The sequence below is a fragment of the Danio rerio genome, chromosome 13 (genome assembly GCF_049306965.1).
Source record: "Danio rerio strain Tuebingen ecotype United States chromosome 13, GRCz12tu, whole genome shotgun sequence".
Classification (NCBI taxonomy): domain Eukaryota; kingdom Metazoa; phylum Chordata; class Actinopteri; order Cypriniformes; family Danionidae; genus Danio; species Danio rerio.
Window position 1 is genome coordinate 39,432,606 of NC_133188.1, and position 134,895 is coordinate 39,567,500.

The window sequence follows — 134,895 nt, forward strand, 5'->3', positions numbered from 1 at the left end:
TCAAACCCTTCAGCTACCCAAACATGAAGAAACTCTATCCTTCTTCATCAAACTAAGCAAAACAGACTAAACGAGAGAAGGACATTTCATATACATTTTCGATATCCCTTCTCCCCTAAGCCCATTTCAAACACTCTATCCATTTTAGAAAATCCCAAGCTTCAGACCCTGATAACCCCTGTTAATGGATGATTTAAACCATCCCATAACACACTTCTGGTTCTAAAAACACCTTAAAGACGTCCTCCCCCATTCTGGCTTCCCACCAGACTCATATTCAGCCACTCTTTCAGAATTGGCGCAGCCAATTGTAAACTCAAACGCAAATCAAACACATTAAAACAGGCCTTTTTTTCATTCTCAGCTGGATTCATGAGATTTATCTTCAACATCTGGCTATTTGTGTCATTTTGTTACTGGCAACATTTACTGCAAAACCCTTCTTCTGGCTGCTGGAGTTAGTGCTGATGGGGCAGGTGTAGATGCCAGAGTCCTCCAGAGTCACTTTGTCCATTTTGAGAGAGGCGTTTCCTCGCTGCATCTACTGAATGAACAGACTGGTGCGGCTGACACGGGCTGACATAATGAGGATTCTGCTGGTTCAGCTGATCCCGACTGTAGTAGAAGCTGTGAACTACATCCAGCCCTCAACAGTGCTGCTCAGATCCCATGAAGTCTTCACAGGAATGTGCAGGGGAGGATGAGCTTCTCATTGTAAAACCCAATGATAGGGCTTCGGGGAAGAGATCTCAAATTCAGCCAAACAGGACAAAGGAAATAAGACATACGAGTTTCACAATCATTACTCGGCTTATCAGTTTGTTGGCAGGTTTTGTCTTGTCTCAGTGGTTTACAGTAATGTTTGAGTCTCGATCTCAGATAATCATTTTCCAGATAACTTTGATCATATTTTCTGGAAACCACGTTTGAATTTTAGGTAAACATTTTCCCTTTCCTGTTCCCCCCCAAGCCACCTACACTAAACTAATGATAGTAAATGAAATCTCTTCCTTATAAAGCAATAGTGTCACCAATTATCAATGCTGAATAGAGTAATGATCAGTCCCAAAATCAGTCTATCAGCTCTAATAATTCTCTGAAATTATTATTTTAATTTTTTTATTAAAGAACCAATGCAAACTAGTATGTGGTCATATTACAGATGCTTTTACTATAGCGATATTAAATCTGGTTGAAAAATGTTGTCTTTATTTAATCACTTGTTCTAAAACTGAGTTTCATTCCTCCATTGAATACAAATGAAGATATTCTGAAGAATTTTGAATGTTAGATAGATAGATAGATAGATAGATAGATAGATAGATAGATAGATAGATAGATAGATAGATAGATAGATAGATAGATAGATAGATAGATAGATAGATAGAAAGAAAGAACTTAGTTATTTACAATACAGCCATATTGACCTTATTCTCCGCAGACGAGCGGGCGCTGCCATTTGAATCTTTTTGGCACGAGACTTCCGGTCTCATTCACTTCCATTCATGTTTAGACATTAAAAACTGCTCGTTTCGCTGTTTGATGTTGCAAACTGATATTTCCTTGTTATATTATTCTACTTGGTCTGTATAGTCATGCAAACATTTGTTTGTAGAGCAAGTAGTTTGACCGTTTTTTGCCGTTTATTATTCCTTGTCATTTCTCCCATAGGCGACTGAAAAGGAAGTTCTAAGACAATCGCGAAAACAGGCGCACTTCCGCATTTTAGAATAAGGTCAATAAACAGACAGCACTAAAAATGTGAATCAAAAGCAGAATGCAATCAAAGCAGTATCTCCACTGTCCATATCACCTCTTTTTTTGTTAAATCAAAGAACCAGGCAATGTTGAATAAATCAAACTGATAGTTTTGTAGAAAATTAAATTAAACCTTGTGTTAATTGTGGTCGTGACTTAACATTCTTCTTCAGTTATGCAGGTTTGGTCTTGCTATCTGTACAATGGCCTTCTAGTTGTGCTCAAAAGCCTTGTGATGCCATTCCACTTTTTTTTTTTTTTACATTATCACCCAGACATTTTTTATGTGTGTGACTAATCTGTACAAGGTTGAAATGGTTGTAAATTTGAATTAAAGTATTGTTTATACTGACATCGTTCCTGGAACACTTGCATCTTATTTTATTTTTAGTTTGATTGAGCAGATAAAAAGCAAAGGCAAGAAAAGGGATTGAAAGTGGATTCAAAGGTAAGGGAGTGTAAAAAAATCTTAAATCACACTGACATGTGCTGGTGACAAAATTAGAATATCTTTAAAAAGCTGATTTATTTAACTACTTATAATATATGCATTTATTCCACGAAGATTGAAAAAATTAAAGCCTTTGTTTCTTTTATTTTTGATGATTTTGATAACCAATGAAAACCCTGAATTCAGTATCTCAAAAAATTTGAATATTGTGAAAAGGTTCAGCATTGAAAACACCTGGTGCCACACTCTAATCAGCTAATTAACTCAACACCTGCAAAGACATTTAAATGGTCTCTTAATCTATTTTTGTTGGCTACACAATCATGGGGAAATGGTTGATTTGACAGTTGTCCAAAAGGCAACCACTGACAACTTGCACCAGGAGGGCAAGACAAAAAAGATCATCGCAAAAAAAGGCTGGCTGTTGACAGAGCTCTGTGTTCAAGCACATTAATGGAGAGGTGAAGGGAAGAAAAAGATAAAGTTGAAAAAAATTGTACAAGCAATAGAGATAATCGCATCATATGGATAAAACTGCGAAACGAAACCTGTTCAAAAACGTGGGGGTGATTCACAAAAAAGAGTGGACTGCAGCTGGAGTCAGTGCTTCAAGAACCACTACACACAGATGTATGTGTGCAAGACACTGGTTTTACCTGTTACATTCCTTGTGTCAAGCCACTCTTGAAGAACACACAATTTCAAAGCCTCTCGCTTGGGCTAATGATTGGACTGCTGCTGAGTGGTTCAAAGTTATGTTCTCTAATGAAAGTCAATTCTGGAGTGATTGATAATTTGGAGGAAGATAGGAGAGGCACGTAATTTACATTGAGGTCCACTGTAAAGTTTACATTGTCAGTGATGGTTTGGGGTGCCATGTCATTTGCTGGTGTTGCTCCACTGTGTTTTCTGATCTATACCAGGATGTTTTAAAGCACTTCATGCCTCCTGCTCCTGACTTTATGGACATACAGATTTGATTTTTCCAACAGGACTTGGCTCCTGCAGACAGTGCCAAAGCTGCCACTTCCTGGTTTAAGGACCATGTTATCCCTGTTCTTAACTGGCCAGCAAACTTGCCGGAACTTAACCACTTAGAAAATTTTTGGGTGAAGAGGAAGATGTGATATCAGACCCAACAAGGCTGAAAAGCTGAAGGCCACTATCAGAGAAACCTGGGCTCTCATGCTAACTGAGCAGTTCCACATACTGATTCACTCCATGCCATGCTGCATTGCTGCAGTAATTTGTGCAAAAAAAGCCTCAACCAAGTATTGAGAGCTGTACATGCTCATACTTTTCGTGTTCATACTTTTCAGTTGATAGTATTTTTATTAGAAATGTTTTCTTTGTATTGGTCTTCGGTTATATTGTCATTTTCTGAGATACTGGATTTGGGGTTTTCATTACTTGTCATAATTATTAAAGGAGAAATAAACACTTGAAATATATTAGTCTGTGAAGAATGAATGTATACATTATACAAGTTTCACTTTTTGAATGGAATCGGGGAAATAAATCAACTTTAGGATATTTTTATTATATGACCAGCACCTGTATACACATAATCTGTGAAGTAATATTAATCACACTGGTGGGATATTATACAAATGTATATTTTATTTCAGCATCACATGAGTAAACATGTCACTTGATACGGAGGCAAATGTAAACAATTGAAATATTAAACAGCACACAGTGGTCCCATAGTCAAACATAAGTACTACTAACACACTAGTTCACAGTATAAAATTACATGTTATAAATTACATGAATTCAAATCAAATTCCATTTTTAGAGAGAAACTAATTTAATAAATATCGTTGTAAAATGTTACTGTGGAGCAACAAGATCCTGCCAGCAGGTGTGTGTAAAAAAATACTGTTTAGTGCATAAAGTCAAGAGTAAAATGTATAACACTAATGGAAATGGTCTCAAACATAATGCTTGTTAAGCAGGACATCAGCAGTGCATCATAATATGATATGACTGACAAATTCTGTTTATGAAATTTTTAGCTCTGTTAAAAGTGTTTAGCACCTAGGAAGATTTGGTTAGTTTAGCTGTGACAAACACACCAGATATCTGACATAAAGATCAGTGGAATAATGCATTGAAATGGTATTTAACATGAAAGGATCATCACAGCACAAATAAAGTGTTTATTTGTTAAAAACTGGTTTAAAATAACTTGAACCATGTAACAATAAATATAATACTAAATTCTGTCCTGGAAATGATCATCATTAAAAAAACAGCATAACCATCATAATCATACATTTTCACTCAGACTTTTAGTTTCACTGGAGGAACTTTGTTTGCTCTTTTCTGCTTTTCTTCTTCTTTTGATAAAGAATACAAACAATAAAACCATCGCGAGCAGCAGCAGAGCAACTGGGATCAAAATGAAGCATTCAGAGCATCTGTTCTCTTCTTGTTTTTCAATTTTATCTGTAAAGAAAAAAAAATAATTATGATTATTGTAAATAGTACAGTGCATGTTTGGAAGGAGAAAATAATGACAGAACTTTCATGTTTGCTTAAACTATCTCCATCAATATTGATTGTTCATAAACATTTAAAAATGCTTATATTTATTGATTTCTTTTACAAAGTCCTCACCTGACGAAAGCTGGATCTCTCTTCTGATGTCTTGCCCCAGCGGTTTGTTGTGCAGAATAAATGTCAAAGATGAATTTGAGACGTCAGAGAGTTTTATCCAGCTGGACACGATGTAAAGTCCTGTGCTTGTGTCCTGTCTGAGGTGTGTTTGAGTCTGGTTGGTGATGTCTGAGTTCTCCATCAGCCACTGCAGTGTTGGAGAAGGGTATCCTCCATCTGACGTCACCAGCAGATTGACTCCATCCGTCAACATGGAGAACTGCAGACGAGGCTCAGAGTAGAGCGCTGGGAAACACAACACGCATGTTAAAACAAGCATTTTTCCCATTTTCTGAGCTCGATTCATGAGATTCATCATCAACATGTCTATATGTGTCATTTTGTTACCTGCAATATTTACAGCAAAGCTCTTCTTCTGGCTGCCGGAGTTTGTGCTGATGGAGCAGGTGTAAACACCGGCATCCCTCTGAGTCACTTTGTCCAGTTTGAGAGAGGCGTTTCCTCGCTGCATCTCCTGAATGAACAGACTGGTGCGGCTGACATAATGAGGATTCTGCCGGTCCAGCTGATCCCGACTGTAGTAGAAGCTGTGAACTACATCCAGCCCTCGCTGCCATGTGATAACAGTGCTGCTCAGATCCCACGAAGAATCCACAGGGAATGTGCAAGGGAGGATCAGCTCCTCACCGTAAAACCCAATGACAGGACTTCGGGGAACAGAGATCTCAAATTCAACTAAAGAGACACAAAGAGGAAAGAAGACATTTATTTTACAATCATAACTTGAATGATCAGTTTGTTGGCAGCAGATTTCTTCTTGCATTAAGCATTTACAGTAATATTTGAATCTCAAACTAAGATTTACTGATAATGAGAATCAAAAGCGGAATGCAATCAAATGAATGTTTCTTTAGCTCCACTGTCCACGTGCCCTCGTGTTTATAAACTAATGAGATCATAATGAAATGACATCATGAAAGCACCTAAATCCCAAGGTCACATCTAATCTGGGTCATGATGATGAGTCATTATAACATTCATTCTGACTAAGCATGTCTCGGCATGTTGGCAAATGCCAACACACTATACAATATATTATGGGTGCTGTCCTAACATATGCTATATTATACAAACAAACACGTGGGCAGAGAGACTATTTTAGGGGTTTAAAGATATAATCAAACCACTTTTATCGTCACATCACCAGCAGCACGTGTGCTATAATAAGTGAACAACTTATCTAGCTACAGGCTTCAGACAGTGCAAAATACAATGACACACTTTACAAACACAGTATTAATTTAAATACAGTCTATACATAAATAAATAATAAATATGAAAGGTACACATATGTAAACACAAACAGATCACTTTAAGATTACATTATAGTTTTGAGATACTTACTGAAACAGGAGGCTTCAAGAAGTAGGAAAAAAAAGCAGAACACCTTCAAGTTCATATCACAATCCACGACCGCAGGAAAGAAGTAAATCCTTTAACACTCCTGAATCACTATTACCAGAAACAAAACAAAAAACTCAGTGATTTTGTTTAGTTGTATGTGGGTGAAGCCGAGCTGATCAACAGCAGAGGTCCGATCCCGATCACTCTCGATGAACTCTGAGCTGTCACTCCATATTGTCACTGTATTAATGTCCGCCCCATAGTTACGAGATTTAGCCCCGCCTCTATTGTGTAACCAAAACATCCACGCGTGAAACCGGCAGGGGTGTGTCAGAGGAGAGGAGATCATGTAGAAACCAGCAAAACCAGCTTACAGCATCAAAACATCAAAACCAACATGTTTTTTTTCCAGGAGGGTAGTTCACTTCCAAAAAAAATCCCCCTTTACTTGCCCACGTTTCCTTTTTGAGTGTAAAACTAAAAGAAGATATTTAAACTGTAGATATTAAAGATATTAAACCTGTAACCATAGACTTCTATAGTATTTGTTTTTTCTTTATTGATGTCAATGGATACATGATTCCAATATTATTAAAAATAAATTCGTTTGTGTTCTACACAGAAAGAAAACTCATAATGATATGAAACAACTTTAAACAAAAACGTTTGTGTACAATGAAAAAAAGAATCTCAAAAAGTTTTGTGACAAATGAAGGTTGAGTAAATGACAGAAATGTCATCATCCCCAAATTTGAGCTCGGTTTAATAGCAGCTGTTTTCATTTATTTTTTCACTCTAGGAAGACAAACTTGGGAAACTTTATTTCTAAATAACACATTAAAAAACAAAACCCATTTTAACATTAATGATCTGGGATCTGATATACCACAATGATTTAAATATGTGCCCTGGTTGTCCGTGGTGTAAAGTAACTAATTACAAATACTCAAATTACTGTAATTAATTACTTTTTCTCAGGAATTGTAATTTACTGAGTAGTTTTAAAAATGTGTACTTTTACTCTCACTTGAGTACATTTTTATTGCAGTATCTGTACTTTTACTCTCACTACTTTCCTTCAACCTGCAGTCACTACTTTATTTTTCTTGTCTATGGGGATTAGAAAAATCAGTCCTGTAATTCCCGTCCAATCAAATCACACATTGAAGGTAAATCGCTTCATAATGAAATACCTGAAGACATGGGTGATTTATAATTGCAGCAAACTGTTTGGTAGCATTAAAAGTGTCCAAGAAGATGTCCAAATTCTTTACACGCAATGACCCAGAGACTGTTTAGATGCAGGTCACTGATGAGAAAATGACAGATGTTTACTGTATGGGGACCAAAATGGCCTTAAACACCCAATGAGCACAAGACATCAACATGATGTCCAATTGACGTTGTACCCCAATGTCTTAAGGCGATGCATTTTGTTTGGTATTTACTATGATCTTCTATGTAAAGCTGCTTTGACACAATTTACATTGTAAAAGCGCTATACAAATAAAGGTGAATTCAATTTAAATTCAAATCGGGTTGACGTCAGAACTTACTGTCAGACCAACGTCAATGTCCAACCGAAAACCAACCAAATATCAACGTCTAATGATGTCAAAGCTTGAAGTTGTGTGAACGTTACCACCATGACGTCTACCTGATGTTGAATTTTGGTTGCCACACCTGATGAATAATTATCAGTATTTGACGTCAGTGTGATGTTGGTTTAAGATGCTAGCTCAACATTGGATTTTGGTCACTTTCTAACACAACCTAAAATCGACTAAATATCAACGTCATTTAACGTCGTTATTAGACATCAAATTAATGTTGTCCTTAGACGCTGGCTAGACATTGAATTTTGGTCACTTGACATCACAACCTAAATCTAAGCTAATATTAACATCCTATGACGTTGTGTGCCTACTGGGCAATAACTACATGCACTACAGAATGTTACGTTTACACACATCCACAAATTACATGAACACATTAGCTTTTCACAGTGTAATACTCACTACTAGTACTTTTGAAAGGGCTACTTTTTACTCCTACTTTGAGTAATATTTACAACAGGTACTTTTAATCTACTCGCACTACATTTTTAGGCAAGTAATGGTACTTTTACTTGAGTATGATTTTTCAGTACTCTTTCCACCACTGCTGGTTGTTAACGACGCACACTATAAAAAGATCTGACCTCATACCGCCAAAGACATTACGATATCGCAAAGTCGCCACAGCAACCTGAACAGCAAGGAGAACAACCGACAACATTCTCGAATCTAGTAGATACTACTGGTATATGCGTGATGACGTCATGGAAAACAACGTCGTGCGGGTGTGGCAACGTGATACGTATCAACACCCAAACACACCAAACAACACACTCAAAGTTCCTAAGGACAATCCCTAATGCTTACTATAGATATATAGCCTACATGTATATATACTTGCTGAAATTTCGCTCAAAATGTTGAGTCTCTTAAGCAATCGTTTTTAAAGCTTAGGATAGTCTTTATTGATAGAGGCTTTGTGAAGATTTTCTCTTTTCTCTTTCCTAACTTTTGTTATTGTATTTTCTCTTCAATGCAGTGATGTTATTTTTATATTCAATTAAAAAATTTTCTGATTTAGAGGATGAATCCAAACACATGTTTTTAAATGCACATATATGCACAAATGTTTTGGTTTGGTGTTGATTATCTAATATAACAATTATTAAAAAACACCAAACAACACACAAAAAGTCATTCAGCGACAGAGCGGCTGTGAAAAATGAAGAGAAACACGGGACAGTGATGTTAGCTGGTTAATATGCAGCATTATAACTGATAAATACATGTGAGAAATATGATGATGCATTTTAATCGTTTCATTTATTTTCATCATTATATAAAGCTTTATTTAGGTTTTCACTGTAACTTATAATTAGCTATCGTTCAGAGATGTAACGGTTCAAAAAGTGTGAAAAACCGCAGGATATGTGTTCAACTTATCTACAGTTAGAGTAAACACATATATGCTACTTTTCATGGGCTTCATTCATTAAACTTAAGCTGATTTCAGTGCTCATGGTGGCGCTTTTACTTATCTATTAGCCCCATCTACTGGAAGAGAATGAATTAGCCTAGCATTTAATTCACTGTCAAATGTTTCTGCAGTCAGTCAAACAAATGTGTTTTAGTTCATATTTAAATGACTGAAATAAACAATTGCTCGAGATAGCTATAATATATTATGTAGCCACTGTGTGTGGATCAAGATTACAGTGCAGTGGCTGCCTTTAGTTTTATTGCCAATAAATTTACTGCCTGTGATAAAACAAATAAGCACCTATAGTTCATGTATTTTGTTTGTTTGTACTTTTACCCACCAGTGTTTAAAACAAACCAATGTCATTATTGGTCATGTGATATAAGGTTTGCTCTAGGCTTAGCGCGGGTTCTTTTAACTGTTAAACTTCATATATGCATCTTTTGTTCCACATAAGTATCAACAACACCAACATGTGCTCAAACATCATGGTATTTATTTGACTTATTTACTTTCAGAAGTTAAATTTCATTTTCAACTTGACTGAACATGTCAGAAAAGTGTATTTTAGGCACAAAACTTTTAATGGCTCACCTGATTGATAGTAAGAGTTTAGTAAATTAAAAAGCTCAGTTTAACCTTTAAAAACAATTTTAGACATTCACTGTTCCTTTTATTTATATGAATGTAAAGAAATAATATTTTTAATAAAACTATCAGACTAATAAAATACATTTCTATATAATTTATTGCTCTGAATCTTTTAATAATCTGTATTTAAATGCTTAGTTTTATGATGAAAGCTGTGCAATTTTAATTGTGGTGGGCAAAACAGTGCAGTGGGCCTACAAAGCAGATTGACTGAGCAAATAAATGCATCATATTTGATAAATATATTTTAGTATGACTTTTCTAATATTGTTGAAGAGATTTTAATAGTACAGTGTTTATTTTGTTCATTAGGTCCTTCATGTTTTAAATATGATGCAGTAGGCTTTATGTTTAAGAGGAAAACACTTTCTTTGACCCCTGATCCCTTTACAGTTGGTCGAAATTATTAGCCCCCCCTGAATTATTAGACCCCCCCCCCCCGTCAGTTATTTCTAATAACTGATTTATTTTATCTTTGCCATGATGACAGTAAATAATATTTGACTAAGCTGTATAGAAGTGTCTTAAAAATATCTAAAGTGACATTTAGAGGTTTAACTAGGTTAATTAGGTTGGGTTAGGGTAATTAAACAAGTTATTGTATAAAGATGGTTTGTTCTATCGAGAAAAAAAAATTGTTTAAAGGGTCTAATGATATTTTTCTTAAAATGGTGTTTACAATTTTAAGCTGCTTCTATTCTAGTCAAAATAAAACAAAACTTTCTCCAGAAGAAAAAATATTCTCAGACATACTGTGAATTTTTTCTTGCTGTTAAACATAATTTGGGAAATATTAAAAAAGAAAAAAATCAAAGGGGTTTGATAATTCTAACTTCAACTATATATAAATGACAGATTAAATTGCCTGAAGTTTAATGTCTGGAATAGACCTTTTAAATGATATTCTATAAATTCCATGACCCATATAGGAACCCTGTATATGTCATGTCCTGTATGGGTATATGGCCTCATAGTGATTAATAAGACCATTTTTTATTTTATTGAAATGTCCATAACATTTGAAGTTACTCAGATGTAAGTTAAAACAAGTGATTTACCACAAGTGGCCTGCTTGTTGCAGTTTAGATTTGTCAGAATGAATCACATGGCAAAAGCTTTAAATCACAGTTTTAATGTTTTTATCACAGATTTATCTAATGAACGGTGTAACATGCACTACCGGTTAAAGGTTTGGGGTCAGTAGGATTTTTAAATGTTTTAAAATAAGCTTCTCCTGCTCACTAAGGCCGCATTTATTTAATCAGAAATACAGTTCAAATTGTGAAATGTTATTGCACTATAAAATAACTGTTCAAAACTCAATTACAAATTCCTTAACAGAGTTTATCTTACACCCTTACGCTTGAAAAAGATCTACAAAACCTCCTCTGGTCTTTGTTTTAGCTGCAAAAAAATGCAAAGGAATTCATTCCTTCACTGTGTCTGGTATTGTGACTAAATTCTCTCTTATTGGAAGAAAATACATCATTCTCTACAAAGACTCTTAAAGATAACATGTAGTTTTTCTCTGGAATTGTATTTGCTATATGGTGGAGTACAGAATGTGTTGGACTCCCACACCAAGCATTTGTTTTTAACCTTGGTTTATCTGGCAAAGAAATGTATACTTCTATTGTGGTCACTTGAGAAACTCACCTATGACATACAGTCGAAGTCAGAATTATAAGCCCCCACTGGATTTTTTAAAAAGTATTTCCCAAATGATTTTTACCATAGCAAGGACATTTTCACAGCATGTCTGATAATATTTTTTCCTCTGGAGAAAGTCTTCTTTGTTTTATTTCAGCTAGAATAAAAGCAGATTTACATATTTATGAACCATTTTAAGGTCAAAATTATTATCATTAAAAAAATAATAAACCAGTTATTAGAACTAATATGTTTAGAAATCTTTTCTCTGTTAAAAAAAATAAACAGGGGGCTTATAATTCAGGGGGCGAATAATTCTGACTTCAACTGTACATCAAATGTCAGATGACTTTTGGTAGCAATGGACACCTTTTTGGCATTACATTAATAATTTCTCCTGATTTTCTATTCTATGGTGTATATTTTGGCTCAGCCTGACATTATTATCCTGCTTACGTGTTTGTATGTTTCCCTTTTTCCCCTACTGTATAGCTGAGACTACTTTTGTATGTGCTGAGATGTTAAAATAACCGATGATTAATAAAAAAAAAGTTCAATAGTAGTTTATAACTGAATAATTTATTCCAGTGATTTAAAGATGAATTTTCAGGTTCATTACTCCAGTCTTCAAAATCACATGATCCTTCAGAAATCACTCTAATAATAACAACAACAACAACAACAACTATTATTATTATTATTATTATTATTATTATTATTATTATTATTATTATTATTATTATTATTATTATTATTATAGGGGCGAGGCAGTGGCGCAGTAGGTAGTGCTGTTGCCTCACAGCAAGAAGGTCGCTGGTTCGAACCACGGCTCAGTTGGTGTTTCTGTGTGGATGTTCTCCCTGCCTTTGTGTGTGTTTCCTCCGGGTGCTCCGGTTTCCCCCACAATCCAAAGACATGCGGTACAGGTGAATTGGGTAGGCTAAATTGGCTGTAGTGTGTGAATGTGTGTGTGGATGTTTCTCAGAGATGGGTTGCAGTTGGAAGGGCATCCGCTGCATAAAACTTGCTGGATAAGTTGGCGGTTCATTCCGCTGTGGTGACCCCGGAATTAATAAAGGGACTAAGCTGAAAAGAAAATGAATGAATGAATGAATTATTATTATTATTATTAGCATTAATATTATTATTATTATTATGAATGATAATATTCATTCATTCATTTTCTTGTTTTCTTTTGTCGGCTTAGTCCCTTTATTAATTTTGGGGTCACCACAGCGGAATAAACTGGCAACTTATCCAGCATATGTACAATGAGAAAGCAGTTATTTAAAATTTGTATAAATATATATTTTTTAAATTACATTTAATAAATGCCACCTTGAGGAACAGAATAATTTTCTTAAAAAAAAAAACATTAAAAAAATGACCCAAAACTTTTGACCGGTAGTGTAACTATAAATATATAAATAAATAAAATCCAGATCAACAAATCTTTGATTGCCTCTAAACCTTGCTTATTTGAATCCTTGTTGTCATGCAATAAATAAAAGACCCAAACTACATCATGATGACAAAAAGAATCTGGTCTAAAAACACATGCTCATTAATATTAGATGAATTAATCAATCAAATCCTGTGTGGTTGATGTTATTTTGTTCCGTTTTCTTCTACTGCTTGTAATACACTCAAACAATAGAGCAATCATGATCAGCAGCAGCAGAGACAGAATAACAGGCATCAAAATCAAGCATTCCTGCCGTCTGTTGTTTCCATGCTTCTCTCTCCTTTCTGTAAAAATGAATCAACTATATTTAATATGATCATTTAATAAATTAAGCATTTTATAGGGCTTTTGCTTATCAAAGTCCTCACCTGAATATATCTGGATCTCTCTCCTGATGTCTTGACCCAGTGGTCTGTTGTGCAGAATAAACGTCAATATAGAGTTTGAGACGTCAGAGAGTTTTATCCAGCTGGACACGATGTAAAGTCCTGTGAGTGTGTCCTGTCTGAGGTGTGTTTGAGTCTGGTTGGTGATGTCTGAGTTCTCCATCAGCCACTGCAGTGTTGGAGAAGGGTATCCTCCATCTGACGTCATCAGCAGATTGACTCCATCCGTCAACATGGAGAACTGCAGACGAGGCTCAGAGTAGAGCGCTGGAAAACACAACACGCACATTAAAACAGGCCTGCTCTCCATTCATCTGTCTTTCTGTGTCATTTTGTTACCTGCAACATTCACTGCAAAGCTCTTCTTCTGGCTGCCGGAGTTTGTGCTGACGGAACAAGTGTAGATGCCAGAGTCCTGCAGAGTCACTTTGTCCAGTTTTAGAGAGGCGTTTCCACGCTGCATCTCCTGAATGAACAGACTGGTGCGGTTAATATAATGAGGGAATTGTTGGTCCAGCTGATCCCGACTGTAGTAGAAGCTGTGAACTACATCCAGCCCTCGCTGCCATATAATAACAGTGCTGCTCAGATCCCACTGAGACCCCACAGGGAATGTGCAGGGGAGAATCAGTGCATTGCCACAGCTCCCAATGACAAGATCTCTAGGGACAACAATCTCAAACTGAGCTAGAAAATCAAAAAGAGAAACAGAAAATGTTTTCAGTCAAATAACAGGAATCAAATATTTAGTTCATGATATGTAATGCCAGTACTGCACTATAATTTCAGTAGTTTCTCACAAACACTCACTGAAGCATGACACTCCAATAAGGAGGAGACACCTTGGTTGATGTTTAAGCAGGTTCATGTAGTAATACAGACAGCAAGTGAACTTCATCATGCTCATTGCTTTACTGATCGCTTCATCGCTTCACATCTCGAAATGCTGCAAGATAAGCTTTTTACTCAGATCTCAAATTATTAGATTATAAAACAACATTATTTTTATTACAATTACAGTACTGAAATTACAGGACTGAAATCTTTCAGAAGACTGAGTCAATGACTAGACCTTCAGGACTTCTCAAATCTTCAGAAGGTCACTCCTACAAGGGTAAAAAAACACAGTTTTTGTTAAACATTCTTTCTTGAAGAAGTAAAATTGTTATATTGATTTTTTTTATATTTGATGTTGTCTGATGTTTGGGAAATATAAGGAGTCACTTAATATGTGTAATGTAATGTAAAATGTAATGTTAATAGTCTACAAACAGACTTGATAAAGGAAAAATGACACTTTACTTAAACTAGAGGTTATATGCTCTTTATGCTGCAGAATGAGAGAAAAAAATACATGAAACTAAATTAAAATGTAAAAACAGTTGCATAGGCTTCTTTTATTTAAGTCCAGTAATAATCAAAATCTGTGCATGCTAGAAGAAAAAGGCAGGACAGGAGCAACCACTTTCTTGATCAAGTCCTAAAGCATTTTAAATCTGAGAATTTATTAACTGTAGGGCTGATAATACAGTTAAAGTCCTCATAAACATCACATTAGGGAATAAAAACTATAGTTATTATAACAGTTGTTGTATTTTTACAATTATTAACTGGACATACTCACCGAAGAGACTTTAGGAGAGACGCAACAGGTTCAACGATCCTCTACGGCTGGCAACGTAAATCACAGTAAACTCCTGAATGAACTGAGATTGTTGTGACCTGTTGTTGGTTTAAGAAGCTCGGCTGATCAACAGCAGAGACCCAATCCCGATCACACCTGACGAAATTTAAGCCTTCTCTTCCATACTTTATATAACAGCCCATAATAACCACTGGATAAAGCCCCGCCTCTAGCGCTGTGTAGCCAAAACATCTACAAGTGAAAACTCCATCTGCAGGCATAGGGGAGAGGAAAGCTTAAATATTAATCAAACTTCGTTCCTGACATTCTTCAGGCGGTCACCCTAGTGGTTTGCATGCATTTATTTTATTTTAAAACTAAAAGTTTTCTGTTAAAAAGTCAACTGAAATGGGCAGACATGGTAAAGTTTAAAAAGAACATTGCTTTTAATTTTATTTATTTATTAATTGTCTAACTGGCCCAAAGAAATTGATTTAAATAAACGTCCCAATATTATGATATCATTACTACTGAGTTCTGCTATTTATATATTTTGCCAGCTTGTCTTATATTCAGGGTTGGTTTTATGTTTTGTTTATATAACGTTTACTATTATTATATGTTTGTTTATATTTTGTTCACATTTTTAAAAGTATAAAAATCAAATCAACAGCATATCAAATTCTCATACAACATTAAAGTGCACAAGATTTTAATTCCCTCTAAATACAGCTTTAAAAGGTCACATTTAGCCTGAACCACAAATTCATGCTGATGTCATATCTTGCTCTATGGAGTACTTTTACTAAATGATTTGATTGGAGCTTCACCAGAACAGGTTTTTCAGGAAGGAGTCAGATTTCGATACAACCGGCCCACGGAGCAAGGAGACTACTTACAAGCGGCTGCTTAGGGCTCCGTGGCCACCAGAGGGCCCCCAAGACTGCATAAAATAACTCTCGTTTTTGTTTAGATTTTTTGGTTGTCAATAGATAATAGCGGTACTGCAAAACAAATCATTCAACGAAAAATGTCATATTTTGTTAACGGGCTGCTGTAGGATGCACGCACAGAATATGACCACACAGAGAGTGACCATTGAAGATGCTTGAAGCAGCAGTGGAGAGGAGGGCAGCACACTTTATACCACAAAAATAAGAACATAAACCGAAGAGAGAAAAAAAAACTGCAAGATTAAGGTAAAATGAGAAGATTAGGCTACAGACCACCCTGAAAAAATCCTCAAATAGGCTAAACTACATAAAGATTTGCGTTTGCCTTCTCTGTAAAACTTTTCTTGGACATATATATATATTTTTAAATTCCAACGAAAGCTGTTTTTAGAGCTATTTTAGGTCAGCTGGCATTTCTGTGTGGAGTTTGCATGTTCTTGTTTTAATATTATATTTATAACAGTTTTTTATACATACAAAACAGAATAAAAACATTTACATTCATACAATCTATAATGTTTTTATACAAATAAGGGAAAAACTAAGAAAAAAACTTAAGTGAATCAATAATAATAAAATAAAATAAAAAAACAAGCACTAGTCCATCAAAACATGCACCATATAGAGTAAATAATAGAGTTTGCATGTTCTGGGTCATTTTGCATTTCTGTGTGGAGTTTGCATGTTCTCACAGTGTTTGCATGGGTTTCCTCAGAGTACTCTGGTTACCCCCACAAGTCCAAAAAAATGTGGTATAGGTGAATTAAGCTTAAATTGTCTTTAGTGTATGTGTGTGAATGAGTGTATGAATGTTTCCCAGTGATGGGTTGCAGCTGGAAGTGCATTCGCTGCGTAAAACATATGCTGGATAAGTTGGTGGTTCATTCCACTGTGGCGACCTCAGATTAATAAAGGGACTGAGCAGACAAGAAAATGCATGAATGAAAACACTGCAAAAATGCTTTCCTTAGTTTTCTCGTTTCTAATCCAAATAACTCAAACATTTTAAACCAATAAGTGTTTTAGACAGATTTGTAGTAAAAATTATGGTAAACACACAAGCAAAAAGGAAAAGAAGCTGCCAATTAGTGCAAGTAAAATCTATATTTTATTAAACTCATTGGATTATTTAGCTTGTTTTTTTTGCAGCTTATTCACTTTTACAGTCTAAAACAACATGATAAAGTGTAACCACCCACATTACAAATCCCAAAATATATTTCAATGCATAAAAAAATACATTTACAATTGCAAGTATTTATTTTATTAAAATGATTTGAATTGCTTTGCAAAACAGAGCAACAGAAATGCATCTATTCCGTGTCCGAATGTTTTCTATTTATAAAGAACATTGATTCTGAAAATAGAATATATATATATATATATATATATATATATATATATATATATATATATATATATATACACACACACACAAATTTACAACATAAATTATACACACACACACACACACACACACACACACACACACACACACACACATATATATATATATATATATATATATATATATATATATATATATATATATATATATATATATACACACACACACACACATACATTTGAAGTCAGAATTATTAGCTTCCCTGAATTATTAGACTGCTTGTTTATTTTTTTCCCCAATTTCTGTTTAATGGAGAGATTTTTTTCAACACATTTCTAAACATAGTAGTTTTAATAACTAATTTCTAATAACTGATTTATTTTATCTTTGCCATGATGACAGTATATAATATTTGACTAGATTTTTTTCAAGACACTTCTACACATCTTAAAGTGACATTTAAAGGCTTAACTAGGTTAATTAGGTTAACTACAGGTTAGGGTAATTAGGCAAGTTATTGTATAACAATGGTTTGTTCTGTACAGTCGAGAAAAAATATAGCTTAAGGGGAGACATACTGTGAATACTTCCTTGCTCTGTTAAACATCATTTGGAAAATATTTTAAAAAGAAGAAAAAAATTTAGGGGGCTTCAACTGTGTGTGTGTGTGTGTGTGTGTGTGTATATATATATATATATATAATGAAATTAAAATGGTTGAATATTTTCCATAGTGCGAGAATGTTCACATTACATTCATTTGTAAATCGTGTTTTTGGATGTTGATGTTATTTGGATGAGAAAACTCCGTATTAATCTAGTCTAGGCATGGCCCGGTATAATCTTCTGACAGTATGATAACCTTGGATCAAAAGAACAGTATTGTGATCACTGCTCTAAAATATGCTTTGAGTAAAAAACAACTTTCCCCTCTTATTGAAAACAATATATCTTATATTAAGAAACATTTAAAATATTTTGAAACAGTAAACAAGTCAGGCTAAATAATTTAAATATAATAATTATTATAAAAATTAATAAAATGCTGTGGATGTGTAATCAACAAACTCCTTGCGCATGATGCTTTCCTGCTATGTTACCACAATTTATACTCTACTACCAGAATGGAGATTTCCCACAGTCTAAAGGTAGCATGGCTTGGCTTTAATAGAATAAGAAAAATTAATTTTAAAACTATTTTTTATTATTCTAAGAAAGAAACAGTGAAGTGGTTATTTAATATCAGGGGTCCACATATGCACTGGATAAAAAAATAAATAAATGAACTGGCTGAAACTTTAGGCCACAGTTACATATCATTTCTACATTTTAGACTAAGGGTGCTTTCACACCTGTGAATCGATTCAGTTGTTCCGAAACAGAGATTACAATTGTTACATTGTTGCTCTTTGCTCTTGGAGCGGTTCGCTTTCACACTGCAAAGTTTCTAATCAGACCAAAAGAGCTAACATTGGTCAGGGTGTCAGGGTTTATTTTGCAGTGTCCCGCTAAGCTGTCAGGAGAGGTGGTGGTTTGGTGGTGATTGACAGGGTGTGCGCGCGCGACGTGTCTGAGGAGAGACGCGGTGGGGAGGGGTGAGAAGGGTGCGCGACGATGCCTATTTGAGGACCGGGAGGGAGACGCGAGATTACCGGGAGATCATCACTCGTTTGCAGGCATCCGGAGACTCGTGATTCTCTCAACTCATAATTCACTCTTCATTTAGCCGTAAGCCTATTACATATCCATAAAACACTGTGATATAACCGCGCTCGGATCGGATCGCTTTCTCACTGCAATCGAACCGCTCCAGGATTTGTTTCAATTGAGCCGAGACCACCTCATTCAAGTGATCTCGGAGCAGTTACTTTGGCGCGGAACAGATCGCGATTGCCCTGTTCACATATGCCAAATGAACCGCACTAACTGGGCAAACGAGATACGTTCCGAAACAAAAGTGTAGGTGTGAAAGCACCCTAAGTATCATATAAACAGATGGTGCTGTCCACAGCCTCAATGCAGGATTCGGGAATGCATGAATGTGCATCTTACATACCTTCACTAAAATAACTTTGGATAAAAGTGTCTATCAACTATGTAAAACATCCTTCTCCTTTGTGTTCCTCTGTTTTTAGTCCAAAAATATTAATATGAGTAAATCGGTGGTGGAAAAATGGTAAGAAAATATTACATATACAAGTTTAATATTTTAAATGACCACCCCCAGATATAGCGGTTAATGTTCAGATGGCTGTAAAGAAAAGGTCTTTCTTTTTTGTATGCATTTATGCTCTGATTATGCATCTGGAAAAAAAAAAAGAAAACAATATGTAGCGCATCAGAAAAGTCACACTGACACATTTAGTAACTTTGTTTTACACATTTTACTTTCATCAGATGAAACAATGAAGTTTAGAATAGTTTTAGAGAATCTGTTTTGACATAAAATGTAAATAAGGCATTTCTTCTTAGAGAGATTATAACCGAAGACAGACATTGCTGAAATCAAAGGAACACATCAATCATAGTGCATAAGAAAAATTTCATATATTAAAAAAAACATTCATTCTTTATGTGTTCAGTTTATAGCCTGCAATATACATTAACTGTGTAAACTAATGAACTTCTCTGTAAAAAAAAATAGTAACGATTACACAGATATACACCTCTTATTTATGCGGTTTATGCTTGCTTGGCCCTACTTGCACACAATACTGACTTTCATCTTTGTTTTACTTTCACTTGCTTAGATTCCTTTCTTCTCTACCTTCCCATGGACACTATGGGTGGGAGTTTTAATGTCATTATATATTCTGTTTTACATGATAGCAAATATAATGTAAAAATGGAATAATCACTTGCTCCCACCCCCAAATCAGTTGTTCATGTTTCCAAATCCAACTCTGACTCCACCTTTTCATTTTCTAATTTACATTCTGTCCCTTCTTTACCTTTCATGCTGTTCTCATTTTCCAGCACACACCAATGCCTGTAAAATTCAACAGAACTGTGGATGTGTAATCAACAAACTCCTTGGGCATGCTGCTTTCCTGCTATGTTACCACAATTTATACTCTGCTACCGGATTGGAGATTTCCCACAGTCTAAAGGTAGCATGGCTTCTGTCTGCAACTGAGGACATAAATAAAATAAAAATATTTATCATTTCCGAAAGCCAGTGACATGCATTCCCATGAATGTGACTCACTTACACTAAACCAGTGTATAAAAGTGCAATATGCCTATCTGTACATAAAGACTTTTTTTGGTATCTCAAAAATCGCAGTGAGAGACTAAGATCTAAATAAAACCTGGGTTATCTGCAATAAAACTCAAAGGTTAATAAACCATTCATGCATGTTTTTCATTCCTTTGTCAGTTTCTCAGAGTTCTCTGTCTGTACTTCCTGTCCGGCAGTTTGTACAGTCTCTGTTTGCACACTATCAGACTTGGCTGCAGATTGGGCCTCTGCAGAATTCTGAACAACACTCTCAACCTTACCATTGGGTTTCTTAGCGATAGGTGGAGGAACCTTGTTAGCAGTCTTGTGCAAGTCATTAGACTTGGCTGATTCAGTGACAGATGTGAATTCTGACACTAGAGTCTTTTTCAGATCAGCCTGAACCTCCAAGGATGATGGTGTATCTATTACAACTTTCTTTGTGCTCTTGGAGAAGATGAAGCTGGCTGTAGATGCAGGGGAGTTGGTTACAATGGCTGCTGGAGGGGAACGCAGACCAAATAGCTTGGCTTGGTTGTCTTTTGAAGACATAGCGGCAGCCTTCAGACGAATTGCATCCTGGAGACGCATGGAGGGGTTAGCTGCTGAAGATCCTACCGGAGGTGTGGAAGTGGCAAGAGTTGTTGGTGTTTGGATTTTTGGCTGTTCAACATTAATCTTTGAAGGTATTTCAATGATGCTTGATTGTTTATCTGAATTATGCTGGGTTTTTGGGAGTCCTTGAGGCTGAAGTTGAGTCAATGGCTTGCTAACTAATTGGTCCTTTGGCACTGTTTTGGTTGGCAAGGATTCTGTGACAGGTACTGAAGGCTGGATTTGTTCCTTGAGGGTTTGAGGTTTGAGGTGTGGTTCTGCAATAGGATGTGTAGCCACTGATTCAGTAGGAGCTGAAGCGGTACTTGGTTCAGTAGGTGATGAGCATGTTGGCTCTACTCTTGTTTGGTCAATGTGGTTTGATTGAGGCTCTGATTCAGTTACTCCTTGCTGAGTGTTTGTTACGGTGGTTATGTTTGCATGTACAGTGTTGGATGGAGATTCAGTTTTTGGTTCTGTGCTGGATAGAGATTCCAGATCAGGAGGCAGTGATGTTAGAATCAAAGACCGTCTAATTGGCTTTGGGGGTGCTTCTTGATTGGCACCAGATTTTGGTTTGGCTTGAGATGGTTTATCGAGATCTGCTGCCTGAGTCTGATTGGACTTTACTGACCTGAGACGAACCATCTGCAGGAGAGACTGAGTGACCATGGGACTGGAGGATTCCTCTTTGGCTGGAGAGGGACTGCTTGTACGTTTCTCGACTTCCATGGTCTCCAATTTGTCCTTCTTTCTTACATCAGTAGATAGTGGAAGAGGAGGAGGAGCAGCAGGAGAAATATTTACTTGCTGAATTCTTTCATCAGCGGGTAGTGAAGGAGGAGCAGGTACTATGACTTGTTGAGATTTTGCATCAGCAGGTTGTGCAAGATGAGGTAAAATGATTGGTTGAGATTTTGCATCTGAGGGTTGTGGAGGAGGAGGAGGTACAATTATTTGTTGAGATTTTGCATCAGCAGGTAGTGGAGGTGGAGGAGGAACAATGACTTCTTCAGATTTTGAATCAGCAAATAGTGGAGGAGGAGGAGGAGCAATGATCCGTTGAAATCTTGCATCAGTGGGTAGTGAGGGAGGAGGAGGAATGCTGACTTGACACTTTACATCAGTAGGTAGTGGAGGAGGAACATTGGCTAGTTGAGCTCTTACATCGTTGGGTTGAGGCAGAAGTGGAGGAACATTGATTTGTTGAGAAGTTACAGAAGATGTCACTAACACATTCTGTATCAAAGTTCGGGATTCTTTTGGAGGAGATGGGATTTTCTGTGGTTCAGATGGTAGTGTTAGTGGAGGTGGAGCTGCCTGTGCTGGTGGAGGTGGAACTGCCTGTGGTGGTGGAGGTGGAACTGCCTGTGGTGGTGGAGGTGGAACTGCCTGTGGTGGTGGTGGAGGTGGAACTGCCTGTAGTGGTGGAGGTGGAACTGCCTGTGGAGGTGGAGGTGGAACTGCCTGTGGTGGTGGAGGTGGAATACCTGGTGGTAACTGAGGCAATGATTGTAAAGTCTTTGGCGAAAATGGTGGGGGTGGTGGAGGGAAATCTTTATCATTTGGCACAGTGAAAGGGGCTGCAGCATCTGTACTTACTGGAGGTACAGGAGGTGCTGGAGGAGGAAACAGGGGAGGTGGAGGAATCCAAGTGGTCAATTCCTTTATAGCTTTGGCAGCTAGAGTAGGAGTTGAAGGAACAAAGTCTGGAGGGGGTGGTGGAGGATTGGCTTGGCTGATGACTGGCAATGGAGGGCAATGCTCCAGTAGAGGTGATGGAGATGGTGCGACACGAGAGTCTGAAGTTAAGGATTCAACTTTGCCTTTTAGCATCACTGGCTGCAGCTCTGATGCACTGGCACAACTGCCTAAAGCTAGGTCTGTTTCATCTGCAACTTTAAGACCTCTCTTTTTGGCCCACCGTGCATAGTTAATAGGTCCAGGCCCACACAGCAATTCAAAAGAACGCTGGTTGTGTGCCCAGGTCTCTGGTGGAGGAGCTGGGGGAGCCAGTACTTTGGGATGGGTGGGAATCTCTAGCAGAGACAAGAGGGCCATTACAGCTGGAGAGGAATTGTTACCATTATAAAGACTTTTTGCAGACAAAAGGGATTTCTTCAGTTCAGCAAGCTTACTCGTACCATTTGTTTGACCCTTATTTTTCTTTTCTGTGACTGCCTGGATCTCTTTTGACAGGGTAGTTCCATTGGAAGAATATAAGCCACTTTTAGGGCTTAACTCAGTCTTTGTTTCAGATGAAGTTATGATACAAGGGTACGGTGATACATCAGGAATGCTAACATCATCCAAGTCAGAAGGACCATCAGATTTCTTCCATGACTGTTTGCCATTGCGTAAGGAATATGACCTGTTGGGAGGAGGCGGAGGCATCTTGCCACGTTTAATTACAGATAGGTTACGAGTAAAAGTAGCAGCTTTTCTGATGTCCTCCTCCTCTGTAGAGTCCCCATTCACTTGACTAGGTTTAAAAGCAACATGGGAACTGTGATTGTTTAGCTTTGCAGCCACATTTGTGTGTTCAAACTGACTCCCTCTGCTGGCCACACGGGGAGTGCTACTGCTGGAGATGGTAGAGGAATTGGAAACTAGCGTCTCTGATGATCCTGAGTTGCTCCAGCCAGAATAGTCTGTACGAGTAGTGGAGCGATGTGAAGAGACTCTAGAGGATGCCCGGGTGGACGCTGGGCTGGCTGACACCAGGCTGCTCTTGCTGACAGTTCGGACACTGCTCCGACTTCGGCTGCGACTGAGTTCTACAACATCCACAGATGGTGGAAGTACAGCATTCGGAATGATTTTAGACAAATATGTGGCCTGAGGCGAGATGGACATCACTGCACCAGTTTGGTTCTCTGGAACACCTAAAGTGCCTGGATCTACAAATTGGTTCATGGACCTTTGGAGGATATCTTTGTGCTTTGCCAGCATGGGGACCTCTGTGTTGTTTTCCAAAAGTATGTGCAGGTTCTGTCCTCTCTGTGGATAGTCTTGTAAGCTTTCTTGTTCAGAGCTGCTAGAAACACCATCCACAGCAGTTATTATGGCGGGTATGATCACATCTCCATTGGACAGTTGGTAATCAAGAGCATTGGTGGTGATCCATGCTGCCCTGTCCAGCCCTTCAGAGACAAAAGCAAAAAAAATAAAAATATTAAGCATAATTAGTTTATCTTGAAGACATGCAACACACTGTAGAAGTGTAAAAATATACCCAGTTCTTTCTGGACGTGTCGAGGAATTCCAACTACATTTCTCACAGGCTTCCTACGAGTCCTGGGCTTCTCTGCAGACTTATCTGGTTTCAGAGGCCTGAATGTTGAGGCTGGAGAAAGGAAATGAGAATTTTTTCTTTGGCATTGTATATTTGAAATAAATTCTTTAAGCACTTTCTGCTTTTTATGGAAAAAATGGATATTAGTAAGAATGTGTTTTTCGTCACCTTGCCGTTTTAGTCCTGAGCGTGTTGATCGTGAAGAAATGGAGGAGCGCATTGAAACAGAATCGGCTGCTGTGCTCTCAGACTCAAAGCCTCTCAGCTCACTGAAGGCCATGCTGTCTTCAGTCTGAGCAGTTACTGTTGACTAAAGCAAATAGCACGGTTAACCATCAAATTTATAATTAGTTGTTATAAAAGCAGTTAAAAACATTCAAAATAGAAACAGAGTGTTGTATGATGCATAGACTAATACTTACAATCATGCTTTGGTCATCAGGGAAGTCCGTCCCATTCCTGTCATCTGGAACAAACAAATTAATGAAACAAAACATTACTTTCTAATTTATATTAAAATGAACTTATGTATGACAAAAACATGCACACATGTGGTTCTGAGTAAAAGTAAGTGTTTTTACAAAAGCAGACTGATTTTAAAGTCTTCCTACCCTCTTGCTGTTGCAGTTTCAGGCCCTGCTGGGCTTCTGTGTGGAGGTCCAACACATATTTAGGTCGATCACCCTCCACAAACACGTTTTCTTGGAACTGCTGAAGAGAAACGGTGCCTACAACCTCCTCTTTAAGGCCTGGAGAGAGAGAAAAACAAAAAGAAGTACATTTATTATGAAACAATATGTTAATAATGTATGATATAATAATACATAATATTTAATATAAATACAATTTAATAACTAATAGATAAATTCTGTCATGCAATCTGTCTGTTATATATATATATATTTTTATTTTATTTTAAATTTTTTCCCCAAGCTTTAACAAAACATTTTGTACAGTCAAGGTTTTGTTTTTCTCCTGTAATGATCCTTGCTGCTGAAATAAATTAACAAACACGTTAAAGTCTAATAAAATTAACACAGAAATAGATAAAATATAGTACTACATAATAGAAAAATTGTATAATAAAAATTTAATTAAATTAAAATAAACTTTACAGTATTGTATACATTTACAATTAGACAATGGCAATAGACACATTTATAGGGGTCTTCTACATAAATATGAAACCATTTGTCACCAAACAATATTGGTAATCACATTTAAACCTGTTTGCAGAGATTTCTTTCTAAAATCAGTCAAAGCGGAGAGTCTTCATTTTTTCAAAATATGTGATCACAGGTTGTCATCACTCATAAAATGTTTTGGATAGATCCTTTCATTAAATATTTAAATCTCTATAATTTCAAATATAAAACCAGATCACACATGCACAATGAAGGTTTAGGTGGGGTTATATTCTTCTCACTAAAAAAGTAACAAAGGCGATTTTCTTCCTTGTTTGTCAATGATATTTTGTGTTCTAGTGTATTTGATATTTTAAATAAGGTTTCAAAAACCACACACAAAATGCAATGCTGACTATATCAAAAGTATACAATATATGCTAGACGAAAAATAAAATAAACAGTGATTTCTGTTTTGTGTGGTATCTTAATGTTGAAGTACAGAAATTGAATAACAACTTACAAGTAATCTTTGTTTAAGCAACAAATGTTATTGTTTCAAATGTTATTGCCTGAATGCTTAAAAAAAATTATTAAGCTTCACAATTAAACCACAAAATCTCATGCTCTGGAAAATACGGTGCCTAGTCAACAGCAAGCTCTACTTGACATTTCATATTTAATGTGACAATTTTCTAATGTTTACATTAAAAATTGATGCTGAAAGAACACATTGAACAGCAAACAATATATTGATTTATATCTGTCTGACTTTTAGTTCTCTTGTGGTTTAGTGCCAATTCCTATTATATCACTTAATCAATGACAGCCTTCTAACATCGTTATAGCCAAACACTCAGTTAGCCTACATGCTAATTATAGCCTAAATTAACGAGATAGTTCACCAAAACTAAAAATTCAGTCATTATTTATTCAGTTAACTTTTACTCATTTCAAACCTGTTGGTTGAAAACCGGTAACCATTGACTTTCATATTGTTTATTTTTCGTATGGATGTTTGCAGCTTTCTTCAAAATATCTCCTTCTGTCAGGGTGTAAACTACAGGGGAGCTCGGCTCCTCTAAATAAGGCATGGGCTCTGATGAAAACATGATTTGTGAAATTTTGGGGGTCTCAAAAAAAATATTGACAATGTGTAATTTTGAAGTGCGGTTTCAGTATCGTGTAATGTGATCATGGATTATTAGGTGTAAAACAACAAAATTATCATTCATTTATGCATGACGGCGATTTACACCTCGCTTAAAAATAGATAGCATGCTATTCTTGCCATCAAGGTGTGGCGGCGCAGAGGAGCATGTCAAAAACTGACAGCCAGATGCTTTCATATGGACGTTGAGACACTGCTTGTTCATTTTCTGAAACCAATGATGTGATGTTGCCTTTTATTTTATTTGTTATTATACAGTAGGCCAATACAATGATATTTTTTAAACACTGTGACATTGCTGTAAACATGTTGTACAATTAAGCTGAAAGCAGGTAAACTTAACAAAATGAAACCTCTTTCAATGGCGTTTCTTTCATTCATTTTGGCGTTTCGGGATCCCATGACATTCTATAGGCCTATGTAAAATAAAAAAAGCATTTGCTGTCCTTGGTGCCATCATCTTGAACTTATAGAGCAATAACAAAAATGATGAGGTTATTAAGCGTTTCACTTGTTAAGTAGAAACATATTCGTGTTTGTTGATTTTATTTAAATGAATGTATTCCTCTCACAGAATAATTGCAGGTAAAATAAGACAGCGCTGTTCTGTTGTTTAGGCTGCTGTCTGTGCATGTAAAAATAAATCCCTCAAAAGATATTTTCAAGGGTCAAGAAAGTTATTGATGAGAAAACAAGCACTTTTTAGCAAGAAAGTAAACCAAAACTATAGTGGTGTTTTGTTCAGTCAGCCTACTTTGTAATATTAGTTATAATTATATAAATATTTGTTTTTTATTTATAGATTTTTGTGTTTATACATTGCTGTTTAAGGACAGGGATCCTGTATGTTTTATACCCTAAATCATTGTGGCAAGGGACTCTCAAAATCTAAGCAACACCCCCTTAGAAAATAAAGTGGGCTTCCCCAAAGGCCACGGTATAGTTCGAACACTGTCTTATGCATTATCACAATGAAAAAACTCATAAATGTGTGGAACTACTTTACTGAGAATAAATTAAGTACATCAGTTCAGTTTTGGGTGAACCATCCCTTTAGCCATGTGTCCTGATTTCAAGCTAATACACAGAAAATAATCTGATGTTTCAGTGTTCTTTGAATAAATGAATATGAACTATGTAACAAGTCTGAAAGCAATTCCCTCAGTCATATGCACTATGTTTATTAGATTTTTGGTGCTGTGTCTATTTTTGCTCTAACATTCTTCCTAAAACTTCCTTCTGTGAAACGAAGGGAAAAAAAGGTTGAGTAGAAGCCAAAACACTTTCTCACCACTAGCTGGAGTACGAGAACAAAGGAAACATGAGGTCACAGGTTTGCTTAAGGGAAACAACTTGTTGTTCAACCAGAAGAACAAGAGCAATTTTACAGTTTCATCAACACAGTAAAGCAACAATGATCAATTATTTGAAATCCTGGTCTAAAACTCTGGTCTTATATATTATTCTGCTTTAATACTGCATTTAAATTACTTAATTCATTTCTTGTTGATCCCAATGTGGTCAGCAGTGAGGATGCTAAAAATTAGTTTCATGTCAAATGTTAGCCTCCAAACCAGGTCAAACAAGTCATGCTGCTCAAATAGCCCCGCCCACTCATATGTATCACATGTGATTGGCTTCATCGTCCTATTTCATTAATGATGGGAAACCAGTGTGAACTATAATCATGCGTTATCTAAATTGAACTGTAATAAGTGACTGAATTTAAAAAGGACAGTTTACTAAAATGTATTTATTATTATTTATCATATAAATCTGTCATTATTTACACACCCTCAAATGATTACAAACCTTTACGTTTTTTTTCTTCAGTTGAACACAAAAAAAGATATTTTGAAGAATGTTGGAAATAATGTTCACTGTATGCAGAAAAAAAAACTCAAAAAGTGATAGCAAGTTGGCAGAATTTAACTAAATATCTTCTATTGTGTTAAAAAGAAAGAAAGTCAGTTTAGGAGTAGTGGAGTGTGTGTAAATGGTAGAATGTTTGGGGGTGAATTTTAAGAAACATTAAAATCAACAACAAGAAAAGAGAAAGAGTAATAGATAAAGGAATGAAAGATATATATTTTAGAGCTCTGTGAAGTACTTTTTCTTTGTCCCAATACTGATATATGCATGTTAGTTGCAGACAGCCAAACCACAGATAAACTGTTCTAGCTATTTCAAATAGCTAAACAACCACAGAGGATCATCTTTTCAGTCCTGAGGAACTGTATGTTACAGCCGAGAGAAAGAGAGAGACGACATTCTTGTGCATGATGCAAATACCTATAACGTCATCTCATATCTTATTGCTTTTATAAAATGGCAGCAACAGTAACTTGATTAATGACACCAGTGTTCAATATTTACAAGAGGAATCATGTCCCTCTCCATTCTAAATCCAAAAGCAGCTCAAATGACAAAACAATAACTATTCTTACACATTTGCACATCTACGAATTATTAAAGTGACAGTTCACCCACAAAAATATGTTTTACTGACCCTGAGGGCATAAAAAACGGTGATGTTTTCTTGACTATAGCAATAAACATTTCTAACTTTGGTCCTTGGTAATTCATGAAGGCCCATGGCTATAGGGAAAATAAAATGAACTATTTGTTCTTATGAAGAAGCTAAACATTAATATTGAACATCTAAAAATTTTCAATGCAATTCAACTTTATTTCTATAGCGCTTAAGTTCAGTGTGATTTAATTTTCACTGCTGAAAGTCCAAACACTAAAGGGTAAATCCATCTATCTGCAGCTCCACAAATCCCCAAACCAAGCAAGCCAGTGGCAAGGAACAAACTTCACCAATAGACAAAAGTAAAGAAAAACAAAACCTTGAAAGAAGCCAAGCTCAGTTGGGCAAAACCATTTCTTCTCTTTCCAAACATTAGCAGTCGCAGGTATTAGTTTTGTTTTCAAGGTATATGGGTTTTTTTGACTCTCAAAGTGGTGGTGACCATTGAGTTTCATTATATGAATCACCAAGTACCAAAATTCAACTACAAATGTTCATTAATCTTCCACTGAAAGAACACAGTTAGTTTTGAATACCGCAAGGAGTAAATTGACCAACAAAGGCTCACTGGAAATACAACCCTCAGCCAATATTAACTGTTAAACTGCAAAATGTACTTTAACATCATGGAGAATCAGGAGAGACAGAAGAAATCAAACGAAGAAACAAATTATTAAATTTAATAATTGAATCGTTAAAATGTGTGTAAATCAGTGGGTAAAAAAAATACATCAATGCCTTTATAAATAAGTTTTAAATGTATGAATAGACAATTTTCTAAATGATTTTTAAATCATGTTTTAAAACACTGATTAATCAAACAACAAAAACATACATTTATAGACCATTTAAAATATCTTTTTAAAAAGCCATTTAAGTAGTGCATTTTAAATGCAATTGGCAAATGCTTTTCTCTCTCTGTTTGCCAATTGCTTTTCCTTTTGCTACAGGCATTTCTCGAGTTGAAAATAAATCGAGTTAAAAAAATGCCATTGGACACAGGTGGAAGCAACCAATCAACTTTTACTTCAAGCCAAGTTTAATCCTCTTTTGCTTGTAAATGAAACGCGCACGGCCATTGGACAGAGAAAACCAGCTCATTTTAGCGGGAGTTTAAAGATCAGTAAAGCTCAAACTCAAATGTCAGGGATTTATTAGCTTTAGCTGATTTCTGTTAAAGAATTCTCATCTGTATTATCACTGTCTGTATAGAAAAGCTTTACAGTTGAGATGTGACATTACTGTGTCAGGCGAGCTAAGTAAAAAGTACCCAGTCAATCTAGCCAGCCAATGTTTTTTTTTTTTTTGGTCAAACATACACTGAGTATTATGGCACAGCGCCAAAAAACTAATCTGACTGCAATAATTAGGTAAAATGAACACTATGGGTTATTATGGAACCTTTTGTTCTTTCTCACACTAATGATTTTTACAGGGACATATTAATCAATGAATAAAGGTTTATCTTCATGCAGATCTTTGCTTAATACCAAATAAATACAACTAAACAACTTCATGATGTCTACATTTTGTAATCGAATATGTTTGCCGGACCTGTCTATTTCAATATGGACAACTTTTCTGGCATAGTGCGTTTGCTCACTTGCTTACTTTGTAGCGGTGTTGTACTAGTGATGCAGATCACTCAGGTTTGAGTCTGGTGAAGAATGATTCCACAAAAAGATATTAGCAATGTAGAATCAAGATAAAACTAAGTGGTTGCAGTGGACTTTTCTCTTACGTTTGCTTTTGAAAACACTATTGGTTGGGGTTATACCCGATTCACACGGGGCTTCAACGTCAACACTTGACAGAGCGCATGTGTGAAGTTCGGGCTGACGCGATCATCATAGCAGCATCAGCCAATGGAATTAGTCAGCAATCGGCTACTGCCTGAGCAGGTGTATTTGCATATAGCAATCTGATTGGCCGGTGCTTCCGTTGGGCCTTGAAAAGTTGCGAAACTCCCAACTGAAGTGGTGCAGACAGATCCACAATGCATTTCCGTAATGCCTGACGTCACCCATTCAAAGTGAATGGGAAGTGTTGACGCTGACGCCCTGTGTGAATGGGGCATTAAGGTAGGATTTAGATCGGTCATTCACTAGGTGTCCTGCACAACAAGCCCTGCCTTCTCTTGGACATGCACAAGAAGGATGTGTTTCTAAAACATAACTAAATGTACCCCGAGTAACGCATTTCATCTTTGCAATTATAAAGTGCCCTCTAGTGGATTTGTCATCGGAAAGGTGCAATGAAACGTACCGGGTGCAACGTATTTTACATTCCGCAAAAATGTAAGCGGAGACATGTATTGTAAATGAGCCGGGCATGCAATTAATAGCAGATTTTCAGGTTTGGGTGAACTCTAATAAATCTGCAGTCTCATATTTTGCATTCATGAACTTTATACCTTACATTAGCAACATGAATTGAATATCTAAGCTGTAACTGAATGGCAAATACTCTTAGTGTGTGTGTGTGTGTGTGTGTGTATACATGGAGATGTTGATATCTACAAGTTCTACAATCTGCACCATGATTTTAAATCATCTTTCAATGCATTCTCAGATGTTCAGAGACGCTGATAACCTTCTGAGAAAGCCAAATGAAATCAGTGCAGAATAAGAGACTCCGACATGTCTGGACGTGTTGAGGGCAGATGTCAGAACAGCTGCAATGAGATTCGAACAGGATAAAACTCCATGAACAGCTTGAACTTAAAACCGCATGTTTATTATGGTTATGATCACTCTCTATCAATAGCAAAGCCTGTGACTCACAAACAAAACAACAGAAAAAGCTCATCTTATCTCAGCCGTGTGAAAGAAACATTGAGTTTGTCTGAGTGAGCGACTTCTGTTGCTGCTGTCCTTCAGAGTATACATTTAATAAAGCTTTTTACAGCAGTGAAGTAAAGTCAAAGGTGAAGAGGCAAGAAGAGGAACAAAATGTGCTGGATGGAAAGAGAGTGATTAGCAATGTAAACACACACGTTGTCGTTCTCAGTGACTGCTGGATCCCACAGGCGATGTGTGTTTTCTGGCAGGAGATCAGCACAGACCTGCCCTGAATATCACTGACTGCTGTGTGGAGCTCTAACAGAGGGGGGCAGCACTTACTTAATATATTATGACAGAATACATGCATTGCTTTACATGACTAGATGTCAGCGATTTAAACCAGATTCTTACATCAGAAGGAACAGCTGGTATTATCTATCAATCAATCAAATCAATCAATCAATCAATCAATCTATCTATCTATCTATCTATCTATCTATCTACAAATATGAAACATAAAATATATTATCTATACAAATATTTTCCCTTTCATTTACAGTAAATTACTGGCTAATAATTGCATTACATTTACAGTAAGGTACTGTATGTTAATTCACAGTAAATTACTGTAATTCATAACAATAATTCTGTAAATATTTCTAAATATCAAAAAAGTGACTGTACTAGCATAAAAACTCACATGTATCAATTTCTGTTGAATAAAATAAAGAGTGTTGAAGTTCCAACGTGCAAAACATAAACCCTTTTTACAGTAATTTGCTGTAATCAGGATGCCAGCCAGCCTTAATTTCACAATAAAACTCTGAACACAAAAGTTAATTCCTGTAAAGTGATACTAAAGTAATTTATTGTGGAAAATTACAGTAACTTGTGAAATTCTGGGATTTTTTACAATGTGAAAAATATCTGTTAATCCAAAGTTTCCTGCTTGGGATTCATTAATGTTTTCCTTTTATTTACACATGTGTGCTGCATTATTGGACCTTAACCTCTGCTCTAATGACTTCTGATGATGAAAAGTTTAACAAAGTGACTTTTATTGACATCTTTTGAATTTTTTTAAAAATATTTTCCAAATTATCTTTAACAGAGCAAGGATATTTTCACAGTATGTCTGATAATATTTTTTCTTCGAAATTATTCGCCCCTTTAGGCTAGATTTTTTTTTCGATAGTGTACAGAACAAACCATCGTTATACAATAACTTGCCTAATTACCCTAACCTGCCTAGTTAACCTAATTAACCTAGTTAAGCCTTTAAATGTCACTTTAAGCTGTAAAGAAGTGTCTTGAATAATATTATCTAGTAAAATATTATTTACTGTCATCATGGCAAAGATAAAATAAATCAGTTATTAGAAATGAGGTATTAAACTATTATGTTTAGAAATGTGTTGAAAAAAATAAATCTCTCCAATAAACAGAAATTGGAGAAAAAATAAACAGCGGAGCTAATAATTTAGAGGGGCTAATAATTCTGACTTCAACTGTATAGTTTCAGACTACAAAAAACGATTTAAAAGTTATGTTGTTGAATTCAAGAGCAACATTAAAAGTTGTCGGAGGAGAATTTAAAGGTCAATAAAAGAATATAAAAAAGTGCACATTAACAGTCATTCATTGATGACTTTTACTGTTTGTGTAAAATTGTTAACTGACAGTTAATTTTACAGCATATAAATACTATGGATATAATTTTATTATGAAAAAAATGCTAAAGAGTGTCCAAAATAATCATGATTGCATGTATTGTATTTTTTTTAAATAAAATATCAATAATTCAGAAAATAATCTTCATAAACCCAATCTAATTCATAAAAACCCAGCAATTTATAAACTAAAATGTAGAATATACATCATATTACAAACGTTTTTTACTTCCTAAATGTGATTCCTGCACTGTAAAAAAAAATCCTGGTTGCCCTAAATTAAGCTGAATCAAATTAATCTAGAGTCCATTGAACTTATATTTTGTTAAACTGACCTAAAACAGATTGGTAACTTATCAAATTAGGTTAGAACATGATTAACTTAGTTTAATAAGTTACAATGATCTAAAAGCATATGCTGTCAGGACTAATTGATTATATAATTTTTTTCAGTGTGATTAAAAAAATCTGTTCTGGCAACAATTTCTGTTCATCATTAACAGACTAAACTGTCTGTCACCATGACTTTGTTTGACCACAATGACTATTTTCTTAGATAAAAAGTTCAAAAGGATCAGATGGTAAGCAGGAGTCGGAGATCGAGAGCAACTTGAAATCTAATTTGCAAAAGAAAGAGGTTTACAAAATTTGCATCCAAATGATACAATACACGCAACTCAAACTCAAAAGTGTGAACAAAAACCGCTCTAACAGTCAGCATTCAGTCAGACTTACCCAACGGAAAGGGTTGTTTGTGTAGTCTCTGACCTGTACTAACTTGCACAATTTCTCGCAAACATCTATTATCAAACAATCAGTGATTAATTCACTACGTATTTTGTGTTGCTTCACAAAGGACTTCAAAATACTGCAAAAGACGTGAAAAGTGCCACTGAATATGTTGAATGCGTCAGCTTTTTGTTTAATGCACAAGTGTTTAGAAAGTTGAGATCTGCGCTTCAGCATCTCACTGCTTAAACATGCAACGAAGACTCTGTAACCTGTTAATACGAGCAATGAAATGAAAACACGCTGCTGCCGACGACGTGAGATGTATGAAAAACTTAATCTCCCTTGGAAAACTGTTTGTCCCTGAGGCAGAATCCATTCATGATGCAGGTAAAGGTTAACCGAGGCAACCCTCCCTCATCTAAAGCTAATACTAAACTCTTTGATATGTGACTTGACTGATTACAGGCTTTTTTTATCATACAAGCAGTGTTTCGATTATGGATGATTTTCAGAAAGGGCCCAAGTGTGACACACCTAGACCATGTAACAGTAACCTAATATATTTACTACAGCTGTGGTGGAATTGCTGCTTAAATCCAGAGTGTTATATTTCAGTAAAATGTCTGAATAAAACTGACAAAGAATCTATTTCTGATTCAACTGGTGTGATGGAAAACATAGCTGTTTGGATTAAAGTCCAAAGAGGGAGTTTTGGGTGTCTGGTGCTCTAGTTTTAATCAGTGTATCTTTAATGAGGATGTTTGCACAGATTTGCTGAAAGCTTGTGTCAGTGTAAAGCCCCTTTTGCAAAAAAGTAAAATAATAAAAAAAAAAAAAAATGAACACCACTGTAAAAATTAACATGATTCACAAATGTTTCCCAAATTCTTTACATTTACAAACTGCACTATAAGACCTTGATTTCTGCTCCAACATCATTTTATGTTTAGAACTGACTTTTGTTGTTTGAAATGTGTTTTTCCTGGGTTTGTCATGTAAATTATGGTACAAAAATGGGTGATGGCTGCCAGTATTTTCTCTGTAATATTAGGGATTTATTTAGAATGAAACATATCATTTCAAACTATTAGAAAAGTAAATATGCCACAATTTGCTACTTCACAACTGTTTTCCCTTGCAATGAAGTTTATCTCTCACATTTAAGAGAAACAGAACCAGTTAAACACACTGTTTAACTTAAAAATTATTAGTTACTTAAAGTTAGTAGGCCCATTGCCTTAAAAAAACAAGATGACTTTAAAGATCAACTAAACCCATTGCAACTTGGAACTGTTAAGTTGACTTAATTTAATAATTCTGCTAATTTTACTCACTTTTTAAAAAATAAGGTTAACTAAATGCTTTTTACAGTGTGGATTAAGTCTTTTTTATTTATTTATTTATTTATTTTGCTTTTTAGTAGAATTGTGAGATCTAAACTATAAGTGTCAATAACTTTACATTTCTAAGGAAATTAATTAAAAATAAGTTAAAACTTGCAAGTTTAGAAGAAAAGCTGGAAAAAACATGTGAATTGTAAGTTTGTAGGAATTGTTTAGAGTCAAACATATCGGGCTCTATTTTGATGGTCCATGCGCAAAGTGCAAAGCGCAAGGGTCAAACGCATTCAGGCCGTGTCAGAATATAAGGAGAGAAAAATCCACTTTGCGCCATGGCTCATGGTCTAAAAGGGTTGAGCTTATTTTCTTAATGAGTTATAGGTGTGTTTTGAGAATAAACCAATCAGAGTCTCATCTCCCATCTTGCATTAAAACTAGAACTTCAGTCCCAATTGTGATATTAATCTTAATTGCCTTGCATTTTACTTTCTGTGGTTTGTAAGCATTTGTAGAGGGTTTCCTTTTAGATGTTACATTTTTTGTGAGGTGACAACCTAATTGAATCATCAACATGCTTTATTTAGGTTTGTGGTAAAAAGAGTTTAAAGATTTTAGTGCCATTATATTATTATCGAAAAATAAATAAAATTTTTGCATTTTGCACTTGTAATACTGTAATAGTTGCAGAGAGCATGGTAGATGGGAGAGAAATGTTATGTTCATTAGAAAGCCAGAAGATGATTTCATAAAAAATATATCCTATGACATTTGACCAATTTACCAAGTCACTTTTTTTGGTAAAAAAAAAAAATGGTTAAGTGAATCAGTGTTTTTGCTATTTTACAGTCTTTTCCAGTTGACAGTCTCCACACCAGCTGGTCTGCAGACCTTAATGTTAAAAATAGACAAAGATTCATGGGAAGCAGCTCTGGACAGAGTTCATTCCTCATCTATATGCACACATCACTGCCTCATTCAGTGTAAAGTGGTTCACCTAGTCCACTGGTCAAAATGTAGACTCAATTATGGATCTGGAGTGTGATAGGTGTTATTCGGGTTTAGGCACTTTAACCCATTTGTTCTGGACATGCCAAGTTCTTTTAGTCATTTTGGGGTTCAGTATTTCTCTCTTTCAGCCATTACTTCTATAGATATAGCACCATCACCAATTATTACCGACTTACTTTTCAAACTTTGTGGCCTTTCTAACTTTGCTTGCTAGACTTGTAATTTTATTAAACTGGAAGAGCCCCCAGCCACCCTCGCATGTACAGTGGCTGAAAGATGTTTTGTATTTTGTGAGATTAGATACTCCCTTCAAAGACATAACAGTGCATTTGTTAATTTGGAAGCCCTTTTTTTCTTATGTTAAAACGCTCCAGCTGAATCTTGACTAATCGCCCTTGCCAGCGCTTGACAATAATAATACATCAGTTTGCAATCTTTCATTACTCAAATGGGTTTTATGCACACAGACTTTTATTTTTCAGCCAGGCAGCCCAAGGCCTTACGGTGAACTGTCTTTCCATTACAAAATTGTCACGTATAAGATCTGATTTCTTTACTGCCTGTTAGATATACGATATGAAGTGGGCCACAGATGGGACAAAGTGGGCCTCAGATGATAAAGTGTTTTGGTGAAACGTGTTGGTTATGGAAATTAGCAGTTGCTTCTGTGTTCTCTAAATTGCAGATTATCACTAGACAGATCTTTCTACTTCTGTCAACACTTGTTGTGATTACCATGTCATGCTATTCTGCCATTTAATACATCTAGCCACTGGTTTTGTTGCTTAAAATTAAATTTAACTTTTACTTTAAATCAAACTGGTATCAATGCGATACAAGGGGAACATTCACTATATAGTCTGTTATGCAGCTGCAAATAAAAATAAACACAATAAATACTGTCCAATTTGAAGCCAAATCTAGTACATAGTCCAAATTCTGCTGGTGTCAGTACATGAAACCACAAGGAAAAAAAAACTGCAATGAAAGAAGCAAGCTGAAACAGATTTGAAATCCACACTTTACAACGTCGAAGGGGCTACAAGCACATACCAATCCAAATATGGACACTGGATGTAATCTACAAAAAAGACTAATTTTACTTTTGCTGGCTTCAAACAATACATTTAAAAAGAAAATCAGCATGAATGAGTCTAGCTCACAGGCACTGGAAACAGAGAAAAAGCCGAGCACAGAACCAGTTTCCCAACTTTACACCTGTTCATTGTTTCAGAATCTCCAGGGCAAAGCTCAGGAAGGTATGGAATTCTGCAGAAACACACCCACACGCAACAATAAACAAACACACACATAAACTCAGTTCGTCTTCGTCTCGCAAATGTTCACAGCGTGTTAGAAAAGGTGTTGTGGAATGACTGGCATTTCTCACCATCAGCCGAAAAGGAAAGTCAAGAAAAAGGTCAAGATTGTGGGTAACCTCTGGCAAACATGTAGCTTCCCAAAGGAGACGGCAAAACTATGGAAAGCTTATGTGTGTGTGTGTGTGTGTGTGTGTGTGTGTGGGTCACTGGAACATTTCATGGGAAACGGGTTTAAGGTAACAGGCTTTTGTTCAGACTGAACCAGCAACATCCCACAGGAAGTTTTGACGTTGCAAGGTCTGGGACACAGGAAGCAAAATACAATATTATGTATGTGTTTTTAGTAGCTGCGTCCCTCTTATTAGATATGCTTGCTGAAGAAAGAATTACTATTGCGCAGACTGTAAAAATATATGCTGTTAAGCAAACTGATATGTCCAGGCAGAAATGAGGCTTACAGGCATATGGGCTCCATCTTAACTCATCATAAATAAATAAACAAACAATAAAAAGAAATAAATTGTATAAATATACAAACTGTTCCTCCTAGGGAAGGGGTGGGAAAACTCGGTCCTGGAGGGCCAGTGTCCTGCAGTTTAGCTCCAACTCTAATCAAACACACCTGCTTATAGATTTCTAGTGATCTTGTGATCTTGAATACACCGATTAGCATGTTCAGGTGTGTTTGATTAGAGTTGGAGTTAAACTGTGCAGAACACCGGCCCTCCAGGACCGAGTTTTCCCACCCCTGTCCTAGGGTGTAACAACATGGATATCACAATGTGTGTATCTGCAATAATCACGTTGCAGGATTAGATTTATTAAAGATTAAATAAAAATTATTTTAGTATTGTTATTATTATTATTATTATTATTATTATTATTATTATTATTATTATTATTATATTTATAATAATAACAATAACATATCATTATTATATTTATAATAAGATACTATTTTATTATTATATTTATAATAATAATATATCATTATTATAATATTTATAATACTATATTATTTTATTATTATTATATTTATAATAATAATATATTTAATTATTATAATTTATTATTATTATTATTATTATTATTATTATTATTAATAATAATAATAATAATAATAATAATAATAATATTTTTAAAAATATATTATTATACATTTTCCCTGCAGTAATTACTTTTTGTAGTTGTTATCTTATTATTATTATTATTATTATGTTATGTAAACTGTCAACAAGCTAATAAAAGCAATAATGTTAAAAAAGGTCACAATACACGAAAGTAAGTTCTGAAAATTTTTACTTCAGCTTTTTCCCCCAAAAAATATATACTTAATTTTTATAGTTGTAATCTAATTATTATTATTATCAACTGTTAAAAAAGCGTCAAAGCTAATAAAGCAATAAAGTACAAGAAGTCACAACACACCAAATTGATTTCTGCAACTTACAAAGACAAACTAATCTAATCAATTCACTAAACGTCATCTCCATATCACAAAAGGGAGCAGCAAAAGATAACCTTATCAAGTTACCAAACACACAGAATTTACTGTTTTTTTATTATTATTACTGACACATCCTTAAAAATAAGACAAAGCATCAATCACAACAACCCAAAAAGATCCCACCACAAACTTGAAACACTTTCAAACCCAGAGCGTAATTAGCGTTGTGATGGTCTACATGCTGCCTGTGTAACTTCAGTCTAATTAGTGTGAGTGTGAAGCCTTTAAATCATCCATCCTTCTGCCTTTTGTAGCACAATCAGAGACCACACCCTCAGGAGGATCACATAAAAGCTGTTTATTTTTTGTGGTTTTACACCATATCGATCATTATGAAAGCTGTAGTCTGTTCTGCATGTGTGTGTGTTTGAGTGGATTCATGCCTCAGTAAACGGGTGGGGTTGAGGTGTGTTTTCACAAAGCTTTGACTGGCATTACAACCTATGTGGAGCTTCACATTCACGCTCAACTCACAAAAGCACATAAGAAAACATAAACAACACATAATTCCCAAGCACACAGCCCTGATTCTGACCCCAAGCTCCACCGCAACTGTACTGCAAACAGTGCACACTTTAAAGTAAACACTTCAGTGGACAAAAAGCAAGTGACCTCAAGTTAAGGCCAAATTTTATCTTTCTAGTGTGTTGAAATTTCAGCATGGAAAACACATGACCTGGTGATAATCATAAGGCTAACATTTTTTAGATTACTTTCGGCTTACATATACACAATAATATATGGGTATCTGAAAAAATATCTAAAGGACATTAAGGGCCCTATTTTGACGATCCATGCGCAAAGGGTTGAGGGTAAAAGGGTTGAGTTTATTTTCTTAATGAGTTATAGGTGTGTTTTGAGTATAAACCAATCAGAGTCTCATCTCCCAGTCGTGCTATAACGCATTTGCTATTTACATGACGGACTTTGTAATTGGAAAAATTGATAATTTCATTAGAAAGAAAACAGTTAAACAGAGCATCTGCAGCACGAGAATGAGAGATGAGCCTCCTCATGATTTACTTTCACTCTCGTGGATAGGGAAACTTCTTGTACACACAGACATCCATTAGCCTATAAATAATTAATTTCGTTTGTTAAGCGCAAAGATTTGTTTCAAAACTATTTCTAAATTCAGTACTAATTTCCAGCAAACGAATAAATAAACAGTAATATTGAAATGAGGTAAAAAAACTGAGTTATATCCTAATACAAATGCTGTGCCCCATATGGTCTGAAACCTGATAGGCGGGCAAATCTAAGCTTGTTTTTAATAAAACAAATATTAATATGCATATAAGTAATACTGCTAACAATAATAATAACATTTTACAAATGCAAATTGTTATTAATAAACTGAAAAAGTTTAAAAGTTTTTTAAAAATTTGTTACATTTATGTACAGTGCTTTTCTGGACACTAAATCACTTTGCAGTTGCAGTGCTGAACTGAAAAGCTCAGATGTACAGTAAGTCTACTCTATGCTGGTATTATTTACCTGGAACACACATGAAGTTCAAAGCCTTTTTTATGCTAAATGAGAGAAGTGATTTGAGTTAAATAATACATTTAAAAATTGTATTGGCTTGTTGTAAATGTTTATAGGGCTACTGCATGTTTATAAAGATATTATCATTGTTATTCTATTATATTGTCATCTATTTGTACTATAATTACAGGTAAGTGTACTATATAGCTAGCTGACTTGTTTTCTGTTTTTTTTTTTTGACAATTTAAATTAACATTTTTTTATTGTCTCTCTCTCTCTTTTCAAATGCATTTTAAGTCATGTCTAAAATAAAGCTTTTTAAAAAAATGACTCTGACAACATTTTTAAACGTTGCTCAACTTTGTTAATAAAATATAGCGTGGTGTTTAATTAGTACGTTTTGAGTTTTTGCTGCATAGTGCCAAGTACAGTCTTTGGTCTTTATTTATAATGTAATGCTCCAGACCAGTGTGACAAATTTATCATCATGGGGTCACTATTGATTTGTCTGTTATTATTGATTGAAATATACTTAAATATTTATCTGTGTTTTCTATGCAAATATCCTAATAACATCACAAATAGACCTCAGAAAACAATACAAAACAAATTATTAATAAAGCCCATCTCATCTCTGGCCTGACACAAAACATAAACAACAAAAGTGAAGAATTAGAAGTTAAATTAGAAAGAGACAATAAAAAAATTATATTAAAAGCTGTGTTATAAATCTTATTAGCACTAAAACAAAAATGTCGGTGAACACTGAAAACCAGTTTCCCAAACTGATGACCTAAAGGGATTACACTACTAATCACACTGTCTGAACAGAAATGACTTAATGTCTGAACACATTACCCACTACTGAAATACATACTCAACATTTAACAGGTTGGGCGAAACCACACAAGTCAAAGCCTTTAAGATCACAAACACTTTGTACAGTTTACATACAAACCTACAAGCTGTATATGCCAATCTTTCACTTTAGGTTAATAGAGTAGTCAGATAACATTAAAGGTGCTGTGTGTAAGTTTTTGACTCTTCTAAAGCATAAAAAAAACATAATATGTTTGCAGATATTTAAGAAACATCCCAAGTGAACATTCTTGTTTATCTGAAAAATGCTTAAGTCAGTTATTCTCCATTGAAAACGTGTTTTCTGTGCCAGAACACTGCCTTTGTTTTGGTTATTTTAACCCGCCCAATGCCAGTTTAGCCAATTATATTTCAGCAGCCCGTGTTGCCTTGCTCTCAAAGCATGCATCCGCAACCGAAATGCAACCTCCGGTAGACCGTAGCAGACTCCGAAATGAAACGCAGAATCAGAGTTCCATATTAGGGTATTAATTAGCAAGTAATATAAAGGTAACCCTTTATTTTAATGGTCCATTTGAGTTTTAGTAGACTGTCTGCTTGATATCTGTTGATACTGCTTCTTTAACAGACATTTAACTGACTATAAGAAACCTTGCAAGTAAATGTCCATTTACACTAATCCTAACCCAACCCAAACCCCAACTTAACAGTCTACTTATAATCTAATGTGAATTAGTTGGCATGTAGATGCAATGTAACTTAAATTCAACAAACAGATCATCAAAATAAAGTGTGACCAATTTAAATATTACGAAAGTAAACATTAGGTGAGGAGGTTGCATTGTAACCCTGTATCCCAAAAACATGCTCATGACTAGATTTGCAGTGATAAGCAATTTGGCGGTTTGCACCAAATGAAAACGACAGAAATACAGCCATTCAGAAGCAGAGAATATGCACTCACTTACGAAATGGTGAGGTTTATAATCTATTTAACACATATTAAACCTTTTTAGCATTATTAAATGTATGCTGAAAAATTGAGATTTGTTTTGTAACTTATCATGTGCTGTTCCTTTTAGTTAGAAAACGGCTAAAATCAGCATTTAGGCTCGATATTCAGGTACACTCATGTCAATCTGGCAACTTGCGATTGCATGTGTTTTGAGGCAGGAGTTCAATGCCTAGTTCAAGCATTGCATGTCAAACTTACATACTGCACCTTTAATACGGTGTTGCTGTACCAAATGTTTTAAAACAGCTGAGACACATTTTCCACCAGGGCATAACTTGCATTTTACTGTAATATTCTTATTTGCAAATGTAATGCAAGTATTTTCATAAGGAAAAACAGCTTGTACTGCTGGTTGAACTATAGTATGAACTAGCATGTGTTGGCCAAATGAACTACTCATTTCGATTTTCTTATTTTTGCACATTAAAGCTAATAAAATGTATTTTTCCCTTCTTCTTAGTTTAATATAGTAAGTGGAAAAAATGGTTGGCCTGGATTGTATTATAGTTTCCTTGAAGAAAAGTGTAAAATGATCTTGGAAAAAGTTATTTTAGCTTTTAGGTTTATAAAACTCATGCAAGTCGAGTTGAGTTTTTCTAAGAAAAAAAAAGGTATTTCTATGGTTATAACAATTATGTCTTGTTTAATTTATTATTGCTTGCCATTTTTTTAGAATAATTAAATTTTAGAATAATCATAGCAGTTTCTAAGTGAAAACGGTTTCTGCATAATTTTATTTTAAAGCATTTTGCTTGGTCGCAGATTTAATTTCTAGAGAATGCATGAAATAGTAAAATGTATAGTTTGAATTCATAAACACAGACTTATAACATGTTAATGTGGCTTCCCTAGAACATTTTGTTCATTACACCTGCTGCACTTTTCCTTTCTTTCGTAACGTCCTTGAAGCACATTTGTTTACAGAACCAGTTTATGAAATGACTGATGTGAAACTAGGTTCCCATGTGGTCAATACGCCAACAAAGTCTTCCAAGCAAAGAGGAAGAGAGAAAAAGTCCCACCAGTAAACAATGAACTACAAAAGACCAAAGCTTGAAAGCCCAAAGTAGACGAGTTATGAGGATGGTAGGATATGTGTACACTGTATGCAAACCCCACAGCGTACTTAGTTTTTTCACTCTTACATTGGTGTACCTGCACACAGTCAAAGTATAAGGTTTTTGCTAGCATGAAAGAACACATGCACACTACAAAAATGTAATTGTGTGCATTGTCTTCTTTTTATCTCAAAGTTATGAGATATAATATGAGATTATGAGATATATATGACCCATGCACTTGTCAATGTGGGCATCAAGTGTTTTTTACTGTTTTCAGTAAAAATTTTCTGTATTCAGAAAAAAAAAGTTCTTGTTCTGTCTCCTACTGTCTTTTGAATATTTAATATTTAGTGTATATTGAATATTTAGTGTTTACAATTTGTGGACAAGCTAATTAGTGCAAACAAAATACAAAAGCACTAGTCCAAGCTGTAAGGTCCTTGGATGTAGATGTACGTTTATTAAACTGTAAACAAAACTGTATGCATGTATATTGCCTCAATTTAGCTTTCACATCAGATGTAATATAAAAAGTCTTTTAAAATGAAAAATGGATTAAATAATTTTCCATCGCCAGTCACCGTAACAAACTTGTATAAAAAAATAGAACTAGATTTTTAACTAGATTAACAACAACTGTTTAACCGTCAGCTTATGATTTGAATCCGGAAGAAAGTAGTTCCTCATACAAAAGGGTTTTTGAGACTCTCCATGTTTGATTTTGCTTTTATATACACAATTATGCCGTCAAACTGTTGTATAAATGCAATATCACACAAGTAGCAATTTTTGTCATCTGCAGAAATATTTTGCTATTTCTATGCAGAATTTAAAAAATTCTTAATGATTTAGGGTGTATCACAACTAAAAACTTAATATATAAAATAAAAATAATAGTTAACTTTTATTTATGTTTACAATGCAAAACCAATTAGATCCACTTAATTTGTAAACAAAGCAAGTCTCTCATGTAATAGATCTACTAAAAGTGTATTGTAAATAAATCAACAGAACATTTTCATATTAGTCAATAATACTACTGAAATTAATTTTTAAAAACGGAATAAATATGAATTTACACACTTTTAACACACATGTAAAAAAAACACTGCTGTCGGAAGTACACTGTGGTAAATGTAGAGTATTACCTGTGTTAAGTGTGGCTGGTGGCAGTTCCACAGGTGATCCAGTGGCGAGCAGGTCTCCATGTTTTTCAGTAGCACGTCTGCGAGTTTTCCTGCGCTGGCTCTTGAACCACTTGAACGCGCGCCTGAAGGATGCTGCCCTTCTGCCGCCCCGTTTGCCTCTGCCATGCTGACGCTCCTCACTGAACACCTGCAGCATATCCAGGGGAATCAGATCCCCTATAGACTCACGGCCCGAGGACATCACAAAGCCTGACACACAAAAACACAAAACATTTAGTGAGCCCTCATTCAGCATTTCTGCCAGACTTGTAAATTACATGGACAATAAATCATGTGGGGCCACTTTATATTAAGTGGCCTTAACTACTGACGTCAAATAGTACGTACAATGTATTGTGTTTATATAGTATTGCACAACACAAAATGGTATTATTGAGATGAGAGGTTAAGGACATGTTGGGTGGAGGGGTCAACAGTGTAATTATAAACGTGATAACAGAAATTATTGTAATTACATGCATATCATTATAAAATAGAGATATAAACATGTATGCACATAAGAGTACCACATGATTCTTATATGCATATGTAATAAAAGTATTTTGAGCTTGTTCTAACCACTAATTAATATGATTCATTTAATTGCAAGTTCATAGTAATTAAGACAAATTCAATTCAATTTGCACCATTCAACTGCTAATACATCATATATTTAAGATTCACTGGACTGTGAATTCCTCTTTATAAAAGGAGCAAAAGCTAAAGACAATCAAAGACTAGCATTCCTGTCCTCTTCAATGGTTAATCTGTACATGTCTTTACACACTTTACAGGTGGGTTGTGAAATCGTGAAGTACTAATCACTATAGGAAAAGCAATAGTTGAAGAAAAACAAAACAGGATCCAGCATTACACAATCAACCATTCTCCTGGTCTGGCCTTGCTGGAAAATCAACCTTAGAGAATAGAGTAATAGACGATGCACTTCTGAGAAATCACATGATAAGCATTTTTCTGTTGTAATATACATAACAGTACTGGGGCTGCACGATATTGGAAAGAATCTGACATTGCGATATTTTGTTTTTTTTGCAATATATATTGCAATAACTTGAATAGCTTTATTTGCAAATAATTAATTTATTTTAGATTGATTGGCGTGATTCTCTGGGGGAGTGTGTGTGTGTGTGTGTGTGTGTGTGTGTGTGTATATATATATATATATATATATATATATATATATATATATATATATATATATATATATATATATATATATATATATATATATATATATATATATATATATATATATATATATATATATATATACACACACACCCCCTAGATGATGTTAATCCAGCATTTCTACGAATCTGTCAATCATATTTTCAAGTTCAGGAGAGAAGCAATGGTGGCCGCACAAGTCTTCACATTATTTTACATACATCGTTCAGCAATGTGGACACCTCCAAGTGGTGTTGAAAGAATCACATGCTGTATTTATAAAATATAATTCACCTCAAAAATGTCATTTCTGTCTTCATGTAATGTATTTGCGACTGCAAAATCACATGTGACGTGAGCTGACCGTCAGCTGTTACCAGTGGAAGGGCGGGCGGATGCGCGCTCGCCTCTGAATGAAGTCTACTTTAGGTGAACAGAACCTGCATATGCTGTAAATAACAGGTAATAATTCAACATCAGATTTATCATCAGCCTTAATGACCAGGACAAATCTAAAGTCTGTTCAAGTCCACCACTAGCATTTTTAACCAACCAGTACAGCTACACAAAGCCTATTGCTGTTTTACCACATGTTTGAGAATAACAATAATAATAGCCCACTCATATTAACCTTTATTTTAAATCTACAGCTATATATATATATATATATATATATATATATATATATATATATATATATATATATATATATATATATATATATATATATATATATATAAAAATTACACCTCTCACAAATATATCTTTTAACTTAATATTTTTTTAATAGGAAGCTATTCAATATTATATTTGTGCATCTATATTAGTCAGTATTGAATCCAAATCTGGAGCTTATCTAACAAAAAAAGCTTACGATAACGGTCAGAAAAATATTAAATACACATTCTTAAAAAAGAAGAAAAATAAAATGTGCAGGTTGTAGTTTTTTTTCCCTTAAATTTAATTGTATTATCTTTCAATTTCTGAATATAGTTGGTGACTAAAATATTATTTTAATAAATATATCCATTTATTAAATCAGTTTTGTTGAAATGCACCAAAATACACTGCCTATATTGACTGAGAAATTGATGAAAATATTCTTTCAAAATAGGTGTACTCAATTATGCTGAACACTGTATATAATCTGAAATTACAGAATCCCAACTCAACATTGCAGACCCTGCGATGTGACTATTGCAGATGTGCACATTGTGATATCGATATATTGTGCAGCCCTAAACAGTACTAAAATTTCACAGGTACAATGCAGATTTTAGAGACAGTTTACAAAAAGTTAGATCTAGAAAGCTTAAATTGTTATGAAATGTGGAGGTAACTACTTGTTTTAATTCATATTGCGATGTTTATCTAAACAAAATATATTATTTAAAAAAAAGGGAAAAGTAAGGAAAATTTGCTTTTAAAAACAAGAAGATAAGAAATTGAGAGTTTAATCAGATTAAATGTCTGAAATCAGACATACACCACCAGATAGACATTGTTGTTTTCAACCATAACACGGAGCTATTTTTATTTTATTTATTTATTTTTTTAAGTAATCTGATTTTGAAGATTGAGGTCAAACAAAACATGACTGGCAAAACAGCAATAAACTGACAAATCATTCACAATAACATCCATCAAAAGGATGAACCTTTATTTAATGCTTGAAGTAGCATGATAATATCATTACAGAAAGTGCAGCATGCAGTATTTTGTTGTTAAGCTGATAATGATCTATAGGCCGATATCAATATATCATTTTAAATACCATTCATCATTTATCAGTGTGTTAGATCTGTGAAACAGCATCTTTCAGACAGGAAGACAACACACTACACTACTAATACAACTCAAACAAGCCACATCCCCTTAGGCAGGAATTATGTTAATTTAGGATATTGTGATGAGTACAGTCGAGGTGTCTGAGAGAGTGTTCAGAAACAGTGCTTACAGGTATAGTGAATAGCTCCTTTTGGAGACGACTTTGTATCTTTGCAGATCTTTCACATATGAGCAATTCCATGCAAATGTCAAGCTTGCCATGAAAAAAAAAAGTTTACCAAAATAGTGAAACCCTTTGTAGGTTTTTTTGTAGGCTTGTATTTCCCAGTACTGCAAAAACACTCCAAAATGTCTCTGATGAATCAAATTTAACTATTTGAAAACATCGACAAAGTCACACAAGAGGCAATTTCATATCCATCACATCCATAACAAAACGTTTTCCTCATAAATAAATAAAATCAACCATGTTGTTCTATAGAGAGCCAATTCTTATCCTTTTGATTAGCATTATTTATTTTGGGTGGTGCAGTTTAATTCACAGAATTTCTACAAGGCATGTTGTATACTGTAAACTTGCCGACTTTTTTGGTCACATCTATAACGCATGTTTATTTTCCTCATTTAAAATATAAAACATGTTAACAGATTGAATTTTTTCCTGACCCTATAACTCTGTGGTTGGTAGTTTTAGAAAATATAAACGGATGCTTCAATATAATCTTGACATATACTTTCTTTGTGAATTTATTTAGGATTTTACTGCAAGTGGCGCATCAATAAGCCTGAAATTGATGATATTTTACAACACTGGTTCCCAAACTTTTTGCTGTGTGCACCCCTTTCTAATATTTGACACCTGTCAAGCACCCCTTTCTCCGATTAAACTTCACATTTTTAACTACAATAATTAAATACCCATATTTTTTGTGTATGTGATTGAAATAAAAATAATAAAACGTTAATTTATTGGATGAGATTTTATGAAGTTGACAATTTTCACAGTGTCTTTAAGTACTGACAAAAGATCCTCTGGTATGTTTTTCCATTTATAGAGCTTCTTGGTGGTAGACTGCAGTGTACCCAGCAAACCGATGATGCAACTTTTTCGGATGAAAGCTCTAGCTCCTTTGTGCTTTCTTTTTTCCTTCTGCAGTTCCCCAATTTTCTTTAAAAAAAAATCTTACAGGCATGTCTTGTAAGTGGCTGTGTCTTGTTTGTAAGTGTCGGACCATATGAGGGCTTAGGATTGCAGTTAGCTAAAACCTCATCACAGACTACACATTGCAGATTTGGATTTTCTGCATCTCCAATACATGTAAACACAAAACCAATGTAACAATCACTATATTTGCGTTTCTTACTTGACATTTTCTCACTCTTTAGCGTAGGCCTAATTCTCTTCATCAGTACATCTCTGCTGAAGTTCTCCATTCCTGTCTATGCCTCTTCACCTTGTTCGTTATCCTCCAAGTCCATTTATTGCACAGCTCCATAGAAGAGACCGATGTAGATGGTTCATCCCTACCGTCACTTGACTTCTTAACAGTGCCCATTTTTAACCAGGTGTCCATTTTGATGAATATAGTAAGCAGAAAAAAATTACAAATGTACTATCAATTAGCGCCTAATGGGAAAGGGTGGGGCTATTGTGACGCAGACGTAAAACGTTAAATGTGATTTATTTTTTTCTCTCACAGTGATTTCTTTTCTCTGAAAAAGAATTTCTTTTCTCTGAAAAATATGATGTGAAGTTTACTCAAGATAAATGCATGAATATAATAAAAGATAAAATTTTCAACCATTATATTGTTTCGTGCACTCCTGGTGGTCAGACTGCACATTCCAGTTTGGGAACCGCTGTTTTACACTGCTGAAAAGAAACTAAGTTGAATGTGTAAAAAAAAATAGACAGACACTTTTTTTTCCACTATTCACTTGCACATATATTACTTAAGGAACCAAATGAACCAGAACGGCTACTTTTGTTATCTCAAAGCATTACGAACCCAAAAGAGAAAACAGTTCTTGTTTTGAAAAGACCTAGAACAGCAGAACCGACAGTGATGGTCCACATAGTTCCTAATGTCTGACCCTAATGATCTGCATCGCACACAAAAAATTGCAAATGAGCTTCATTCCTGAACACCTAGTCATCAGCTCCACCCTTGCACACACAGATACTGATACACACCCTGACACAGCACACACACACAGACAGAAGCACACACTTATGGTGTGTACAACATTTAAACACAAGGCATTATATCTTGAATAAACACACCCAGCAGATGTATTTACTCAGGGAGGTCATTCTACTCAATTAATAAGACACACAAACATCCACAAAGGACAGAACTTCGCATGAATACACAAAGCATAATATAAACAGCGAGTTGAAAATGATGCTGTTTAACATAAACAAGCTGGGATGGAGCAGCTCAATATTGAAGGCGGCTAGAGAGAAAAAAGCAAGTACACACTAACACAATGAGGAAACTGGAGCCGATTTCACATGTGTGAGCAAGAGGGAGAGCAACACATCCTCATGTGGCTGCAGAGCTCAGTTTGGCGGGTCAGTGGACCAATCAGAATGCAGCGTTCTGACTCACTCAGTCACTATGGAAATGCACAAAAACAAACAGCAAAACCTGCCGCAGAGTTGATCTACTTTTCACCATAATCACATCAGTTTGATCCTGGATCAGAGTTATAAACACGGACTCATTTATTTTTCTGGGAGCTGCAGATGATTCATTTGCATTTAGTTATATAATTTGAGTTATTTTAATAAACATGTTAGGGACTTATTTGCATGACATCACAGGTCTGTTTTGTTTGGATGTTCTACCTGCGGTTTAATCCTCAAATACACAAGCATGCTCGCTAACAATTACTGCACACACACTCCCATGCTAAAACTCTCACTGTACTTTCTCAGAAAAATGCACAGCTCTTCCAACAGGCGTGTCTGCATGTGTGTGTCAAGTGATTCGACAGTTTTTAGGGTGGAATCAAACATTGAGCTCCAAACGACATTTCTTTTTTGTGGTATTCCCCCAAATAACTGGCTAGAGCTTTTTCTACTTTGCTTACTGGAATCATCATGATCAACACCACACTGTATGCAGCCAAAAACATTTCAAGTACTAGCATGCTCCTATGTCATTATCTTGGTCACATGACCTCATTAGCGCTTGTCATTGTCATCATTATGGATAGTTGTTTTGCAACTTTAATCCAATTATGTGCAAAAACAATTGAGCTTTCTGTAATCAAATAAGTCGAGACAAAGAATATGATACGATTACTGCTTGCCTTTTGTTCGACACACTGGCAATGGAAAATTGAGTGTGCTGTATTGTGGATTGAGAACTACACTAGTGTTTCAGCAGTGCTATGTTAAAACATAGATAAATTCATACACTACAAACACTATTCAAACTTGTGCAAATGTTCCTCAACAAAGTTTTTGTCGCATTAACCTTCACTAGATATGAACATTCAAAGAATTGCAAAATCAACAACTTCATAATACAGCATGGCCAACTGTTTATGGTGTTAACAAACATAACAATTAGACATCCTCCAATATATCTAGACCAGAGGTGAACTTATTTAAAAACACAAGAGTGAACAGTGGAGTTCAATGCTGAACACACTAGTTAAGCAGAATCTGCCTTTACCTTGTGTTGCTCACCACAGCCTCTGCATAGTCCTCTATCCATCAGGTGACAGTATGTACATTTAAACTAACTCTGATTAATTTACAATGTTTAGTTGAAACTTTGGGTGTTGCTAGGCCTATTTTAAGAGGGATGAAGCCTCCCAATATTTCTACACAGCCCCCCTAAAAAATTAGCAATTAGCTCATAAACTTTACACTAAATTAGTGCCCTCAGTCCCTTTTAAATTTGATATAAAAACGGTGGCAGAATTCAGCTCCTCCCCGTTGTTTGATTTTCATTTGATCAGCAAACTACAGCCGTGGACAGCGAGTAGACAACAAGAAAATGAGGTGTTTATCGAAAAATTGCTATAGTATCTGCTTATTTGCAGTTCTTTGATATAGATAACCTTTTATCACCTGTATTCCAAATTCAAAGAGGAGCAGTCGTGTTTTCTCGGCGTTCACCTCATCAAAATGAAGTAAAAACTAAACTAACTAAAATTGAAATAACGAACATTGTGCATTTTTATTTCAAAATAAACTACCAATATTAAACACACACACACACACACACACACACACACACACACACACACACACTAAAACATTCAGTTTTAGTAAGCTTTAACCAATAAAAAAAAAAATGAACAAATAAACAAACTAAAGATTACATTAGATTTGAAATTGACAATCTTGAAACATCTCTATCATTCTTCCTCTCCTCAGATGGGATGGTGGGCTAAATCAAAGGTTACCATGGGCCAACTTTGCCCCGCAGGCCCTAGTTTGGGCATCTCTGACTTAATAAAAATAAAATAAATAAATAAGCCATTCTAATACTTAATAAAAACATGTATACTAAAAGTTTGATGGATGAATCCTTTTAGGTAAATGTGTACATAAATTTAGTCTGACATTTACTATTCTAATTAACAAGGTAGCCAAAAGTTGTGTGATTTTCACTTGCCCCATCAAAAATAAAAGATTAAAATTGAATGCGTTTAATATTACAACAATAATAATAATTTAATAATAAAAACATATAGGTCAGGTCCGTATCTCAGCAGTAAATAAATGGAGAACTTTAAAGCAAATGTAACAGTAAGGAAAGTAATTAAATACTATTTTTTAAGAGTTAAAAGCTTTATTGAGATAGATTGTTGGTGATTGTGTGGGTGTTACTAGCCAGATTGAGTAGGTATACATGAACAAAGGAAAATTAAGACCTACGACACATTTCAGAAGATTTAAGACCTAAAATTTAGCTTTTTATATTTAAGACATTTTAAGACTAAGGCATTGCGGATATTCCTGTAAAATAAAAAAAGGTCTGTATGTAATAAAACGGGAAATTGAATTGGCTTGCTGTCCATGAAGGAAACATGAACCCAAGTTCGAACTTCCCCTAAAAATGTACCAAAGTAAGGAAAATGAAAGAAATAGACTGAGGAGGTAATGGGGTGGTCTATGGATGCCAGAGGATTTTTTGCAAAGACATAAGTGACTGCTGTTATAAATTTTGCTCATAATGAGGACTGAAGGGCAGCACGGTGGCTCAGTGGTTAACAGTTGCCTCACAGCAAGAAGGTTACTGGTTTGTTTCCCCCACAGTCCAAAGACATGCCCTATCGGTGAATTGGGTAAACAAAGTGAGGGAGTGTGTGTGTTAATGCAAGAGTGTATGGGTGTTTCCCAGTACTGGGTTGCAGCTGGAAGGGCATTTGCTGCATAAAACATATGCTGGAATAGTTGGCGGTTCATTCCGCTGTGGCGACCCCTGATAAATAAGGAACTATGCCGAAGGAAAATGAATGAATGATGACTCACAGGACTAAATGATTAGGCTCATCCCAATTTAGAACATCAATTATTTTAAACAGTGCTGCTTTCTTTTCAGCATTTTCTATGCTGATCTAAAGTACAGATGGAATCTTCGTTACATCGATCAGACATGATCAGCATTCTTGCTTAATGTTAATTTCTTGCAAAACTAAATACTGAATATTATTAATTTCGCCCCAAACATTTCAACAGTAATATGCATACCATGTTCACTATGACAGTATTCTATTACATAGTTATCCTCATTAACTAAGTATGAGGTGTGTGCCAGACAGAGACACCTGGCTTAGCACACCTGCACACACTACAGCAGAGGATGTGTGCGTGTGTGTGTGTGCTCATGTGGGTAACAGGAAACGGAGGTAAATCTGGAAGATAAAATGCCTGAGGGATATTAACTGTGGTCACACGAACACACACACAGAATTGTACTATGCTTACCTTATCTGCAGCTTCGTTCTACTAGTGTTTCATGGCAGAGAGTTCACTAGGTGGACGGAACAGACTGGCATTTCTACCCACACGCATTGTGCACAGGGATTTTCCAGTCAAAGAGACATTCACTTATGAGCAACGCATCTTGTGTTGGTTACACACCAGACGTTACATGTAGAACTATGTGCAGCATCACAAGCGTGTGAGACAGGAACACTTTTATGTCTCGTACGCAGACAATTCGGAAACGCTTTTTTGGGCCTCAAACCCAAGGAATTCAGGGTAAGGGAGCTGAATTCCTCCTTAAGTGCTGCTGGGGAACGGTGAAGGAAAGTGCTGATAGCTGTCATGCTAACTGCACATTATGTCCTTATGGGAGTGTCTGTCTTTCCTCAGAGCTACCATTACAGTGCATTAGCACAATATCACAGACTGATACAAAACACATGAATCCGAGAAGACCACCCGAGGTATGGCTTTATATCAGATATTCGTGTGACGTGAAATAAATCCAAAGGAGATAAGTGTATTTTTTTATCATGAGGGAATACAATCACTATTTAACTTCCACACTTCAGTGATGTGTTTGCTGACGATCAGATCAGATTTCAGTCTGATTTCATCCTCAAAAATACACACTCTGATGTTTGGATGCGTTTTGTTCTATTGGTAAACTGTGTGTGTGTGTGTGTGTGTGTGTGTTCTGGGGCTTTGCAGCAGCTTGTCGAGAGCAGGAGTAACATTCCTAAACGACTGATAATTGTATAATTCCTGTGGGTTCCTCCTGCAGCTCCTCCTCTCCTTCCATCATTGTCTTCTTTCTCTTATCCTGTTTTTCCTCAGTCCTTCTTCTATTAAACTGCTAATGTCTGGGTTTTAATGGAGCTTCTTGAGTCTCAAAACAAAACTCTCACCGCATTACATCAAACCATGCAGAACCGTCTCACTGTATCATCATAAAATCAAGAACACTGAAAAATGATTCACTGGGTTTACAAAATGTTAAGGTAAGTGGTTGCAAACAATTTATATGGGCTGAATTTCAACTAATTAAATTTGGTAATATTAACTAACTTGATTTGTTAGGTTTAATTTCAGCAATTTACCAAAATTACTTAAATGCAACAACTTACCTAAATAGAAATTTGTAAATCCAATGAATCATTTTCAGTGAAGTAATAAATATGATTTCCATAAAACTCTTTTACATCTTAATACAAATCAATCTTAATAAAATATCATCTTGCTAAAATATCTCATCTCATCTCATTTTCATCCGCTTTTCTGGGACTGTGTCACGGGGCAGCAGTCTTAAGAGAGAAATCCAGACTTTGTCTCCCCAGACACTTCCTCCAGCTCCTCCAGGGGGATCCCGAGGTGTTCCCTGGTCAACCGAAAGACATCCAGCGTGTCCTGGATCTTCCCCGAGGACTGCTCCAGGTGGGACATGCCTGGAACACCTCACCTTTTTTATAATTATAAAATCATGACTCTTCTCATTTTTTTACACAATCAAGAAATACCTTATTGCATAATCTACATGAAGCCAATAATTATTGTTGTATAAAGCACAGGGGAACAGATATCGTTGACTATTTCTTAACAAGGCCACATATTAAGCTCTGGGTAGACTAGATGGTAAACAAAAAGTCACTTCTAGTTATCCGTATATTGAATGCTGACAAATCAGTCTAAAATTAGGACCTAGGGGCTGCGCCCAAAGCTGATTGATGCACAAGTGCAAAGAAAACCATCCAATCTTACAGAAGGCTGAGGCACAAGTCACACAACAAAGCACATCACACTCTCTGTGAATGGGACTTTACTGCTGTAAACCAATCAGAGAGATTGTGTTGACCCTGTCCTTCATCAATAATGCCTACAAGAGTGCCAGACCCAAACTTTTCCAGGTTTTCTAGTCCTAATAGTCCTGTTTTCATTTTGTACATCAGAAACAAGTGATGAATTGCACAGTTCTGTTCAATGTTCTCCTGGGAAATCCTGAGCCCGGCCATTCATTTGGACTTAAATTTAGCAAACACATGATTCACCAATCAGATGATTCCTAACTTACTATAAATAACCAGAGTCTCCTGCCTCAGTTATCTTCGTCATGAAAAATCCACCCTTCCACCCCTATGTTCTCCCCATGCTTGCGTGGGTTTTCTCTGGGCTCTCCAGTTTCCTCCCACAATCTAAAAGAGATGAGCTCTTAATCAGCAGTATATAGCTCCATAGCAATCCCTAATTTTTTATTAGCCATAAATAAGCAGGAGAGTTCGAGACCTACCAGAGCTCAAACTCCCCTCTCGTCTTGCAAACGAAGGGTCTTATGAGCTCAGGGCTCTCTCAGCATGCCAGACACACTTTATAATCAATCATCAGCTGAGTGTGAACTCTTTATATGGATTTATGTTGAGTAGGGTTGCACGTTTTGCCTGTACTTTAGTAGCACCGCGATACTATGGCTCTAAAATACTGGCGGTGACTTTGTAGCTTGTAAACGATAGTATCGTCATTGACGGTTCTACAATAGTTAATGATGAATGTGGAAAAGTCATTAAATCCTCACAGGTTTGTGCCGGCAAATAATCAGTGGATCACTTTATTTTAATTTGTTTTTTGGTGCATCAAACACAATGTGAATCAGTTCATTTTTGTTCCTGTGAATATCATTTAGCTATGATTACCACACCACAATCTCTTAAAAAGAACAACACATTAAAGTGACATTTAAAAATGACTTTGGGTTACCTAATAAGACAGAAAAAATACAATAGATAAAAAAAAAATAGAAACAGGAAACAATAAAAACACATTTTTTTTTAACTTCATATTTGGTTGAAAAAAAATCTCTTCTTGTAATGAATTTCGTTTGGTATAATTTTTGTCTTAGTTAAATGTATTTTTGTTGGTCAGTTATCTGCAAAATAAACAAAAAAACTATTAAAATTTGAGATGAAGTAAGGTGCGTTAAAAGCCTCGATTTTTCTGTGGCTCAAACACAAACTGTTAAACGAAAGTGAAATATTCATAATGTCGAATAATGTCTTATTGTTAAATGCATGACCAAAAAGAAGAAGAATAGGATATTTTAAACTCATTTCACGTGACAAAAAGCATCTGCTTTAAGAACCGAAACCCTGCGACTGTCCCCATGGTGCTTCAATAATTTAAACTGAGAGTCTATATGTTTGAGTCATTCTGTCAGATAAAAATGCTAAAAACAAATTCATATTTTAGAGAAAGCAACACAGCAGTTAAGTATTAAAACATATAAAATATAATATTTGTGACAACTTGCTTCATTTTGTAGATTTGAGTTATGAATTTATACAGTAATCGCAATACTGCTTGGTATTCTCCTGATACTTCAGCTGGTATAGTATCATGGCCTAAATTTATGCCATTGTGAGTCGTGACAACCGTAGTGTTGAGACAACATGAAGTTCTGTGTGGAACCCAATTTTTGTTTATTTATTTATTTTTTTTAGAATAAATGGGTTGAAGGACATGACGAAGTTAAAGGTGTTGTCCTGGCCTTCAAATTCTCCAGATTTCAATCCGAATAAGCATCTGTGGGACGAGCTGGACCAACAGGTTTGATCCACACTAGCTCCACCACACAACCTACAGGACTTGAAGGATCAGCTCCAAAACATTTGTGCAAGAAACCACAGGACAGGCATTGGCTGGCACATGAAGAACCAAAAGCATATTATGCAGGTGCTTGTAATATTTAGGCTCAGGGTGTATCATCTTCAAACAATGCAGAACTGCCCTCCCTGTATAATGCTGATACAATCCAAAACACTTTTACTTTCATCATGTCTCACTTAACACTTCTCTTACGCTAATTAGGAGTGTTTCACGCTCAATTAGTTCTGCAGGTATCGGGGCTGATCATATAATGATTAATTGTCAGAACAGCCCGTTTCATCAAGAGTTTTAAATTGAAACTACTCAAGCTCTGAAGGAATATTATCATCCAGCAACACAAAGATCAATGAGATTTAATCTACCAGCCGTTGATAAAGCTATCAGACTGATCAATCAGTGCTCCGTTTCAGGGTCTGTTGTGCCAGCTGATGGGTTACTGCCCTGGAGCCAAACCAGCCAATTGTCAGATGATTTGCTTGCCAAGGAAAACCAGTTTTAAGTTTCCCTGAATAAAGCAACATTTGCTAGCGTGGGAAAACCATCATCAACAACACTTCAAACAGATCTCATTCTCAATTTGCCATTAAAAAGGTGCTGGAAGTTATTTCCCATGTTTGCTAAATTCAACCACAGATCTTCAAAAACTTTGATTGTGTGTCAAAACCACAAATTGCTGCTTCCTCAGCTCTGCATAAAAACACATTTATTCTGCTTTTGGAATATTTTATTTCCTATTAAAACAGGACTTTTGAGTGAGACAAGTTTAAGAGCTCATCTCTTTTTAATTTTTTTCCCTACCAACTATGCATACATGACGCTATGGATTTCCACAAAGAGACACAGAATTAGGGCTGCACGACTTTGGGAAATATTGGACATTGCGATATCTTATTTTTTGCCATATATATTGCGATATGAACACAATGTCAGCAGATGGCTTTAATAACTCTATTTTGAAATCCTTAATATAGATTGACTGGGATATTTTTGTAATGCAGTGAATCAAACAAATTGCAAGCATTTATAAAGGTCTGATGGACAAAAACAAAGATAAAAGTTTAACAAGAAATGCTTTATTGTTCTCTGGAGAGTCAAACAGTAGTCAGATATTCAGGTACGGTAATTAAATAATCAAATGTAATGTGAAATAACACTGTACAGTCTTCATTGCTGATAAATTATAATCCCAGCTCAACATCGCAGATCCTGTGATGTGACTATTGTGAATGCACACATTGCAAAATGGATGCTGAAATGATATATTGTGCAGCCATGCACAGAAAATGACTGGTAGTACAACTGATAGCGATGACTTGTAACAATGGGCTGTATGCACACTGTTTTTCAGCAAATGCTAAGCTTCCGGTGAAAGCTTTATGACTATTTTCAATTTCATAAGGTTTCTTTTACAGCACTAATGTTGTAATTTAATTCAAACATAATCAGTTAAATAGATGCAAGCATACATTTAGCGGTTAAAGCTAAAAAAAAAAAAAAGGGGGATGAAAGACAGTTTAAACGTAAGCGATGTCATTAGTGGAAGCATAGCGCAGAAATTCCATTGAAAATATTGGGGTAAAATAATGCCCATATTTTAAAGACATGTCGCGAAAAAATATAATTTAATGCAGTGCTTCTTTATGGTCTGATACCCACATATCTCAGCCAGGCAGTGAAGATCTCTGTTTTAAAAGAAAGCAGATCATAAACACTGCAATTTTGTATGGGATGCCAATTAACTGGAAGCCCTGGGGCTGGCTGACTGAAATTAGAAGTCTGTGTGCATATACCCCATTTATGCTGCATTTAAAACATTTTGGATGAATAGATCAGTACACCCAATCAAATCATTATACAGACTATTATCCGTCAACATTAAACCACAAGAAACTACTTAAATACGAAGTTTGCATGTTCTGTAGATTACTACATGCATACTGATAGGTCTGTTTTGCTAGTGGTTTTGTTAGCTTTTGACGCCTATTTGAGGACAAAGTATAAACTTTACTTCCTACAGCTGATCTAAAAAAAAAAAAGTCACTGTTCTACTGTTTTTCTCCAAATATAAGCTGTTCTGCTTGGTTATAAATTTGTATTTTGTTTTAATTTCTAAAAAAATGGTTGTGAAGTTTCACTCATATTAAGAATTAAATATGCTCATTGATTACTAAAGTGTTTTATTATTATTATTAATATTTTTTTTATTTAAAAAAGGACAAATAAAATGAAGTTTGGGAAAAAAATAAAACATTTCACATGACCCTAATGTTGCTGCTTACATTTTTTTTAAGTCTGCATGTTCTGCGTGTGTGGATTATAACACACATACTGAGGTGTGTTTTGCTAGTGGTTTTGTTAGCTTCTGACGTCTATTTGAGGACAAAGTATGAGTTTACTTCCATGATCACATTTTTTTTTCTGGCCGTCTTATTTTGGCTAGAATAAAAGCAGTTTTTGATTTTTTAAAAATCATTTTAAGGTCAAAATTATTAGCCCGTTCAAGCTATATATTTTTTTCGATAGTCTAATTACCCTAACCTGTCTAGATAACCCAATTAACCTAGTTAAGACTTTAAATGTGCCTTTAAGCTGTATAGAAGTGTCTTGAAAATATCCAGTAAAATATTATGCACTGTCATTATGACAAAGATAAAATAAATTAGTTATTAAAATGATTATGTTTAAAAATGTGTTGAAAAAAAATCTTCTCTCCGTTAAACTGAAACTGGGGAAAAAATAAACAGGGGGGCTTATAATTCAGGAGGGCTAATAATGCTGACTTCAACTGCAAAATAAATATGCTCTTTGATTACTAAAGTGTATTATCATTATTATCATCATCATTATTATTATTATTAATAATAATGCAATTCTAATTCAAAAGGACAAATAAAATGAAATTTGGAGAAAAAAAACTGAATTCACATGACTCTAATATTGCTGCTTACATTTTTAAAGCCATAATTTACTACTTCCTAGTGCATTTTTCTATACTGTGCGTCAAACATCATTGTACTGTTTGCATGTTATTTCCTATTAAAACAGGACTTTGGAGTGAGACATGTTGAACCAAAAATCTGTGAAGCAAAAAAATCCAAATAATGATAGTAATAATAAAAAAATCTTTAAAAAAATAAAATAAATAAAAATCTACAAAACATGCTTAGAAAAATCGAAAAATATACAAAATTTGCTGAAAAATCTACAAAACATCTAAATGAATTAATCTGCCAATCAAAGCATAAACGAACAAATGCAAAGCCTTCTTTAAAATGACGAGGTCTGTTGCGCCAATCACAATAAGTAAATATTTTTATCTTCACCCATTTCCATGTCAGTGTGGCGCTGCAATTCATCAACACACATTTCACAAACAACTGGTCACCATGACAACAGGCTATGACCTCACCACGTGGCTGTTGAGGAACGAGCATGTGAAACACGTCAAAAACACTGCGAGCGATGGATTCAGATCATGCAAAAGCAAATTAACCATAAATAAAACCAAAGGGACGCTCTATTAGATCAGTCAGTAACTTTATTTCCTACAGTTGGCCAGTGGAAAACACACACACACACACACACACACCTCCCATTTCAGCACACACTTGCGCAACTGATCTGGAATCTCTACAGAAACAAGCCTCTGCATGGCAGCCTGACGGGTACAGACACACCCAAGACCAACAATACCTACAATCACCTTTCTCTAGCTCTCTTTCTCTCTCTCTTTCTCAAGTCACCCATGATTAACAGCACACAAGCTAAGAATATAAGTGCAGGAGTCCCTCAGTCTCGCTCCACCTCTCCAAACCCCTCTGCTTCAGGTTAATATGCAAACCTGCTCAAGGTGAAGCACCTCTAAGCTACATGTGTGTGTAAAGGACACTCACACACTGCTAAAACATGCACAACTGATACTGATTTAGTTTTTTTTTTCCCTTCACTGGAATTTAACAATTTATTGTAATTCTATAGATCAGTGCCAGATAAGAAATGTCTGAGATGATAAACATATGTGGAAGGAAAATGACCAACAAAAACAACAACAACAACAACAACAAAATATAATTTGTAAAGTTGTATTTATATTTCAAAGTCTCATTTTTTGAAAATGGTCAAGGAAAACTTGTGATGTAACCTAGGGGTTTTACATGTTTAGATGTCACAGATAAACAAATATTAGCATCCTTTTATGAGGGACCCCATTGGACAATTTTAAGTATTAAGTAACTCATTAATTTTAAGTAACTCATATTAAAAAAAAACTAGAAATAGGTGTAAAATATCATTGGAATATGCAGTTACTGAGTTACAATATTGCATTTGTTGTGATTGTTCATCATTTTAAAATAATTGCATTTATGTTTGTTGTAGTCTATATTTTATTTATTGTAACAAATTCACTGGACAATTTAAATATTACATATACTGTACTATACTATATAATTTAAATATTGCATATACATTTTGGATTATTTTATAGTTATTAGATTTACTCAATTTCTATGTATTAGCTTGTCTCCTTTATACTGGTGTGTTATTATTATAATTTTTATCTTAATTTTATCCTTATAATTATTTTTATCTTTAAAATATGATTGTTTATATTTATCTTAGTATTACTTTATTTAATTACTGATTTTTTTTCATTTCTATAATTCATTTTGTCATATTAGTCCTTTTCTTACATTACTAATTATATGTTTTCTTATTTTAAAATACTTCTTCTTTTTGACAATTCCTGCTTTAACTGATAAATAAATACAATTAAAATGTTTTCCTTGATTTGACCTTGGCCAACCTTCAGGTTTTTTGTGAAAATATATTAAAATAATACAGTCATGAGAGAGTCTACAGGGGTTTATCTTTGTCACATGACTACAAAACAGCTCAGTGAACACTGGTTGCACCACACTGACTGACACTTAAAAAAAAATTAATAATAATAATAATAATTATATTAACAACAACAACAACAACAACAACAATAAATAATTATATAATAAAATAATATTGATTAAAAAAACTAATGTTGTGAATCGAATGCAGCAGAACTTAAAATTTTTATGAGAACACTTATGAAGGTAAAGCTAATTATGAATTAAAATTTTTTTGACAGATTCCCTCCTGCCCAAAAAAATCAGAGAGCAATTTTATTACAAAATTGTGCAATTCGTTGTTCGTATAAATTGTGTTGCAGTTTAAATTAGATTACAAAAATTTTAATTATTAAAAATGAAAGTCACTGACCTAACCCTTTACCATACCCACCCACCAACAAATAATAATGATAACAATACTAATAAATTTCAAAAATATCAACCACTTAGTAGAGGTTGATTTATCGGTTTAAAAGTACCAAAATTAATACATATATTAGGAAAAGTGTAAAAATCAGAAAATATTAAATATTTCAGATTCTCATTTAACACATTTTCTTTTTTTTTCTTTTTTTTTCTTTTTTTTTTTTTACAATAAAATGAAAATCAAGTGTAGTGCAACAGGATTATGTTTGTTTGATTTTTGTGTAAACCAGTCACTTTAAATGAATTTCATTATTTAAAACCATGGTCAACCATTTGGTAGACGAGGTAGTTTAAGGATTAGATAGAGAATTAAAAATATGTGGAATTTAATTGAATTGAATTTTTTTTTTTTTTGACGTTTAGACAAATTGTACAAAAATACTAGAATTCCATACATTTTGAAATAAAACAGTCGAGGATATAAACACAATAAAGCCCTGGGCTTGTTTCCATTGCGATCCTCGCTGTTAAAAAACAAAAGTATACAGAATACAAATACAGATTAATGCATAAAACAAACCGTACCTCCACATCTAAAACAGGACTTAACAGGATTATTCACAACACAATAACATATAAAAAGCATCATCATCCAGCACACAAGCTAACCATCCTCAAACAACCATCTTGTTCAGTAAATGAAAGCATGCAATCAAGTGAAAGAGACTTAAGTTACTGAAACTAAGACCACACAGAGACGGACAAACTTTAATGATTAAACCCACAGAGCAAACAATAGAGCTGAGTAAATAAAGTGTTCTAGTTTTACCTCTAACTTTACTTCATACACACTTCACGTGTTGTCATGTCATATTCATATTCATATTTGAGCAGTTTTTGTTTTTACCTGTATAGTCGGGATCCCCCAGTTTCCTCTCGTCCAGCGCTATAAAATCCCTTAGATCGGACGGACCATGTGAGTCTGGTCTGGAAAGTTCAGGTGAGGCATTTCCACAAAACTGTTTTCGGACAAAGTCGTCCCTCAGAGAGCAGTGAGTCTGGAATAGTGCTTGCAGACTGGGCTTCTTCAGGTCCTCCTCTCCGCTTAATCCTCAAGAGGCTCCAGGTGAGAATTAAAGGGAGTTTCCAAACATTTTCAGCTGCTCGGCCGCTCAGTGGCGCCTCCCCGCGGCCGCGCCACAAACACATCCTGTAGACGTCATTACGTAACACGCTGATTAAAGGGCGTGGAGCTGATTTATATGCCATTTATGACTTACAGGATGTATTGCTATGGTGATGCTTAGTCATTTCAGGACAAATTTTTAAATAAGATAAATGCGAAATAATAAAAAAGTAATAAATAAAGTGCAAAAAAAAAAAACTAAAAAATAATAAAATGATAAAGGGCACCTATGATGAAAATCATCTTTTATTAGCTGTTTGGACAGAACTGTGTAGATACAGTGTGTGGACTGTCATATTGGAATGATATAAACCCAACAAGTCTCTTTTCCCTGTGATTTTGAGGCCCACCGCAACGTGACATAGGAGTCTGGTTTTCCCCGCCCATTGCATTGATTGACAGGCGCCATCTTTCTATAATAACATGTATACAATACACATGTCCACAGAACATTTTTTTGCAAATAAACTGGCATTAAAATTTATTACAATTCTCTTTGATTTTCATTAGTTTTATAAGTTTACCATGATTGTAATAAAGAGAGTAAAACCACTGTGTAATTCTTAACCAATATAATCACTACCGGCAGCATAGTGTCAGTAAAAGCAGGGCTTCATTCGTGCCAAAACAAGAAATCTGATCCTCTGAAATCTGATTCGGCACTTCCACTTTCGTCCACGACAACTCCCCTCCATTTCACTTTTGTCTGTGACACCCGCATTCACCCCCCATACCACCCTCCCCTCCAATAACACAACACCTCTCACTCCTCTGGCATTTTTAAACCTGATCTGTTCCGGGACCTTGCAATTTACAAATTATGCACTAAAAGTAAAGAGTGCACTAGAATAAAAGCTAATATGTATGTGTGTATGTGAATGCAAACTGCATTTGTGTGAGTGACTCATCATTTCAGAAAGGCTTGAATAAACTCCACCACAAATACATTAAGTAAACTTACCTGGTATTTTTGACTAGTGGCCTTATTTCAGCTTCATCCGAGTCTGTCTCTATCACTGACTGCTGTTTATCTGATGTTATGCATGATAAGAAGCAGACACGAACATGGGAACAGTGAAGTAGGATGAAACAGGATGAAGCAGCTCATTTGCATTTAAAGCCACATGCTATTTTGCTGACACAAAAATGGGCAGATTCAGGCTATAATAAATAATCTGATGGGTATTTTGAGATGAAACTTTACAAACACATTCTGGGGACACCAAAGGCTTATCTTACATCATGTAAAAGGGGGTTAAAATATGTGCCTTTTAATTTAATTAAATATCTATTAATTAAAGTTTTACATAGAGCAAGTTTTACAGTAGCTACAACACATGGTGTCATTGAAATATTTTTCAGATATTTTATGCGGGAAAACGGTGCACAGACAAAACAAAATGAACAAACATACAAAACATATGGAGTGTTCGCCCACATTAAAACAATTCAAGCTTAGTTTGTATTTATTACACCATAAAAGGGTCAGAGGCATACATCAAAGTATTTTTTTTTAGATTGTTTGAAAATTTACACGTATGAATTTAAAACTGATTATGAATTGAAAGTGATAAGAGTTTAATGTTAATAACATAAAATAAATTTAAATTAAATAATAAATTGAATAAGGCGAGGCAGTGGCGCAGTAGGTAGTCCTGTCGCCTCACAGCAAGAAGGACGCTGGTTCGCTGGTTCGAACCTTGGCTCAGTTGGCGTTTCTGTGTGGAGTTTGCATGTTCTCCCTACCTTTGTGTGGGTTTCCTCCGGGTGCTATGGTTTCCCCCACAGCCCAAAGACATGTGGTACAGGAAAATTGGGTTGGCTAAATTGTCCGTAGTGTATGAGTGTGTGTGTGAATGTGTGTGTGGATGTTTCCCAGAGATGGGTTGCGGCTGGAAGGGCATCAGCTGCTTAAAACTTGCTGGTTAAGTTGGCGGTTCATTCCGCTGTGGCAACCTCGGATTAATAAAAGGACTAAGCCGACAAGAAAATGAATGAATAATGAATGAATAATCTGAAATAATAAATTAATTAAATGTAAATAAATGAAAAGTAAATTCATTCATTTATTTTCTTGTCGGCTTTCCCTCACTGTCTTTGGACTGGGGGAAACCGGAGCACCCGGAGGAAACCCACGCGAAGACAGGGAGAACATGCAAACTCCACACAGAAACGCCAACTGAGCCGAGGTTCAAACCTTCTTGCCGTAAGGCGACAGCACTACCTACTACGCCACTGCCTTGCCAAAATTAAAAGTAAATAATAAATTAAATAAATACAAATTAAATAATACATTTGAATAAATTAAAAGTAAATAACAAATAAAAAACAAAACAATAAATTAATAAATTAAAATAAAACAACAAATTAAATAAATTAAAATTAAATAATAAAACAAAATAAATTAAAATAAATAGTAAATTAAATTAATCAAAATTAAATAATAAATAAATAAATAAAAATAAAATAACAAATTAAATAAATTAAAATTGAAAGGAACTGAAAGGACTATAATACACTTCTTTCTTTTAGGTGTCATAGTCATAGTTTTCAGTTTCAGCCAATCAGCCATCGGCATTACTTCAACATCAAACATCAAAGAACATGTCGTCATTCGTTCCCGCCACAACCAGGGAGCTGCAAGTATGAACTCAATCCCACCAGGATGAACAACATGATCTTGTGGAAACCGCTGTGAGTCAAATTTCCTGGCTTGTGAAACGTTCAGCTTTTTTGAGGAATATTTTGGGAGGGGGGGGGCTAAGAATGTAGATGCTGAAATTTACCTGGACATTCTTGAATCATCACTTTCTGAATCACCTGGATGAGCAGAGCTGTTATTTCTCAATCTGTTTCTCAGAACCTCGAAAAACACAATCTTGGCACCGTCGCCTCTTAGAAAGAAGGTTGCTGGTTCGATTCCCGGCTGGATTAGTTGGCATTTCTGTGTGTGTGGTGTTTCTTGCATGTTCTCCCCATGTTCGCTTGGGTTTCCTCCTGATGCTCAGGTTTCCACCACAATCCAAAGTCATGCACTCTATGTAAATAGAAAAAACTAAATTGTACGTAGTGTGTGTGTGTGTGTGAATGAGTGTATATGGATGTTTCCCAGTACTGGGTTGCAGCTAAAAGGGCATTCGCTGCGTAAAAATATATGCTGGAATAGTTGGTGGTTCAGTCCGCTGTGGCGACATCTGAAATAGAGACTAAGCTGAAGGAAAAATGAATGAACCAGAATCTGGTGGTATTTACGCCTGATATGTGGTGTACATATAATTTATCTGAGCAAAGAAGACAAAATACACAGAAATATCAAAGGAGTGCAATAGATAATATGCTGGACATTTCTAATTTGTTGGTGTTACATAACAACACGCAGAATGTGCATTTTGTTGGGTTTTCCAGAAACTGTTAATATGTAGATCGTAAGACTTCATTCAAGATCACAGCTGAAAAGCAAAAAGAAGAACACGAGAAACTGGAGAGGGAAAAGTATCTAAAATGATTTGAACAAAATGGCTGAACTAATATTCCCTAAGAAATCAACAAAATAAAAATAAAAATCAGATCTGAAAGATTACATATTGAATGGATTTGCTTTTCAGCAGCTTGTTTTGTAAAATGAACTCAATAATTATTTAAATTACATTAAACATACTTGGGTCAACGACTGTACAGCCTGTTTTGATGCCTGAACAAAATCAAATGATAAAAGTATTCTTTATCTAAATGCGTCTGACACTATTTTTACTCAGAAAGAAAAAGACACAAAAGTTAAATTTAAAGGGCACCAATTTTATCCTTTTTTAGAGATTTTAGATTAGTCTTTTTTGTGTCTCCAGAATGTGTCTGTAAGGTTTCAGCTCAAAACACCAGTCAGATTATTTATTAAACCTTTCAGAATATTGGTATTTTCTGCTTTGAACACAATGTAGCTGTTTTTGCTGCCTGTGCCTTTAATGCTTATTAATGATCTGCCGGAGTCAGCTGAGGTAGAGTGACGGCGACCAGCGAGACCTAGCTGTCACTCAAGTGGCCACGCCCTTAATTATGCAGACTTAATATAACCTAATATAAAGGAAACGGATGAGTCATAAATAAATTTACCCCCCTCACAGTTGCCATGAAGGGTAATATCAGCTAAATGAACCAAAATTGTTCTTTGTACCAGGCTGTAAACACCTTTTTTTCTGCTGTAAAGTTGGCCATTTAGATACTTGCTCCATATGGAGCCAGGACTAGCGGAATTTCGATAAATTGCAGTTTCAGTTACTTCCATATTTGCTTCCTGAGGGAGAGTGGGAGGTTGCTGCTTGGATTATACTGGTTATTACGGAGACATACTAATATGCGGCTGTCAATCAATTCAGTGGGCGGGGAAACCAGTTGCAGTCGGCCTCAAAACGGGAGGGATTTGGATCCTATTTTAACCTTTATTGTCTTTATATCACTCCAATATGACGGTGGACACACTATACTTACACAGTTCTGTCCAAACAGCTTACAAAAGATGTTTTTTTTTAATCATAGGTGCCCTTTAAAGCCATGTTTCACTGATTTATGTGTTGCTAAAAAAAAGTAATATTTAATTAAAAATCAATAATTTTTTTTTTTTAATTCTGAACATTATTTTTTACTAATAAAACACTCAGAAATAAAAATGTAAAAAAAACTGCCCCAGAGGCTGTAACTTTCATCTTTTTATAGCTTAATTGCTATGATCTTAAACCTTTAGGGTACACTTTTGTACCTTTGAGGTACACATTTGTACCTTTTAGGCATTAATAAGTACCTTTAATTGTACCTTTTGAAAAGTGACAGGTTTTATAACTTGTTTGTTCTAAAAGTGAAGCAAAATACTATTTTGTTTACGTAGTTTACATGAACATTTTCACAACCACAATTTACAACATTAATAAAACATTAAAGTTATATTTAAAGAAAATGAAGAGACCAATTCAACAAATTCCACTCCATCAGTGTTTATTATTCCTTTTATAAACCAATAATTCACTGCTTAACAGATTATACATTGACAGGGAAACATGTAGTCATTCAGTGTTTTGCTTCACACAGTGGTTGTCAGTGCAAACTCATTTCCCTAACTCCAGCACACACTTGTCATTCATTACACCCCCTTCAGTTCAGTTTCAGGCCTCAATTTGCTCTAAACGGAGGCCACTTGACATAATAGCACAGCCCGACACTAAACACACCTTCTCATTCAGCGCTCAGTTATTTAAGACACTTCTTAAGTATGACCACAGACTTCAGGTTAGTTTGATGGGTAGACATTTAGCTAATAACCAAAGAAGAGCTCATTTGATTTTACTACATAGGGGGAGAAAAGGGGATCATCATGGCTCAGGAAACAAGCAGATCAGCCTAAAAAAACATCGGCTTAAAAAAAATAAAAACAAAATCTTAGTGCAACACATACTGTAGCAAATAGTGTCTAGCTAGTGTTTGTTTGAAATTGTTTTAACGCAATAGATTAGCATCATGTACAACTGGACATTTAAACGCTTTGGTTTCTGAAAATGCATTTCTTACTAACGTCGGCAGTAACTGAGGTGCAAAAACAAGCTTTGCCACTGTAGCCGTGTCACTTTAAAGCAGACTTTCCATTTGATTTCACTTATGAGGCATCCGATTAAAAAAAAACTAAAAAATAAAAGTTTAACAGGAAAATGTGTTTGGATTTTCTCGAGTTTATGCTTCCTTTAAAAAACAAAATATGAAAGAAAAAAGTAAAACATTACATAAAATAATTTTAAAAGTGCAAATCCTCATTTAAAAAAGAAACATTTTCAAAAGGATCAAAAGCTGTGTGTGATGAAACTGATTTCTGCCCACAGTCAGACTCTTTTGTGCAAAGTGTAGTTCATCCATAATAAATCCTCGGTGGCTCAAGTTCACATTTCTACTCCCTGAAGTAACACACATCGTCCATGGCTGCAGTGATTCTGTGATATAAACAGATATGACATTTAGGAAAAATAATAATGCACAAATAAAACAAAATTGTTTTCCTCCCAACTCAATTTCAATGGTTAGAATACATTTGAGTAATCACAAATCATGTCAATTGTACTGAAATCATGACACTAGGGCTGTGCAATATGGCAAAAATGGCTATTTCTGTGCAGAATTTTGTAAAACAAAATTCTGCAGATTTATGCGAAATGATTTTAGGAGTATCATTACTAGAAAAATATATGAAATCAAAAAATGACCTTTTAAACTTTTATTTAATGTATACAATGCAAATCCAATTAGATCCACTTATAGGTTAAACAAAGCAAGTCTCTTATATAATATATTTACTAATGTTACTTTACAAAAGGTTTTGTAAATAAATCATGTAAACATTCTCATTTTTGTCAATAACATTAGTACAATTTATTTAAAAACTGAATAAATATAAATTTACAGAAGTAAATAAATACACTCAGTGATACACAGTGATGGGCTAAAAATCTGCGGATTTCTGTACACACAGATCCGCGTGGGCCTACCTATAACCCACCTCAATAGCACCATAAGCATTTTACAATACAATATAGACATGAGTACATTGTACTTATTTTTTTGATGCAAGTATATAGTAGTTAAAGCCACTTTAAGTAGGACGTAATAAGGTAATTTCTCCTTAAAAACAGTAATACATGTCAGTCTCAATTTTTTTATTTTAAGGGGTTGACAAAATAAATCTGAATCTAACTGCTAGTGAAGTGACTCTCTGAGCAAATGTTAGAGATTCATTTAATCTTTTCTATCATCATTTTGAAGGGTTTAAAATGTATTTATTTATTTATTTTTGTGGATTAAAACAAGTTCACATCACAATTTAAGTGCACAGCATTATTTTAGATTTCTTAAGTTAACTGTTTACTGTATTTGGTCTTTCTTTTAGCATGTTTTCCCACATCACAGAAACCACACGCACAAGTCTCTCTGTGACTAATCACTCGATTGCAATACTCCCGGCAGAGGGCGCTGTTTATTACAGAAACACTTCACAGCGATTTCATGGTTCAATGTTCACCAAGCTTTCACATTATACTCTAGAGAAAATATATGAGAGGTGGTAAAAAAACATGTATTCTTACCTGTGGGCCTGGTATCCTCCCTCACAGAGGTTTACTAGAGCATACAGGTGTCTCAGAGCATATTCAAACTGCAATAAGAGAGAAAGAACGTCTCACAAACAGCACAACAGGTCATGAGAAAGACAAAAGAGCTGGAAGACTGTGTAAGTACCTTCTGCTCATGCCAGTTGAAGCAGTGTTTCTTGTAGTGTCTGACGGCTGTTTTGTAACAATTGTACTGTGTGAGGTCTGAACGTCCATCCAGATAATCCTGCACTTCCTCTTTGTCCTGCACAACATGCTCCACGATCTTACGCATAGTGTTTCCAAGCAGCTCCCGCACCTATGTACACGCATACAAATTTATTGACTGGCCCTGTGTTGTCATATGCAGCTGAAGTCAAAATTATTAGCCCCCTGCATTATTCACTTAAAGGGACTAATAATTTTGTCCCTAAAATGTTTTTTAAATAAACATTTTTATTCAAGCCAAAATAAAACAAATAAGACTTTCTGCAGAAGAGAAAGTATTATCATACATACTATGAAAATCTCCTTGCTCTGTTAAACATCATTTAGGAAATATTTAAAAAAGAAAAAAAAAAAAAACTCAAAGGGGGCTAATAATTCTGACTTCAGCTGTACATATTTTTGAAAGAAGTATTTGTGCTCGCGATTTAATGAACAGAAAAATTACAGTAAAATAAGTAATTATGTACAATAATAGAATTTATTTGAATATATTTTTATTATTATTATTATATTTTATCTCAGTTTTCAATCCCATAATCCTTCATAAATAATTTCTAATGTAATTTTAATATAAAATCATACTGATTTGGTGATCAAGAAGAATGGTAACATTTTAGTTTAAGCCACAATTTATGCTATTACCTACTGTATCCCTAACTGTACCCAAAATCTAAACCCAATTTCCACTTTACTAGTATTTATATATTTTATGAAAACTAAATTTGAAATATTTAATATACTTGAACATACAGGAATATTGAATATAATAAAGTGTTCAGCATATACAAGTACACCCCTCACAAATATAGCTTTTAAATTCATATTTTTTTATAGGAAGCTATAAAATATTATATTTGTGCATATTCATTAGATTAGTCAGAACTGAAGCCAAATCTGGAGCTTAACAAAATAACTTACGATAACGGTAAAAAAACTTGTACACTCAAATGTATACGTTATAAAAAACTATTAAATACAAATAAAATATAAAAAGAGAGGGAAAAAAATTAAATCAAGAGAATTTTTTTTTTTGGAAATTTTTTGTAATTTTGTAGGTTGTAATTTATTTTTGCAATACTTTGCTTGAATTTAATTGTATTATCTCTCAATTTCTAAACGTGTTCAGTGACTAAAATATTATTTTATATAAAATATATCCGTTTAATAAATCTGTTTTGTTTAAATGCATATATATATACTGAGAAATGGATGAAAATATTCATTTTCAAAATGGGGTGTACTCAGTTAGCAGAGCACTGTATATTGATCAAATGAATGTGTCCCTGGTAAATAAAAGAATGTTTTTTTCCTTAAACTAATTTTACAAGACCTGTTTACATTACGTTTTTTTATCTCTTCATGAGTTCTCAAATGGCAAAAACACATCACATTTAGCACAGCACACACCCTTATTTTAAATACTGCTCATTAAAGTAGTTTTGTTACTTTCTTGTGCGTTTAGTCTCATGTTCAGACTTAAAAATAAGAGTGTAAACACCCTTAAACAATTATCTGGTTAGTATTGATTTTTACATTGATTAGAAAAAGGAGTCCTTCAAACCTGTAGATGAGCGTGGATTTCATTCAGGTAACCAACAACAGCATCAACATCATTGGTCTTCTGCAGTTTTCTCTTCAGGATGGCAAGTGGCACATCGGGGCTGCTCATGAGGTCATGTTCAGCGATCACAGGCAACGACACTGGCTCCACTGCCTTATCAAGACCCTTTGAGCTACCCTGGAATGCCATCACCTTCATGTGGGACAGTGTCTAAAAAAACAAACAAAACAAAGGAATTTCTTTCAGCAAGTCCAGACATTACACAGAACTGCATTACATATCAGTCAAACCAGTGTCATTATAGTGTTGATAACCTAATGCATAGTTAGGATGCTACTGAAATGGATACTCTGGATTGAACACAGTGAACATAATTCATAACATCTTCCAGAAGTGTGGGAAAACAATCGCGTTCTAGGAGGTAACTTCACTCAGGTTTGGAGAATTACTAAAACAACATTTGAGATGATGTGATTGGATAACTTGACTAACCAGTGGAGCAATCTCAATCATATGTCTAAGCAAACAACAACAAAAGTCACATGACCAGTTTCTGCGCATATCTATCTATCCATCCATCTATACATTCAACTCAAGGAAGTGAAATTTGTTTTTCTGCACATTTTTAGAAGTAGTGTATAGATCTGTTCACTTGTATAATGAATGTTTGCTATGTATAAGACATAAGTATTTCAGTGTGTATTACCTTGTTTCCATACTGCATCACATGGCTGGTGTTGGTTTTGGCCTTTACGATCTTGAACTGTTTGGCCAAAGTCTCTTTGCTCAGATCCTCCTAAAGAAACAAACACATCATTTTAATAAAAAAAGTGAGATGTCCAGCACTCTTTAATAAAATGCTGGCGTTATGCATTTTTGGATGTCATCTTTCATGTAGTTTAAGTTTAAATGGGGAATCTCTGTATTATATACTGTATGTTACTATTTCCAGAACTGATTCTCAGCTGCGTGAAACAAGTTGTTTAAAATAAGTTTTACTTCCTGCACAAACATTCATGCTATTAGCGGATGTTCAGAGCTGTGAAAGCAAGTCCAGTTTGCATTCACATTCAAAAGACAATGATTCAGGCTTGAGTTAATATGTTAAAACTAAAAGCTGAGGAGGCAAAAATGACAACCGACCGAGCAATCTGAGCCAATCAGAGGAGTGTAGCTCTTGGAAAAAAGGGTTTCAGACAGGCTGGATCTTTAAACGAATAATTTGAAAAAAAAAAAAAAAAGAAGTGATACTGCATGTAAATTTAACCTTGAGTTAGAGTAAATGTACTGTAGGAGAGCTCCAAAACAACATTGGAAACCTTTAAAATGACCTTGGGGTTAGACAGGGGTTTAGTGGCTAGAACTGTCGCCTCAGAGCAAGAACTGGTTCAAGTCCCAGCTGGGACAATTAGCATTCCTGTGTAGTGTTTGCATGTTCTCCCCGTGTTGGCGTGGGTTTCCTCCGGGTGCTCCAGTTTCCCCCACAGTCCAAAGACATGTGGTATAGGTGAATTGGGCAAACAAAATTGGCTGTAGTGTATGAATGTGAGATTGTATGGGTGTTTCCCAGTACAAGGTTGTGGCCAGAAGGCCATACTCTGGAATAGTTGGTGGTTCATTCCACTGTGGTGGCCCCGGATAAATAAGAGACTAAGACAAAGGAAAATGAATGAATGAAAATATCCTAATACTCACTACATCAGAGTCCTCCATCCAGTTGACGCTGTACCAGTCTCCCAGATAAGTGTCTCTGGCTTCGTCGTAGTAGCAGGCGTATGAGGACTCATCAGGGTTAGCAGCGGTGGTAGCGTAAACTGAGACATTAAGAGTAAACACACCCAAATTAAACACACAGTGTTATTGAAATCACAGAAGCATGTGTGTGAAGAAAAAAAACCCTCACCATTAATGTCAACAGGCAGAGGTTTCATCATGGAGCCAGATTCACAGGCCTCAACGTAAAACACCATCTATGTGTGTGAAAAAGACAATAATGATGTATGAGAGGGGTTTTGCAGAATTGACGGAATTGTATCTTACTGATACAGATGAATAAACAGATCACCTTCTTGTATTTGTTGTTGCTGTGCATGTACTTGATGGTATCCATCAGGTCGTCAACATGGAGCTGAGAGAAAAATAAAAGACTGAATTCAATTTCAACTCTACTATTGATTTAAGCATGTCATGCAGAAGGGAAGTGAAGCAATAACTCTGATGATCTCGCACAATTACGAGAAGACGTTGTCAGCACAGCAAATGGAACTCAAAGCTAAACTGTTTTTAACGTGTTACTCATTATAAGAGAATCTTCTATGTCAGCTGACCGACTGCTTGAGTATATTAAATCAGGGCCAAAAGTATGAGACCATCTGAGATTTGTTAAAAAATAATCTTTAGGCAAAAAAAAATAAATTGTGATTGTTATTTTAATCACAACTATAATATATTTATTACTATAGTTATATTTTTAAATTATTATATTGTCTTTTTATCATGATATATTTTGACAATATTGACCTCAACTGCAAGAAAAAGATGACTTTAACACCTATAATAACACTTACAATAAAAAATACTTCCATTGATTTAATGTATATAGATATATAAAGTTAATAAATGTTTTAAACAAATTTTAATTGCATTAGGATGACCGGTAACACTTTATAGTAAGGTCTCATTAGTAAATGTTAGTGAATATATTAAAGTCAACAGTGAGAAATAGCCATGTTATTGTATCATTTACAGTTATGTTTTTTTAATAACTTTAATTAGTCATTAACTCCATTTAATAAAATGATTACGACTTTTGATTTTAAAGTGTTATTATTAGGCATTAACTAATAAATTAACATCACCGAAGACGATTTTGTAGATGTCATTAAAATTACTTTAGTTAAATTAACTGTTGTTACCTAGTGGAATCTTAGTTTACGGACTTAAACAAAAAGCAGTCACAGAATTTTTAAAGCCATAGACCAGAAAAACCAGATGTAAAAATATTTTAAATCTTGACGCATTATTTTCATCTTTAAATAATAAATAATTATTCATTGTACTTTATAGTTCTCACACTATCAGTATTGTGAATGTTAATTATCATAATACAGTATATTAAATATCTATTAAAAATATAAAGGGTCAGTTTTGGTATTTACTGTATATATTTTAAATGTAATTTATATTTTAAATGTCTCAGATTGACAAATTAGCCGCGTGCTGCGCGTGATGAGGATCTGATTCAGCTAAATGTCCACAGGATGCAGAAAGTGCTTACATCATCATTAGGGAAGGCCAGCAGACCTGGTGCTCCGTGATCAGTGAAATACACAAACACATGATCATTCGGACCGCTGCCAGGAGGAAGGAGAAAAGAAAAATTATTTTAGATCACAAGACCTGTTTTACCACATATCTGACTCAACATGCAAAGACAAAGAGGTCAGGATTTCACAGGAACTGAGGGCAACACATCTAGCAAGACATCTGTTAGTTCAATTCAAATATAACTGAAACACACACAAAAACATGCCTAATGACCCCTAATCTCACTCCGACAGAGTTTTGATGGTAACTTGCCTTTTCAGCACTTTTCCAGATCCTCCTTTCACACTAGCAGCATCACCTTTCAACACCGCCAGGAAGTTCTCAGGAGTGACGTCCTATTAAAAAAAAAAAAAAAAAGAAAATCACACAATAATAATAAATGGATGGCAAACACATCCTTTATCATGTCAAATCTCAGATTCAGAAGCGAGTGTATTGACTTACGTCCCCAATGTAGTCCTTTAGCACTCCTTTGTAAACATCTGATCCATTTGGTCTGTTTATGACCACTCCTTTTGTAGGGTTACTAAACACACAAAAACATGCTCTCTTTAAGGAGCAAGAACTGACAAATCAATACTAAAAATCTTAATTATAAAAAGAGCACAAGCAACAATATAAAGAACTTCTTTTCTTTCACTTATCAAACATGGGTTAAAAATTAACCATTAAACCTTGTGACAAAGTAAGATATCGCACGTCTTTCTTCCATGGTTTAATTCAGCCGGAACACCTGACCTACATATTAATCCATAAAAAAGCCACTAAAGCGATAAATGCCACAGCTATACAACACGAAGATAAATATACAGGTTAAAATTTGCCCTCCTTTCATTCCCTCATAAATAATATCATAAGACGTTTATAAAAATGCATTTGGAAAAACAAAACAATCCATAACACTCCAGGTGATATTGTGCCTCAATCAATAAAAATAGTGATGAATAATAATCCTCCAAATACAGACATAACATTTGGATTATGCCATTATACAGATATCGGCTTCTTTTGGCTGATGTGAACTAAAAATATTTATTTTGGATTTTAAATGCATTACATTTTGTGACTTTCGCCCAAAAAGGAAAAAAGAAAAACAATCGTAAATGAATGTCAGTCAGGTTTTTCTGACTGGCATTCATGCGTTTTCCCTGCTGGTGCACATGTGGTTTCTGGTGGTTAAATTAGATGCTTGTGACTTCTGCAAAAGAACAGACTCAAATCTTTGTTTGACGGTACACAAATGTGGAGGTCTAGAAAATGTTATCAGGCATTCAAAGAGATTTAGGGGAAGTGTTCACATTGATCTTGGCTAAAAAAACCCCAAGCAGAAACTTTTTTAAATACTAACAGCACATTTTCTACAATCATAGGCAATGCGAGTTATGCTGTCACCCAAATCAACTACATATCTAGATCTTATGATCCCAGATCCAATGACTCCAATGTGTTACCAACCCAGATCTATAAGCACTACAGTATACAGGTGATTCTAAAATGTAATCATATTAAAACCAACACTAAAATAATGACATCTAAGATTAAACTAAGAGCCTTTTTAGTTGCAGAGCAACAGGTAGATACTGTATCAAGAGGTTTGAATATTGCTTTGGACATCAGCCAGCCTGAATTTAAGAACCACTGCACGATTGATAACCAGCAATTTGCTTAAACAGTTATACTCACTCAGGACTCTCAGCAAGATCATCATACATCATGACAACAATCTGCTCATCAGGAATCCCATTCTTATGGACAATCTGATACGCATGGCACACATCAGCCTACGCACACACATAAATAAAAAAATTCATAGCAAACAAGTGTTCTGGGAAAATTAAAAGGTGACTAATAGTTTGGGAAAAAAACCTGTACTTCACCCCAAAGACTAGTTTCGGGTTTCATTTTCTCACCTGGTGTCTGTAATTGTACCAGCCATTTGACCCAGCCACAATGACGACCCAGTGCTTCCCATTTTCTGGCTGTTCCGCAGGAAAACCACTTACAACTAGCCCAAGGCTCAGGGCGAGACCTAAAACTGCTACTGTCTGTGGGCTCATTTCTGCAATTTACTGAAAATGAAGATGCAAAATAAATCAGACTAAAATAGCATACGTGACTTTAGGATTCTAAACTTAGAAATTATTATACTCAACATTTTTATTTTTTTATTTATGTTATTGTATGGTGAGCTCTGATGTGACATGAATTTCTCTTAAGGATTAATAAATCATAAACAAACAAACAAACAAACATGCTTAGGCATGGGCCGGTACAAGTTTCTGACGGTATGATAACCTTGGATAAAAATATCATGGTTTCATTGCATTGTGATTACTGCTCTAAAATAGAAGTTCTTTTTAAATGTCTGGGTAAAAAACTAAAACTTTTCACCCTTCGAACACAATATATTTTATTTTGAGAAACATTTATAATATTTTGGAGCAGTAAACATGTCAGGCTGAATAATTCAAATGAATTATTGACTTCTGCCGTCTTCGTTTAAAACCAATTTAAATTGACACATTTGGAGATCTTTTCTGCTGAAAATATTGTTGTCCTAATAAAATGTAAATAAAAATACACAAACCTTAGGAATGGTACAGCAGAAAATTTTGGTGGCTTTTAAACCTTGACTTTCTCCAAACTATACCTTGAAAATGGTTATCATCCTATGCCTAATTATACTACAAAAAGTACAATCAATGGCTTTTATTTTGCAAATTATATGTATTTTTCTACAATATAAAAAAGAAAGAGTATAAACAACAACACTTCCTTTATTGTAGATATGCAAATAAAGTTCTCTATCATTTGTCAACACAAATCCTAATTATAATATGTACAGTAAGGCATAGATAAAGCATCAAGTGTGATAGTATGTATGATATTGTCTTGTGTTTTTTTATTAAAATGTTCTCACTGCATGCCAGTCGAATCCATATTAATTAATGTTACTTCTATGAAACCATAATAAATCACCTTCCAGAATACAACCACATAATAACAATCTGCCATTTTTCTTTTTTTTTTTAGGTTTTAATAATACATGTAATTTCATTAATAATGACACTTTTCCAGTCTTAAAATGTGTTTAGCACGGTAACGTTATATTTTACGATCTCGTGATCGCCACCTAAACAGACAAAAACATCGCGGCTAGAATAACAACAACAGGCCATAGAGAGAATTAAATTAGCCTCCTTTCAGCTGAATGAAGTGTTTTAACCCTAGTTAAGTAGTAGCAGCACATACAAACACATTCAGTCATTATAAAGGAATTGTAATGATAAAACAAAGATAGTTTAATGCGCTTACCAGCTACTGTACACGACGCCCGAGCTGCCTGTACAGCAGCGACGCGACGCTTTATTACAAACTGTGAAGACGGGACGCATGCGCAGCAGCCAATCAGCGCAAACAAACTCAGTAGCTAGTCCAATCAAATCATCAGGCGTAGTGTAGCATCCAATCATGTTGGACTTGTGGGTGGAACCTAAGCTGACCTCCTGACTAGTCGATCATGTGCTTGAGTTTAGCTGAAAATAAAAACATGAAAGAGGAAGCTTCTCACAATTAAAGAAATACTACAGAGTGATGCGTTGAAAGTCTTTCACTGTATCAAAGAAAGTCTGACCGATGTGAAACTTAAGGGGAAATTGCGAAATTTATCATGGGATTTAATAATCGCTTAGAAAAAAAAACAGCTTATTAATCATATTGCTTAGAAATTTCACCACAACACCTGTCGTTCGTCTTATGATTTAACGTTACAGAAAAAAATGCGTTTAAGCACATGATCAGGTCATCCGATTGTCATATGACTCCTATTTCACTGCAACTACACATTTTTAATGGGCTGATCTCACCTGGGCTGTTTTTACAGGTGAGACTACAGAAAAGCAATTCATGGAAAAACGCATCGATGTTCAGTTTTTTAATCGTAGTTGACGGTAATTCAAAACAGATACTCAACTCCAAATCAATCTAGTGCTCGGTGCATTGGGTAAATCCCTTCTGGGGCTTTAGAGTAATTTACGGATAGTGTGACACCACAAAAAAACTTTTTAAAATTCTAACTGTATTTACACACAGTAGCTTGGTATTTTTTGTGATCATATTGCAACAAAGTCATGTCGTTGTTTATAATAGTATTGAACAGATCACTGGGAAACCTTTGTCACTGCTTGCAATAATGTATTACACCTGTGTTATTACACACGTACCCTCTGGCTGTTTGTTAATATTAGAATTCAGAGTAAAATCGTCTGCAGGTGTTCACATCTGCTAAATCACCAAATGTAAATGTTGCTGAATAGTGTTTCTCTGCTTTTTATATTTGACCCGATTCCTCAGGGACTGACAGATTTAAAATGATTTTAAGGAGAATATTAGAAAAATGTAATATACAGTAGCTTATTACACTCAAGAAAATTATATGAAATATATACACTCACCGGCCACTTTATTAGGGACACCTTACTAGTACCGGGTTGGACCAACTTTTGCCTCCAGAACTCCCTTAATCCTTTGTGGCATAGATTCAACAAGGTACTGGAAATGTTCCTCAGAGATTTTGCTCCATATTGACATGATAGCATCATGCAGATGCTGCAGATTTGTTGGCTGCACATCCATGATGTGAATCTCCTGTTCCACCATATCCCAAAGGTGCTCTAGTGGATTGAGATCTGGTGACTGTGAAGGCCATTTAAGTACATTGTCATGTTCACAAAACCAATCTGAGATGATTCGTGCTTTATGACATGGCACGTTATCCTGCTGGAAATAGCCATCAGAAGATGGGTACACTGTGCTGTAGTCATTAAGAGATGGACATGGTCAACAACAATACTCAGGCAGGCTGTGGCGTTGACATGATGCTTAATTAGTACTAATGGGCCCAAGGTGTGACAAGAAAATATCTCCCACATCATTACGCCACCACCACCAGCCTAAATCGATTACAAGGAAGGATGGATCCATGCTTTCATGTTGCTGACGCCAAATTCTGACCCTATCATCCAAATGTCACAGCAGAAATCAAGACTCAGACCAGGCAACGTTTTTCTAATCTTCTATTGTCCAATTTTGGTGAGCCTATTCGAATTGTAGCCTCAGTTTCCTGTTCTTAGCTGACAGGAGTGGCACCCGGACTGGTGTGGTTTTCTGCTGCTGTAGTCCATCCACCTCAAGGTTCGACATGTTATGCTCTTCAGCATATCTCGGTTGTACTGTTGCCTTTCTATCAGCTCGAACCAGTCTGGCCATTCTCCTCTGGCATCAACAAGGCATTTGTGCCCACAGAACTGCTGATCACTGGATATTTTCTCTTTTTGGACCATACTCTGTAAACCCTAGAGATGGTTGTGTATGAAAATCCCAGTAGATCAGCAGTTTCTGAAATACTCAGATCAGCCCTTTTGGCACCAACAACCATGCCAAGTTCAAAGTCACTTAAATCACCTTTGTTCCTGATTCTGATGCTCGGTTTAAACTGCAGCAGATCGTCTTGACCATGTCTACATGCCTAAATGCATTGAGTTGCGGCCATGGGATTAGCTGGTTAGAAATTTACGTTAACAAGCAATTGGACAGGTGTACATAATAAAGTTTACAATAATAGAGTGTATAATTGATCTAGTAATAACATTTACAATCTCAATTATATTAGAATAACATTTATACACCAAATAAAGGTAAGAACTAATAGAAATATATAGTATAACAGTAACACCCATTCTTGTCATGAGCCAAAACCTTTTGTGAATTACTTCAAATGCTGACTACTGTACACACACACACACACACACACACGAACGAACGAACGCAAACCTAATCTAATGTCCATTAACTAATCAATTCCTCATCAGGCTACTTCAATGCTAAGCTGCATATACAGTGTGTTCCTATTATCAGGACATGTTTAAAGTGTGTGTAGAACAAGTGTGGACATGTTTGTCTGAGTAACATTAATAGGAAATTTACATGTCCAACTATCACATCTCTATATAGTGTATAACAGTGGTTCCCAACACCGTTCCTAAAAGCACAGCAGCACCACACATTTTCCACCTTTCCTAATCGAACACACCTGAATCCTCTCATCAGAACATTAGAAGAGGCTCCAAAACCTGAAATGACTGGCTCAGATAAGGGAGACATCTATTTTTGTTCATTTTTGTTATTTTATGTACAGTTGAAGTCAGAATTATTAACCCCATAAATTATTTTTAACCCCATAATTATAAACCCCTTTATATTTCCCCCCAATTTCTGTTTAACGGAGAAGATTTTTTCCCAACACATTTCTAAACATAATAGTGTCAATAATTCATTTTTATTAACTGATTTATTTAATCTTTGCCATGATGACAGCAAATAATATTTGACTAGATATTTTTCAAGACACTTTTATACAGCTTAAAATGACATTTAAAGGCTTAACTAGGCTAATTAGGTTAACTAGGCAGGTTAGGGTAATTAGGCAAGTTATTGTATAACGATGGTTTGTTCTGTAGACTATCGAAAAAATATATAGCTTAAAGGGGCGAATAATTTTGACCTTAAAATGGTGTTTAAAAAAAAAAATAACTGTTTTTATTCTAGCTGAAATAAAACAAATAAAACGTTCTCAAGAAAGAAAAAAAAATCAAAGGGGGGCTAATAATTCTGACTTCAAGTGTATGTTGCATTATTATTGAGGATGGAAAGATTGTGTATGTAAATTGATTGTTATCAGTCTTTTTGAATTCTAAAAAGTATTAATGCCTTTTTCAAAAAAGTATTAATGCTACTGTTCAAGCATTGTTAATAATAAAAAAAGTTAAAAAAAAAAAAAAAAAAGATAAGAGGGACATCAAAAATAGGTACTGTCCGTGTGTTCTCCAGGAACAGGGTTGAGAAACACTGGTGTATAACATACAGTGTCGTCTTCTCATGACAGCAGCAACCTTTGTCCCTCAGATCACATGACCATGTGTCCATTAACCCAATTCATGCTTCTCATGAAAACAACATCGAGTCACGTCCGCAGGAATAAACCATATTTATGCATTGTTTTTATTTGTCCCGTAAATGAAAAACAATATAACAAAATGTAAATACAATAATAAATATTCAAAGCCAAATCTTTTTACAGACACATTTATATATTCGTACATAACTACACGTGGTTAAAAAACCACCTCTTGTCCTCAAGCCAAAGGAGAAAATCAAAATGGCGGAAAAAGAACGTGTCGATGATTTCGCAATTCGCATTCCAAAGGCATCGGTAACCGCAGCGATTCAACTCGCGGAGGAATAAATAACGTGTAATCTCAGAAAGTAGTGCACAGCTGCAAATCAAAAACAAAAAGAACTCAAATCATAGTGCAAGTTAAAGTTTCTCAGAACACCTCAACACAATCAATGAGGTTTAAAAAAATAAGGATGACGTAAAAGAAGCACCTGCTTCTGTTACAACATCACCCTCACTGCAATCATCTGTCTGTCTATCTGTGTATCTGTCTTTAAATCTATCTGTCCATCTGATGTCTTGGCAGCAAGTAAAACACAGCCTGTCACAAGATTTCACTGCATGTCCAGACTTATTTTGGCAGAAAGTATAAAATAAAACTTAGAGCTGTAATAAAAAACCCCTCTGCGTGTACATCAAGCTCGGCTTTAGTGTTCCCTGTGAGTTTGCATGTGTGATGAGATGCATAGAACCTAAGACACAGAATGAAACGCAGCTGCTCATATAAAGGAGAGACGCGTAGAGAGAGAGAGAAGAGTTTACAGGAGCTGATCTCTCATGCAGCATATCCCAGGAGGAACACGGAGCAAGGCAGCTTTCTGTCCCCATTCCAGCAAGTGTGCTTCTTGCCAGCAGTTAAGTGTGTGTGTGTTTATGTGTGTGTATGTTCTCCATTTGCACGTTTCCCCGGCTTCCTGCGCCTCGGTCAGCAGCTGGAAGTTGAGTGTGGCCTGCAGTTGGACGAGTGTGTGTCCTCAAACCTCTGCACCCAGTTCAATCACTCCTGTTTCTATAATGGGAACCAGTTTATCATCCACCTGGACCAGCAGGATGGTCTTATCAATGTGAGACCGGCTAACCGGATCACGACTGCAAGGCACCCAACGATGAACCACCTATAAAGATGGAGGAAAAAAGATAAAAGAAAATTAGTAGGGTGAATGTCTCAAAAATATATCTGGATTTGCAAGTAAATAAGTGAATACATAGCATGTAGTAGGGCTCTATTAAATAAATGTGTTTTTAAATTTTACATTAAACCAAATTGTTATTTTGATGGTTTGGTGAAAACCATACTAATAATAAATAGTTATTAATAATTAATTTATAATAGATAGTCACTAATAATAATAAAAAGGTAATAGTATTTATAAATAAATAATAGCAATTAAACTGTCTTTTTTTTCTGTGTACCTTTCTGTTTGTTTTTACATTGAAATAAGTAATAAGAAATTGTGAAATAATTTTTACATTTAGTTAATAAGTATTGTGAGAGAAATGTGCCTAGCTGTCATTAAACTACACTACCTGACAAAAGTCTTGTCGCCTATCCAAGTTTTAGGAACAACAAATAATAATTTGACCTCTAGTTGATCATTTGGTATCAGAAGTGGCTTATTTGAAAGGCAAAGGCCTTAAGACTACGCTTATTGTATCAAAATAAAATATGATCATGTCTTGATTTTTAATTATTTAATTAGGACAGTAAGGTCTGATTTTGCTCAGACAAAGGTTTGTAATGGTGCAGTGGAAAAAGAATGAATATTGTGTATGACTCCAATGAGCTTGGACGACTGGCTCCATACATCTCTGCAATGACTCAAACAACTTATTAATAAAGTCATCTGGAATGGCAAAGAAAGCGTTCTTGCAGGACTCCCAAAGTTCATCAAGAAGTTCATCTTCAATGCCCTTTCCATTTTACCCCAGACATGCTCAGTAATGTTCATATCTGGTGACTCGGCTGGCCAATCCTTAAGCACCTTGACCTTCTTTACTTACAGGAACTTTGATGTGAAGGTTGAAGTATGAGAAGGAGCGCTATCCTGCTGAAGAATTTGCCCTTTTGTAATGTAATGGGCAGAACAAATGTCTCGATTCCTCAGGCTGTTGATGTTGCCATCCACTCTGCAGATCTCTTACATGCCCTCATACTGAATGTAACCACAATCTATGATTTTTCCTTTATCAAATTTGACTGATTTCTGTGAGAATTTTGGTTCTTCTGCAGTATTTGTGATGATTGGGTTCTACCTTCTGCCCCTTTTCTAAATGATCAACTAGAAGTCAAATTAATATTTGTTGCTCCTACAACTGGGATCGACGACAAGACTTTTTTTAGGTAGTCAATACATACATATATAAGCCAAAAGTGAGCGCAGTCTTTCGGATGAGACATTAAACCGAGGCCCTGACTCTCTGTGGTCATTAAAAACCCCAGGATGTCCTTCGAAAAAGGGCCAAATCTGCCCACTGGCCTCTGTCCACCGTGGCCTCCTAACCATCCCCATATCATAATTGGCTTAATTACTCTGTCTCCTCTCCACCAATCAGCTGGTGTGTGGTTTGGTGTTACATGGTTGCTGTTGCGTCATCCAGGTGGATGCTGCACACTGGTGGTAGATAAGGAGATTCCCCCTATGTGTAAAGCGCTTTGATGGCCCAGAAAAGTGCGACATACATGTATATGACATAATAATAATTATTATTATTATTATATCCTTGAATTGTTAAAAATTCAGATTTTTTTTCCAGATTTAAATTTTTTTCCCCCATTTTTCCTTTTGTACAGGTTTTAAGATTTTTTCAGACAGGAATTTTTCAGACAAAAAAAATCGCACAGATAATATATATTTTTATATTTCGATTTAGCTTCATTGTTTTCATGTTTAAGTTTTAAGTTTTCTTATTTGACGTCAAGTTAGCTGCGCTAAGCACATTTTTATTTTAATAAATCAGGTTTTACATGCAATAATTATTTTTTCAGCTCTACAGAAAACAAGTTTAAACCGCTGTAGTCAGCAATAACAGCAGAGATGTGTGATGTACTCACGTGACCCTCCATGCCCTCTAGCGGAGTCCACTCTCTCCAAAAGTTACGTCCAGACCTCAATCTCATGCTTTCATCAGGCCACACCAGCTCCTTCCTCTTAGGATGATTTGTCACATCCAACACCTGACTCACATCCACAATCTGCACACAGAATCACAAAAACTTCAACAATTAACTAGAGATGGGCGATAGCACTTATTTTCATCACAAGAATTATCGATATTGTTACTGATACTTAAATGAAATATTTAATATTGATTTTATACACTTTTTTCCCATCTTCACTATTATTATTAAATAAATAGACATAATTCCCTTTTGCACTTACTGAAATTGCAGAACAATATTAATAAAACAATAATATATGCTATATAATGCCGTATATTACAAAAAACTACATTCCCCAAACCTTCATTCATTCATTGTCTTTCGGCTTAGTCCCTTTATTCATCAGGGGTCAACCCAGCAGAATGAACCTCCAACTTATCCAGCATGTTTACACAGCGGATGCCCTTCCAGCTGCAACCAAGTACTGGGAAACACCCATACACTCTCACATTCACACTCGTACAATATGGCCAATTTAGTTTATTCAATTCACCTATGCCACACATCATTGGATTTGTAGGGAAAACTGGAGCACCCAGAGGAAACCCATGCCAACATGGGGAGAACATGCTCCACACAGAAATAACAACTGACCCAGCCAGAACTCAAAACAGCAACCTTCCTGCTGTGAGGCGACAATGCTAAACACTGAGCCACCATGTCACCTGCACAAACCTTGTTTAATTAAAAAATATCAAAATTTCTTCCCTTTAACTTTTTTTTTTTAATGAAACAAAAGACTGTTGGCTCCTCTTTTGAGCCTATTTTACTTTGACTGATCAGTGGTGTTTTGTGTGTCACACAAAGCCTCGTCATTTTTAACTGGAGTAAAATAACTCCTTTTTCATTCAGTCATGATGACTGCAGCCATGCACGGGAGGTTTAAAAGCTGCGCTGTGGGTGTGTGTGCTGTGTACTGTGGCTTGAAAGTGTAAGTCTGTGAGTGAACAATGACTCATTAGCAGAGATACAGCAGAAACATATTTAAGTAAATACGAATACACAATTAAGATATTAAAATCATGTCGGCATCAATAGCCTAGTGGTACTGTGTGCCAACATATATAGTACAGAATGCTCATGGCGAGCTGAGTTTGATTCCCAGCTCAAGGTCCTTTGTTGATCCTTCCCCTCTCTCTGCTTCCAATGCTGTCCCGTCTGTAATCTACACTGTCCTATATCACAATCCTATATAATCTGCACTTGTACACAGCACCTTATAACAATATTCAATGCAATACTTTCGCCCATTGGTGAAGTTTTTTTTACTCCCTGCTGTCGCCACTGGCTTGCATAGTTCAGGACCTGCGCATTGATGGATTACTCTTCGGTGTTTGGACTCTTAGCAGTGAATATTAAAACACACTGAACAGAACCGAACTAATCTAAACTGAACTGAATGTCTGAAAAATGAACTGACACTGTTTCAACTCACTATAATCTTCTAAGTGAAGCTGCTTTGACACAATTTACATTGTAAAAGAGCTACATAAATAAAGATGAATTGAATACTTTCTCCTACACATTTGTACACAGCACCTTATAACTTGTATATTTATAACAAATCTGTACATACAGTTCATCATCCAGAGCTCTTTTGTCTAACTGCATCTCTGTTTAATGTTTGTCGTATTTTCTTATATTTATTTTGTGTTGTCACTTTATGTACACTGGAAGCTTGTGTAGCCTAAACAAATTCCTTGTGTGTAAAGCACACTTGGCAATAAAACCAATTCTTATTCTGATTCTTATTAAAATCAGTGATCACTCATTAAGAAAAAAAAAACACAGAAAAGATTGATACTTCTATTCAATCCTTTTGATACATTGCCAATATCGAAATATCAATACTTTGGATCAGCCCACCCCCACAATTTACACACAACTAAAGTGCCAAATCTGAGGCCTCTAGACACTAGCCATGGTTTCCGCTATATTCATTCTTCCATGGGAGGGCGCCACGCCAAAATTCATCCCGCCACGGCTACATTAAAGCTTTTCATTCAAAACATTCAGAAGTGTTTTTTTTTTTAATGGCGGGTGATAATCGCACCAAAGCTTATTAAAAGTTAAGTGGATTATAACAGCGCAAACTTTTCTGTAACCATAGTAGTGCTGTGCGTTATTTGTTTAACCCTTTTAGGTTAAGTGCTGACTGGCTGACTGACAGGTGCGTGATGCGTGAGGCCAGCAAACATGATGTATAGAATGCTCTGTAGGTCTATTGGAGACATTCATAAATATTCCTACCAAATCTAATAAATGTTGGAGACATACTTGTTACATAAACACACTAAATTGCACTTCAGCAGTGTTTATTTAAGAGCGCACAAGAAGATCTGCGCTTGAGCAGTGTGTATTTGAGGGGGCGTGCAAGTAGTTTTGTGCAGGAGCAGAGGAAATCGGCGCACAAGCAAAGACATTCGCATGTTCGTAGGCTATTACATAAATGCGATCTCGACTTCTAATACTGCGTTCACGATATTTGTCAATGAAATAACACCACAGGTAGTCGGTAGATCTGTGTAAAAAGGCCTGCCACCAGAGAACAAAATCGCCACTTTCTGATAAACTGGCACCAAATATCAAAAATAAAAACAGAATTTTCTGTGGTAGAAGAAGCTGCGTCAATCTTTTCTTTATTTAATAAATTACTTGAACCTCAGATGACAATGCCGATACGCAATGATTGCGTGGTGGTGTTTGAAGGGGTCAGACGCGAAGCAGACGCTTTAGACCAGGGGTGGGCAAACTCGGTCCTGGAGGGCTGGTGTCCTGCACAGTTAAGCTCCAACTCTAAATCACACACACCTGCTTATAGATTTCTAGTGATCTTGAAGACACTGATTAGGATGTTTAGGTGAGTTTGATTAGTGTTGCAGCTAAACTATGCAGGACACCGGCCCTCCAGGACCGAGTTTGCCCACCCCTGCTTTAGATAATTCGGAAATTCTGCATTCTAATTAATAATATAATAACACGAATACTGAGGTAGTCAAGGCATTTCAGAATGACCAAAACAACATTTCGTATGTTTTACAATGTGCTCAGCCTGCTGGTTTGTCCATTTACACACATTTTTATCATCACATGACCTCTTATAACAAAATCACATGACCTTTTTTAATGCGCATACTGGAATTTGTTCGCTAAAAGTGTTTCCATTGTAGTTTTTGAGCAATGTTTCTTATCGAACAAAAACTTTATCCTACTCAATTATGCGCATACATTTTTTATGAGTGTCTTGCCTTTTCCATCAACCGTTTTTTATGCCCATATCCAAAATGCGTATGAAAATAGGTGGACGGAAACGTAGCTACTGACCTGCACTCTGTAGGAGATGTCGTCCCTCCTCAGGCATGACAGCGAGGGGTTGTGATGGTGATGGTGGATGTAGTGGAGGTGGTGGTGGGGGTGAGGATGGATGTCCGTCCCCAGCACTAAGGCCTCGTTTCCCAGCAGGCCTGCGAGCGTGTGTGCGTGTCGTTTGCAGGGCGGGATGGAGTGAGCGGAGAGGGAGCTGGAGGGGCCAGGGGGCTCGGGGTTGGCGATGGAGGAGTTGGTTCCCAGCCGGAGCTGCAGGGAGGTGGGCAGGGTGCGGAGCGAGAGCTGGCTGCTGGAGGAGCGTCTGCAGGGCTCCAGACCAGTCACAGATGTGCGCAGTGAAGACTGACGACTGCTGCTGTGGCGGTACGAGGACGACTGACTGACCACAGACGCACGCGCAGGAGACTGACGAACCAAACCAGACTGAACTGACTGAGAACTCTGACTCGTACCTGAACACAAACAGAGAGAGAGAGAGAAAGAGAGAGAGAGAGACACTGTGTGTTATTTACTGGATACATCAGGGACAGATGGATAACTGTTGATTCATCTCTCTGTCTATTACCCATCCATCTATCTATCCATCTGTCCATTCATTCAATCAATCAATCAATTCTTCTATCCATCAGTCCATTCATCAATCCATCAATTGTCTGTCTATCCATCTATCCATCCCTCTCTGCCTGTCTGTCTATCTATTTATCCATCCATCAATCTGTCCATCTATCTATTCCTGTCTGTCTATCTTTCTGCCTATATGTCTGTCTGTCTCTCCGTACATCTATCTATCTATCTATCTATCTATCTATCTATCTATCTATCTATCTATCTATCTATCTATCTATCTATCTATCTATCTATCTATCTATCTATCTATCTATCTATCTATCTATCTATCTATCTATGCCTGTCTGTCTATCTTTCTGCCTACATGTTTGTCTGTCCGTCCATCCATCCATCCATCCATCCATCCGTCTGTCCATCCATCCATCTCTGCTTGTCTGTGTATCCGTCTATCTACTTGTCTATCTGTGTATCCATCCATCCATTTTTCTCTGCCTGTATGTCTGTCTATACATTCTTCCATCCATCCATCCATCAACTAACGCCAATATCCAAACCATGTATTTAAAACATGAATGCCAATATTTATCCATCCATCCACCCACCGATGTATCCATCCATCATCAATGGCAATATCTATCTATCCATCCATGCCAATAACTATCTATCCATCCATCTAATACCAATACCTATCTCTCAATCCCTCTATCTATCCCAATATCTATCTCTCAATCCATTCATGCCAATATCTGTCCATCCATCCTTCTTTGCTGGTCTGTCTAGCCATTAATTCATCTATTGTCTGTCTATTTATACATTCATACTTATATTATTCTGGCTTTCCACTGATTTGTTCAAGAGTTAATGTTTCATAGACCCATCCATATCTATGTCTATCCACTAATCTGTCCATCCATTCACTTGCCATCCATCTATTACCTATCCATCTATTTATCTATCTCTCAGTCCTTTTTCATCCATCCACCTGTCTGTCTAATCAAGCAATCAATAAATCAATTAAAAGTTGATGTCTATCACTCTATCCATCCATCCAGCACATAAGGCCTAAATTACCTCCACAACCTTACAACTTTCAAAAAATGCAAAGTCACACCATCATGCGCAAGCATATTTTGATGAGCTCTGCTTTTCTGGTTTTGTTCTACTTTTACACATACGTTGGCTATAAACATACACCAATAAAGTGTCAGACACAGCATGTTAAACTTAAAAACACAGATAGAGGACTTGCAAAGATTAACTAGGTGAAAGCCTAAGTAGAACACAAATGACATCATAATTCCATGCAAGTTACACAGTAAAAGTGTGAGCTCAACCAGTACGTGATGTCTTAAGCATTGACTGTGTGTTTACCCAGAGAATGTGGTGTGTACGCGTGTAGCGCTGTGGGTCCTGAGCTATGCTGGGAATCACTTGCTCCTGTCCCAGAATTCCCAGAATTCCCACTGCCACACGACAAACCACCCGCATCACAATCTTCGACATTCCCGCCACTATTACAGCCAGCACCACAGCCCTTACGCAGTCTGCAATCAGAGAAAAAACGTGCTGTTAATATGACATCACACAAAACATGTCCATTTCCTCTAATTCACACACACCTGTGCCACGTGTTGACAATAAAGTTTCGTATGTTGGCAATGCTGATTGGTCCTCCCAGTATGTGTCCCAGCTGGGGGTGTGTATTACAGTAAGAGGTTGTCAAGGGCGATACATATATTGGGTATCCGATTGGCTGGTCGCATGATGAGTTGATCATGTTGCGTAGTGCTTGCTTGGCATTCTGGATGCTTCCACGCTCCGGGTTTCGGTTTCGTAAAAACACCAATTCCTGCTGCTGTCCTGCCCACAGGCCACGAACACACTCCTTATTCACCTGAAAATGCACATGTGAAAATTTTAAATAACTTATTCCATATTTTTCCACATGACTAACTAAAGCCTGCACTTTCAGTTTGGGGAACTTCCCTTTACAGAAACTGAAACAAATTATTTGAAATATTAGGGTTGCTCTAAAAATAATACATACAGATAAAAAAGCTTAATTTTGCATTATTTTTGCTGTTTTGAAACTAGCAGGTAGTGCTGTCGCCTTACAGCAAGAAGGTCGCTGGGTCGCTGGTTGAACCTTGGCTCAGTTGTTGTTTCTGTGTGGAGTTTGCATGTTCTCCCTGCCTTTGCGTGGGTTTTCTCCGGGTGCTCTGGTTTCCCCCACAGTCCAAAGACATGCGGTACAGGTGAATTGGGTAGGCTAAATTGTCCGTAGTGTATGAGTGTGTGTGTGAATGTGTGTGGATGTTTCCCAGAGATGGGTTGCGGCTGGAAGGGCATCCGCTGCATAAAAACTTGCTGGATAAGTTGGTGGTTAATTCCGCTGTGGCAACCCCGGATTAATAAAGGGACTAAGCCGACAAGAAATTGAATTAAACTAATTTTACCCTAGGTATTTTAACATGATTAGTGTCACAAGCACATCTGTGGTAAAAACAGTTTAAAGTTTATGGTTTATCCCCCTCCAGATGATTTTCTCAACTACGTTGCCGGAGGACCATGAGTTCAGCACATTTTCCATGTCTCCTTAAGCGAAAAAACCTGATACTGATCATCAGATCATTAGCAGAGACTGAAAGACCTGTAATGGGTGTGACAGACAAAGGAGTCATCCAAAACATACAGTAACTATTCATTTAAGTAGTATTAAGTAATATTAACTAATTACATGTGCTTACTGTACGGTTGGGGTTTGAATGTGGGTTAGGTTTAGGCTTAGCTATTCATAATTAGGCATATTTCATTGTAATTACTATAGTAAGTGAATGAAACATGATTAACTATGTCACCAAGTTAAAGGCAACCTATTATGCCTACTTTTACAATGTGTAAAAAAGTTTATGATGTTGTTAGAGTGTGTATGTGAAGTTTCAGCTCAAAATACCTCACATATAATGTTTTATAACTCTATGAAAACTGCCCCTTTTAGGCTTTGATCCAAATTGTGGCATTTTGGTCACTGTCGCTTTAAATTCAAATGAGATTGTGCTTTTTTCAAAAGAGGGCAGAGCTACAAACACCTATGCATCAGAATAGCAACAGATTCAAAAACAGGACTTAAGTTATCACTGTGAAAAACTGAAATGTATCAAAATAAAGGTCGTCTATGGAGACTCCAGTGTTCATTTGTGCATCTAAAACTCCACATTTATTATATTATATCTTCAGCAGGTGAAAACTATAATGGCAGATGGCTGCTACTTATTCAGGGCTGTCTATCCTAATGCCTGAGAGATCGGCACTAATGGGTAGACCCACACGGAATCTGCACGTGCAGAATTCCGCAGATTTTCCGCAGAATTCCGCAGATTTCTGCAGATTTTTAGCTCATCATTAATTCTGTTTATTGACTTTTTTACTTTTATTTTACTAATTTATTCAGTTTTTAATCAGTAATTTATTACTTTTATTTTATATATTAAGGTTTTAGTTATGATACTCCGCTGGATACTCCCAAAATAATTGCACAGAAATCCGCAGATTTTTACCAAAATTCTCCGCAGAAATAGCAAAAAACCTCAGCAGATTCCGTCTGGCCCTACTAATGGGCTAGGCTTTCGCCCTCTGATTACATGTACAATGGAAGAATGTCAAATTGTTTCTGAAGACTGCTTTTATAAAGTATGATTACAAAAAAAATAATTAATTCATTTTACCATTAAGAGGCAGGCTATATTTACAATGTTCCAAAAAAAAAAAAAAAAAAAAAAAAAAGTGATTTTGATAGGTCCCCTTTAAAGTGTTACAGTTAATTCTAATTGCTTTTTAATACTCAATGGATGAACTGAGACTGAACTGAGAATCACGCCACCCCCTTTGTACACAGTTACTCCCATAATTCATTCAAATAATTATGTGGCCATAGATTTTTTCCCTCAGTTTTTCTTCCTTTGCTGCTTTGTGTCCTCTCTCACCTTTATGACCCTGAAGCTGAGGTAGCGTCTGTTCAGCATGATGATCTTGTACTCATTGGTCCCTTCATCCAGCACATGTCTGAGAGCGAGCAGAGAGGGAGAGTTGGACAGGACGGCATTGCGCCAGGCCGGATCCCCCTCATGAGCGATCACCAGTGTCTGCTCGTGCGAAGAAATGGCTTCAAACAACACCGATGACTCCTCATATTCATCAGGGGAAGTGAAGTGATCCTGCAAAGAGAGATTAGACTCACTATGGGTACACACTAATAATAATAATAATAATATTAATAATAATAATAATTTGTTACATTTATATAGCGCTTTTCTGGGCTCTCAAAGCGCTTTACACAATGGGGGGGAATCTCCTCATCAATCCATAAAAAGGTATGACAGAGAACAGATGAGTCTCACCTGATGCAGTTTGAGTGACATGCGAATTCCCGGAACAACCACCTTCCTCAGCAGCTCCATGTCTGTAAAGATCCATTCATCTCTCACAGACGAGATCCGGAAATCACCTTTAAACAAGGCATGCAGCCCATACAGGAATGACTCCAGATTGCTGTAACAACACAAAAACATAACCACTGGTGTAAAGTAGCAAGTTACAATTACTCAGATTACTATAATCAAGTAGTTTTTTTCAGGAGCTTTTACTTGAGTACATTTTAAGTGCTGTATCAGGGCTTTACTTCAACATGCAGTAATATGATTATTTTTTCTAGTATAAGGTGAATGGCTAAGTAGAATAATCATGCCTATGATTCCCATCCAATTAAATGGCGCATTGAAAAATTGCACCAGACAGAAAAACTTCAGATACGGATGCTTTAAAGCAATAAAAAGGTGTCCAAGAATATGCAAAATTATTACACATAATGACAGAGCCAAATGGCCTTAAACAATAACTAAATGCACTACAGAATGTTATGTTTTCAAACACATCAACAAATTGCATGCATTTAATCCGTGCTACATAAGCTTGTTTAACAGCACCAGGACACTATTGCTTGTTAGTCAGGCATCAAAGTGCATAATAAGCATTAACATATCTTCACAGCTAGAATTTATATTTGTTTTTAGGCCATACAATGCATAAACCTGCTTTCTGTAGGGTTATTATATGTGCATATTTAACTGTAATTTGTTTTCACTTTAAATAAACTCACATTTATATTTTTAGTCCATGAATGGCAAATAATTAAATTTCCAGTTAAAAACACCCTTAAAATAAATGGCACTGATATAAGCAAAATGTTTAATTAGCAGGATATAAGATGGGATCATTTTCACAGTGTAATACCCGACTTACTACTCGAGTACTTTTTAAAGGGCTTTTTTTCCCGCATACTTTTAAGTAGTATTTAAAACATAGTTTCACTTTACTCGCACTACATTTTTTGGCATTTAATGGCACTTTTACTTGGGTATGGTTTTTCAGTACTCCTCCCAACAGTCTCACACACACGAAAAGCTTTTTGGAAAGCCTCCAGCTCAGTACAAGATTTTTGTGCCCCCACCTGGACATATGGTGAGATGCAGTTCCCAAAGCTCTCCTTCCCAAAACACACAGACCATAACACAACAACACCAGCAGAGAGTCTTTTTCACTGTCCAGTGGCTGAAAAAACAACACAGACAACAGAACAAATAGGAAGATGAACAAGAAACCTTTTTTTAATTTAAATAAAGTGCGAATTCTGCATATTAGAACAATTCTCAAGGATCGAGTAACAAAGTAGACTTCAGTTATGATGCCAAGAAATTCAGTTTGGCCATTACAGCAATAGCTTACTCTTTAAAATATATAATAATAATAATAATATTAATAATAATAATAATAATAATAATAATAAACTTATTTTATATTATTTTTACTGATTAATCTATGTTTGAGCAAACAAATGCAGCTTTCGGTAGAATCAGAGACATGGATTATATATATCAGCAACACTATACACTTACCAGCCACTTTATTAGGTACACCTATCCAACTGCTTGTTAACGCACATTTCTAATCAGCTAATCACATGGCAGCAACTCAATGCATTTAGGCATGTAGACATGGTCAAGACGATCTGCTGCAGTACAAACTGAGCATCAGAATGGGGAACAAAGGTAATTTAAGGGACTTTTAAAGTGCCATGGTTGATGGTGCCAGACGGGCTGGTCTGAGTATTTCAGAAACTGCTGATCTACTGGGATTTTCACGCACAACCATCTCCAGGGTTTACAGAGAATGGTCCAAAAAAGAGAAAATATCCAGTGGCAGTTTTGTGGGCGCAAATGCCTTGTTGATGCCATAGGTCAAAGGAGAATGGCCAGACTGGTTCAAGCTGAAGGAAAGGCAACAGTAACTCAATGAAAAAACATTGCATGGTCTGATGAGTCTTAATTTCTGCTGCGACATTCGTTACATATTTGTGACATTCAACAACATAATTGTTTTATGTTCAATCATGTATGTTTAGCATAAAGGAATAGTGTGGAAGCCAGTATTTTTACAGTGTATTTTTTCTCTATTTTCTTTTTTTTCCCTTTAATATCTGTGTTTTTGTCTTGTCACTGTCATCCTGTTGTACTTTGGAAACTTCTGAAACAAAAACTATTTTCTTGTGTGTAAAAATATACCTGGCAATAAAGTTTTTATTTGTAATAAAAAAAAACATGAAGAAATCTGACACCAAACATCTGAAAGCTACTGTAAACTGCATTACACATATTGAGTGGTATCTATTTGTGTTTACCTTCTCTCTTCGAGAGTTGCAGTACTGGATCCAGCTGAGGTAGACCGAGCAGAAGCTGTCTCTGGAGATCCCTGCCAGTCTGTGGTCATAATCTTCGTCAATATTAGGGTTAAAAGTCGGATCCAGATCAACGTAATTCCTCTCTCCGCAGCTCTTCAAGCCCTCCAGTAGACCTTCATTCGCCAACCACTCCTCCAGTTTAGGAGAGGCAATGACATAGTAAATGATGCCCTACACACACATACAAACAAACACAAATGATAAATAGCAAGTTTTCAATAGATCGGGTCAGTAGAGGACAGCAATGTTTGTGTGCTTACCTTTACGTAGTAGGTGGTGAGGATTCGCCGCAGATCAAACACCTGCAGCATAGACGCGGCACTGTTATCGGTGATGCTGTAGCCCTCCAGGGCGTATTTAGTGACCAGAACCTCCCAGGCCAACCAGCGCTGGCCGAAGGCAGCGTTAAAGGACAGCAGATGGGGGAGATGACCAGGCTCGCAGCAGCAGCAGCTTTCATCCTCTTCCACTCCCTCTGTTATCGCCTCTACCTCCCTCTGCTGGCAATATGTCCCTGAAAGATAGATGAAATACTTTAATATCACAAGCAGTAAAATATTTATCAGCCCGTCATAAACACAATAAGTCGACCAATGGACAAACCTAGTCAGAAATATTACTAATCATCTGAATGCATATACAGTCATGTGAAAGAGTTAGGACACCCTTGCAATTTTAAGAACTGCCAAGGAACAAACAGGCCTTTCACGATATCTGTTCTTTGTTGTTGGATTTATTGCATCAAAATATTCTGCAATAAACGATATTATCATCATTTTAGGCCCATTTTATGCCACTCATTACATAGTGCCAGAATGACAATATACAGTAATAACATCACAATGCAAGTACACTCTTCCAAAGGACACATAATATTTTAGTCTTAAGAATATTTGATTTAATTATAGTCATTTCAACAATTTAATAATTAGGCATTGGAATCAGAATGAAAGATAAAAAATAATAAATGTTAACATAAATGTGCAAGGTGAAAAGTAAGATGCTGCGATATCTGCTTCTATTTTCAGTTGTCAGACACCCACATGAAAATATACTGCAGCAATGCATAGTAAATACTATAGTGTTTTTTTTTACCATAATGACACTGACACCTCTGATAGAGATAGAAATGTTGCATAATCAGCTTAAATGTTACTAGAATTGATTTTTATGTATGTACTAGGACGATAACCATTTTCAAGGTATACCGTGGTTTGGAAAAAATCTATGTTTTTAAACCGCCAAAATTTTCTGTAATACTGTTCCTAAGGTATGTGTACGGTTTTTTATTTACATTTTTTTTAAAGCAAAAAAGTATCTCCATCAGAAACAATAGCCAAAGATGCCATTTTAAATTGTAAATAAATCTGTGTTTCTGAAATTAATGAAGACAGCAGAAGTCAAAGATTCATTAGAATTATGCAGCCTGACATGTTTACTGCTCCAAAATATCTTAGATCTTTCAAAAAATAAAATATATTCTGTTCAAAGAGGAAAAAGTTTTTGTTTTTATCAGAATCAGAATCTTATGCGTTATGTTCCAGTTTATTGAGGTTTGTGGACATCAATTTACCAATGAATATTTATTTCCTGAAAGCCAAGGGATTTAATAGGGTATCCTAACATTTTTACATGACTGTAGATAGTGTATTTTGTTTATTTAATTAGTTTATTCTTTTTCATTTATATTTATTTAATATATTTGATATTTCATATTCTATATATTTTCTATATAACTATCTCTCAGTTAGTTCTGGTGGTATTTTGGATCAGTTTCTCTTTTGGGTCAGTTGTTCATTGTTCCAGTTTCTTTAGGTTTGTTGACATTTATTTACTAATGAATTTTTATTTCCTGAAAGCCATGGGATTTAATAGGGTGTCCTAACATTTTACATGACTGTAGATAGTGTATTTTATTTGATTATTTTATTCTCTTTCATAGAGAGAGAGAGAAAGAGAAAAAACATTGAGACAATCCTTCAAAAATAAATATGCCATTTAAAAACACATTTTACCCTCATTTCTCCTTTATACTCCTAGACAAAAACAACCTAAATATTTTTAACATTGGTCAAAAGATACAAATATGTCAGCGCAATAACCTAGTGGTTGGCACACCGACATATGGTGCGGAAGAGCTCTGGGCATCCCAAATCCGAATCTCAGCTGGTGGACCTTTCCCAATCCTACCCCCCCTCTCTCCCGCACTTCACTTACTGTCAACCTACTGACCTGTCAAATAAAGGTAAAAAGCCAAAAACAAATCTTTAAAATAAAGATCCAAATATGCAAATGAATAAATTAAATTAAACGTGCTGTTTTAGCTACTCTGCTCTGAAGACTTTTACACATTGGCTACCCCTGGCTGGAAACCTTTTATAATTTTTGTTCAAGGCATATAAGCAACAAGGTTTTGCATACATTTCCTGGAAATTTTGCTTTATATTGTATGACACAGACTGCATCACACAGTTGCAGCTGGATTTTTGGCTGCATATCCATGATATGAATCTCCAGCCCATAACAAAAGTGCTCTGCTGGACTGAGATCTGGTGACTGCATGTTTGAATGTAGAGAATTCAATGTCATTTTTAAGAAGCTAGTTTTATCCTACTATACGTAGACTTAATAAGAAGGTATATAAAGGTTGTTATGAAGCCACTGACAACAAGTCACAATCAGTCAGCAATGATACTCGGACAGGCTATGGCTTGTAAATGATGCTCAATTGTCTAAATGTGCCATGAAAATATCCTCCACATCTTTACACCACCATTGGGCTGATCCACAGATATAAGGCAGGATAAACAAACGGTCACATTTTGTTTACAGCAAATTCTGACTATTTAATTTTCGTCTGAAAATGATATGATTGTTTACCACCTCTTCATATATTAGTCCAAGGCCTCATCAAGTTGCTGAATACTGAACAGGCATTGAAAACGTGGGCAGTTATGTTCATGCGCTCAGTCCTGCGACATCACCAATTTAATGATGTTTGAGTGACCTGTTTTTGAGGCTTAATTTGTACAAATCTCTGGGAAAGAGAGAGTACACAGAGCCATTTCAATTGAAAGAACAAGCAAAATACTGTAACATTTTCAAGTATGTTCAACAGGTTTAGAGTTGGTAAGATTTTTAAAATGTTCCTCTTGCTCAACAAGGTAGCATTGATTTAAAGATTATAGTAAAAACCTTTTCCAAATATATTTCATTATGTCATTTATTGCTGTAATGGAAAAGATGAATACAGCCTACAGTGTCAGAAATCAGTGTAATGTGGTAATTTGGTGTTTAAGAAACATTTCTTATAATTTTTAATGTAAAGAACAAGCTGCTAAATTTTTAGCGCAAACTGCAATACATTTGTTTTTAGGATTATCTGGCAATTGGACGACTCAAAATAAATATCTTCAATGTCCCACATAGAAATCTGATCTGATATATCGCAATATGTGGAAATTACATTAATGACATACAAGTTCATCTTTGGATGCCACATATGCAACTTTCGAAATATTGGAAAAATACATTAGCTACAAAATATTGCATGGTCTTCCAGAAAGTGATAAAATGTTTTATATATTGTTAAAATGTTGGTATTTGTGATGCAGCAAGTCCAGGAACCGATGTGTACACTATAATTTTATGTAAAATTCACTTTAATGTGTGATAGGTACAAAAAAGTGGCCATTTTCTCAATTTAAATGAGTAGCGGCTTGGACCTGGAAACAGTATTTTATGTCACCAATACGTCACAACTTAAAAAGCGGATTTACAGATGCTAGAGGCCATGGTCTTTAGCCTCTTTGTTAGAGCAACGGACATATGCAAAGAATCCCCGGTTCAAGCAGGTTGGGTGCAGTAGGACTGGTTGGTTACACGTGGGGGCTCGTCTGAGATAGGAATGAGGTTTAGGGGGTGAGTGTAACAGAGGCCAGCTAGCGAGATGCTAAGCAGGTAAACCTTACCTCAAAAGGCCCTCTATTGACAGATGCTAGAGGCCACAGACTTTAGTCTTTTTATTACAGCAACCAACTTCATATGCAAAGAATCGCTGATTAGAGGCCAGCTCAGAGCAGGTTGGGTGCAGAAGGACCAGTGAGTTAAATATATATTGTAATTAAATATTTTTGCAATATCTACAAATATAAGGTGCATTTATGACATTTTATACATGTAAAATCCAAAAATTACCTTGTTGATCAATATGATTCAATTTGATTTGATGTGTTTTAAAAGCATTGCTCATACTAGTATTAATAAAGATTATACTAAACAAAAAGTATTTGTATTGTCAATATCAGGTTTATTGTCAGTTTTATCTTATATATATATATGTGTGTATGTATGTATGTGTATATATATATATATATATATATATATATATATATATATAAGTGTGTGTGTGTGTATGTGTATATATATATATATATATATATATATATATATATATATATATATATATATATATATATATATATATATATATATATATATATATATATATATATATATATATATATATATTCATCTCTTTCCCTTACCTCTGAATTCCAGTCCTCTGAGCTGGAAGGTAATGAGGCCATTGCCGATCTCGACGAGGTGAACAAGAGCGTTGAGGTAATCAGACGCCAGGATGAAGCAGTCTCCGGTGCTGTAGTTTCCCCAGCGGCCCAGCTGCAGATCTCCACACAGAGAGTGCTGGAGCGAGCGCGTCAAATGCTCATAGAAGATGGAGTTTAAGTTATTATCATCTGAACCTGACAAGATGAGACGCCACAGATTAAAAAATATGTCACACAAAGTCTCACTGGTCAAGAAACAACCTTAAGCTTGATTTCAGTCACTTTATATAGATATACCTGGGTTTCTGTCAAGCTGCGAAGCAAGTCTGGTGTTGGAGTGATCAACTCGCTTAGTACTGAAACACAAATATTACATTAAGATAGGCAAATAATAATAATAATAATGAAAAAAATCTCAGACATACACTTGTCTTACTTGTATTCTCTCTCCCAGAAGCGCACAGGACGTACGTAAGAGCTGATGAAAATGGCACTACCAAGAAATGGGTTTAACGGAGTGGAGAACACAGCAGACACAATGGCCTGCACAAACAACATGGCAGAGTCTGGAAGAGTGGAGTTAAAGAAGAACAGCAGGAATCACATAGACTGATCTTATAAAATGTATTGAATATAGATGTAAAACACAATGTGGGTTAAGGATACGTGGCACTGCAAACGGCTGGGCGAAGGCATGAAAGGCAGAGCCCCAGGTAATCTGCCATGGTGCGATGTAGGTATAAACGAACTTCAACTTATAAAAGAGCTCCCATAACTGCAAAGAACAACAATCACATTTATACAATACAGACTTAAGAGAGTATCTGAACAATTTTTTTAACGTGAGGAATACACATTTAAAAACCTTTATTTATTTATTTGAATTGCATTCACAGAAATTGTGAAAAGGGTAACATTTTCTATCATTTAAAAAATCTTGTTAGTTTTTAATAATTAGCATCTATTTAATCTGTTTTTTTATATTTAAAAAGCACAAACATTACTAGAGTACAATGTTTACAATACAATACAATTACTGGATGGGAGATGATGTGCTGCATAATGTCTAGTGAAGTTTCACTTATGCATCCACTAAAACAGCATAGAGCTAAAAGATTTATCTTGGGATATTAGAATAGATATTCATATTGTTTATTCATCAATATGAATAAAATATATTCATATTGTTTAAAATAAAGATTTATAAAAGTATTAACTTTTAATTAAGTTCCACACACACAGGACTATTTTGTTTGGTAACCAATACACATCAAAATGAAAAATATGTACAGAAAATTGTTGGTACAAAATTGTATATAGTTATGCCCCTAAATCCTTAATAATCAGTCTACAAATTACAGTTTTACATTCTAAAACAAACACAATCTTGCAAATGTCTTTATGTCTGAAATGACAGGGACATTGGACAATTAATTACGATATAAGCAAAATTGTTAAATATCTTGATATTTAAGCAAGTCTAATGCACGATTGACTGGAACAAATTTCCCAGCTGAAATTCCCAGCTCCAACTGTCTAGAAAGTAGCATAAGCTAACAAAAAACAAACTACATTGGTTACATCCTCACCATGTTGCAAGCACCTCTTGATAACCCCAAAAAGTATGCACAGTTTTTGCATTAGAATGTCCTTTTAAATTAGAATGTCCTTTTTTTAATATAAATTCAACATATTTTCAAAAGAACTAGGCTTTTTATGACAGCCCTAATCAAAATTGTGTACTTCAACCCTGGAGGATAAAAAAACTGACCTTGCTGAAAATGATGGACATAATAAAAAGGTCCAGCAGCATTGTCTCAGAGAACTGGCGGTAATCAAAGGTGAAGAACAGGACCGTAAAGAGGACAGTGACGTATTGATATGTTGGACTACTGAAGGAAGAACGTAGCAGCTTCAGTCCAGCGATGGTTATTACCAGAGCCCCGATCCTGAGAGAAAATGGCAGAGAATGAATTGATTGCTTGCAAATAATAGCACAAAACGGTGTCTAGCTAATACACAATGATCAGACACAGCGACTCAATCCCTTATGGTGCTTTCACACTTAGTTCAATTCCCTGGTCCGAACCCAAGTTTGATTGTCCCCCCTTGCCACTTTCTCAGCGCGTTTGTATTCCTACCGTTTTTTTCTCCTTCTAAACCGGTACGCTTGCGTCATCAAGCTGCCGTTGTGTGTCTGTCGCTAGGTGATGGCCACGAAAGCCAAGGTGCCAAAATGGAAAGACGTACACAAATCACAGTTGTTCTGCTTTTATTGAATCTTTGGTAACATACAGAGAGCCACTTGTGTCTGTCAGTTGCAAAAATATTATAACCATTCAGAGCATCACGCAATGTCTGCTGAAGTGGTTTTTCTAGGAGACACGCAGATATTATCAATCTGTTAGCACTGGGTCAGTTCCCGCTTGTCGCCAAGGTAACGTACACGGTAACGTTATTTGGTATTATTGCATTCATAGCAGAAGTGAACCGTACCAGAGTTTGCACAAACCGTACCCCAGACCAAGGTTATTATACAACAAACAACAAATGAAAAAACGAAAGCCAAAATGTAAAACAATTGTCGTTAACTGAAATAAAAATAAAAACGAGAGTTTTAAAAAAAACTAGAAATAACTGAAACTGTATTGTGTACATACAAAACTAACTGAAACTAACTAAAATTATAGCAAAAACATCCTTCATTTTAGTCTTTGTAAATGTATTAATACATAATCTTACTGTAAGCCTTTTAGAAGTAAATAAAATTCGCCTATACGGCACCTCAGAGTCTGTAGTCCTCCAGATCGAGCCGGTTCTCCTCCAGTCATCCTCGCTGTTGCTCCCGCGACAAAACGAGTGGACATGACAGCAGCACGGTGACAGCATTACAGAAACTTTAAACTATTAATTTAACACATTTGTGCTCAACTATGGGTTTTATTTCTGTATCGCAACCGCAAACAAATGTTTTTAACCAGATCTTCTAAGTGAATCGGTTGAACAAGTTCACCAAAACTAACTGAATCATTTGAAACGATTTGCGTCTCCAGTTATCCACAAACTACTTACTTTTCAACAAGCCTAATATTTCCTCTGACTCCAAATAATCCATTATTTACTCTTATTCAGTTATTAGAACAGTAACGTTACACTGAGATCAAATTTGAGAAGCGATGAACCGATAATACTGCGCTTGTGTGATTTAGTGAACCAAATTCAAACAGTACATGACAGCCTGCTGTGAGTAAACTAAACTTGAACAACAGCACCGCGGGTAAACAGAGGCCTTAATGAGAGGATCCAGTGAAAAAGTTTTTCATAACATAAAATCGTAATGGAATTTAAATAAGTGAATCATGCTTCAGTTGGGTTGCAAAACTTTACTTTACATTTTTCAGATCATGCCATAGTGATGTTTTAACAGACTGAAATTACTATTGCTGACTAAATAATTTTGGTATGTTGATTCCTAACATCCACGTTATGATCTGATCTTCCCATCACTACTGTGTATCTAACCTCAGAAGCAGCCTTGCACACATATTATACTTAAGGCTGCTATCTTGTGGGCTGTTGTATTTGAATTTGAGGATGGGTATGGTAGTGGTAGGTGATAGTGTCCATGTGTCCTCTGAATGCAGGTTTCAAAAAATGTATGGAAAAAATCAAAAAATATTTACTCTGATGATTTTGAATCTTGCACCTATCAAATATCCTTTAAAAAAAACTAAAACTAACACTGAAACTAATAAAAACTAAACTAAAACAGCAATTTCAAAATATAGAAACTAGTAAATCTGCCTCTAAAAACGAACTAAAACTGACTGAATTTGAAAACAAGTCAAAACGAAATAGAAACTAAAACGAATGAATAATCCAAAACTATTATAACCTTGCTCCAGACCACCTCTTTCAGGCGTACTTAGGTACGGCTCTCTTAGGTACGAGTTCAGAAGACATCATTCACAAGATCTAAACGTACTGAACTCTGACATCAAACCAACCTAGGTGCGGACAAATAGTGCTAGTGTGAAAGCACCCTTAGTCAATAAGAAATAATAAAAAGGATATAATACTGACTCTGTGTTGAGTTTTTTGGGGCCGGCGAGCTCCTGTGCGCTGCCACTCAGCTCATTGAGCACAATGAGCGGATAGAGGATGTTTTTCTCCACAAACAGCAGCCACACATGAGTGCGCTCAAACCACATGACATGGGCAGCACCTGAACGAACAGCACACACGTTTAGGTAATGTTCATGCTAGCCGAGAACAAGAGTTATTTCATTAAATAACCAGAAACAAATATTTGTGTGATGGAGTGACTCACCCCGGATTTCGAACTGATAGTACTCTCTGGTTTTGAGCAGCGGGTGGGAAAAACAGTACCAGGGCAACTGCTTCCTCATCTGGGGCAGTAGGTAGTGAGTTAACAGCCCTACCGAGCCGACTAGACCGTACAGAACATAGCTTAAAAATGGCTGGAAGAAATAAAAGAGGACAAGATCAGTCAAGATCTGTTTATTCTTCATTGGATATTAAAAATATGAGCAGCATGACAACTTGATTATCTTTTTGGAGATTTTAGTGTGTTATCCTGCAGCTGGACTATGAGATGTATGGTGAAAGTTAAAGATGCACAATATACTGTTATTGTTGTTATGTCTTTTTATCTTCATTTGTAAGTCTCTGTTATTTATATTTTTTATTTGTTAAAACAATAATATAAATTTTTTTTTTTATTTGAAGTAGTGAGTTCTTTGTGTTGTTGTATATGTCTCTTTTTGTTGTGGTTCTCTTTTCACCGCCTTTATCCGCTGTCTCCAACAGGTTTCATTAGTCAGGTGTCGGCATGTGGAAGCTTGCCGACATGTTTGTGAAGTCCATTTAAACCGGACTGAATGATTGTTTGGAGAGTCTTCTCTCTCCTGGCTTGTTTTGTTTATTTGTGAAAAAAAACTTGAGTTGTATTTGCTCGGCGATATTGTTGAAATTTGAGTGTTGACATATTGAGATTTATACAGAGACACGTGATGAGGAAGGTGCCTTTTTGTTTCATTCAAGTTTTCTCATGTTTTGTGGTTAGTAGGGAGGTAAGTGAATATTTTTTATTTGTTTTATTTCATGTGGAGGTAAGAGAATTTAAAACAGTTGTTGGGTTTTTGTTTGTTATTTTGGCTTTACCTCCTCAAGATTTGTATGTCTGCTTTAAAGTTAACTGCCAAATAAATTTGACTTAACGTTATTGCTTTGGTCAATCGTCTTTGCTGTAGTTTTTCCTTTGGAATGGAAGATGAGATTCCAGGTTCCTCATTATTTTAGAGTTGTCCTATTTATTTTAATTAAATTTAATGGTTACGGGTCTGGCTTGCTTTGTGGAGCCGTGCAAAGTTAGATAATATAACAGTCTCTTTGGATAAAAGCATCTAATAACTGAATAAATGTAATGTAAAATGTAATGCTACATATTGATTACCAAGTTATGTAAAAAAATAATTAATAGATTTTGGACTGACTGCTATCTTTTGTCATGGGAAAACATTTAAAGTGTTTTTAATTAGATAAATAGTACAGCAAAATCTAATATTGTGAAATTGTTCTACATTTATTTAATTAAAATGTTTTCTATTTTAGTTTATCTACTTAAATGTTCATCATTTCTTTTTATCAGCACTGCTGAAAATAGTTATGCTGCTTAATTCTTTTTGTTAACAATATATGTGTTTACTGTCACTATACTGTTATATAAATAAAATTTTACTGACTGCATTTAGGCTAGTTTTCCACATTTATAGTGTATTTTCATTCCAATAACTAAACCTTAAATAAAACTTAGTATTTAAAATCAGTAATAATTTAATAACTGCTAAATAGCCTTTAGTATGTCATAATAAAAAATGTACACTGTATATTATATACCATTAGTAGTTTAAGTTTTTGGTGTATTTTTCATTTATTTATAAAAGATTTTAGAAAACAATACACTATGTCCATGTATCATAATTGGCTGTGTGCAAATTCTACATTGACGAGGGTGGGAAGGGGTGGTGGGTGTGATATTTAACTTTTTTTGGTAATGTTAGTTTGTGTAAAACTTGCTTCAGTGAATCAAACGTATGTGCTTATTTAAATTACATCTAATTTATTCATAAAATGTATTTAAGTTTACAATGTTCTGTGGGATAGGCCATTAAGTGTATTCTCACCTGATAAGCTTAGACATTGCATCTAATTTGACGTTACTTTTAGGCAATATGTAGAAACAAACACCTATTTTATGAGAAAACGGGATTTTCTCCATGTCTTGTGATCTTTAATAGTGTCTATTGGTGCTCTAAATCAGACTGTTGAACGAGTTTTTTCTCGCATGGACTGATTGCCGTGATTATGCATTCACAATGGTATGAACCGTTATGGGGTGGTCAAATGGATATCTGTTATTTTAATTATTAACATTACTATTTGAAATACAAATCAGAGTGAACTTCTTCTCAGTTTCAAAGGGCTGACCCCCCATACATCTTATTTTGATGTCCTTTAGGGGGGATCAAGCCTTAATTAGGAGGGTCAATCCCCCACAAACACCCCCTGTAATTCACACCAAGGTCATTCGTCATAACATTGAAAAAGTATCTCTATATCAGCAGAAATTTAACATGATTGCATCCCTGACCAGTGTTTTACCTGTAAGGCGATGAAAACAGTGCTGACATGAATGGCAAAATACAGGACAGCAATGACGACACATACAATCACATCTGACTGCAGTCTCTCATTCTGAGAAAAAGACACAGATGCATTATATAAGACCTCTGTCTGTTAGTAACGTAGTTTGTAAGATGCCTCTGTATATTGCTCACCACAGAGCTGCGAAGTTTGTCTGGTAAAGGATCCTGCACCTCGGAAAGTGGATCCTCCGGGTTTTTGTCCTTTACATTGGGGAAGACCTTTGATTGCACTAATGAACTACAGTTCACAAACAAAGAAGAATAATATTACAATTTAGAAAATTCAAACTAAACACAAGGCAGTCAAACAGTAAAAAATCCTAACAAATCTAATCTCTAATAGTAAATACGTGTAGCACTTAAAGCAGGAAAAATGCAAGAATCTTTTTATCAAAAAGACAAACCCACACACTGCCAAAAAGACTTACATGAGAACAGAGGGGTCACTGCTTTGGCGGCTGAGGTGGTATGAAACAGCAACCAACAGCCCACAAAACACTGAGAAAAGCACAGGAATGTGCTGAGGATCCCATGAGTCCTGAAAACAAACATTAACAGGAGAATATTCAGTGCATTTAAGACAGAGTAATACAACATGTTCCAACTGCAACTGAAACATGGAGAGATTTATCACCTTTAGGGCGCCGTAGCAGAACCCATAGAGCATCGCGATGGTCACGATGCTGCGCAGAACACTGTAGAGAGCTGAGAGCAGACTGGTGCATGCTGGGATTAAAGACAGACATTACAATGAAGCTCTAAAAACCTTGAAACACAAGAAGGTTTTAAAATTTATGAACAGTTTTTTTATATGCTTATCCTCTGAAACATGCTGTGACTTAACCCTTGTGTGCTGTTAGGGATTTTGTTAGGGGTTTTCATCCACCCTGGGGTGATTTTGAGTGTTAATTTGGCTTTAACTTTCTCTGTGTTTCAGCAAATGGGAGGATTTTTTGTGACAAATCTTATTTTGACACATATTTTGGTAAAATTTGTGTTAAATTAAAAAAAAATTTAACAATTCACGCTGGGCAAATTTACAACCCTTTCGTTATGTTGGTGGCTGTTTTTGTCCCATTGACTTACATTATAATGACATTTTTTGATTGCAAAGCCACGACAACATATAATCATGCATTCTTGATTGTTTTCCTGTTGGGAAGAGGTCAAATTTGGGTCCCAGTTTATATTAAGTTGTGTATATTACTATGTTCATAATGTATTGCAGAACACTTCTGGAGCTCTTAAAGTGAGATACCGGTATGGTTGGGGACAGGTTTAATGGTATGGGTGGGTTTAAGGGTGGGTTAAGGTGTAAAAGATGGTCAACAGTGTATTTAAAGATGTAATTACAGAAATTAATTAAAGATGTAATTACATGTATGTATTTAATCAATTATAAGTATAACGTAAAAGCATGCATTTACACAAAAAGTACATTGTAACAAATTATTATTTTCAGTGTAAGTACATATTCGTTAAGGTCACTAAATATAAAGCGGGACCCAAATTTGTACTATTTACTGTTATTCATAAGTAGGGCCAGACAGAATCTGCGGACATTTTTCGCTATTTCTGCTCAGAATTGTGTTAAAAATCTGCGGATTTATGCGGAATGATTTTGGGAGTATCATAACTAAAACCTTAATATAAGAAATAAAAAGTAATACCTTTTTAACTTGTACTTAATGTTTACAATGCAAATCCAATTAGATCCACTTTATTTGGTAAACAAAGCAAGTTATTATATAATATATCTACTAAAAGACAGAAAATATTACTTCACAAACTATATTGTGAATAATTCATACAAATATTTTCATATTAGTCAACAAAATTACTGAAATAAATTTAAAAACTGAATAAATATAAATTTACACTTATACACAAGTAAATGAACAGAATCAATGATGGGCTAAACATCTGCGGAATTCTGTGGATTTCTGCGCGCACAGATTCTGTGTGGGCCTATAAGTTGCAGTGCAAAAAGCAGCTTAAAATTCTAGGGTTAAATGGAGTATTGTTTATGTGTGTGAGAAAAAAACCTGTGCACAGGCCTATCTAAAGGGTTAATGGTGCCAACTGATGATCGAAGTCTTCCCTACAGGAAAAAACACTAGCAATCAAGAATGCATGATTTGGTGTCATTTGCAATCAAAAATGTTGTTATAATAAAAGTCAAAGGGGCAAAAACAGCCACAAACATAACAACAGTCAATTTGAACAGTACACAAGGGGTAAGCCCACTTTACACTTCTGAATCGAGTGTATCTCTCAAAAAATGTAACAACATATTATGATGACATTGCGCTGAAGGTGGGAATTTCAGCAGTGAAATGTCCCACTTCTGACCTCAATGCGGTCCAGTCAATTGTGCGTTACAGTTGCTTATATTTAACATCAACATATTTAACATATTTACGATTTGTGCTTGGCCCACTTGTTTTGTGTTTATTTCATGACTGCAGTTGTTGAACATGGTTGAAGCGGTTCCCACCCCTTTCTTCCCTAAATGAGTAAGAGTCTGAGATACAAGTTTGGTGGAAACTCAATATAGGAGCAAAAAACTTGACAAAGTGGTACATAAACTACACTGCCTACTAGTTTTTCAGAAGTGTGATTGCAGAACAGCACAGACAGAACATAAGTATCAATGCTCACAACGGCGTTGGCTATGTGCAAGGTTTGATTGTAATGGGATGGGTTGGTGAGGTTTGGGATGTGGAAGAGCTTCCGTGTTTGTAATTGTTTTTTATTTTAGTCATGTCTTTATGGGACTCTTTTGAAAACAAAATGTTGCATCTTAAGAAATTATCCTCTAAATCAGGGGTGTCAAACTCTGTTCCTGGAGGGCTGCAACTCTACACAGGCTGTTTCTCAATTCCAAGAACGCAGAGAATATTCTCGTGTTCTTGCCAGGTTACCATGAGATGCTGCGTTCTTCCCAGATGGCCACATGACCTTCAAGTATTTTTACAGCATTCATCGATTTATTGTTTTTTCCTATTTCAATATATATATATATATATATATATATACAAACTTACAAATATACTTTGCACAACACAAATAAAACAGATTTTATTACAAATGTCAGCAAATAAACAACTTTATTGTGTTTGTCTATTAAGATTTTCATGGTAATGTTTACTTTCACCATCTCATTTAGGGAAACTCCTGAGAGAAATAAGTTATCTCTGAACTTTATTAATAAAGCTATATAAAATGCTGTGCTTCCCACTACCTTTATTCGGTCGCAATGACTTCTGGGAATTCCAGAGTGAGTTCAGTGCTCAAGTCTGCATCGACGCATCCTCAATACCAATAACACATCCGGAAACTTTCACGTGTCCTTCATTCTTGGGGTCTTGAGTTTTGTGACTAAAGATGGGTATCATTAAGACTTTTAACAGTATTACTACTTTTATCGATACAACTTATTGGCTCGGTACTTTAACCGTTCTCTTATCAGGGCTTTTTGTAGTGTTTTTTAATATTCTATGAAAAAAAAAACAAGTTGAACATAATTAACAACACTTTGTTTTATTATTCTGTTTTATTGTAAAAAAAAAAAAAAATTCCTGTGATTGAATGTCTAAAGGAAAATGACTCAGTTTTTAACCATTCTTCTGGAGAAAAATCAACATATCTGCCTTTTCTGGCAGAAGTTGGGATCTTTCTTGGTTTAATGTGCTGCAGGCAGTTAAAAAAAAACCTCTTTGAGTTGCAAAATGCAGTTACATGAGATAATGTTTAAGATTTTTCATTAACGCATTCACATAAATGAGTTAAAAGTGTTTTGAGAGTTAGCTGTGTTTTTAATACAGTTTTGGAGCATCTTGCAATGTAAAGAAAACCTGTTTAATTTAGACTACTGCAGACAAAAACTGTTTTCATTGTAACCGAATGTGTGTGTTTATTTAACTTTCATTATTATACTAACTTAGATGATAGACTGCTGGCATAACGATGTGTAAGATGTAGTGTTACCGTTAGTAGCAAGGCAGTCAAAAACTTTTCATACTTTTCATAAGTTTTCATTGCAGTTAATGCACTTTAGAAAAGTAAAAAAAAAAAAAGACAAATTAGAAAGGGTTGGTCAGTTAAATTATGCAACTGTAAGTAATGTTTATTCAGCAATAATTATCCATTACTGATAGCAGAACCACTAACGTCAGAGCTTATCGATACTTCAGTCTTTTAAAATTTAGCACAGATACTGATAAAGTACTGAGTTTTGGTACCTACCCCTACTTCTAACTGAACTTTAACAGTTGATGATGACATTATACGAGAACACGAGGACGCAAGAACACATATTGAGAAACAGCCACAGTTTATTTCCAACCCTAATTAAAAACACCTGATCAAACTAATCGAGTCCTCCAGGCTTGTTTCTAACCTACAGGTAAGTAGGTTGACACAGGGTTGGAACTAAACTGAAGGGCTGTGGGTCTACAGAAAAAGTTTGACACCCCTGCTCTAAATGAACTGATATTGAAATTTTTAATTGCTTAAAGAAATTGTTAAGGGGTGAGATGAATATATAAATTTTTTGTTCAATATAAGACTACCGATACCCTGTTTTACACAATTTCTGAATGAAATGATCAAATGGTACTTTTACACCAATGCACCATTTTTCACAATTCAGTACCATTAAGATATGATATATTTTCCAGACAACATGGGAAATATAAATAAATAATAGAAACAATAATCACAATGCTTTTCCTAAATGTAAAGATTTGCACATCCTTTACCATTTCCTCCGAAGAAGTGAATGTCAAGCTGCTCAAGCAGGTACATGACGAAAGTGTTAATCTGAGGGAGCAGCCCGATGAAGAAGATGACGGGAAAGCACAGGGTGAACACTGAAAAAAGAAAGAGAAACATAATATAATGCTGGAGTACTCGAGTCTTGTCACATCAGCAGGATTTTCTCTGTACTCAGCTCTGAAATGAGCATCCAGCACTGCAGAAAACCTTATGGCAGGAAGATTTCAATAGGAGAGCAAAACAAAAACTGCAGGATATTCATCTGCTGGGATTTTACGTGTGTATCAGTGCTCACCGATGAGGAGATCCCGAGCCTGGGACAGCAGGACGGAGCTGGTGAGAGCGACTCCATACAGAGACACTGCATTGGTGCTGCAGTTTACGCTCCCATAATGCAACAGCCAGATCAGCCCACAGCACAGGCAGAAATACACAGGCCTGCTGTAGGCGATGATACGATTGTGACCCTAAATGAGGGAAAATGGAACCAAATCACAGCATCTTTTAATTTACATGTTTACAAATATTAAAGTATTAAATTACAGATTTATTTTAATAGCATTTGTTTTACAGAATCCTTTTAAACTTACACTTGACAAACACAGATAATGCATCATTTAATCAACTAAATTAACTCTCCCTATGATATTTTTATTATTGTATTAGATTATTTGTGTTTCTCACATGTCGAGGGGATGAAGAGTCTGGTTGGACGCTCTGATTGAGAGACAGAAAGATGAGTTTTCATTAAAAATGATTCATTCGATCTGTGTGCGTTTGAAAAGTGTAGGATTCTCACCTTCAGCAATGAGTACTGGCAACTGGCGATAACAAGGCAGAACTGAAAGACCCAAATGTCAGTAAAGAAGCCATGAACTAGCAGCACTGAACCCAGGAAGGCCACAAGAACCGCCAGAGCCACTGAAAGCAAGTTCTCCAGAACCTCCCGGTTCCTAATAAACACACAAGCGCACACACACGCACACAAACGCGCACGCACGCACACACACACACACACACACACACACGCACGCACGCACGCACGCACGCACGCACGCACGCACGCACGCACGCACGCACACACAAAATCAGGATATGTGCTGAGAACAATAATACACAATAATGCAACCCTCAAAAATGTAGAAAAATCACTCTCAAATGCGATCACATTTTGAGCTGGGGTGTGTAAAAAATTACTACAGATTTGACTAGTCAGGGATTGAGTTGAAAATTCATTTGGTGCAGATAAATTTTTACTTGTATATTGATTTTATTTTACTTTGAGAGCTTCTCTCTGTCTTGACAGCGCAGTATTTCTGTTCAACTGGCCTATTAATCCATACACATACAGCTGAAGTCAAAATTCTTAGCCCCCCTGAAGTATTTTAGACCCCATTTATTAATTCCCCCCCCCCAATTTCTGTTTAACGGAGAGAAGATTTTCTCAAAACATTTACTTCTAATTCTAATTTCTAATTACATTTAATTTCTAAACATAATAGTTTAATACCTCATTTCTAATAACTGATTTATTTTATCTTTGCCACAATGACAATAATATAATTTGACTGGACATTTTTCAAGACACTTCTATACAGCTTAAAGCGAAATTTAAAGGCTTAACTAGATTAATTAGGTTAACTAGGCAGGTTAAGGTAATTAGGCAAGTTATTGTATAAGAATAGTTTGTTCTGTAGAATATCGAAAAAAAAAAAACAATATTGACCTTTAAATGGTGCTTAAAAATTAAAAAGATTTTGCCAAAATAAAACAAATAGGACTCTCTCCAGAGGAAAAAAAATATTATCAGACATACTGTGAAAATGTTCTTGCACTGTTAAACATCATTTGGGAAACATTAAAAAAAGAAGAAAAAAAATCTATAAAAATCAAAAGGGGGCTAATAATTCTGACTTTAACTGTACATGAGAGAATACAAAAGAGTGTCACAAACACTAAACTGAATGGTTGCATGTCAACTAGGACTGCACAATATTGGAAGAATCGGGAATTTAAAAATATTTTTTTGCTATAAATATTGCGATATGAATACAGTTTCACAAGAGAGTTTGAATAGCTCGATTTCACTGTTTTCTTGGGAGTCTAACAGTAATCAGGTATAGAAATTTAATAATAATGTTTTTTTTTTACTTTGCGATGTTTCTGTTCTTGTTTTTAGTCCAGGTATCAAAAACATCTTAGAGCAAGTAAAAATATTGTTTTATTTTCATCTTTTGGAGAAATAAGTCAAAATTAGGAGTTTTTCCTTAAGAGTTTTTCCAAATTTATCTGAGAGTGGATTAAGAAAACAATCTTGTTTTTGCTTTAAAATGTAGATATTTGGACTAGAAACAAGTTTTTTTTTTTTTTTGCATAAATCATATAATTTTTTGCATAAATCATTTGTAGAATGTTGATAAGAGTGTTTGCACCTGTCGAAAAGGGCCAGTAGAGTGAGTCTGTCAAAGTGCAGCCCGACCCACAGGTACGGCAGCAGCCAGAAGCGGTAGTACTGCTTGGTTTTGTGTGCGAGCGCGTGCGTGTGTGGGTGATTATGTGTTGAGTCCTGTGTGCCGTGTGGTGCCTCCTGCAGGTCAGGACTGCCGTCCACATCGTGCTGCTCCAACAGCTCTGGGTCCATGGACAGCAGCCGATTTAGACGCATCTGAGGAAACGAGAACTAAGCCAGGGTGAGTTTACACACGCAAAAGCACATGCGCACATGCACGCGCACAAGCACACACAATTTCATACTGTATGTTGTTACATTTCATTGTGATCTACTAAATTGTCACAAAACGTCTGATATCTGATAATCACAATGAGCTCTGAGCTTGTTACTATTATTATAAGTGAAGTGTGAGTAAGGGTTGCACGGTGGCTAAGTGGTTAGCGCTGTCGCCGCACAGCAAGTAGTTTGAGTCCGAGTTTGCATGTTCTCCCCGAGTTGGCGTGGGTTTCCTCCACGTGCTCTGGTTTCCCCCTCAGTCCGAAGACATGCGCTATAGGTGATTTGGAGGAACTAAACTGGCCATAGTGTACGGGTGTTTGTGTGCAGTGCTACTCTGACCAAAAAACAAAAGACCACGCCACACAAACATCCATCCACGGACTGCATAATCACAAACATTTTAATATTAATGAAAATAAAATAATACAGACATAAAGAAACAAACAAAAAAAATCCATAAATTGGTCTTGACACCAACATACCCCTTTGAATTTTTTCTTTTGTTATGCCTAGTCCACACTGCGTGATTTTAGCCCCGATTTTGGCTCGCCGACAGGTTTTGAGAAATCGCCGACAAATGCCTGAAATCACAGGCAAATCGGTGCTCGAGCACGTGAGTGACAATCACACAGTATGAACGATCAAAGACGAGATCTGAGAGAATCGCCGATGAGTCACCGATGCCTGTGAGATATTTGGCGTGCTAAATATCTGGAGTTGTCGGCGGTTCAAATCATGCCGTGTGAATTGAGTTTTGACTGAAAATAACATCAGCGATTGTCTACAGCCAATGAGAGAGCAGCATTCACTTGTGTGTGCGTGTGTATACCTGCTGCAGGCCAGCGGGAGGCTGGGGGAGAAGTTAAAAGCGCTCTTTTTCGGTTTATTTGGACCCACGAAATGGAGGAAAAACTAGTGGAGGTTTGACAGGACAGGAGCAATCGTGTCTGTTTGACGTTTCATACAGAAATAAATTAGTGTATTATCAACGTTGTGGAGAAATGGCGAATTCCCTTTAAACCAAGGTAAGCAAATATGTACATGTTCTACCCCATTAAAGGCTTTTTTCTCATTATGTAGTTAATAACAAAAGATATACGACGTGTTTTTGGCTGTGAGATGTAGTTTGGACGAAGTTGTCGGCGATTCTTCCTATAGTAAAGTCATGCAATGTAAATGTCCCTGTCGCCGATCCATCTTGCAGTGTAAACAAAGCAGCGACGAAACGCTAACCCAGATAGTCAAGCAGTGTGAAAACAAATGTGACACGACTACTTTGAAAATCATGCAGTCTGAACTCGGCTTTAAAGGCAAAAGTAGATATTTTGAAGAATGCTGGATAATTCATCAACTTACATGGTAGAAAAAAATACTAAGAAAACCAATAGGTGCCAGCAACCAGCATTTTTGAAAAGTGGGCATCACGGTGCCACAGTGGATATCATGATCCCCTCACAGCAAGAAGGTTGCTGATTTGAGCCCCGGCTGGGCCAGTTGGCATTTCTGTGTGGAGTTTGCATGTTCTCCCTGTGTTGGTATGGGTTTCCTCTGGGTGCTCCGGTTTCCCCAACAGTATAAAAGACATGCGCTATAGGTGAATTCATTCATTTTCTTTTCGGCGTAGTCCCTTTATTAATCTGAGGTTGACTTATCTAGCATATGTTTTACGCAGCGGATGCCCTTCCAGCCGCAACCCATCACTGGGAAACCCATACACACTCATTCACACACATTCATACACTATGGACAATTTAGCCTACCCAATTCACCTGTACCACATGTCTTTGGACTTTGGGGGAAACTGGAGCACCCGGAGGAAACCCACACAAACGCAGGGGGAACATCTGTGACCCCAGATTAATAAGGGGACTAAGCCGAAAAGAAATTGAATGAGTGAATGACAAGTAAAGGGTGAGTAAATTTTCATTTCTGGTTGAACTTTCTATTTAATGTGGGTGTCAGTGAACATTTTTGCTCTTTACTACTATTTATATTTCAGTACAAAACTGTAGTAGAAACAAAATTTGAAATCACTGAATCTTCTTTTTAAATAAAAAACTCATATTAAATAGTACAACTCAGTATTAAAAGTGTGTTTGTGTGTGTGTGTGTGTGTGTGTTTGTTTAGTGACACTCACCAGGTCATGAGGGTAAAAGCGAACTGAGGTAGAACTGGAGAGGTGAGAGTCTGTTTCCCTACAGAGAGACACAGAGACTCTTGTCAGTTTCCAGGAGATTTAACAAAGGATTCTGGGTGGTTGTGCACATTACAAATGCTGTAACTCACCAGAGGTTGTTGGAGGCTCGTCTAGTTGCAGGTTCAAAGTTCACCAGGGACATGTCACATCCTCCGACCTCATAGAGAGGCGGGGTCAGTTTCCCTGGGTCACACAAACACAGCGGAGATCAGAGGTCACATAACAGACATCACACAGTGCGCCACTAAAGACCCTTACCACAGACAGGACACCGGTGCCTTTAGTAGTGCTCTGAAGTAATGATTTCAGAACAATAACACCTCAATCCAGCACTCTTGATGCCACAAAATTAGATCAGTTCCATCAGAAAAGCTGCACTAATATTTAAAAATTCCCTGTTTATTATTTGTTGCACAATAGCTCCAAAAGCTTTATTTTGCCCCTCAAAAACATTTTTTTTTTGCATATTATATTTAGTAATTCTCCTATTTTCGCCAAAGCTAATTTTAAAGATAGTAATACAGTTACAATATTCCTTTCCATATGAATAGGGAAAATATGGTAATACAATATTATACATTGGTAAGATGCTCCAAGTGAAGCTGCATTTATTTGATCAAATCAGTGCTTTGATTCATTAATCCATCCTTTATAAATACAATTTATTAAAGTCAAATCATTGATTCAATTTAAAGCTTTTATATAGTAATGTTAGAATTTTTAGTAGTGTTCACTGTTCCGTGTACATGTGATGGCAGAAAAATAGCAATTAAAATAGCTTTCTCTCTTAAAATGCTCTTTAAACTAGTAGGAGTAAGACATTTCAATTAGCTATCACTGAAAATATTAGCATTACATAAAATAAATTGTTCATATGATTTCGAGAATTCTAGAGGAAATTAGGAATTAACTTGACAGCTTGGAACAACAATTAATTGTTATCATGTTAACAGCAAGCTGGAATAAAAACATGATTGTTATTATTATTTAGATTTTTGATAATACAGGTACAAAAAATACAGTATATGCAAAACATGCACAAGTACATGAGTTCAACAAACATCTTCAGGTATAAACAAATACTAATATATCATTCCTCAACAAATGTGATTTATTTACTATGAGCGGGATTAAAGCTGATTAAAACTATACTGTAAATTTGTTATGTTTGTCTACTCAAAAAAAAAAAAAGATTAACTTGTTAATATACAAGTTTGTTAGATTATGACGTGCCATATTTATGTTATTAATAAATAATAATAATCCTTATTACTACATCAAAAGCAATAATTGACAATAATTCAGTTGAAGTCAAAATCATTAGCATTCCTGTATACGTTTTTTCTTTTTTAAATATTTCCCAAATGGTTTTTAATAGAGCAATGAATTTCTCACAGTATTTCCAATGATACTTTTTCTTCTGGAGAAAGTTTTGTTTTGTTTTATTTTGCCCAGAATAAAAGCAGTTTTTAATATTTTTTTTAAGTATTTTAAGGTTAATAATATTAGTACCCTTAAGCAATATTTTTTAGATTGTCTACAGAACAAACCACTGTTATCTGCTTGTTAAGTTGTGACGTATGGAATACTGTTTCAGGGTCCAAGCTGTCACTCATTTGAATTGAAAAAATATTTGTTTATGATCACTTTAGTCATATCACACATATATATATATATATATATATATACATATATATATATATATATATATATATATATATATATATATATATATATATCTTCCTGGTCCTTGCATATTAGGCATGGATATATACATTAAAAATACTCTTAAAAAATAAAATAAAATAAATAAAAATAAATAAATAAATAAAAATAACAATAAATATATATTAGTACTATATTATATATAGTACTGCTTCAGTGAACTTGAACAATTATAATAAAAAACATTAATTTTCACTAGTTTTATTAGTATTTTTTTAATACTTTGAAAAATAAGTAAAATCTTTATGGACTATAAATATAAATATACACAGTTTGATATAGCACTTGGATCCGAAAGTGACGTCACACTTAAGCTGATACAATGACTTGGCTTATTACAAAAACTTGCCTAATTAGCCCAGTTAAGCCTTTAAATCGCACTTTAAGCTGAATACTAGTATTTTGAGAAATATCTAGTAAAATATTATGTGCTGTAATCATGGCAAAGATTAACAAATTCAATTATTAGAGATAAGTTATTAAAACTACTATGTTTAGAATTATGTTGAAAAGTTTATCTCCGTTAAACAAAAGTTGGCAATATATGCAAAAAATTTTTTTTTATAATTCTGACTTCAAATTCATTTTTAAAAGTATAATTTAGACACTATTTTAAACAGTTTGTTGCTATTGTTATAAGTTCACTCAATAATGTATCAGACGTACAGTATCTGATTAACAAGAATACACTAATAAAATGAATAGAGTAATTGTAAAAACTGCTCTTATGAAGGTAAAAAATATCCCTGGAAGTCAATTTTCCTGGAGGCCAATTTCTGACCCTGACTCGTGCACTATTGATCCTGGGGAGAAATAAGAAAGCATGATCCCTGACCGGAAACAAGCTTAACCACAGCATTGAGTGCTGCATCAATAACCTCTAGATGACCAAGAAAATGCAACTCTGACCAAAAAACAAAAGACCACGCCACACAAACATTCATCCACAGACTGCATAATCACAAACAAATTAATATTAATGAAAATAAAACAACACAGACATGCAAGAAACAAAACAAAAAAAATCTATAAATTGATCTGAAGTAAACAAATGAACTCCCACAACCAATACACCCTGCTGAAATCTACAAATGCACAATTGACTGACTATTGATTCCAGAAAAATAGCGTGCAAATGGATGTGATAAGAAACAGATGTGATGCGAAGCATGCAGATACTTGGCCTGTCGCATAGCATGTAAGTGTGAGAAAAACAGCATGCAAATAAACACGGGCAGGCGTGACGGATGACTGGATGAAGTGACAGACAGGCAGCAGGCAGGGTTATATGGTGCCTACCGAACTCATCCTGCAGGCTGGCGACTCCAACAGTCGACGCTTTATCCGGACAGCCTTCCAGCTGCGCACTTCCATTCCTGACCAGCAGGGAGGCGCTAGTGCTCAACACCGTCACCTGAGACGGCGTGCGGGACGGCTGACCTCTGACCTGTGACCCTGAAGCTTGAGAGACCTGACTCAGAGCCTCCTGCAGACTGGACGAGCAGAAAAATGCATGATTCCAAATGAGTAGCCCTCATAGGGATGGGGATTATTTTGAGCACTTTAGGATTTTACACAGAGGCGAGTAGTGAGTACAAAATCACAGTGACATCTTCATGTTCTTTCTGCGAAAAGGTATGTTATGTCTTATGAGTAATGAGTTATATCACTGTGAACGAAATTACTAAAATATTAAAATGAATGTGAAGCTAAAGCTAAAAAGAAGTTAAAACTAGCCCCAGACAGAATCTGCAGACATTTTTTGATATTTCTGCGCAGAATTTTGTAAAAAAATAAAAAATAAAAATCTGCGGATTTTTGTCGAATTATTTTGCGAGTATCATAACTAAAAACTTACTTTCAATATATGAAATAAAAACTTTTATTTCATGTTTACAATGCAAATCTAATTAGATCCACTTATTTGATAAACAAAGCAAGTTAACGAAAATGATTTATATTATTTATAAAATTTCTTATTAATTAATTATTAATTATTAATTATTAATTGTATTTTATTAACCCCAACTCTAAACCTGTCACTTTAACGAAAAAACAATAGCTGTACCAAGTATTATTTATTTTACCTATTAAATTACCCAATAAATTGTATTTTTTAACATCTACCTCCACCCTAACTATAAACCCAACTGTCACAGAACTGTAAAATATTAATTATTGTTATAGAGTCATAAAAATGCTGCTATATTGATGTAAATATCGCACTTCTGGCCAGCCGTGTATCCTATCTAGACTTAACCCTGCACCCGCTCGTACAATAAGAATAAGGTCAATACACTATTTTTTTATTTGAGATTATATATTTTTCAAAATGTAAAAGAAAAATATGTTTTTTTAGATTTTTTAATTAATATCAGTATTTTATCTAATAGCTTAATTTAAATTCTAAGTCATTAAAAGTGTTAAAATAGCACTAAAGCGCTATAAAAATAAAATTGTTGCCTTACTGAAATTTACTGAAAGTACTAAAATTCTAAAACTGAAAAAAAAATAGAGTGCATAAAATATTATATATAAAAATATTATGTATTATCTAAAACTTTTATATATAAATTACTGAAACATAAAATGCCAAATTTGAATACTATAATAGTGTACAGCTTGAGTAAATTTGTCATTTGTTGTAATTGAAAATCAGAGTTGAACTGATATTGTGTTGTCTGAAAAATCTATATAAACATGTCTGAAACAATGGCACCCTTTTTCATTGTAAACAATGAAACAAATAAAGAAATAAATAATGCTTGCTCTAAATGTAATTTTGCAATTAGATGAAATGTTATCAGTAGTTAAAACAAATGTTCTATTCATACCTTCAACTATTAATGAATCCAGATCATATTTAATCTGAATACCATAATATTGTAACAAATAAAGAAATAATGCTTGCTCTAAATGGCATTTTGCAATTAGATGAAATGTTATCAGTAGTTTCTAAAAACAAATGTTCTACTTTAAGTACTTCATAATATATACCAGAGGTGCCCAAACTTCGTATGAAGGGCCAAAAACCAAATATCATTGACAGGCCAATGATAAATACCAAACTATTTAACATTAAAGCTGCCATGGGTAATTTCCGAATTCATTTCATAATATTAAAACATAAATAGAAAACATTACTTTAAATCACATTAACTAATATAGTATTACTTTTTTCATTAGAACTTATTGTAATAAAAACATAAACATTTTTCATAACACAGTGGAATAGTCAGAAAATCACTTTTACAACACAGTGGAGTTCAATGCTGAATACACTAGTCAAGCAGATTCTGCCTTTGCCTTGATTTGCTCACCAAAGTCTCTGCATTGTCCTCTATCCATCATGTGTACATTATAAACTAAATTTCATTTCAGATCTTTTCTTTTTTTGTAGCTTAACAATAAAACAAACAAACATAAGATTACATTAAATGTGTAATGGCAATCTCTAAACCAGCGGTTCTCAAACCTTTTTCATCAAATACCACCTCAGAAAAAAATCGTCTCTCCAAGTACCACCATAATGAGCAGTATTGAAATACAATAGCGTAGTAGGCACGGTAAAGCAGCTACAACTCTGCACAGTTCAAAAATGTGGCAGATTAATTTCTATTATTTAGAATATTTATTATTGTCAGCCACTTTAAACATTATAAATAGTCTGAACATTAACACTGTACTGTGCTTATAGGTAAAAAAAAATAAATAAATAAATAAACGTCAATATTTAAAATTAAAATGTGCTTTTAAGAGTAAAACATGGTAGATTACTGTTCTTAAAAAGTAAAAAAAAAAAAAAACTGCTGTACTTAAATGTAAAGTATTAACATTTAGTAGCCAATTCATCAAAACCTGGGGATTTTGCTTGGACTTCATAAATATAGGCTGTATGTGAACACACTGATATATAAATAAATCATATATCATATCAATATATATATATAGATATCATTTTTGATAATTTTTAAAATATATATAGCATAATTTAAATATATCCTCTGCGTACCACAAGTGGTACAAGTACCACAGTTTGAGAACCACTGCTCTAAACTATTCTCAGATGGCATGGTGGGCCAAATCAAAGGTTACCATGGGCCAACTTTGGACTCAGTTTGAGCATCTCTGGTAAATACCTTCAACTATTAATAAATTCAGATCATATTTAAATTATTATGTGTAAAGCTGTATAAAGAACACAAATAAAATTGCATAAAATACTTCACCAGTATATTAATAATACCAAAATAACAATGACTGCGTCATAGCATTTACTTACATTAATTTCCCAAAATGAAACAAAGTTGTCACTGGATTTTGATTAGTGAAATAGTCCGAAAGGTCATTTTAATATTCATAAATATGTCCCCATCCCTACAGTGAGAGTAAATGTGTGTTTGTGTACACAAAAGATAAGGTAGACGAAAACAGAACAAGATGCTGGAAGGAAGTGCAAGGTCAAACTTTAGAGTGAAAAACAGGCAGATGGTTGTGATAGACGGAGATCGGCGCTTCTGGAGGTGTTATGAGAGCTGACAGGAAGTGTAAAACGAGAAGACTGCTGAACGGGAAGAGGAGAGGAGAGGAGAGGATAAGTATTACGATTCCACCGCCAGAAAAAGCAGAAGAAATTTTGAGGTGTGTGTGTGTGTGTTTAAACAGAACATGTTAAAGTAGAAACAGAAAGTGAGGAGAAGTATTTGGTTTTGTCCAGACAGCACAAAAAACCCAATTCTGATCTATATTTTCCAAGCGACAAAATCAGATCCATTTGTTGTTGATTAGCAGACGGATTAACCACTTGCCATGTTGATCTTTAAAAATATGTCTATTTGCACATTCTTACATTGGCTGGTACAGTAATGACGTGCGCATCAGCAAAACCAATGACCTAAGGGAGTTGGTGAATGTCATTCTGGAAAGAGATGATGGAAAATACCAAAAACGCTGAACTCATCAGTGAATCACAAGCACTGGAGGCATGTGTGTCTGAAGAGCACCGTTGTTTGTTCATTTAACATCTAATCTTGTGGCGATACATGTGGGCTTTCAGACACAGCAAGACAACACTGTAAAGGAATTAGATGACTTTACTGTGAGTAATCCTGTTGCTTTAAAATGACAAGTTGACTTTTTTTCTTTAAAAATGTGAGTAAAACCCTCATTGCTTTAAAATGATCAACTTAAAAGCTCCAGGTTTCAGAATCAACTTGACACTTTCAAGGCAAGAGGTTTACTCAGTTTAAAGTAACTAATCGCTTTTCACAGTGTATGAATGGAGTTTGGGCGCTATTCAAATTTTGATACAGTCAAACCTCCTCCCTATTTTACCTCGGTATGCATAATAAAAAAAATATGATGTAAGGCTCAGACAGCGTCACCAAACTGTTGGCTTGTGCCCAAACTATTCAGAAACTGAATATGGTGTCTGAGGTATTTCCATCTCTCACGGTCACCTTTTTGTTGCACAATTTGAGAATTACCTCTTCCTTTTCATTTGGTCGAAACCCAAACTTTGTTCTTTGTCGAGACCAGATCTCTTGGTGTGCGACTCATCATCTTTCTCCATCTTCTCCCCATCACACATACGCATTTTTAGGCATTAAATAAATTATATTTATTATGTAATCCTTGTCTCCTATATAGACAGGTATAACAGTATTGAAACTATATTGTTGCTATTTTTAGATCCCACAGTATACCATGTTACCCCCCCAAGCCTAATTAAGTACATCGTAAAAAGTGATTACTAAAAAACTAGCACAGCCAATTGTATATTTTATAGAAAAATATTAAATACAAATTTTAAAATGAGGAAAGAAATCAAGAGAAGCAAAAAAAATAATAATAAAATTAAATTAAAAAATTTGAAAAAATTGAAAAAAGAAAAATTGAAAAATATAGTTGAAATTTTGTAGGTTTTAATTTAAAATTTTTTTTGCAAAACTGTGCTTGAACTGAATTGTGTTACCTTTCAATTTCTAAATATGTTTGGTGACTAAAAATAATTTTCATAAGTATATCTGTTTATTAAATCTGTTTTGTTTAAATCCACAAAAATACATTGCCTATATTCACTGAGAAACGGATAAAAATATTCATTTTCAAAATGGGGTGTACTCAATTATGCTGAGCACTGTATACATATAGAATTTACTGTGTTTTTTTGGTATGGTTGAGTAAAAAGTCTAACATTTCATCAAATTTCTAATTAAAAAAATATTGTCATTTTAAGCTTTTCCAGAATAAATAACAATTGGTCAGGATAACAAATGTTTTCATTTGTTTAGATTGAAAAATCAGGGTTATTCCACAATTTTCTTTTACTTAACATATTTGTTCTGAATAAATATCCAATGCTCTCCAAGACATTTACTTCATATAAAATATAGTAAATAGTAATAATGTAATTATGACAACATAAAACAAAGGCTTTACATTTGTAATTTACTCTTCTGATGACATAACTAGTTCTGTGCTCAATAAACATTTTAATAATTAAACTAAATATGCTACACTGTCAAACATATCTGTAAATTAACAGTTTTCTGTATTTTGTGATGCATGTTTTTAGCTTTGATTATTTATGCTTTTGAATCGCATTATTCTTCTGACAACTTTAAACCTTAAAGAGTTGGAAAAAGTGACTTTCATGAACATTTTAATAGTTTAAAGTGATGTATTGTCTGGGTTGGTGTTGTATGTTACGCTGCAAAAACATTGTATTAAGCTGAAAAGAGCATTTTCCATTATTTTACAGACTTAATACTCTATATCAGTTCCAAAAGGGCCATAGCTCTGCACAGTTTAGTTTCAACCCTAATTAAACACACCTGATCAAACTAATTGAGTCCTTCAGGCTTGTTTGAAACCTAAAGGTAAGTGTGTTGGAGCAGGGTTGGAACTAAACTGTGCAGGGCTTTGGCCCTCCAGGAATTGAGTTTGACACCCCTCCTCTATATGTTTTTTTTTCTTATACATTCATTTATTTTATTTTTGGCTTAGTCCCTTTATTTATCAGCGGTTGCAACAGCGGAATGAATCGCCAACTTAGCAAGCATATGTTTTACACAGCAGATGCCCTTCCAGCTGCAACCCATCACTAGGAAACACCCACACACTCTCATTTACACACAAACACTACGGACAATTTCACCTATAGCGCATGTCTTTGGACTGTGGGGGAAACCGGAGCACTGGGAGGAAAACCCACGCCAACACAGGGAGAACATGCAAACCCCACACAGAAATGCCAACTGACCCAGCCGAGGCTCAAACCACCGACCTTCTTGCTGTGTGGCAACAGCTCCAATAATATTTCTTATACATTACATTTTTTCAAGCTACTAAAATGTCAATAAAGTTACTATGTTAAACTGTAGAGTTCAATTTTCAACATCAAAAGTTGACAGAGCAGAGAACAAGGACTCATTATGAAATACACAACTGTAAATAGACGGAAAACACAAAATTAACAGATTTTTTTTTACTTATTATTTTTTGTGAAAAATGTGAAGCATTTTTTCAAGATTCTTTTCATAGAAAGTACTAAACAGAACCATCTGAAATCCTTTTTCTTTTCCAAACTATAAAACACTTTTGTTTTGTATTTGTTAGATACATATATCATTTAACAAAACCCTTTGAAACAGTTGTGTACGGAAGTGGTTCATAATCTAAAAACAACACGCTTTTTGCTCTAAGCACAAATTAAGTCTGATTTGCCAAATTAATTGGATTTTTTTTGCCGCCTGTGTGTACAAAGCCTGTGAGTGGTTTCCGAGCACTTGACTGCGGAAACCGAAAGTTGGTTAACTGAAAAAGCATCGTGATCCTTCAAGAGAGACAGATGAGCCTCAGGCCTGACGATGAGACAAAAGCACTCAGACTGACTCTCTCTCCGTCTGTGATGGCAAGGATAGCTGTGTCTGGGGGGTTATGGACAGATTTAGCATGTGTGAAAGAAGGACACGGTGACTGTAACTCTCCAGGATACAGTAGAAGAGCCTCCAGAGTAGCATGTGTAAGTGTGTGACAGTTCATCAGAACAGGATAAAATTATTGAAAGTAGACGTGGGATAAATAAAAAATTAAAATAAATATGTGGGAAATGCATGCAAGAACAAAATAAGACACAATTAGCATGCAAGAATGAGGGATTCCTGAACCAGCAGAAAAGGATGAGTAAAAAAAGATTTGTACATAAGTAAGAAGAGGGTAGTGAGCATGAATAAACGTCGTGCGATGCCCCAGAACAGCGTGTGAATGATGGTTAAAAGTGTGCAAGTAAGAGAGGAAGGATGTGAAACGTGCCGATGAGAACCATAAAGGGTCAAAGCTGATGTTCACTGCTCGGGCGAGTCGTACCTGAGAGGGGATCCGATGAGAGAAGCAGGGGGTGTGGAGTTGCTTCCTGCGTTGTGCCGTCGACGCACTGCTTGCCGACGAAACGTACTACGCTCGCGGCGAAACGTGACTGTGTCGTCGTTCCCTGGGGCTGCCGTAAGAAGAGAGAAGCAGGAGGGGTCCATCAGTATAAGAGCCACCAAAAGAGAGCCTTTATTGAATGTGCAACATGCAAGCGTAAACTACACTCGCATAAACCCATCAAATACAACAATCGTACAAAAATGTAATGAGCACAAAGCCTGCCCAGGTCACATTTATTGCCACAAACATTTATCAGATAAATGTCAAATGTCTGAAATATTTAGTAACAGTAGATATCTGCTTGTTAAGTGTGACGCCACGCAAAACGGCTACCGAGTCCAAGTGCTCTCCGTAGAGGCTTAACAAATGGTAACAATAAATGTTTACAAAGCGCTGTAAAACTTTCGAAAATCACAATAACAATATACAGTTGAAGTGTGAATTATTAGCCCCCCTGTTTATTTTTCCCCAGTTTCTGTTTAACGGAGAGAAGAATTTTTTTCAAAACATTTCTAAACATAATGGTTTTAATAACTGATTTTTATTAACTGATTTATTTCATCTTTGCCACGATGACAGTAAATAATATATTACTAGATACTTTTCAAGACACTTCTATACAGCTTGAAGTGGCATTTAAAGGCTTAACTAGGTTAATTAGGTTAACTAGGCAGGTTAGGGTAATTAGTCAAGTTATTGTTTAACAACGGTTTTTCTGTAAACTATTGAAAAATACAATTAATCTGCAGGTCACGTGCGTTCCGAACCGTGAATTGTAATCCGTATCAACAGTGATCCAATACACCTCTTGTAAATATATATATGCAGCATGTCCAGAGACTGTTGTGTATAACATGATTTTAAATACAATTCACTTTAATGTGTGATATTACTAAAAAGTGATGAATGAAAATGTTCTCAATTGAAATGAGTAGCAGCTTGGACTCGGAAACAGTATTTCCATACATACACATCAATTTCTGTGGACTAAAACATAATGATGACTAACTGGCTGTGAAGGTCATCAGTTCACTGCACTCATTGCTGTTTACTGAGTGTGACGACTAATACAGCTTGATAGTGTTTTAAAGCCGTGAAGATCAGTCGATTCATCAGTGGATCACTTGTATGTTAAACTTACAAACAGACAAGCTGATCTTTGCAGCTTTGAAATGCCCCAGTATCCCTGTATCTGTAATTATACTCAGTAAACAGCAGTAAGATCGGTGATTTGATGACCTTTACGGCCAATCACGGTCATTTCTGTTAAGTACGTGAACACAAATGACAAATCAGCGCTGTTTGAGGACGTGCTCAACATCGCTCAAATGTTAGCGGGAAACAGACGTTTTTAAAATTTCAGTTTCGATTGGTATCGAATTCCAGTTTCATCAACAATAATATATAAGCACAATTTTTTTTTTAGATGATTATATTTTATATTGGATTATATAATTAAATATTATATAACTATATTAATTTTTATATATGTTTCCGTTTTCCACAGAAAATGGTGTATTAAAAAAGGGGTAACTTCTGAAGAAAAATGTTTAAAATGAGGAAATAAATTTCAAAACTGTTTAATAAATATACAAAATAACTAAACCTGCAGTCAAACCTATCAAAATAATAACATTGCCTTTTTAGCAGTATAAACAGTGTTTGCGAGTGAATATAAACATAGATTTTAAATACAGCACACCCACAGCAGATGAACTTTGACCCCATCTGATGACTAATCACCAAAAGTAAAACTTTATTACTACAATAAAACTGTATAAACAATATTATGGCAGACGAGAAGGGCTGTAACCCAAGGCAGAATGGTTTTCTCTAAAACAATGCTTCTTCTATGTTCAGACCAGCTAATTTGTGAGTAAAATGCCTACAGGAGACAACGACAGACGCATGACCAAGAACATGAGACAAACCCTCCATCAAACTTAATCCAGTTACTGCTGCTGTTGTTGGATACTACAAATGAACAACAGACACCAGAAACACAGAGCTCAAATTTATCCTCAATGGACTTCCACAGATGATTCCGCTAAAATAATGTTTTTAAATCCCTCAGTCCGCATCCAATCACTGAATCAACATTCAGCGCAATTCACTCTCACACAAGCAAATGCTGCACAACGACACAATGAATGCTGTGGATCAGAGGAGAAAATAAACCCCGCAGATCTCCCAGATATAGACTCAACAGGCTGTCAGAGCAGCACTTCGGTAATTCTGCAGGGGTTTGTGGGTCACAGCTGCACTGGCAAAACAAACTGCATTAACATCTACTAGCTTCTGGGCAATGCTTGAATCTGCTGAAAAACCTCCATCTGAGCTACGACCTGCTGCAGACCTCAGATGTCGAGGCACTTCAGACTGATCCCAGATGAAATCACTAGTTAAAGGAATAGTTCATTCAAAAATGGCCATTCAATCTATTTTACTTGCCCTTATTTCAATCCAAACCTGAATGTTCACATTGCGTTTTGCTTTAAACTGAAAGCAAATGAAGATCAATGGAAACCCTCAACACAAGCAGCATTGTGTGAGGAACAGACAAAATATAAGTCACCATTTCCTCAAAAATCCATTTGCTTAATTTATTTAAATATGAGCATATTCTAATTTGGTGCAATCAGTGTCCCGGTCAGTAAAAAACATAATTAATCTACGCATTATTTTTGTCAATCTTGTCAGGGTATGTTTGAAAGTCACGCCGATCAGCTGGTTTGCTTATAAGCTGACATCACAGCTTTAAAACACTCCAGTAGGGTTGGTCGATTAATCGAAAAGTAATCAAAATGGACATTCAGAACCTATAACAAAATTTTGCCAGGTCAATTTTTTCAATTACTTTCCCTACCACTTGTGGAGTCACGCAACCCCGCTCTTACAGTTCTGCGTCGAGCACAGCGTATGGTCTGGTGCAGCTTCACATGGTCGCATACCCCTCGCTGTGACTGACGCCAACGCTGAACTCTTAAAAAATGTAACTCATATCGTAAGCTCTGAGATTGGTCAGCTTGGTAGCACTGACGAGTGTGGGCGGTGAGGGCAAAAAAAAAAATAAATAAATAAAATAACCGTTCATTAATTGTAATCGGTAAAATGTTTAATTAATCGAGACTTTGATTTTAGGCCAAATCGCCCAGTTCTACGTAATAGTGTTGCTGTATCTGTGGTTAGACTCAGTAAACAGCAGTGAGTTCAGTGAACCGATGACCTTCACGGTCAATCAGTCATTTCTATTGAGCACGTGAACAAAATGGCAAATAAGTGCTGTTAAAAAAACAAGCTTAACAGAGCTCATGTAAGCGGAAAATGGACGTTTTTTAAATTTCTATGCTAATATAACAGTGATTACTTGATATAGGCAAGAAATGGAAATTAATTCTATTTACATTCCAAATGCAACCTGCTAATCATATTGTTATCTTATTGTCAACAATTTGTCCATAAATATTCTCCAATCATTTAATTTCATTGAACCCTACTACCCTAATTTTATTTAATCCTACTTATTAATGCAAAGGAAAGCTTATGGGGCTATGATGAGTTTTAAATGCAAGTTTGTGGAATTGACAATTTGCTTAGTTATTTCTTACTTTTGAACCTAGAACAGCACCAGGTCACCATTCTTATTCAATGTTTGGAAAAAAGCAGCTTGAACAACATGACCAACGTCTGCTGTTTGGAATGAGACAAGGATTAGTAACTGGACTTGATTTTAGATGAACTAAGCCTTCCATGATCTCATGGCTTTAATAAATTGTGTAAGTGCATCTCACCTCGTGATCCTGCCATTGCGTCTTGTGTGTGACTAAGGGAGATGGGGCAGGGCAGACTGTTTCTAGACCGGGTCACTGATTCAAGCTGAGAAGCTCTTCCCAACAGGGATGCCGCATCCAAAACCTCCCCTTCTTTTGCCTCTAGGTCCGACTTGGAGGTGGTAAGAGGTCTGGAACTTGCTGGTGCCCCCAAATGATGGGGGTCATTAAGGCAAGCAGTAGTGCTGCTGTCCAGGCTCAGGACCCGGGCGTGAGTTTTGGCACTGCCTGTACTTGGAGTGCGTCGTGAAGCTCTGCGCTTGCCCTTCTCCTTGTCTTTCTGCCGTTCCTTTTCTTTAACCTTCTGACCGCTGGTTGGCATGCCATGCATTTTGGCCCGCAGCGAGGGGCGGCGACGCTCCTCTGGAGAGGGGCAGGAGTGTGGTGTGCTGGATGATGAGTCTGTGCTGAGCTGGTGGGTGGAGTGAAGGCTGGAGGCACAACTGAGTTCACTCTGATCACTGGAGTCTTCCTCTCCTTTCATGAAAACTGCAGAGCGAGGCTTTGCCATGCCACGTCCGCAGATGTATTCCCGATGCCTGCTGGCATCAAAGCTGCTCGCGCGCTGCTTACCATTTCGCCGCCGGCCACTACGGGTGGCAGCAGACGAGGAGGCAGCCCGGTGAACAAGGTTGACCGTTTTAGGTCGCACTTTATCTGGTTCGGTCTCCTGGTGTTGGTGGCCAGCAGAGACATCTGCACTAGTCCTTGATGTCGCCTCCACAGTTCCCTCTCCCTGTTGACTCTCAGAGTTCAGGGATTTGGGAGGATCGTCGGTGGGCAATTTGATGGCAAGTTCATTGGCATGGGGGTTTTTATTAGCCTCCCCCGAGGCCACATTAGAGTTACGTGCATCTGCATGTCCCGCATTCACCTTCTCGTCCCCGGAGAGAGACAGCAGACTCTCCACATGTGTGGAGCTGGTCTGTTCGCTATGCAAGCTGCTCAGGGTACTGTTGGTATCCCGGTCTGTCCCACTGCAATAGCTCTCAGTGGAGCCACTACTGCGTGTGCTTAAACTACGCAAACTTTCGGCACTGTGTCCACCTGTCCTTTCACAACCCCCCTGAACACCCTCAGAACGGTACAGCCCAGATCCCCCTTCCCCAGCACACTCTCCTTCCCCTGTCTCTCGGGACACAGACCTTGATAACCTGCGGTGCTCCTTCAGGTGATATCTGGTACATTCAGTTCCTGAAGTGCTGGGAGTTCCCGAGTCGGCCTGCTCAGAGCTCTCCGTCGCCCTCTGTGATCTAGACGAATCCATTTCGCAGACAGGATCAAGTCCTCCCCTCCGAGGTGGAGGGTACAGGCTGAACTCAGGCAGAGAAGGATCCGGAAAAGCAGATCCCGCAGAACTTGAGGTTCGAGGCAATCCTCTTGGTCGAGACGACTCTTTTCGGAAAGACTGTGAGTGAGTTGAAAGATGGGCAGTAATTTCTGTGTCACAGGAGGACAAGGACTGACTGAAAGGGTGGGGGGTGGAGCCATAAAGGTCCTGTGCCAATGAGGTTGATGGCTGCATGGAGGCAAAAGAGTCATTGGAGACAAGGCAGAACATCTTTGGGTCCGACATCAAATCTAAAGAGTGAAAGAGACATAGCAGAGTGTGTGAAAATGACAATAACTTTGTTAGTTTCTTAACAGATGATAATGTGCTGGTGAATGATTTATTGGTGCATGTTATTAGTATTTAGTTTCTTCACTAAAGCTTAATGTAATGCATGAAAAGGAGTGGGACTGTTAAATTCATTCATATTTGCTCGTGGAATATATTGTTGAATCAAAAGCAGATTAAAGAAGCCTCTAAAACCTGTCTAAAACCTTATGTGAACATCAAGCAAAAATGACAATCATTAGTTTGAAAGATGGACTCTTGAAAAACTCACTTATTAAAGGGGTCATGGACTGAAAAATCAAGTTTTACTTGAAAGAGAATATTCTGTAAGTTTCAGACCTGAAATCCTCCTTGTTACCTCCTTGTTAACTCCTTGTTAAACATGACTTTCACTGAAGAATTGCAATGCCTGATTCTATAGCTCTGCACATTAATTCAAACATGAGATGTGCAGTTTGAGTCATAGAGGAGCAATACTGTTTAAAATCACTAAATATTGTGCAGAGCCTGGTTATGGATAAACACAGATGTTTAAATTTTCCACATGAACTGATGGGGAGCGGAAAGCTAGTTTACTATGCAGAACTGTTATGCAATCATAGGATATGATTATGACTGTTATCCCATCAAAAACCTTTTTATTTACTGGTTTAGAGGTTTTCAATTTTCGAGAAAACATTTCTAAATATGTAGAAAATTGCCTTTAAAGCTGTTTAAATTTGAATTTATTTTATTTAACAGGGACAATGCTCATTAATCAACAGTAAAACTGTAAATAAGCCAGAGTTAGCCACAAGGGCTAATTTTCATCTGTTGCCCCCTGCCAGATTTTAAAAGGCAACCTAAAATAAAAAAACATGTCATTACACATACAAAAACAGTAAAGTTACATATGACAAAAAGAGATAAAAACATGCAATTAAGTCTTTAGCAATGCACATTACTTATTTTGAGGTC

At 35.7% G+C, this 134,895-nt stretch overlaps 5 protein-coding genes and 1 long non-coding RNA gene across 23 annotated transcripts in view; 1 reads left to right on the forward strand and 5 right to left on the reverse strand.

Annotated features, from left to right (window-relative positions):
• Window positions 1-3,809: 3,809 nt before the first annotated feature.
• On the reverse strand, window positions 3,810-8,535 carry zgc:153911. 9 transcript variants are annotated; one of them, XM_073919993.1, is made up of 6 exons: window positions 8,443-8,535; window positions 7,429-7,544; window positions 6,236-6,343; window positions 5,219-5,566; window positions 4,832-5,116; window positions 3,810-4,660 (listed from the first exon to the last, which is right to left on the reverse strand). In XM_073919993.1, the coding sequence occupies exons 3-6, from the start codon at window positions 6,288-6,290 to the stop codon at window positions 4,482-4,484; spliced, it is 867 nt and encodes a 288-aa protein (XP_073776094.1). In that variant the 5' UTR covers window positions 6,291-6,343; window positions 7,429-7,544; window positions 8,443-8,535; the 3' UTR covers window positions 3,810-4,481. The 9 variants fall into 9 exon arrangements, with proteins under 9 accessions (XP_073776094.1, XP_073776093.1, XP_068069043.1 ...); XM_073919992.1 differs by lacking the exon at window positions 7,429-7,544 and having other exon boundaries at window positions 8,483-8,535; XM_068212942.2 differs by lacking the exon at window positions 7,429-7,544.
• Window positions 8,536-12,865: 4,330 nt separating this feature from the next.
• On the reverse strand, window positions 12,866-15,208 carry LOC141377034 (programmed cell death 1 ligand 1-like). Of its 3 annotated transcripts, none has more exons than XM_073920177.1 (6): window positions 15,048-15,208; window positions 14,496-14,529; window positions 14,234-14,369; window positions 13,763-14,110; window positions 13,406-13,690; window positions 12,866-13,321 (listed from the first exon to the last, which is right to left on the reverse strand). In XM_073920177.1, the coding sequence occupies exons 3-6, from the start codon at window positions 14,328-14,330 to the stop codon at window positions 13,152-13,154; spliced, it is 900 nt and encodes a 299-aa protein (XP_073776278.1). In that variant the 5' UTR covers window positions 14,331-14,369; window positions 14,496-14,529; window positions 15,048-15,208; the 3' UTR covers window positions 12,866-13,151. The 3 variants fall into 3 exon arrangements, with proteins under 3 accessions (XP_073776278.1, XP_073776276.1, XP_073776277.1); XM_073920175.1 differs by having other exon boundaries at window positions 14,456-14,529; XM_073920176.1 differs by having other exon boundaries at window positions 14,234-14,529.
• Window positions 15,209-19,717: 4,509 nt separating this feature from the next.
• On the reverse strand, window positions 19,718-67,029 carry si:dkey-157l19.2. Its single transcript, XM_684462.10, has 8 exons — window positions 67,022-67,029; window positions 63,957-64,153; window positions 45,179-45,427; window positions 25,069-25,206; window positions 24,880-24,923; window positions 24,626-24,767; window positions 24,398-24,508; window positions 19,718-24,305 (listed from the first exon to the last, which is right to left on the reverse strand). The coding sequence occupies exons 1-8, from the start codon at window positions 67,027-67,029 to the stop codon at window positions 20,713-20,715; spliced, it is 4,482 nt and encodes a 1,493-aa protein (XP_689554.7). The 3' UTR covers window positions 19,718-20,712.
• On the forward strand, window positions 54,935-60,063 carry LOC141377036 (uncharacterized). Its single transcript, XR_012388833.1, has 3 exons — window positions 54,935-55,147; window positions 55,450-55,580; window positions 57,635-60,063. It is a non-coding gene; the product is annotated as an uncharacterized lncRNA (long non-coding RNA).
• A 2,172-nt stretch (window positions 67,030-69,201) lies between the features above and the next one.
• On the reverse strand, window positions 69,202-79,793 carry lgmn (legumain). Its single transcript, NM_214759.1, is given in 14 exon segments — window positions 69,202-70,201; window positions 71,348-71,415; window positions 71,499-71,669; window positions 73,140-73,349; window positions 73,846-73,935; window positions 74,835-74,953; window positions 75,043-75,109; window positions 75,205-75,267; window positions 76,417-76,492; window positions 76,719-76,801; window positions 76,911-76,992; window positions 78,150-78,247; window positions 78,377-78,535; window positions 79,782-79,793. Coding segments are annotated over 13 exon segments (1,317 nt in total). The 5' UTR covers window positions 78,524-78,535; window positions 79,782-79,793; the 3' UTR covers window positions 69,202-70,158.
• Window positions 79,794-83,511: 3,718 nt separating this feature from the next.
• Window positions 83,512-134,895, reverse strand: part of pcnx1 (pecanex 1) — an 83,218-nt gene continuing 31,834 nt past the window's right edge. For 2 of the 8 annotated variants that reach the window (XM_073920178.1, XM_005157023.5), the window contains 31 exons: window positions 132,282-133,901; window positions 128,428-128,557; window positions 121,357-121,550; window positions 118,422-118,515; window positions 118,273-118,330; window positions 115,836-116,068; window positions 114,203-114,356; window positions 114,088-114,120; window positions 113,699-113,870; window positions 113,388-113,498; window positions 109,259-109,350; window positions 109,053-109,162; window positions 108,757-108,862; window positions 108,581-108,673; window positions 106,227-106,377; window positions 105,980-106,121; window positions 103,668-103,845; window positions 102,563-102,671; window positions 102,333-102,462; window positions 102,194-102,252; window positions 101,876-102,091; window positions 97,589-97,842; window positions 97,269-97,499; window positions 96,042-96,142; window positions 94,933-95,083; window positions 94,519-94,749; window positions 92,155-92,429; window positions 91,907-92,079; window positions 89,966-90,420; window positions 86,534-86,674; window positions 83,512-84,596 (listed from right to left, as the gene is read on the reverse strand). In XM_073920178.1, the coding sequence (XP_073776279.1) occupies window positions 84,456-84,596; window positions 86,534-86,674; window positions 89,966-90,420; window positions 91,907-92,079; window positions 92,155-92,429; window positions 94,519-94,749; window positions 94,933-95,083; window positions 96,042-96,142; window positions 97,269-97,499; window positions 97,589-97,842; window positions 101,876-102,091; window positions 102,194-102,252; window positions 102,333-102,462; window positions 102,563-102,671; window positions 103,668-103,845; window positions 105,980-106,121; window positions 106,227-106,377; window positions 108,581-108,673; window positions 108,757-108,862; window positions 109,053-109,162; window positions 109,259-109,350; window positions 113,388-113,498; window positions 113,699-113,870; window positions 114,088-114,120; window positions 114,203-114,356; window positions 115,836-116,068; window positions 118,273-118,330; window positions 118,422-118,515; window positions 121,357-121,550; window positions 128,428-128,557; window positions 132,282-133,901 (6,338 nt within the window). In that variant the 3' untranslated portion in view covers window positions 83,512-84,455. Of the gene's footprint in view, window positions 84,597-86,533; window positions 86,675-89,965; window positions 90,421-91,906; window positions 92,080-92,154; window positions 92,430-94,518; window positions 94,750-94,932; window positions 95,084-96,041; window positions 96,143-97,268; window positions 97,500-97,588; window positions 97,843-101,875; window positions 102,092-102,193; window positions 102,253-102,332; window positions 102,463-102,562; window positions 102,672-103,667; window positions 103,846-105,979; window positions 106,122-106,226; window positions 106,378-108,580; window positions 108,674-108,756; window positions 108,863-109,052; window positions 109,163-109,258; window positions 109,351-113,387; window positions 113,499-113,698; window positions 113,871-114,087; window positions 114,121-114,202; window positions 114,357-115,835; window positions 116,084-118,272; window positions 118,331-118,421; window positions 118,516-121,356; window positions 121,551-128,427; window positions 128,558-132,281; window positions 133,902-134,895 lie in introns of all 8 variants that reach the window. The other 6 variants (XM_009307498.4, XM_009307497.4, XM_073920180.1 and 3 more) reach the window with 3 other exon arrangements.

What these genes read in the sequence shown, in the direction of transcription:
- zgc:153911 (XM_073919992.1), bottom strand. Translation starts at nt 6,290, where the DNA reads ATGAACTTGAAGGTGTTCTGCTTTTTTTTCCTACTTCTTGAAGCCTCC. An exon ending in TCTTGAAGCCTCCTGTTTCA is followed by an intron (nt 5,567 to 6,235) that starts GTAAGTATCTCA and finishes GTGTCTCTTTAG; the next exon opens with TTGAATTTGAGATCTCTGTT. An exon ending in AGAGATCCAGCTTTCGTCAG is followed by an intron (nt 4,661 to 4,831) that starts GTGAGGACTTTG and finishes TTTTCTTTACAG; the next exon opens with ATAAAATTGAAAAACAAGAA.
- si:dkey-157l19.2 (XM_684462.10), bottom strand. An exon ending in GGGGGATCCCGACTATACAG is followed by an intron (nt 45,428 to 63,956) that starts GTAAAAACAAAA and finishes TTTGTGTGTCAG; the next exon opens with GCTTTGTGATGTCCTCGGGC. An exon ending in ACCAGCCACACTTAACACAG is followed by an intron (nt 25,207 to 45,178) that starts GTAATACTCTAC and finishes CTCTCTCTCCAG; the next exon opens with GCCTTAAAGAGGAGGTTGTA.
- LOC141377034 (XM_073920177.1), bottom strand. Translation starts at nt 14,330, where the DNA reads ATGAGCATGATGAAGTTCACTTGCTGTCTGTATTACTACATGAACCTG. An exon ending in TATTGGAGTGTCATGCTTCA is followed by an intron (nt 14,111 to 14,233) that starts GTGAGTGTTTGT and finishes TTGATTTTCTAG; the next exon opens with CTCAGTTTGAGATTGTTGTC. An exon ending in AGAGATCCAGATATATTCAG is followed by an intron (nt 13,322 to 13,405) that starts GTGAGGACTTTG and finishes TCATTTTTACAG; the next exon opens with AAAGGAGAGAGAAGCATGGA.